Source organism: Sapajus apella, unplaced genomic scaffold (genome assembly GCF_009761245.1).
Source record: "Sapajus apella isolate SASKATOON/1434 unplaced genomic scaffold, GSC_monkey_1.0 scaffold13, whole genome shotgun sequence".
In the NCBI taxonomy this organism is placed as follows: Eukaryota; Metazoa; Chordata; class Mammalia; order Primates; family Cebidae; genus Sapajus; species Sapajus apella.
The window spans coordinates 5,630,910-5,772,102 of NW_022436953.1; the positions used below are offsets into that span (position 1 = coordinate 5,630,910).

The 141,193-nt window shown below is 47.2% G+C and overlaps 3 protein-coding genes and 3 long non-coding RNA genes across 20 annotated transcripts; 3 read left to right on the forward strand and 3 right to left on the reverse strand.

The window, feature by feature from the left end:
* Positions 1-10,242: 10,242 nt before the first annotated feature.
* Positions 10,243-24,095, reverse strand: LDB1 (LIM domain binding 1). Of its 6 annotated transcripts, none has more exons than XM_032281407.1 (11): positions 23,718-23,852; positions 15,181-15,283; positions 15,003-15,047; positions 14,817-14,892; positions 14,614-14,716; positions 14,274-14,446; positions 13,638-13,760; positions 13,320-13,403; positions 13,106-13,229; positions 12,751-12,899; positions 10,243-12,043 (listed from the first exon to the last, which is right to left on the reverse strand). In XM_032281407.1, exons 1-11 carry the CDS (start codon positions 23,740-23,742, stop codon positions 11,813-11,815), a joined length of 1,236 nt encoding a protein of 411 aa, XP_032137298.1. In that variant the 5' UTR covers positions 23,743-23,852; the 3' UTR covers positions 10,243-11,812. The 6 variants fall into 6 exon arrangements, with proteins under 6 accessions (XP_032137298.1, XP_032137299.1, XP_032137301.1 ...); XM_032281408.1 differs by lacking the exon at positions 23,718-23,852 and adding an exon at positions 18,107-18,728 and having other exon boundaries at positions 11,285-12,043; XM_032281410.1 differs by lacking the exon at positions 23,718-23,852 and adding an exon at positions 18,107-18,728 and having other exon boundaries at positions 11,740-12,043; positions 15,003-15,064.
* A 293-nt stretch (positions 24,096-24,388) lies between these two features.
* On the forward strand, positions 24,389-26,172 carry LOC116553841. Its single transcript, XR_004269938.1, has 2 exons — positions 24,389-24,620; positions 25,582-26,172. It is a non-coding gene; the product is annotated as an uncharacterized LOC116553841 (long non-coding RNA).
* A 14,447-nt stretch (positions 26,173-40,619) lies between these two features.
* On the forward strand, positions 40,620-57,153 carry PPRC1 (PPARG related coactivator 1). 5 transcript variants are annotated; one of them, XM_032281414.1, is made up of 14 exons: positions 40,620-40,841; positions 46,190-46,378; positions 46,955-47,101; positions 47,215-47,316; positions 47,433-50,322; positions 50,770-50,823; positions 51,686-51,743; positions 52,457-52,524; positions 53,806-54,529; positions 55,512-55,661; positions 55,770-55,836; positions 55,958-56,079; positions 56,309-56,460; positions 56,738-57,153. In XM_032281414.1, the coding sequence occupies exons 1-14, from the start codon at positions 40,689-40,691 to the stop codon at positions 56,839-56,841; spliced, it is 4,980 nt and encodes a 1,659-aa protein (XP_032137305.1). In that variant the 5' UTR covers positions 40,620-40,688; the 3' UTR covers positions 56,842-57,153. The 5 variants fall into 5 exon arrangements, with proteins under 5 accessions (XP_032137305.1, XP_032137304.1, XP_032137306.1 ...); XM_032281413.1 differs by having other exon boundaries at positions 52,454-52,524; positions 56,738-57,146; XM_032281415.1 differs by lacking the exon at positions 47,215-47,316 and having other exon boundaries at positions 52,454-52,524.
* A 2,151-nt stretch (positions 57,154-59,304) lies between these two features.
* Positions 59,305-71,128, forward strand: NOLC1 (nucleolar and coiled-body phosphoprotein 1). 6 transcript variants are annotated; one of them, XM_032281420.1, is made up of 13 exons: positions 59,305-59,654; positions 63,890-63,945; positions 64,063-64,205; positions 64,308-64,432; positions 65,248-65,419; positions 66,494-66,624; positions 66,719-66,854; positions 67,179-67,307; positions 67,516-67,626; positions 67,735-68,382; positions 68,843-68,949; positions 69,120-69,212; positions 69,395-71,128. In XM_032281420.1, exons 1-13 carry the CDS (start codon positions 59,535-59,537, stop codon positions 69,551-69,553), a joined length of 2,130 nt encoding a protein of 709 aa, XP_032137311.1. In that variant the 5' UTR covers positions 59,305-59,534; the 3' UTR covers positions 69,554-71,128. The 6 variants fall into 6 exon arrangements, with proteins under 6 accessions (XP_032137311.1, XP_032137309.1, XP_032137312.1 ...); XM_032281418.1 differs by having other exon boundaries at positions 59,327-59,654; positions 64,060-64,205; XM_032281421.1 differs by having other exon boundaries at positions 59,327-59,654; positions 64,060-64,205; positions 66,494-66,594.
* Positions 71,129-86,847: 15,719 nt separating this feature from the next.
* On the reverse strand, positions 86,848-87,687 carry LOC116553845. The gene is made up of 2 exons (XR_004269940.1): positions 87,260-87,687; positions 86,848-86,946 (listed from the first exon to the last, which is right to left on the reverse strand). It is a non-coding gene; the product is annotated as an uncharacterized LOC116553845 (long non-coding RNA).
* Positions 87,688-95,100: 7,413 nt separating this feature from the next.
* LOC116553846 lies at positions 95,101-96,659 on the reverse strand. The gene is made up of 2 exons (XR_004269941.1): positions 96,402-96,659; positions 95,101-95,659 (listed from the first exon to the last, which is right to left on the reverse strand). It is a non-coding gene; the product is annotated as an uncharacterized LOC116553846 (long non-coding RNA).
* Positions 96,660-141,193: the final 44,534 nt, after the last annotated feature.

Genomic DNA, 141,193 nt, shown 5'->3' on the forward strand with positions numbered 1-141,193 from the left:
AGTTAGGATTATTTTTTGTATAGTTTGGTGTGGGTTTTCTACATTGCTAGCAGCATGGACCTCATAGCCTTCTTAATTGGTTTCCCTTCTCTAGTTTTATATACGACATCAAACTAATCTTATTGAAAAAAAAAAAACAGATCTGAGTAGGTTACTTCTGTGTTCAAAAACTAGTGGGTTGGGCCAGGCGCAGTGGCTCACACCTGTAATCCCAGCACATTGGGATACTGAGGCAGGCAGCTCACCTGAGGTCAGGAGTTTGTGCCCAACACGTTGAAACCCCGTCTCTACTAAAGATACAGAAATTAGCTGGTGTGGTGTCACGCACCTGTAGTCCCAGCTACTCAGGAGGCTGAGGCAGGAGAATCACTTGAACTCAGGAGGTAGAGGTTGCAGTGAGCAGAGATCACTCTACTGCACTCCAGCCTGGTGACAGAGTGAGACTCTGTCTCAAAAACAAACAAAAAAAAACAAAAACTGGTGATTTTCTACTCTCTATAAAATTAAGTCTAAACTTTGTTGGCCAGGCTGGTCTCGAGCTCCTGACCTCAGGTGACACACCTCATCCTCCCAAAGTGTTGGGAGTATATGCATGGGCCACTGCACCTGGACCTTACTCCCCTCCCCTCTCCTCCCTTCCCTTCCCCTCTCCTCTCTTTTTTTTTTTTTAAGACGGGGTTTCCCCATGTTGGTCAGATTGTTCTTGAACACCCGACCTCAGGTGATCCGCCCGCCTTGGCCTCCAAAGTGCTTGGATTACAGGCATGAGCCACCACACCTGGCCTCCTTTCTTTTTTTTTAATAGAGAAGGGGTCTTGCTATGTTGCCCAGGCTGGAGTACAGTGGCTATTCACAGGCCCAATCCCACTGCTGATCAGCACAGGAGTTTTACCCTGCTCTGTTTCCGACCTGGGCCGGTTCACCCCTCCTTAGGCAACCTAGTGGCCCCTCGCTCCAAGGAGGCCACCATATTGATGCCAAACTTAGTGTGGACACCCAATTGGCATAGCGCACTACAGCCCAGAACTCCTGGACTCAAAGCGATCCTCCAGCTTCAGCCTCCCGAATAGATGGGACTACAGGCATGCGCCACCTTGCCCGGCCCGGTCCTTTCTTTCTTTTCTGGAAGGCAGGGACCAGCTCTTAAACATGACCTGCATTAGATCCTTTGGTGACAACCCATTACATCTGGATGAAATTCAAAATCCTTGCTGGCGCTATGACCTTGGGCAAGCTGCTTGACCTCTCTGGTCCTTAGTTTCCCCCTATGTAAATAAAGTGGGAGATAGCTGGGCATAGTAGTGCATGCTTTAGTCCTAGTTATTTGAGAGGCTGAGGAACAAGAATCCTTTGACCCGAGGAGTTCATGGCTGAAGTGAGCTATGATACCATCATTGCACTCCAGCCCAGATGACAGCAAGACCCTGTCTCACAAAATAAATAAATAAAAATAGTGCTCGCTTCAGCAGCACATATACTAAAATTGGAACAATACAGAGAAGATTAACTTTTCAAATTATATTATTAAAAAAAGAAAAAATAAATAAATAAAAATAAAAAAGAAAGATAAAATGGGAGATAATCGGTCCTCCATATTTGCAGGTTCTGCCTTTGTGGATTCAACTGACCACGGATGGAAAATATTCCAAAAATATGATGTCAGCATCATTATAGAAAAACATAAGAAAAAAACTTCCCTCCCAAAAGGATGGTTGTATCTGTACTGAACATGCACAGAGATTTTCCCTTGTAACATTATTCTCTAAACAATACAATATAACAATTATTTATATAGCATTTACATTGTATTAAGTATTATAAGTAATCTTGAGATGAGTTAAAGTGTATGGGAGGATACACATAGGTTATATGCAAATACTACACCATTTTATATAAGAGACTTGACAATCTAAGGATTTTGATATCCACCCTGGAATTAATCCCCCCAGTACCTACATCATACAGTATGGTCAGATTTTTTTTTTTTTTTTTTTGGAGACAGACTCGCTGTGTCGCTTAGGCTGGAGTGCAGTGGCAAGATCACAGCTCAGTTTACTGTAACCCATGCCTCCTGAGTTCAAGCGATTCTCCTGCCTCAGCCTCCCAAGTAGCTGGTAGCTGGGACTACAGGCATGCACCACCACACCTGGCTAACTTTTTTTTTTTGTGTGTGTGTGTGTTTTAGTAGAGACAGGGTTTCACCATGTTGGTCAGGCAGGTCCTGAACTACTGACCACAAGTGATCTGCCCACCTCGGTCTCCCAAAGTGCTGAGATTACAGGCATGAGCCACCGCACCTGGCCTCCTTCTATCTAACCCAGCAAGCACTTGCCAGCATCAGGGTATTTCCAATATCTGAAATGCTATTCCCCATATTCTTTTTTTTTTTTTTTTTTGGAGACGGAGTTTCGCTCTTGTTACCCAGGCTGGAATGCAATGGCGCGATCTCGGCTCACCGCAACCTCCGCCTCCTGGGTTCAAGCAATTCTCCTGCCTCAGCCTCCTGAGTAGCTGGGACTACAGGCACGCGCCACCATGCCCAGCTAATTTTTTGTATTTTTAGTAGAGATGGGGTTTCACCGTGTTGACCAGGATGGTCTCGATCTCTTGACCTCGTGATCCACCCGCCTCGGCCTCCCAAAGTGCTGGGATTACAGGCTTGAGCCACCGCGCCCGGCCTTCCCCATATTCTTTACTTGACTGTCTTTCTCATCCTTCAAGTCTCTGCTGAAATATCATTCCCTCAGAGAGGCCGTCCTTAACACACCAGTTTAAATAAGATTTCCCTCTTATATGTTTATCCCACACTATTTGGTTATGTCATAAATTGTTGGCTGGGGGCAGTTGCTCTACCCTGTAATCCCAGCACTTTGGGAAGCCGAGGTGGGAGGATGGTTTGAGCCCAGGAGTTTGAGACCAACCTGGGCAACATGGCAAAACCCCATCTCTAGAAAAAAATACAAAAATTAGCCAGGCATGGTGGTACATGCCTGTGGTCCCAGCTACTCAGGAGGCTGAGATAGGAGAATTGATTGAGCCTGGGAGGTTAAGGCTGCAGTGAGCCATGATAGCACTACTGCACTCCAGCCTGGGTGACAGTGAGAACCTATCTCAAAAAAAAAAAAAATTGTTTCATTGCATATGCGTATATGTACGTATGTGACCATTTGTTTATTTTATTTTATTTTTTAATTTTTGAGATGGAGTCTTGCTCTGTTGCCCAGGCTGGAGTACAGTGGTGTGATCTCTGCTCACTGCAAACTCTGCCTCCCAGGTTCAAGTGATTCTCATACCTAAGCCTTCAGAGTGGTTGGGATTACAGTCGCGTGCCACTACACCTGGCTAATTTTTGTATTTTTCACAGATACGGGGTTTCACCATATTAGCCAGGCTGGTCTCGAACTCGTGACCTCAAGTGATCCACCCACCCTGACATCCCAAAGTACTGGGATTACAGATGTGAGCCACTGCACCTGGCCTCATTTTTTTTTTTAACTGCAACTGTCTTTTTGTATAACTCGATATTTGTTTTAATATCTATTTCTCCACCCAACTGTATAACATGCCATATTGTTTTATTCACTGTTCTGTATCCAGCTCCAGGCATTTTGGAGATACTCACTAAATTAGGCTTGGTTGGCTCAATGGATGAATGAGCTGAGTGGAGTTTATATATCAGAGACTCAATAAATATTAAAATTTTAATTTGAGTTAGCTCTAGACCTCCCAGAGTAAAAGCACTCAAGGCTTGGGCTTCAGAGGTGAAAACATGAGTTTGCAGATACCATTCCTAAACATATAACCAAGAAAAACTGCACATTTACAGTAGGAGACAGGAGTAAAATTGTTTATGGAAGTACTCTTCACAATCGCCAAAACCTAGAAACAACCCAAAGTCCAGTGACAGGAGAATGAGTAACTGGATAGAGTCACAAAATGGAATATCATAGAGTTCCCAAAATGAGTAAACTGTAAGCAATATGTAACAATATGAATCTTGTTAATACAATATAAATAAAAATAATAAACCACCAAAAATTACATACAGCAATACTCCAGTACAATAAGGTTAAAAATAACTAAACTTTATTCTTTTTTTTTGAGATACAGAAATCCCAAGTAGCTGGGATTATAGGCATGTGCCACCACGCCCGGCTAATTTTTGTATTTTTAGTAGAGACAGGGTTTCACCATGTTGGCTAGGATGGTTTCAGACTCCTGACCTCAGGTGATTTGCCCGCCTCAGCCTCCCAAAGTGCTGGGATTATAGGTGTGAGCCACTACTCCCAGCTAAAAATTCTTATAAATTTTTAAGAATATATACCGCTGATAAATATGTAAAAGGAACCAGGTGTAGTGGTGCCACTCTAGTCGCAGCTACTCAGGAGGCTGAAGCAGGAGGATTGCTTGAGTCTAGGAGTTTGAGGTTGCAGTGTACTATGATCGGGTCTGTGAATAGCTACTGCACTACCTTCTGGCCAACACAGTGAAACTCTGTCTTATAAAATATATGTATGTGTGTGTATAAGGAAAACAAGAGAATGATGGATATCTTGGGAGATGGAACACACAACTAGATTTAAGTCACTGCCAAGGTCCTAGCTTTCATGTTGATTAGTTCTTATCACAGTCTTTTTTTTTTTGAGACGGAGTCTCACTCTGTCACCCAGGCTGGAGTGCAATGGTGTGATCTCTGCTCACTGTAACCTCCACCTCCCAGGCTCAAGAGATTCTCCTGCTTCAGCCTCCCAAGTATCTGGGATTGCAGGCATGTGCCACCATGCCCAGCTAATTTTTTCATATTTTTAATACAGATGGGGTTTCACCATTTTGGCCAGGCTGGTCTCGAACTCCTGTCCTCAGGTGATCCACTGGCCTCGGCCTCCAAAGTGCTAGGATTACAGGTGTGAGACACTGTGCCCAGCCCCTTATCATAGTCTTTTAAGTAAATAAATGTGCACTGTGCATGGAGCACATGAAAGTGTGTCATGAACCAAGGTTATGATTAATCTAGTTCTGTGCATCTGAAGTCCATTAAAGGAAAGGGGGATAAATTAACCTACCTCCTCCTCTAGGCAGCCTCACTTGTTGGGGGTGATGGGGAGAAGATTCTTCTACCCCAAGCTCCTCTGGAACTTTTCTCCAGGGACTGGTCCTAGGTCCTCCTCTTGTAGAGGTGAGCTGGCGGCATAGAGGAGGGGCAGCAAGGAAGGAAGTAATCCAGGGTTTAGCTTCCTCTGGAAATTGGTCCTGGAATCAGTGGGAAAATGAGCCTATCCTGAAGCTAAAGAAGGAATCTGGAAGTGTAAGTCAGCTTCCATTCCCATTCAGCTCCCTGGACTCCACAGCTTAGAACTGTGGGGTATGTAGTCTCCCACCCATTTCATCTATGACCTTAGGGTGGGGGTTAGGAGGAGCCCCAGAGCTGGGTCCTGAGTGAATGGGGTTGTGGCCACATGAATAACAGTCATAGTCGTTATAAACATTCTGGGAACTAGGGAGCTGGGACTAAGGTCTTCTTATGTTGCCCAGGCTGAAGTGCACTGGCTACTCCTTGGTGATATCATAGCACACTGTGGCCTCAAGCTCCTGGCCTCAAATAATCCTCTTGCTTCAGCCTGCCACCTGCCAAGTATCTGGGACTACAGGCATACACTATTATGCACAGCTTAAACTAGTGCCCTTAAAGTCCATCCTGAAACTAGGGAGCTGCTGACTCAATATATATATATATTTTGAGACAAAGTGTCATTTTGTCACCCAGGCTGCAATGCAGTGTTGCAGTCTCTGCTCACTGCAACCTCTGCCTCCAGGGTTCAAGCGATTCTCCTGCCTTAGCCTCCCAAGTAGCTGGGACTACAGGTGCACACCATCATGCCCAGCTAATTTTTGTATTTTTGGTAGAGATGGGGTTTTACCACATTGGCCAGACTGGTCTTGAACTCCTGACCTCAGGTGATCAACCTGCCTCAGCCTCCCAAAGTGCTGGGATCACAGGCGTGAACTGCGCCCAGTCTTTTTTTCTTTTTTTGAGACAGAAGGTCTTGCTCTGTTAGCTGGGCTGGAGTGCAGTGGTGCAGTCACAGCTCACTGTAGTCTCAACTTCCCAGGCCTGAGTGATTCTCCCACCTCAGCCTTCCAAGTAGCTGCGACTATAAATGCACCACCACATCCAGCTTATTTATTTACTTATTTATTTTAGAGATGAGGTCTTGGGTGGGTGCAGTGACTCACGCCTGTAATCTCAGCACTTTGGGAGGCCAAGGCAGGCAGATTACTTGAAGTCAGGAGTTCAAGACCAGCCTGGCTAACATAGTGAAAACCCATCTCTACTAAAATTACAAAAATTAGCTGGGTTTGGTGGTGCGCACCTGTAGTACCAGCTGCTAGGGAGACTGAGGCAGAAGAACTGCTTGAACCCAAAAGGTAGAGGCTGCAGTGAGCCAAGATTGTGCCACTGCACTCTAGCCTGGGCGAAAGAACAAGACTCTGTCTCAGAAAAAAAAAAAAAAAAAAAAAAAGTAGACATGAGATCTCACTATATTGCCCAGGCTAGTGTTGAATTCCTGACATGGTGAAACCACATCTCTGCTAAAAAAAAAAAAAAAAAAAATGTTGGGCATGGTGTCATGCACCTGCAGTCCCAGCTATTCAGGAGGCGGAAGCATGAGAATCATTTGAACCGAGGAGGCAGAGGTTGCAATGAGATGACAGCGTGCCCCTGCACTCCAGCCTGGGCAACACAGTGAGAATCCACCTTTTTTTTTTTTTTTGAGATGAAGTCTCACTCTGTCACCCAGGCTGGAGTACAATGGCACAATCTCAGCTCACTGCAACCTCCGCCTTCTGGGTTCAAGTGATTCTCCCATCTCAGCCTCCAGAGTAGCTGGGACTACATGCCTGCGGCACCATGCCTGGCTAATTTTTTTGTAGAGATGGGGTTTCAACATGTTGGCCAGGCTGGTCTCGAACTCCTGACCTCAAGTGATCCACCTGCCTCAGCCTCCCAAACTGCTGGGATTACAGGCATGAGCCACTGTGCCTGGCCTGAGATGCCATCTTAAAAAAAAAGAAGAAAAGAAAAAGGCCGAGCCTGGTGGCTCATGTCTGCAATTCCAGCACTTTGGGAGGCCGAGGAGGGCGGATTACCTGAGGTCGGGAGTTGGAGACCAGCCTGACCAACATGGAGAAACCCCGTCTCTACTAAAAATACAAAATTAGCAGGGCGTGGTGGTGCACACCTGTAATCCCAGATAGTCAGGAGGCTGAGGCAGGAGAATCACTTGAACCTGGGAGGCAGAGGTTACAGTGAGTCGAGATTGTGTCATTGCACTCCAGCCTGGGCAACAATAGCAAAACTCCGCCTCAAAAAAAAAAGGAAGTCAGGCTGGACTGGGCTAAGGGTATAAAAGAGGGGTTGGAGGTTGCACTAGACTATGGTAGGGTCCTAGGAAAGGGGATGGAGCTCTCTGGCTGAATCAGATCACACTGGGTCAGGAAAAATGGGGAAGGAGCTGGAAGCCCAGGAGGGACAGAGGTTTAGGGTTGGGTTCAGACCTCTGTGGATTCACAGGCCCTGGTTGGGATTCATGGTCAGACTATTTGAATGAATTAATTCACCAACAGACATATATATATGCATATATATGCCCACATACAAACACAGGTATATACTCCCTTACCTACACATATAAATAGATCCAGGCCCTGCCCAGCTCAACAGCACAAAGCTCTTCAGCAATTTGCTAAGGCCTGGGACTGGGCCCACACTTGTATCTGAAAACAAAGGGCATAAGGGCTTTGGAGGGTCTCTCTCTTCCCCTACCCCAGCAGTTCCTCTTCATCAGGGGCTGCTGAGGGCAAATGGGAAGGAGCCAGATATGGGACTCCAGAGGAAGTCGTTGGCCACTGTGTTTCCTGAGTTCAAGAGTGTGTTCTCCTGCTTCTCTGACTCCACCTCCTGCCCTCAAGCAGGGCGGGGTCCAGGCCTGGCAATTTGCCTTTTCCCTTGGCCGCCTTTCCTCTATACACAAACACATACATACAAGACATGAACGTACAAATGCCCAACTGAGTCACACAGCCACTGTCCCAGCAACCCCATAACTCAACACTGTTGCACTGCTAAGCCACACATTCAACAACATATCCTCATTTATGGATTTACAGCCTCCACTCACACTCAGCAGTCACATCTCTGCTTTGTTCAACATCATATTTTCAGCACCTAGAATGGGCCTGGTACCTAAAGAGGGCTCAATGAATACTATTTGAATTAATTAATTTACCAACAGACACATACGTAAACATGCATACCATGCCCACATAAAAACCCACGTATACACTCCCTTACATGCACATATAAACAGATCCAGGCCCTCCCAGCTCAGCAGCACATACATACACACAGATACACACTTAGGCTAGATGTACACCCAGTGCCAGACAGAGACCCACTGTAGGTGTTACCTGGCACTCTCAGGGTGAGTTGGTGGTGGCAGCTGGCTGGTAAATGTCCTTCAGGTTGGCCAGATCTATAAAGGAAGAGTTGGGAGTGGGGTGCAATAGCATTCCTTGAGGTCCTGAGGCACTGGGGCTGAGGAGAAGCTGGGCTGGCAGCAGGGCAGGGCAGGGTAACTGTAGATTGGAGACGGATAGGGTGGGTCATGCAATCCCTTCCTTTGGTGTCTTCCTACCAGCTAGGGAGGTGAGGGTAGAGGTACAGGTCTATAGGGCTTTATTTCAGATCCAGGGAGACCTTAGCAGGTGAATAGTTTGAGGCCTCAGCTTCCCCTGCCTGGGATGACAAGGAGGGACACTGGATAGGGAGATTTATGGGCACTAAAACCCCATCTCCAATCCACAGCGGGGTCTCCATACCTTCCCTGTCTTTCACAGTGAGGAGGAGGGAACTTGGAGGGTTAACTACCTGGAAAGGAGTCTGAAAAGTGCCCTATTTCTTCTCCCAGCCTCCCATAGAGCTTCAGGCTACCCACTAGCAACAGAGCTATGTCTTCCTCCCTCAGCATCCCCACCTAAAGTCAGCAAGGAAACAAACAATCCTGCCACTCTGTTAATCCCCCACCCAGGGACCTTAGCACCAGGGGAGACTAGTTAAGACCTCAGCTGGTGACCGGGCAAGGTGGCTCATGCCTGTAATCCCAGCACTTTGGGAGGTCGAGGTGGGTGGATCACCTGAGGTCAGAAGTTTGAGACCAGCCCAGCCAACATAGTGAAACCCCATCTCTACAAAAAAAAAATTTAAAAAAGTAGCCAGGCACAGTGGTGGGTGCCTGTAATCATAGCTACTTGGGAGGCTGGGTCAGAAGAATCACTAGTACCTGGGAAGTGGTGGTTACAGTGAGTGGAGATAATAAAACTGCACTCCAGCCTAGGCAAAAGAGCAAGACTCCATCTCAAAAAATAAAAAAGGCTGGGCACGGTGGCTTACACACGTAATCCCAATACTTTGGGAGGCCAAGGTGGGCGGATCACAAGGTCAGGGGCTCGAGACCGTCCTGGCCAACATGGTGAAACCCCATCTCTATAAAAATAAAAAAAAAAATAGCTGGGCATGGTGGCACACATCTGTAGCCCCAGTTACTTGGGAGGCTAAAACAGGGGAATTGCTTGAACCCAGGAGGCGGAGACTGCAGCAAGCTGAGATCACGCCACTGCACTACATACAGCCTTGGGTGACAGTGCGAGACTGTCTCAAAAAAATAAATAAATAAAAATAAAATTAAATTAAATTAAATTAAAAAGCCTCACCTGGGCTAGTATGCTGGGGGCTGGGTAGGGATAAGAATCTCCCAGGCACTCTAAGTAGACCAAGATCCTCTAAATAAAGTCCCCTCCCAGGCCAAGTCCCCTCTCCCACCCCTCCCTCAACAGCATACTTCAGGGCTGTCTAGCCCAGGAACCTGACCAAAGAGGGCCACCTGTCTGGCCGCCCCATGACAGCTAGGGGAGAGAAGCAACAGTCTTGGGGTGAGGTGGGGAGCAGACTGGAAAAGCCAGCTTTCCCCCAACTTTTCAGGGAGATGGGGCCAGGTTGGGACACTTGGGAACAAACTTTAGGGTCTTGGGTGAAGGAGAGGTGTAATTCAGGGGAACTTCAGAAGAGGGGAAATGTGAGGTCAGAGTAAAGGGGTCCAATTCAGTCTTAGGAAATGCAAGTATGGGGAAAAGATTGCCCTGGACTGAGTCATTATTAGGCATCAATGACCAACCAGGACACTCTCAAACCGAAAAGTCTCTTTATTGATCGGTACCATACATGACTCAAATGGCCCAAAAAAAAAAAAAAAAAGACATTACAGTTGGGGTGGGTCGTCCACCTTCCTCACCCCTTCCCTCAGCTCCTGACTCAATACCCTTGCAAAAGTGGCAGCTGGAGTGGAGGAAATAGGGTGTGGGGGACCCCCAGAATCCAAAGGGAAGAGAGGTGGTGCTAGCACTTCCTGGGACTGGCCACAGGAAAAGGCAGCAAAGCCACAGAGCTGGCCCAGCCACGTGGAACCCTGCTCCTGGCTGTACCCTGGCCAACCTGAGGATCCCAGCTGCCTCCTGTTCCTCCCTTCTATGAGGAAGGAGAGGCAGGGGATACTGACAGAAGAAGACCCTCTACCTCAAATGGGGGTACAGAGGCCTGTTTTTCTCTGGTGGGCTTAGAGCCGGGACGTTCTTAGTTCAGTGGCTCCTCCCCCTCTGTGAAGGGCAGAGTAGGATTATATATGCAGTTGGAGGGGCTGAAGGAGGGTTCCGGAGAAAAGTGGCTAAGCACCTCTCCCATCCCATGCCTGCCCAACTGAGACAAAACCAAAAATACAGCAACAAACAAGGCTGTTCCCTTCCCTCCACACTCCCCAAGGGAGGAAGCCTCTCCCCCCTGCATCCTAGACAACTGCTCTCATGGAGGACTCATAAGGAATATACACACCATGGGGGTGGGGCTGGCTGGAACAGAGGGAGTCACGAGCACTAGGAGGACAGGCCAGAGTCCAGAGGATGGAAAGACAGAAACATCAGGGGTTTGTCACCAAGATGTGGCCACTGATGTCCCCCAACCCCATGGCATGCCTTCCCCAACTGCAGTCACCCCAGAGGAAAGGGGTAGAGAGATGGCAGAGTGTCTCCTTGGTCTGAAGCTCTCACACTGTATAAAATGGTATGCATAACCCCTCCCCCACTCTCACCCCCACCTGGGCCCTAGCCCCCCAATCTGCCAAGAGTAGGGAGGTAGCTGGACTTTTAATAGGGGGAAGAGGGGGGACATGAATGATTTTTTTAACTTACATTTTTAATAATATTATTTTTTAAAAAACTTGGAGCTGGGATACGTGGCAACAGGGAAGAGGGGCCCAGAGCTTTACCCCTCTATCACCAGCTGCCTAGGGGAAGGGGCATTCAACCAAGCCCCATAACTTTAAGTCCCTAAGGGCTGTGGGTATAGACAACCCCCAGGCTTGAAAGGAGTAAAGTCAGGGGGATGGGAAACCCAGAATCTGGGGTGAGGATGGAGGCAAATGCCCTGGGGGGTGGTCAGGACATTTCTCAGAGACCCAGGTTCCATGTAGGCATCCACGAGTACCCCCTTCCCCCAAAAGGCTCTGCAGAGGCCAGGCCCAGCCCAGGGCCACTGGGGGACAAATCTTGGCACCTGCCCCCAGCGAGTCCAGTTCCTCCCTGAAGCGGGTGGATGGAGGCTGCCCATTTTAGATGCTCAGCCTTTTCAATCTGTCTTCTGCTTCCTGGGGCTTCGAGGGGTGGGGCAGGCCGGCAGAGCGCTGGGTGGCCACGGCAGGGCCTTTTACTGGGAGGCCTGTGACGTAGGGTTCTCCGATTTGCTTTCTTGGCTGGACGGAGGCTTGCTGTTCCAGGGACTGTTGGCGCCCAGTGCAGGGGAGTTGTTAAAGCTGTCCTCGTCGTCAATGCCGTTGGCTGCGTCAAACTGGGTGTTCTCCAGCCGGGTGATGAGCCTCTCGTCCTCGTCCCCGAACTCCCCGCCCATCAGGGTGGGCTCCCCCACCACCATCACATCCTGAGAGTGGCGGAGGTCCCCAAACATAATCGGGGCAAGGGCTCGCCCGGCCCAGGGCGGCAGATACCCCCAGAGCCCCAATACCCACCCTGGAAGCTCAAGCGCCCCCACCCCCTCCTCACACCCAAATTTAAAACCCCAACTCCTGACACCCTCAGCTCCTGGAATCCTTCCCACTGAAGGACACCAGAGCATCACAGCCTTTAGCCCATATCCATTAAGTTCTAGAAGTCACTCTATTCCCCTAGCTCCCTAGTCCATCTCCCCAGAATTTTAGGGAACTCCTCAACTTCTGTCCACATGTAAGAGAAAGGGAGCAGATCAAAAACATGAGATAGGGCAATGTGTGCATGTGCATGGGCGTGTATTCTAGATCTGCAAACACTCCAGTCTTCATATCTCTCTCAGTGTGAGTGTGAGTTGGATGGTACGTGAGCCCCAAGCTGTCTGTCCTGAACGTCCGTTATGTCCTCATGGCTGTCTCTGTCCCTTTATGCCCTAGCTTCCTACGGCTGAGTCTGTGTGATCACAACCATGCAAGTCCCTGACAAGGACTCTCTCACCAGTAAAAGCAGTCAGCCCAGGCTGGCAGAGTACATGAGAAAACCTGTCTTTGCTTTTATGCCTGCTGTGAGCTCAGGCTTGGACAGGGGTCAAGGGTGAGTGGTGGGGCAGCCCAGAAGAGAGAAGAAAGCCGAGATGCTTACAGGTACCTGGCTGGAGAGGGCGAAGGTGCTAGCTGGGCTCTTCTTCTTGCTGTTGCTGTTGTTGGTATTGCCACCCCCCGAGCTCATGGTGCTGCCCCCTGACATCTTCCGTTTCCGCCGTTTGCTGGGCTGCTGACGTGTGGGCTCCGCTGTGCCGGGGAAAGGAGACTCAGATGGGAGAATGCCCTGGGTCCCCTATTTTCCACTGTGGCTCCCAAGGAGCATGAGCCTGCCCTGATCCCAATTTTGTAGACCCAGGAGCAAGGAAGGGGCAGGGAAAAGTTCAAAAGAAAATAAAGATACAGCTTTGGGGAGCAGTGTGAGATCTTGGTAAGAACAAGTGCAAGGCACTCACCGGGGGGTGCTACCATGCGCTGCCACTTCTGGAAAAGGCAGGTCTTGAGGCAGTCACGGGGGCTGAGGCTGTAGGTCTTGTGGCGGGACATGAGCTCCTGCATGGGCTCCAGTATCACACAGAGCTAGGGGTACACCAGGAGGTGGCTTGTCAGGGGATAGACATGGAGCTGAGACTAAATGGACTGGGGCAGAAACTGGGTGCTTGGACTCACTCGGAGGTAGTTGAGAGTAGAATTGGACAGCCCACACCGGGTGATGTTTTTGGAGAGCTGATCCAACATTTGGGGGTCTTGGGCCTAGAGTGGGAGAAAAGACAAGCAAGAACACTGACACCTGGGTTGCCTCTGCTCATCTGCCTTATCATGAGAGCATTGTGACCCTCCTGAGAGAGGACAGCCTCTTATTCAACCTGCTGTTCAGATGAAGAAACCCTAACCCTGTCTAAGGTCAGTCAGAAAATGGCAGACCTTGTTCCACCCTTCCTCCCGTCTGCTTTCACTCTTTCGTCCTGGGTCCTGCTCACAACTCACATGCATGGCAAGGATGCTGCGGGGGATGAGCTCTCGATGCTGCCGGATGCTGAAGTGCCACGTCTTTATCCGCATCATGTCGTCAAACATGAACTCCAGGTACAACCGGCCCTCCACACACACCTGAAGACAGGCTTGTCACAACCCTGCCCCCTCCCAACATACCGTACCTGAAATATGTCTATTACAACCTCCCATTTGCTTATAACTCTCCCTCTGCATATTTTGTCACCCGCACATTAAATCTGGGTGCAGCAACCCCCACCCATATACCTGGCCCGTACACACACACAGAAACATGCGCAGACACACCCACATACACACACACACACACACACACACACACACAGTAGAAAAGCTTAACAGATCCTTGTCCTCTCCCCATGTAGCTAGTGATATACCCATCTGTTCTAAGCTATGTGAGGGCAGACTCTTGTTCACTCCTGTAGCCCTGGGGCCCAGAAAACTATCCCATATAAATGCAACACATGTTTGCTTGACGGTTGCAACCCTCCCTTTTTATTTTGCCACTTCACATTATGGCTCCCCGGGGAATAGCTGTGAGTATACACTAGGAGAGAGACGGGGAATCAAACCCAGGTGCCATGGTGTTCCATATCCAGCAGGGTTGCTGACCTGGGTGAACATGGGCTTGCCATGCTGGGTCACCATGCTGCCCTGGTCACAGTCGAGGGACACAAAGTTGCTGTGGAATGCCTCCTTGGGGTGCTTAAGCACATAGTACAGCTCTGTAGCACCCCCCTCAAAGATGCTGCGGAAGTAGCGTGGGATCAGGGTCCGGCCAATGGCTGTAGAGATGGGACAAACTCTTCAGGACAAAGGGACTTCAAAAGGGGCCAGGCAGATGCCTCCCCTACCAAACTAGACATCCCCTGGCACTCCCAGACCCACTTCCAGACCTTAGAACTACACAGGAGGTATACACCCTGACAGAAAGACCCCAGAGGCTGCTTACTATATCTCTTTGGTCCATCCTCCAGGCAGAAAGTGATGGTCAACATGGCATCATCCTCAAAGAACTCAGTCGTGAAAGCATCCCACCAGAGATTGTCACACTCCTAGGAGCATGGTGAGGCGTATGTGTTCATGTGTCATAAACTATCCCACGGGGTGCCCAGATGGCCCTCCTGCTCCCAGCCCCTTTTCCCTCGGCCATACCTCTGTCCAGTTCTGAAGGCGTTTGTTAAGCTCAAATATTCTGTAGTCAGTTTGGTTGCCATATGGTGTGTGTCTCCTGGAAGAAGTGAAGGAGGGAGGTTAGTAGGAGCAGAGCCTCCCCACCCCACCCCCACCTCAGCCTTCTCCCAGTGGAAAGCACCTTCCTCTCCACTAGACTGCACTTACCCAATCCCTGGCTCCAGGTATGTAGGCGGGTACATGGGAGTTGGGCTGTGTAAAGGAAGAGGCTATGAGAATGAGGGTGGAAGATAGGAATTATTGGGGGTGGGGGGCTACTCCCTACCCTTTCCAAGCAGGATCCCACCTGGAGAAGGGTTAGGAAGTGGCCAACAGACTCACTCACCCCACATCCCGATCCAGCATGGTGCCGGGATGGAAGGGGGGGAAGGCGTTGCCGTTCGGGGGCTCCTTCGGCGAGTACAGCTTGAATGACTTTGAGGAACAACCTAGAAGACAAAGAAAGGAGTCACAGCTGGGCGTGGTGGCTCACGTCTGTAATCCTAGCACTTTGGGAGGCCAAGGTAAGACTGCTTGAGCACAGGAGGTCAAGGCTGCAATGACGAGTGTCATAGCGAGACCTCGCAACCAGCCTCATAGCAAGACCTTGTCACTAAAAATAATTTTAAAAGTTAGCTGGGTATGGTGGCGCACGCCTATGGTTCCAGCTACTTGGGAGGCTGAGGTGGGAGGATCGCTTGAGCCCAGGAGTTTGAGGCTGCAGTGAGCAGAGGTCATACCACTGAACTTCAGCCTGGGCAACAGAGTGAGACCCTGTCTCTCTAAAAGAAACAGGAGTCCCCTCATCCCCTTTTGGGAGCTCTTCGATAAGCCTGCTAGACTGTGTGGATAGGGACTGGTCTTACGGCACTCCCCGGCCTGGTTACAAGAAAGTGACGGACTAGAGGGTAGCTACCCTAGGGATCACCGGTCTCTCTTTCTGAACCTGGCTATACCCAAGATCCTATTTCTTCATTTGGCTGAGTCCTAGATGACAGAAGAGGAATTGAAGCTGGGAAGAATTATCACAGAATAAATAAATATCCAAACACTAGAATATAATTTTGATAAACCCCCTTTTAATCTAAGTAGTTTCATAAAATCATCATAATAACCTTATGAAGTAGCAGGGCTGACCATAATATTCCCATTTTACAGGTGAGGCAACTGAGGGCTCAAAGGAACTTGCCATGATCATAAAGCTAGTAACTGTCAAAACTAGGACTTGAGCTCCGATCTTCTGATTCCCATATCCTACACCATTTCTACCAGCTGATCCCTCTATCGCCCTCTAGAGACCAAAGTGAGGGAGGAACGGGGGAATTTTCTAACTCTGCCCCTCCTCCAGCCTCAGGGTTTCAGGAGGGCAAGTGATAGAAAGATAAATGGGGGTGGGTGCCTGTTGGGTGCCACCTACCAGATAACCAGTTGGGCCTTCTGCAGCCCCACTAACGGCCACTCCCTTATCAGCCCAGCCCCCACCCCCACCCCTACCAAGGGTAGAGTATTGTCTGTAAACCAGAAACCCAAAAGCCTCAACCCCTTTTCTCTTCTGAGACTTGGAGTAGGGGAGGCAGGAATCTCCTTTGGATCCCACTCTACCTATAATCGAAAAGTAGGTGGTTCGGGAACTATGTCCCTCAGTCTAGGGGCAGGTGGTCACTAGACAGGGGTCTCGCTAGTGTGTATCTGTGCATGTGCACATGTCCTCTCTCTCACCTCACCTAACAGCAAACAGTTCTTGGAATACTATTTTCTGACAGGGAGAAGTGTTAAATTCATACTTGGGTATGCCCCAGGTACCTCTGCAGCTGTTCCCCCTTCTCTAAGAAGAAATTGAGGCACAGTCCCAAAAGTTCATCTGACTCCAATCGCATTTGCTTCCTTGGGTCCCTAAAACTGGACGGTATTTGGGAGGGTAGCTGGATTGACTGTATCTATGTCCCCTCCCCAACTTAGATGCAAAATCTACTTTGTTCCTTGGGGGGGGTGGAAGAGACAAAAGAAGACCCTGTGCCAACATGTGTCATTTAATTCTCTCCCCAGGGCCCTGTCCTCACGATGCAGGCAAAAGGTCGGTCCCAGACTGCACAGTCCCTGAAGGTGCCAAGAGTCAGAGCCTGTGTGTGCCTGCACACACGTGTGCTCCATCCTGCCTAGCAGGCTTCCACCCTCAGCTCGCCCCAACATGCCTATCAAGGGCTGGAACCCAGCAGCCCCAGGCAGAATCAGAGTGCCCCCAATAGGCCCTCACCCCATGCACAAGCTCTCACGGGCCACGTCCACATGCTCCAAGAACAGCACACACAGCCTTCACATGCCAGTCTGGACTGTGCCTGTGTCTCCAGAAAGAGACAGTCCCCACCAAGCCACCAAGTATCCCCACTCCAAAGACAGGTAGACTAGGGCCACACAGGAAACTCAAGCTCACATAGCCCCCTGGGCAATGAACCCAAGAGCAGATTCTCAGACCTGGCCCTCATCCTCCAATTAGGCCATCCTTTCTCCCACAGCCTAACCACCTCTGCCTCCTCCGTTTCGAGGCCACTTGAAGAAATGTGTTAGCTCAAGAACCTAAAGAGAAGGGAAGCAGGACGCCTGGGTTTCTCGACAGTTTTGGAAAAAAAAAAAAAAAAAAAAAAATTCTCAGAGCCTCCCTTTCTCTCTCTAGAGAATGAAGAGGCATTGTCTGAAACTGGGTAAATAGCTCTAAGGAGTTAAAGCCCAACGCTCTGGGCCTCTATTTGCTCCTCCAGTGAATGGACACAAACTCAGCATCTCTCCAGAGCCACAACTCCCAGTAGCCCCAGCACAAGAGCTTGGGAGTAGAGAAGGGGAGGGACATCACCCAGACCATCTGTCCCTGTTGCTGCCTGTCCCCAGCAGCAGGGGTAGAGGGAACAAGGTGGGGGGCGGGGGGGGAGGGGGGGTGTGTCATCCAGCCCTAGAGACAGCCATAGCCCCCCTCCCACCTCTAGCAATCTGGGAGCCCTCACGAAGGGGGGGAGAAGAGCCCAGAACTAGTAAAGTTTTCTCAGGGAGGAAGCTCCATCTGCGGCTGAGGGGGGGCGCCTCCAGCTGGGCATTGCCATGGTAACCAGGCTGACCTGAGGGCAGGCCCCCTCCTTTAGGGGCTGGCCACAGGTCAGCAGGCCTGAGCACCCCGGCTGCTCTGAGCTGGGGCACCTCTCCCCCAGCCAGCAGACCAGGCCCGGGCCGGGCTGAGGGCCTTCCGCCCACCCCCAGCAGGCTTGCAGGGTGCCCAGACTTACCTGGGAGAACTGAGGGGGCCAGGAGAGGTGCGGGGAGCGACTGCAAGCCCAGAGGGGTCCTGGCAAGGGTGAGGGCTGAGAGGGGACAACTTCAGCCGCTCATGTCCCGAGTGGGACGGGCAGGCCCGGTTGGGAGCTCCACTCCGCCGGCCGCACAAAGACTCGCAAGCACAGCCTCGGCCAGCCCCGCGGCGGCCGCAGCCCCGGGGGAAAGTTACAATGGCCACTGGGCCAGGGGCCGGGGACCAGGGGGCCGGCCTGGGGGGCGGGGGGCCGCGGGGAGTCCGGAGCCTTCTTTGTTTGCAAGGTTTCCCTCAACAATGGCTGCTCCGCTCTTTCCTCTCTCCTTCTCCTCCTCCTCTGCTTTCCCCGCCGCCGCCTCTCGCTGCCTCTGCCTCCGAGCAGCCCGCCCGCCCTCCCCAGGCCACCGGGCCCCTCTACTGGGGGCACCAGGAGAGGTAGGGCCCAGCACTCACACTCACTCACACTCGCACACTCAGACACACACACAGCGCCAGCCGGCTGCCTGCCTTTCTCCCTTTCTCTCCCTGCCTCCCTCCCTCCCCGCTCGCTCTCTCTCCGAGCCTCTCTCAGAATGAGGCCCCAGGGCGGGCGGAGGGTGGAGCTGCCCCCACCGGCCCCGCCCCCTCCCTGCGAGGAAAGAGGAAGAGCGAAGGAGGGAGGGAGGCTGGGACGGAGGGACTGCTGAGAAAAACAAAAGAGAGATAGAGACTGGGAGAGACAGGGGACGGATCAGACTGGGCTGGGAGAGACCTGGATGGAGGAGAGGCCTGTAGGGGCCAGGAATGAAATGCAGCCCGCCTCCCCCCAGCCCCAGGCCCGGTGCTCAGGAGTGAGCACGGGGGCCAAAGCCACTCGCAGAGATGGAGTGTGGGCTCCTCTCCGCAGACTCCAAGATCTTCAAAGCACCTCACAAACCTCTCTTCCTCACCCCTGTGATGGCTCAGGTTGAAGGCTGACCCGGGCTGCCACCCTGGGCTCCCCTGGTGAAATCCCAGAGCAGCTGGGGGAGGCTCCAGGGGGTTATTTTTGACAGAGACACATTCTGACATCAGCCAGTAAACACTGATTGAAGAGGGGGACACTGCAGTCTTCCCTGCCCCCAACCCAGCTAAGTTCCAAGCCTTGACTTAGATCCCTCTTAAAAGGAAGCCCCCTTCCCCACCACCACCACTTGAAGACAAGTGGGTGCCAGGGAAAGACACATTGTCAGAGCTAGGGAAAGCCAACTTGGCCATCGAAGAGTCCCCAGGAGGAGCCTACTTTGCTGCTGAATCCTCCCCACCACCCCAGAAAAAAAAGGTATATGGTTAGTGGGTAGGGTCTGTACTCCCATCCAGCAGGGGCATCCCAAGGGAGCAGGTATTGCTATTTTTTTCCTAAGGTAATTTTGTTGTAGCAGGAGTAGGTATTTCTAAAAGTTGCGTAGGGCTCCAGGCCCTACTCTTGGACAGATAGGAAAAGGAAAACAGTACACACACACACACACACACACACACACACACACACACGGGGCGGGGCACAAACCTTCTATTTCCTTCTTTGCAATTTGAGTGTCTGCTCCTCTACTCCCTGTCCCTGCCCCCAACTATATTCACACATAACTCCAAGGACAGGATTTCTCATGACATACTCACTAGTTAACTGTGCAATAATATTGCACCTGGCTCTGTGAACATCTTCCACATAAATAACACATCTCACTTTCACATAAATCAATACCTGATACACATTTCATACTGTGATATCTCTTTTTTTTTTTTTTTTTTTGCCTGAGAGTCTTGCTCTGTTGCTTAGCCTGGAGTTTAGTGGTGTGATCTCGGCTCAGTGAAGCCTCCACCTCCCAGGTCCAAGTGATTCTCCTGCCTCAGCCTCCCAAGTAGCTGGGATTACAAGTGTGTGACACCATACCCAGCTAATTTTTGTATTTTTAGTAGAGACAGGGTTTTGCTATGTTGTCCAGGCTGGTCTCGAACTCCTGACCTCAGGTAATTCACCAGCTTTGGTCTCCCAAAGTGCTAGAATTATAGGCATGAGCCACCGCGTCTGGCCATCAGCCTGTGATATATCTCAAATCCTAAATATACCCAAATCCTGGACGTACACATACACACACACACACACACACACACACACAGTCTAAGTCATACACACTGGGACCTATGACACTTATGCATCCTGACCTCAATACACACACGAAAACTGTGTTATAACCCCTAAACCTGTGACAGCCTATCACATATACACCCCGATCATTTATTATACAAGGACTTAACCTAGAAATCACCCTCTCTGAAACCCGCGTACCATTCTTCATCAAAGCCTGGCCATATGATAAACCCCAGCTTTCACAAACATACTGAAATGTATGACATTCAGCCAGACTGCAACATACAGCCTATGACCAGGACTTACGACATTCCCACTGACTCTCAAATTTATAGCTTGGGTAGCCCCACTTCTCCCCCACTGCCTTTAAACTTTCCAAAGTGCATTCACAGGCAGTACCTCAAGAGATCCTCATAGCACATAGGGCCAAATACCCTAACAGTGAGATCCTAACAGATCTCACTGAGACAAGATGACAGGGGAGGGTTGGGGGCGGGGGTTGAACCCTGCACTTCTAAACCCACTGGATATAAGCCAAGCCCTGCAGCCATTCCTATTCCCTTCCCCCTCCAGGCTTCAAATCACTGTCCACATGGGAAGGAGGTAAGGGTATGTGCTCTGGCTTCTGCCTCCAGCCCAGAGCTCAGAACCCCCACCCAGCCTGTCTCCTCAGACAGGAGGAACTACAAGGGCCCTCCAGTCTCACTGTGGAGTGGAGGAGCCCCTAAATGCCAAGGAGCAAGTCTGCTCCTTTCTCTGCTCTGACCCGATTCACCCAGTTGCACAGGGGCAGAACAGGTCCAGCTAAAAAGAGCAAATCTGAGTTACAAGGCCTTAGAATTAGTGGTGAGGTGGAGGGAGCAGCAAAGAATGACAAAGATGATGAGGGAACGTACTCCTCCTGGAGGTGGGGACTCAAAGGACAGCCGCCAGCCCCAGCCCACAGGATGAGGTACCAGCACTGCCCCCTGCCTGGGCCCCTGGGGCTCCCTGACCCAGGCCTCCAGTGTGCCTGCCCCCCTTCCTTTGTCTGTGCCCGGCCTCCCGTTGGCCTGGCGCTCTGCCATCCTCCTCTCCTGGCTCCCAGCCGCCACCACTGCTGCCTCCTCCCCTCCCCCTACTCCTCCCTGCCTTAACCCTTCTGAGCCACATGCTGCCCCAGACAGGCCCTAGCCCCCTCAGCATCTTGCTCAGGGTGATGCCCTTAGCAGTAGCTCTCCCTGTTCTCAGCCATTCCAGCCCCAAAAGCTGGTCCTCACCCCAGGAGCACTATGGGAGCTGGGCGTGTGTATGTGTGTATCTTGTGGTGTTTCTGTGTGTGCATGTGTGTGGGTCTGTGTGCGCTCTGGTTTCCCTCAGTCACATGTGTGGGGCATGTGCTGTCTCTGCCGGGCTGGGGGAGGAGGAGGAGCCCGGAGACAGCAGAGCACAAAGGAGAGACTCAGGCAGGCAGGCAGGCAGGCAGGCAGGCGGCAGGCGGCCTGCCAGGGCACCTCAACCCTCACCCCAGGGCTGCTCAAGGTGGGGGAAGTCTTCGGGCCTGGACTGCTACATGCTGCCACGCTGCCCTCGTGTTCAAGCATGTGCTTCCCCCATCCAAGCAAGCTGCAAGTCGGGTCCCCTCTCTAACCCCAACTGCTACTATTCCCCACCTCCACTCTACTCTCAAGCCCCTCCTCGAGTGGTTCTCCTTGAAGTCTAACCTCCATCCAACCTCTGTGGCATCAATCTATAAGACTTCATGATCTGGAAAAAGACTCCCTACTCTTCCCTATCTTTTGCCCCCTTTCCCTCCGTCAGACCACTAGACACAAAAGGAACATGTCTTCTGGGGCACTGACTGAAGTTGTCTCCTCACCCACCCACATACCCCTGGGCTTGGGCCCTCTTCCTGTTCCCATGCTGCTCCAGGAGACTAGGAAGGAGAGACTTTCTCTCTCCTCCCACTAGACCCAGGCACCCTGCCCCAACTTCAGGGCCAACCTTCCATGCACCTCCAGCCTGACAACCCCTCCATACATACATATCCCCTTACCCTATATTTGTAGGAACTAAGAATCAAAATTTAAGACTCATCCCTCTAGCTTGTTCAGATCCTTAATTTCTGCTCTGCCCTGGGGTGGGCTAAGAACATGATGGATCTGAACCGGGTACCCAGCATGGGGCAATCATAGGAGAGAAAATACACACATATAAACATGTACACCAAGCTGGTAGGAGGAGGGATGATGGGGCCAGGCAGGATTCCAGCTTGGCAAGCTCTTGCCTCTCCTTTCCTCAACTCTCTGCAGCACCAGCTAGTGGTTCCCAAACCCGGATATTCTAGGATTCTTAGGTTCTCTTAGCCCTCCTTCTGGGTCCCATGCCCCTTAAACATCACCCTCAGCAGGCTCCTGAAGTGTGTGCCCAGCCCAGCTTAGCCTGGGTCACATGATTTTCAAGGAAGCTTCCTCACTGGTAGCTTCCCCTTGGGGATTTGTGGGGGAGTGGGGGGTGTCCAGTTGTGAAGTATGTAGCCAAACCGGGCTACATTCAGGGACACTGACTTCCAGGAGAAAGCTGACTCCAGTCTGGGGCAGAAAGGCTAATCCCAGGACCCAGAGTCTTGGGGCTGGAGACAGACACTGTGCTGTGAGGCCCTCTGTAGACTACCTCTCCAGGCGCATGGCTGCTCACTTTCCTCCTGGCAGTGAGGTAGACCCACCCAGCCCCACTAGAAAAAATCTCAGACCTAGGCTATTCCTGGCAAAAGTTGATACGTGTTTTGAGGAGGCAGGGATCTGAGCCTGGGTCCTCTCTCAAGTTCTCAGTTTGGGGCCAAGAATTGCTCCCCCAGCTCACCTATCCACAAATCACTCTATTTCCTAGCCTACCCTCCCACTAGGGCAGAGATGCCAGACCCAAGGGGCTAATTATCTAGCATCTCTTAGGAGTACCTCCAGTGCCTCAGGAGGGCCAACCTTCCCTGGCAACAGGCAGGAAAAGTTGAAGGGGGGCAAGATGGGTCCTAATCAACTACCTCCCTGCAAACAGGGTCCTCAGAAACAGCACGGGGGGAATGTCACAGGATAGGTAAGAGGCAATGGGCAGCAGAGAAGCGGGGGCAGCCCAAACCAGCCAATCACAACTCTATGGTGACCTGAGGGGGGGGGTCAAAAGTCCAGAGTCACTTCTGATTGGCTTACAACCTGGAATTCTGAGAATTTCAGCCCCCCCAAACCTCTCACCAATTAGCCTCCCCCCAAAAAAACATACACATAAGCCACCCCCGGCGTCTCCTTCCCGTGCTTCTGAGCTGCTACGCATTTATACAGTTGGGGAAAACCCTACCCGCCGGCCTGAGGCCCCGCGTAGCCCTTCCAGCCCCCGGCCTCCCCCATGCCATCGACGACCCCCACACAAGTTCTCGCCAAACATGGGGTGAGGGGTCCGCGGGGAGAGTTGGGCAGGGAGGGGCCGGGTGGCCGCACGCCCCACTCACCAGGACAGGCACAGCCCACTGACATCTTCACATCGCCCGCCGCTGGGGACCCAGCCGAGTCACGGTGCCCGCCCCTCGCGGGGACAGGCCGGGCATGAGCTGCCGCCGCCGCCCGCGGCCCCCGCTGCCGGCCCGGCCCGGCTTCGGCCCGGTGCGGGCGGCCCCTGGCTGCAGCGAGGGGCCTGTCAGGCGCGGAGCAGACAGGAAGGAAGCCAGGCAGGAAGGCGAGCGGCCTCTGCGTGTGTGCGCGCGGGTGTGCGTCCGCGGAGTGTGTGTCCGTGTGTGCGCGTGTGCGTGTGCGTGTCTGTGCGCTCCCGCCGCCGTCGTCGCCGCCGCCGCCGAGCGCCCCCCTCTCCGCCCTCGCGTTCGCGCTCCCTCGCGCCGGCGCCGGCTCCCCAGACCGAGCCGGGCAGGGCCGGGCTTTATTAATATGCTAATTGTCCTGCTAGTGGGAGGGGAGAGCCGTGTCAAAGTGACCCGGGAGAGCGCGCAGCAAGCGACGACGTGCGTGCGCCGCGCGACGGGCGGGCGGCGAGGGGCCGCGAGCGCTCAGGGAACAGCATGCATGTGACGCAGCTTTTAAAAAAGGAGACGGAGGCAGAGACCCCAGAGAGGGAGGGCGAGGGGGAGGGCGAGGGGGAGGGCGACGGGGAGGGCTTGGAGGCGCAGCCGCGCGCTCGGTGTCGGTCCTCTGGGTGCCGCCGGGTGGGGAGCCTGGCTGAGCCGGAGCGGGAGCCGCGGCTAGGGGAGGCGGAGCCGGGGTGGGCAGTGAGGTGTAGCTCTCTCCACCATGGGCAGCGCTCCGGGAGGGGAAAGGGACTGCGGACCCCCTGCTCGTGCTCCCTGCTGAGATGCCAACCTTCTTCTAGAGGCCCCTTGTTTCGCGTCCCTATCCTAAACTGGGTGGGTAAAGAAGCATTCTCTTAATTCTTGTAGCAACCCCCAACTCACCCCCTCCCTAAATTAACCACTCCTCCTTTGCCTGCGAAACCAGTTGGGACTAGAACTAAAAGGGTTAATTAAGTGGGGTCCCCGCCCTCCTCCGCCTAAGGGCTTGGGATCTGCGTTTTGCTGGGGGAAGGAGGCTGAGGAATGACCACCAGATTGGTTTACGGAGGGGCAATACGAGGCTATCCTTCCTCTTTGCAGACTGACGCAGCAGTCAAGACACTCTTCTCCCTTCCCCCCTTTCTCCAGCCTTGGCGCCTTCACCTCCGTACCAACCCCCCCCCACCACTGCCTCCGACCCCCCTGCCTGGAAGCTGCTCTCCTTTGAGGGCTTCGGAGATGAGAACAGGAAACAGGCCCTTCCAGTGCCCCCTAACCCAGAGAGGCAGAGGCTGTGGGCCGTGTGGGGTTGGCGGGGAGATGATATGGATGGCCAATATAAGGAACACTCCTTCCCCAAGGAGGAGCCTCCCAACCTTCAGTCACAATTCAAGGACTCTCCAACCCAGCTCTAGGAGGGGAGGGGCTCCATCACCATTTCTTCCCAAAAGCTCAGCTTTAGCTGCCTCATAAACAGGAAATACCTATTAGCCTGGAGGAGGGAAGGGAGGGAGCCGCCTGGAGTAGAGAGTTGACCCCCTCCCTCCTGGGGTCCCCAGCTGCTAGTTTTTCTTTAAGCTTCATGATGGGCTCCAGGGATAAAGGTTGGGGACTTGGACTAGTGTCTCCTCCCTAGGGCATCTGGCCTAGACCGGTTAGGGGGTTCTCCTCTTTGTTACTTAGAGGGGTGTTGGTTGAGAAGGCTGTTTGGTTCCCTCACTCTGGCTCAGAGTCTGCACGGCTGGCTTGACTGGCTGGGGGAGGGTTACAGATGTGGAGGCTTAAGTGTTTATGAGACCTCTTCTCTCCACCTTAGGTTTTTGCTGAGGGAGCATGAAATGATGGAAGGGTGCAGAGTTGGAGGATTGAAAAGAAGGCCTGCCTAGGAATGGAGACCCTCCCCACCATGTGTTTAGGATGGGGGAGGAGGAGCTCTACCTTGTGGATTCTCCCACCCCCGTTTCCCCATCCCCACCCCCACCAGGAGCAGAGAGGACCTGACTGAAGCCATCCGCACTCAACACAAGTGTTTCCTTGGCAGCATCCCCTGACTGAGTGCACCCCCTCCCGCATTCTCCCAGACAAAGGTCAGCACTAGAGGGAGTAGAGAGAACCTAAGGCAACAGAACACTGGCCTGGAATTGTGGATACCTGGGTTTGAATTGAATGCAAGCTTCGCTCCACAATAGCTGAGTGGTTTCAGACAACTGACCACACCACTCGGTGCGCTAGCTTTATCGTCTGTAATTGGTATCTATGGCTTGGTGAGAATCAAACTAGACAATGTACACCCAGTCACCTAGTCCAGCATCAGTCAGGTAGTCCTGTAGATATGTGTTCCTTTCTCTTCTGTACCAAAATCTAAAAATGAAAAAAAAGAAAAAAGATAAAGATATGTGTTCCTTTCTGCTTTTTTTTTTTTTTTTTTTAGATAGATATGTGTAATTCCAAGAGAGTCAGGAAGGGACTGGATTGGCAGGACAATTTGAGATGGTGTGGAGGAGGGGGAATACCTGCCTTGACCTCCTGCTCTCTTCTGTTCATGAATTATTTGCCTTCCCCCAATCCTGTGTCCACTTACCCCTAAGGCCACTTATTCCAAACAACTAGCTTGGTCAGATTCCATGGTGATCAACACAATGGTGATCACCTGGGTGGATAAGGGGGCTTACAACCCACCCTTTAAAAGGTCTTTGCCTCCTGTGAATCTGAGATTTCCTTCTAGATTACACGTGTGGAAGGTAGGTTAGGAAGGAAGAAAAAACTGCCTTAGTTGAGCATGCAGTAGTGCCAGGCACTGCACTAGGCCTTTTACACCTGTTGACTCATTTACCTTGCGTGAAGACCTTTGGAAGAAGGTGCTATTACATACTCCATGAAGAAGTAGAAAAATTGAAGTTCAGAGATGATAATAAATTTAAACTTGCTTGCAAAACACTGTTCTCCCTCTTCTTCACCTACTAGTTAATGGTTCCTTAACACCTTAGTTCTAGCTTCACCTTCTCTGGGAAGATTGCCTCTCTCACTCCCACTGACACTATAGCCTATTTAGTGGCCCAGTCATCGGTAAGAAAATAGCATCTAAATACTGTTGAAAGGGTGGTTAAAATAAGTGATTGGGCTGAGCTCGGTGGCTCACACCTGAAATCCCAGTACTTCGGCAGGCCGAGGTGGGTGGATCACCTGAGGTCACCAGCCTGGCAAACATGGCAAAACTCTGTCTCTATTAATAACACAAAAATTAGCTGGGCGCAGTGGCCCATGCGTGTAATCCCAGCTACTCGGGAGACTAAGGCAGGAAAATCGCTTGAACACCAGAAGGCAGAGTTTGCAGTGAGCCAAGACCCTGCCATTGCACTCCAGCCTGGGCGACAAGAGCGAAACTCCATCTCAAAAAAAAAAAAAAAAAAAAAAAAAAGTGGCGATTGAGGCTTCTACAGGAATTCCACTTACGGAAGTTAGGTAACTTTGCCAAGATGACAGAGCTAACAAGCACTTGAACTAGTGCTTCACTCCTTGCATTACTTCTAGTGTGAATCAGACCTGGGGAGGGAGAGGAGAACATCTTTGGAGCATCTCTGGGAATTGTGGTATAGGCAAGAATAGGGCTGGGCACGGTGGCTCACGCCCCTAATCCCAGCACTTTGGGAGGCTCAGGTGGGCAGGTTACCTGAGGTCAGAAGTTCGAGACCAGCCTAACCAACATGGAGAAACTCCATCTCTACTTAAAAAAATACAAAAAATTGGCCAGGCGTGGTGGCTCATGCCTGTAATCCCAGCACTTTGGGAGGCCAAGGCAGGTGAATCATGAGGTCGGGAGTTTGAGACCAGCCTGACCAACAGGAAGAAACCCCATCTCTACTAAAAATACAAAGTTAGCTGAGCGCGGTGGTTCATGCCTGTAATTCCAGCTACTTGGGGGGCTGAGGCAGGATAATCACTTGAATCCAGAAGATGGACGTTGCAGTGAGCCGAGATCACCCCATTGCACTCCAGCCTGGGCAACAAGAGCAAAACTCCGTCTCAAAAAAACTAATAATTAGCCAAGCGTAGTGGTGCATGTGTGCAATAGCTATTCAGGATGCTGAAGTAGGAGGATCACTTGAACCCGGGAGGTGGAGGATTTGGTGAGCTGAGATCTTGCCATTGCACTCCAGCCTGGGCAACAAGAGGAAAACTCCATCTCAAAAATAAAAGAGAAGTCACAGAAATCTGGCAGACAGACGGTATGTGGTAGAAAGGAGGTGGAGCCTATGTGGAGGGAGGGTCTTCAACTTAATGACAACATCCTGGAAGGACTGGAGGCTTAGCTGATTTGTGTAGATGGGTATAAGTGCCCAGTATTCTCTCTGTGGGTGTAGTAAAACTCACATAACATAAAATTAACCTTTTTTTTTTTTTTTTGAGACGGAGTCTTGCTCTGTTGCCAGGCTGGAGTGCAGTGGTGTGATCTCAGCTCTCTGTAACCTCCGTCTCCCGAGTTCAAGAGATTCTCCTTCCTCAGACTCCCAAATACCTGGGACTATAGGCATGCCGCACCATGCCCAGCTTTTTTTTTTTTTTTTGGTGAGGCAGGGTTTCACCATGTTGGCCCGGATAGTCCCGATCTCTTGACCTCATGATTTGCCCGCCTCAGCCTCCGTAAGTGTTGGGATTACAGGCACGAGCCACAGCATCTGGCCAAAATTAACCATTTTTAAATAATCAATTCAGAGCCATTCTAGCTTTCTGTTTATTTCTTTTCTTATCTCTTTTCTTTTTCAAGATGGTGTTGCTTTGTTTCCCAGGCCGGAGTGCAGTGGTACAATCTCGACTTACTGCAACCTCCATCTCCCGGGTTCAAGTGATTCTCCTGCTGCTGCCTCCTAAGTAGCTGGGATTACAGGTGCGCACCACCACACCTGGCTAATTTTGTATTTTTAGTAGAGACGGGGTTTAACCATGTTGGCCTTGAAGTGATCCACCCACTTTGGCCTCCCATAGTGCTGGAATTGCCAGGCTGGAGTGCAATGGCTCAATCTCCACTCACCGCAACCTCTGCCTCTCAGGTTCAAGCAATTCTGCCTGGGCCTCCTGAGTAGCTGGGATTACAGGTATGTGCCACCACACCCAGCTAATTTTGTATTTTTAATAGAGACAGGGTTTCTCTGTGTTGGTTAGGCTGGTCTCGAACTCCTGACCTCAGGTGACCCACCTGCCTCAGCCTCCCAAAGTGCTGGGATTATAGGCGTGAGCCACTGCACCTGGCCCTTTTTTTTTTTTGTTTTGTTTTGTTTTGTTTTGTTTTTGTTTTTTTTTGAGACGGAGTTTCGCTCTTGTTACCCAGGCTGGAGTGCAATGGCACGATCTCGGCTCACCGCAACCTCCGCCTCCTGGGTTCAGGCAATTCTCCTGCCTCAGCCTCCTGAGTAGCTGGGATTACAGGCATGCACCACCATGCCCAGCTAATTTTTTGTAGTTTTAGTAGAGGCGGGGTTTCACCATGTTGACCAGGATGGTCTCGATCTCTTGACCTCATGATCCACCCGCCTCGGCCTCCCAAAGTGCTGGGATTACAGGCTTGAGCCACCGTGCCCGGCCCTTTTTTTTTTTTTTAATTGAGACAGGATCTTGCTCTGTTGCCCAGGCTGGAGTGCAGTGGAACGATCATAGGTAACTACAGCCTCGAACTTCTGGGCTCGAACAGTTCTTCTGCCTCAGCCTCCCAAGTAGCTAGGACTGTAGGCACACATCACTGTGCCCCCCTAACTTTTTTATTTTTTGTAGAGACAGGTTTCTTGCTGTTAGCCAGGCTGGTCTTGAATTCCTGGCCTCAAGTGATCCTCCCGCCTTGACCTCCCAAAGAGCTATGATATAGATATGACCCACTGCCTGACCCTGGCCCTTGTTTTTTGTTTTTTGTTTTTATTATTATTATTTTTTTATGATGGAGTCTCACTCTGTTGCCCATGCTGGAGTACAGTGGCTCAATTGCAGCTCACTGCAACCTCTGCCTCCTGGGCTCCAGCGATTCTCCTGCCTCAGCCTCCCTAGTAGCTGGGACGACAGGCTCGCGCCAGCACACCTGGCTAATTTTTGTATTTTTTTGGTAGAGACAGGGTTTCAGCATATTGGTTAGGCTGGTCTTGAACTCCTGACCTCATGATCTGCCTGCCTTGGCCTCCCAAAGTGTTGGGATTATAGGCGTGAGCCACACACCTGGCTGTTTTTTTGTTTTTTTATTTTTTTATTTTGTTTTTTTGAGACAGAGTCTTACTCTGTCACCAGGCTGGAATGTAGTGGCGCAATCTCGGCTCACTGCAACCTCCACCTCCCGGGTTCAAGCAATTCTCCTGCCTCAGCCTCCTGAGTAGCTGGGACTACCGGTGCCTGCCACCACACCCGGCTGTTTTTTTTGTTTTGTTTTGTTTTGCCTACCCAAATCAAAATGACTGGCTAATTTTTGTATTTTTAGTAGAGACGTGGTTTTGCTGTGTTGGCCAGGATAGTCTCATTCTCCTGACCTAGTGATCTGCCCATCTACGCCTGCCTGTCTAGGATTACAGGCATGAGCCACCGCACCTAGCCAGTCTGTTTCTTATTTTACATCTTGCTGTGTTGCCCAGGCTGGACTCCAACTCCTGGGTTCAAGCAATCCTCCTGCCTCAGCCTTTTGAGTATCTGGGACTGCAGGCCTGCAGTTTTTTTTTTTTTTTTTGAGACAGAGTCTCACTCTGTGGTCCAGGAGTGCAGTGGCACAATCTCGGCTCACTACAACCTCCACCTCCTGGGTTCAGGCGATTCTTCTGCCTTAGCCTCCTGAGTAGCTGGGACTACAGGCACGTGCCACCACACCCTGCTAATTTTTTTTTTTTTTTTTTTTTAGTAGAGATGGGGTTTCACCATGTTGGCCAGGCTGGTCTTGAACTCCTGACTTCGTGATCTGCCCTCCTCGGCCTCCCAAAGTGCTGGGATTACAGGCATGAGCCACTGTGCAGAGTGCTTCTAGTATTTTTTATACTAGTCATTAGTGCAAGATGGACTCTGGACACATACAGGAGGTACTGAGAAGAGGTTAAGATTAGGAAAGGGGAAGGAAGAGGAGCTTTGCAAAAAGGCAGACAGCAGAAGCAAGTGGCTTGACTTATTCCAAGAGAGGTAAGTCCCTGTTTGTCCTAACTCCTAGAACAGCTCCCATCCAACTCCCTCTCCTGACCTTGGCCTTCTATATTTTCTCTCACACTTCTCTCACCCTTGAAATTCCTTTAACTACTTATTGGCACTGCTCTGTCTTTCAAGGAATAATCTTGACCTGAATGCTATGGCTTACACATGTAATCCCAGCAATTTAGGAGGCTGAGGAGGGAGGATCACTTGAGCCCAACAGTCTGAGACAGCAGTGAGCTGAGATTGCACTATTGTACTTTAACCTGGGTGACAGAGTGAGACTCTGACTCAAAAACCAAAAAAAAAAAAAAAGGATGAATCTTTTTCCAAATAGACAGCAGATGATATATGTCTTATTGGGGGCCAAGCCTCTAGCATCTAACAGAATGCCAGGAACCTAGAATGTGAACTGTAACTTTTCTTTTTTTTTTTTTGAGACAGAGTTTCACTCTTGTTACCCAGGCTGGAGTGCAATGGTGTGATCTCAGCTCACCGCAACCTCCACCTCCTGAGTTCAAGCAATTCCCCTGTCTCAGCCTCCCGAGTAGCTGTGACTACAGGCGTGCGCCACCATGCCCAGCTAATTTCTTTTTTGTATTTTTAGTAGAGACAGGGTTTCACCATGTTGACCAGAATGGTCTCCATCTCTTGACCTCGTGATCCACCCGCCTCGGCCTCCCAAAGTGCTGGGATTACAGGCTTGAGCCACTGCGCCCGGCCAACTTTTTTTTTTTTTTTGAGACAGAGTCTGACTCTGTCACCCAAGCTGGAGTGCAGTGGCAAGATCTCAGCTCACTGCAACCTCCGCCTCCCAGGTTCATGCGATTCTCCTGTCAGCCTCCTGAGTAGCTGGGATTAGAGACATGCGCCACCACACCTGGCTAATTTTTTTTTTTTTTTGTATTTTTAGTAGAGATGGGATTTCACCATGTTGTCTAGGCTGGTCTCAAACCCATGACCTCAGGTGGTCCGTCTGCCTTGGCATCCCAAAGTGCTAGGAGTACAGGCATGAGCCACCATGCCCAGCCGGGAACTATAACTTTTGTTGAATGATTGCAACAATTTTTATAGATTATCCCTTACCCTGACACGTGACTCCTCCCCTCTTGTCCATTTGCTATTATCACCACCATCATTATTTACAACCATCATTCATTTTTCTGCCAAAGCAGTCTCTTAAAGTATGTACAAAATTCCCAGGAAACTTGTTAAACAAGGAGAAGACACCATGCTTGGATAAACTAAATCATATTCCTGGAGAAGAATCGAGGAATATGGTTTTTAATTTATTTGCACACACACACACACACACACACACACACACACACACACACACATATATATATATATATATAACTTTTTAAAAAATTGAGACAGAGGCCAGGGGTGGTGGCTCAAGCCTGTAATCCCAGCACATTGGGAGGCTGAGGTGGGCGTCTCACCTGAGGTCAGGAGTTCGAAACCAGCCTGGCCAACATGGTGAAACCCCATCTCTACTAAAAATACAAAAATTAGCCAGGCATGGGGGCACAAGTCTGTAATCTCAGCTACTCAGAAGGCTGAGGCAGGAGGATTGCATGATCCTGTGAGGTGGACATTCAGTGAGCTGAGACCACGCCACTGCACTGCAGCCTGGGCAGCAGAGTGAGACTCCGTCTCAAAAAAATAAATAAGTAAAATAAAATAAATTGAGAAAGAGTCTTGCTCTGTCTCAAGGTTAGAGTGCAGTGGCCTGGTCACAGCTCAAGTACAGTTGCACGATCTCAGCTCACTACAACCTCTGCCTTCTGGGTTCAAGCGATCCTCTCATTTTAGCCTCCTGAGTAGCTGGGATTACAGGCGTGTGTTACCACGCCTGGCTAATTTTTGTATTTTTAGCAGAGACGGGATTTCACCATATTTGTCAGGATGGTCTCGAACTTCTGACCTTAAGTGATCCACCCGCCTTGGCCTCCAAAAGTGCTGAGATTATAGGTGTGAGCCACCACACTCAGCCTATTTTATATATGTTTAGAGACAGGGTCTTGCTCTGTCACTGAGGTTAGAGTGCAATCATAGCTCATTGCAGCCTCAAACTCCTGAACACAAGCAATAGTCCTACCTCAGCCTCCCAAGTAGCTAGGACTACAAGCACACACCACCATGCCCAGCTATTTTTTAAATTTCTTTTTTCTTTTTTTTTTTTTTTTTTTGAGACGGAGTTTCACTCATGTTACCCAGGCTGGAGTGCAATGGCGCGATCTCGGCTCACCGCAACGTACGCCTCCTGGGTTCAGGCAATTCTCCTGTCTCAGCCTCCTGAGTAGCTGGGATTACAGGCACGCACCACCATGCCCAGCTAATTTTTTGTATTTTCAGTAGAGACGGGGTTTCACCGTGTTGACCAGGATGGTCTCGATCTTTTGACCTCGTGATCCACCCGCCTCGGCCTCCCAAAGTGCTGGGATTACAGGCTTGAGCCACTGCGCCCGGCCTAAATTTCTTTTTTCTTTTTTTTTTTTTTGAGACAGAGTTTCACTCTGTTGCCCAGGCTGGAATGCAGTGGCACCATCTCGGCTCACTACAACCTTTGCCTCCCAGGTTCAAACAATTCTTGTGTCTCGACCTCCTGCATACCTGGGATTACAGGGCCCGCCACCACACCCAGCTGATTTTTTTTATATTTTAGTAGAGATGGGGTTTCACCATGTTGCCCAAGCTGGTCATGAACTCCTGAGCTCAGGCAGTCTGCCCATCTTGGCCTCTGAAAGTGCTAGGATTACAGGTGTGAGCCACCATACCCAGCCTATTTAAACATTTTTTTTAGAGACAGGGGTTTCACTATATGTCCCAGGCTGCTCTTGAACTCCTGGGCTCAAGCAATCCTCTCATCTTGGTCTCCTAAAGTATTGGGATTACAGGTGTGAGCTGCTGCACCTAGCTGGTTTAAGGTTTCTCACAAGGTTGTGGTCAAATGGCCAGTCAGGATGCAGTCATCTCAAGGCTTGACTGGTGTTGGAAAATCTGCTTCCAATCTCACTGTCATGGTTGTTGGTCAGCCTCAGTACTTCACTGGTTGTTGGTCAGAGCTTCAATTTTTTTGCCATGTGGGCCTCTCCATAGATTGCTTATAACAGGGCACTTTGATTTCCCCAGAACAAGAGATCCAAGAGAGAGGAAGAGAGAGAGAGAAAGAGAAAGAGAGAGAGAGAGAGAGAGAGAGAGAGAGAGAGAGACAGAAAATAGGAGCTTCTAATCCCACAGCTGCAGTCTTTTTATTTTTTATTTTTTTAATTTTTATTTTTATTTATTTATTTATTTTTTTTTGAGACGGAGTTTCACTCATGTTACCCAGGCTGGAGTGCAATGGCATGGTCTCAGCTCACCGCAACCTCCGCCTCCTGGGTTCAGGCAATTCTCCTGCCTCAGCCTCCTGAGTAGCTGGGATTACAGGCACGCACCACCATGCCGAGCTAATTTTTTTTTTTGTATTTTTAGTAGAGACGGGGTTTCACCATGTTGACCAGGATGGTCTCAATCTCTTGACCTCGTGATCCACCCGCCTCGGCCTCCCGAAGTGCTGGGATTACAGGCTTGAGCCACCGTGCCTGGCCAATGCAGTCTTTTTATAACCTAATCTTAGAGGTGACATATCATCACTTCTGCCTTATGCTATTGGTCACAATCCTGGTACAGTATGGGAGGAAACCTACAGATGAGTGTGAATAACAGGAGGCTGCTTATTGGTAGCCATCTTGAGAGTTTCTTTCTCTCTCTCTCTCTCTTTTTTTTTTCTGACACCATCCACCTAGAAATTGAGGGTTTCTGAACATACCAGGTCTTTGCAGGTCTGGAAATGCAATTTAGGCAGCATATCAGAGTATCAGAGTTCATCAGATTAAGGACGCTGATTCGCACAAATCAAGTTCACATGAAACCTCATCTTGGTATGACTTCCCCTCTTTTCCGGAACTCTTTAGCTAAACAAGTCTTCCTTTTAAACACAATAAATTTGTTCCCATTTCAGAGCCAATTCCCTGGCTGATTCTCTCTCTCTCTCTCACTCTTTTTTTTTTTTTTTGAGACAGACTCTGGCTCAGTCACCCAGGCTGGAGTGCAGTGGCACAATCTGGGCTCACTGCAGTCTCTGCCTCCCAAGTTCAAGCAATTTTTGTGCCTCAGCCTCCCAAGTAGCTGGGACTACAGGTATGTGCCACCATACCTCAGGAATCTTTGTATTTTTAGTAGAGATAGAGTTTCACCATATTGTAGTGACTGATTCTCTTACCACAGAATATTCTTTGAATGGCTAGATAGGTCTTCCTTGTGATTCAAGTCTTCCTTCAAATGTTCCCTCCTCAGAGGCTACACAATATAAAATTATTTCCTCTTATCTTTTACACTTTTCATCCCGTTATTTTCTTTTTTTTTGAGACGGAGTCTCACTCTGTCACCAGGCTGGTCTCGAACTCCTGACCTGGTGATCTGTCCGCCTGGGCCTCCCAAACTGCTGGGATTACAGGTGTGAGCCACTGTACCTGGCCTCTATCTCATTATTTTCTGATAGCACATATGGCTCTCCGAAATTGTTTTAACTCTTTGTTTACTTGAAGATTGTTTCCCAAAGAGAATGTAAGCTCCATTAATGTAAGCTCCATTCTGTTAAGAAGCGTTTTTTGTTTGTTTGTTTTTGGTCCGTTTTGTCATACTATAGTGCCTGGCATATGGAAGGTACTCAACAGATAAGCCATTATGCTGGTTTAATCCACATAGAAATATATGTCACATGAACTGGGCATTGTCTCACTTGATCAATACACTTTCTTCCCATAGAAAATTATTATTCTCAGTGGCTAATGCCTGTAATCCCAGCACTTTGGGAGGCCAAGGCAGGCAGATTACCTGAGGTCAGGACTTCGAGACCAGCCTTACCAACATAGAGAAACCCTGTCTCTACTAAAAATACAAAATTAGCTGGGTGTGGTGGCACATGCCTCTAATCCCAGCTAGTTGAGAGGCTGACTCAGGAAAATCACTTGAACTTGGGAGGTAGAGGTTGCAGTGAGATGAGATTGTGCCGTTGCACTCCAGCCTGGGCAATAAGAGTGAAACTCCATCTCAAAAAAAAAAAAAAAAATTATACAAAGTGGCTTCAATTCTGTTAAAACTTGCGTGATAGGAAAAAGTAGATGGATGCTAATAAGAAGATTGGGCTCTAGGCTGGGCATGGTGGCTCATGCCTGTAATCCCAGCACTTTGAGAGACTGAGGTGGGCGGATCACAGGGGTTAGGTGATCAAGACCATCCTGCAACATGGTGAAACCCCGTCCTACTAAAAATACAAAAATTAGCTGGGCATGGTGGCTCGTGCCTGAAACTCAGAAGTTTTGCTCTTGTTGCCCAGGCTGGACTGCAATGGTGAAATCTCAGCTCATGGCAACCTCCACCTCCTGGGTTCAAGCAATTCTCCTACCTCAGCCTCCCGAGTAGCTGGAATTACAGGCATGAGCCACCACGCCCAGCTAATTTTGTATTTTTAGCACAGACGGGGTTTCTCCATGTTGGTCAGGCTGGTCTGGAACTCCTGACCTCGTGATCCACCCACCTCAGCCTCCCAAAGTGCTGGGATTACAGGCATGAGCCACTGCGCCTGACCTGTATTTTTAATAAAGAGGAGGTTTTGTCATGTTGGTCAGGCTGGTCTTGAACTCCTGACCTCAAGCGATCCACATGCCTTGGCTTCCCAAAGTGCTGGGATTACAGGCGTGCACCATCATGCGTGTTCTCCATAGACAATTGTAAGTCAGTTATTATAATCAGATGAGGCTTTGGCAAGCATGGAGTCAGAAAAGGACAAACAGTTGGAGATTCCAAATTTTTGGTGACCTATGGCTCTAAGGTTTTCCTTCATGGTACTTAGCAATGTACTTAAGGACTAGTAGTCCCAACACTCCTGTTCAGGTGGCACTGAAGACCCAGAGATATATTATTACCTTTACTGAGTAGATTCTATAGAGATACCAGACTTAGATGAATAGATTGTTTCTTCAGAGGCTGAATAAAGGAAAAAAGTGGCAAAATGTTCTGTTTTCTTTTATATTAGTCTTCTTCTCAAAGCCTTATTACAATAAACCAGTAGCATTTTAATTACTTTTTATTTTATTTTATTTTATTTATTTATTTATTTATTTTGATTTGGAGTCTTACTCTGTCACCCAGGCTGGAGTGTAGTGGCACAATCTCGGCTCACGACAACCTCTGCCTCCCTGTTTCAAGCGATTCTCCTGCCTCAGCCTCCTGAGTAGCTGGGATTACAGGCACACACCACCACGCCAAGCTACTTTTGTATTTTTAGTAGAGACAATGGTTCACCATGTCGGCCAGAATGGTCTCCATCTCTTGACCTCATGATCCGCCCACCTTGGCCTCCCAAAGTGCTGAGATTACAGGTGTGAGCCACTGCACCCTGCCTATTTACTTTTAAAGTATTTATTTAGCTGGGCGCGGTGGCTCACACCTGTAATCCCAATACATTGGGAGGCTGAAGGAGGAGGATCTTCTGAGGCTAAGAATTGGAGAACAGCCTGAGCAATATGTGAGACCCTCCAGCCCTCCAAAAAATTAACTGGGCATGGTGGTGTGTACTGGTAGTACCATCTACTCTGGAGGCTGAGGTGGGAGGATCCTTTGAGCTTGGAAGATCACAGTGAGCTATACTATGGTCCGCCACTGTTACTCTGACTCACTGCACTGGATCCACACTCCAGCCCTGGATGACAGAGCAAAACCCTGTTATCTCTCTAACAACAACAACAAAAGAAACAACATCTAAGAAATGGTCCAGAAAAGGTCCTCTCTTCTCATGAACTTTTTGTGGGAATGTATAGTGATGCAATATTTCCAAAGGCCAATTTTCTACTGTATTTCAAATATATGCATTATTTAACCCAGCAATTGAATTTCATAGAAACTATTCCTTAGAAAGATTGCACAAAAGTGCAAAGATGCATGTACATGACATCATAACAATATGTAACAGTGAGAAACTGTAAACAACTTAAATATTTATTTATTTATATTTCTTTAGTGTGTTCTGATTATTTATTTATTTTTGAGACAGAGTTTTGCTCTTGTTGCCCAGACTGGAGTGCAATGGTATGATGTTGGCTCACTGCAACCTCTGTCTCCCAGGTTCAAGCGATTGTCCTGCCTCAGCCTTCCAAGTAGCTGAGATTACAGGCATGTACCACCATGCCTGGCTAATTTTCTATTTTTAGTAGAGATGGGGTTACTCCATGTTGGTCAGGCTTGTCTCGAACTCCCAACCTCAGGTGATCTGCCACCTCAGCCTCCCAAACTGCTGGGAATACAGGCTGAGCCACTATGCCTGGCCAATATTATTTATTTACTTATTTGTTTTTAAAAGACGGGGTTTCACCATGTTGGTCAGGCTGGTCTTGAACTCCTGACCTCAGGTGATCCACCTGCCTTGGCCTCCAAAGTGCTTGGATTACAGGCATGAGCCACTGCGCCTGGCTATTTATTTATTTAATAGTGAAAAGGTATGCATATATTTAGAATTAGCTGGACTCAGTTTCGATGATCCCAATTTTGTTGGCAACATCCAAAGCATTGTAATCAGGAGCCAGTGGAACATATGCCTTCTTCTCTCCATCAGGCCAAATCACTGTGTTGACCTTGGCCACATCAATGTAATAGAGCTTCTTCACAGCCTGTTTGATACGGTGTTGGTTGCTTTACTATCCACAATGAACACAAGTGTGTTGTCTTCTATCTTCTTCGTGGCCAACTCAGTGGAAACTTGATGATGGCATAGTGGTCAAGCTTGTTGTCCTGGGGGCGGTCTTCCGAGGATACCTGGGCTGCCTCCTGAGTCGCAGTGTCTTGGGCCGCCAAGGTGGGTGATGTGCAGATCTTCTTTTTTTGGTGGCTGTGGCTACCTTTCAACACTGCCTTCTTGGCCTTTAAATCCTTCACTTTGGCTTTAGGAGAGGCAGGAGCTTCCTTCTTTGCTTTCAGAGCCGTCTTGTGAAAAGGTCATTTATTTCTTTTTGAGATGGAGTCTCATTCTGTCACCCAGGTTGGAGCGCTGTGGTGTGATCTTGGCTCACTGCAAACTCCATCTTCCGGGTTCACGCGATCCTGGGACCACAGATGTGAGCCACCACATCTGGCTAATTTTTGTATTTTTGATAGAGACAGGGTTTCACCACGTTGTCCAGACTGGTCTCAAACTCCTCAGTTCAAGTGCACCCACCTCGGCATCCCAAAGTGCTGGGACTACATGGGTGAGCCACTGAACCTGGGCCAGAAACAACTTAAGTATAAATAATGATACATTCATACTGTAGAACTGGTGCTAAAAGCTCAGTAAATATTTAGCTAGTGAAGGGATTAATATATTGTTACATTAAAAAAAGCCAGTCATAAAACCATATATACAGATTGATCACATATTGAACAAAAGACCCATTTGTGCCCCTATATATTTTTCCATTCATAGAAAAAAACATCAATGAATACATACTAAAAGTAACAAGGGGTTAAATCTGGGCAGTAGAACTGTAATTTGCAGGCCCAGTACATTTTTTACTCTATACAGTTTTGTATTTTTTAAAATAATTTTTATGCTTTTGTAATAAAGTTATTTAAAAATAGAAAACTGGCTGGGTGTGGGGGCTCAGGCCTGTAATCCCAGCACTTTGGGAGGCCGAGGTGAGCAGATCACAAGGTCAAGAGATCAAGACCATCCTGGCCAAGATGGTGAAACCTGGTCTCTACTAAAATACAAAAATTAGCTGGGTGTGGTGGTGAGGGCCTGTAGTCCCAGCTACTTGGGAGGCTGAGGCAGGAGAATTGCTTGAACCCGGGAGGCGGAGGTTGCAGTGAGCCGAGATCACACGACTGCACCCTAGCCTAGTGACTAGAGTGAGACTCCGTAAAAAAAAAAAAAAAAAGAAAAAAAAAAAGAAAACCAATATTAAGTAGCTTTTAAGTGGCAAATAAATGAAGAGTAGAGACAGTGATGGACTGTAGAGATACAGAGCAGGGTCCCTCTTGGCTAGGATAACCAAAGTCTTTCCTAGATTAAATAGGGCATGAAATATTTTGAGGTGCCAGGTATTCCAGGCCGATACAAAGGCAGAAGAACACCTGTTGTCTTTGGGGAACAGCAAGGAGACCTGGAGCAGCAAGGAACAAATTTGATCAAGAGAAGGCAACGTAAGTTTCTGAGTAGCAGCAGAGAGAGCGGAGAATGCGGTATTTTTCCGACTAAATTTGCAGTACTGCCGCAGTATGGGATTAGGTGAGGGTTAGCGCTTGGAGCGCAAATGCCCACTAGGGGGTGGTGTTTCAAAACGTAGGCCCACTTGGACCCACTCGGACTAGGGTGAAAGTAACGTACAGCAGGTAGAACGTCAGACAAAGAGGACGTTCCAACAGTTGGACAAGTTAACGAAAATAAAATACGCAAATGTTAACTTTCCCCCTTACCGCTAATTGCTCCCTAAATCGGTCTCCCAGTGTAACACGAAACTAAACCCTACAGGATGCCTGGAGCTATTGCCAGACGGTCCTCGATTAAAGCGACTACTACTCCCAGGAACCTTCGCGTGAGGCCAGGGCCCTCTTTCAGGGTGCAAGGGGGTCTCGCCGCACTACTCTCTGGGATTCGTAGTCTTGCAGTGTCATTTGGGAGTTGTAGTTCCCTTCCCACAATCGGCAGGGCGAGGCGGCGCCGGCGATCAGAGCAGCGCTGGGTGTTCAGGGGCCAAGATGGCGGCGCGCCGGGGACGGAGAGACGGAGTCGCGCCGCCCCCGACTGGGGGCCCCGGCCCGGACCCCGGCGGGGGAGCCCGCGGCAGCGGTTGGGGGAGTCGGAGCCAAGCACCGTACGGAACTTTGGGCGCTGTGAGCGGCGGGGAGCAGGTGAGAGGCTGGCTGGCGGCCCGCGGCTGGCAGCAAAGCGGTGTGTGCCGGGCGGTGACACGTGGACGCCACAGGAAAGGGAGGAAGCGCCTGGGGGTCAATGCCGGGTGGCCGTGGGAGCCAAGTCCGACCAAGTGGACCTAGGCCGTTTGCTGGGGTTAGGTGGGCAAAGGCAGCGTCTCTGCAGCCATTCCTGGGGGACGCCGTAGGTGCAGAGCCGGGTGTCGGAAACATGACCCGCGGTTGGGGGTAAAGGGTTCGGACTTGGGGTCGAAGGGTGAGACCTCCCTGTAAGGATGCCACGTGGGGTTCTCCGAGCTTGGCGCCACAGTTCCCTTTTCGGAGCCAAGCGGGGTGGGGGGAGCAATTTTCCCGGGAGAACTTGTCTGCCTCCCCTCCCCCTCTAGGCGGCCCCGGCATCCACGTGGGTCCGGCTCCTGGTGGAGGGGGGCGCGGGCCGCGGGTCCACGTGGGGGCGGGGAGGGAACGTCCACGTGGCTCGCGTCCCAGGCTGTCGGGCATCTACTATCGGCCTTGGAGCCTCCCTGACGCGAACTGGGTGTGTCTCCGCCGGTCCCGCCATCTCCTGCTGGGGCTGGAGGCCCGGGCTAGGAAGGAAGGTAAGGGCTGCTAGAGTCAACTTTGTTCAGAGCCTTGGAGTTTTTTTTTTCCTACTGTTTAGGTCCGCAGCGTCTCTCCACTGCGGATGGTGAAGGACTCTCCAGATGTTCCGGGAGTTTGTTCCCTGCGGGAGGAGGAGTGTGATGGGGAGGGTTAGAAGGCTGAGGCTGAAGGGATGTGGAGGAGTGAATTTGTGGCGCTTCTGTCTGACCGGCTTGGGGTGGGTTGTGAGTCATGGGCATTGGCGTTTTGGTTGCCTTGCAATCCTGCCTTATTAGTGATTCAAGGGACATGGGGAGTGTCAACATATACCTGGGACAAGCTTAAGAAAGGGAAAGGGAATCTTCTCCTCTCGCTTTTTTTCTGCAGCATCTCTTTTGGGAAGGCATGCTCCTGTAAACTGAGGCACAGAAACTGGTGTGATCCGTATTTAAAGCTCTCTGGATTTTTTGCTGGGGATTTCTTGGCCTTCTAAAAGTGTTGTACTGCTCTACAGTGGAGAGCTTCTTAAAAGTTTCCACCCAGGCTGGAAGGGGGCAGGAATTAGTTTGCACTGTTATCTCTCAAACAATTAAGCTGAGTACTTGACAGCATTTTTTTGTGTTACTTGTTGGGAGTTGGACTGCAGGCTACCTGGTAATGTCAGGTCCTGCAGACCAATCCAGGCCCTTGCCCAGGGGAGAATGGTTTCTGGGGCAAGAATTTGGGAGCGTTGATCCCTTCTCCCATACTTTCTCAGAGGTCACATCTTTTAGTGCTGGTGCTACCTACCTACCAGAGCCCCAGCGACTAGGCTGGAATCCCAAGACAATGCCCACCTCTCTACGAACCGTTTATCTCCGCCTCCATCAGGTGTCCAGTCAGAGACACACCCTCACATCTGACCTCAGCCATCACTCAATTCCCAAATAGCACGCGGAAGGCAGGAAGGATCCAAGATCCAGCTATAAGAAGAGTTAAGTGGTAATTTGGGATTGGAGAGGATCTCATGGAGAGATTGTCACTCCCTTCACCCCAAAACCAAAGATGGGTATATGTGAGCTGGTCAGTCAACCAGTTATTTATTGAAATACCATTATGTTTAGGCACAGGGAATACACTGGTAAACCACACAAACACGGTCTTTACCGCTCAGGATCTATGTTTTAATCAGGATAGGCCGATAATAATGATGAATGAGACAAAAGTGCAGGATATTTGGGATCATGTAATTGGCAGTAGTGATCTACTTTGCAGAGTCTGGAAAGGGACATTTAAAGCTGAGATGTTAAGACTGTGGAAAACCTTTAATCAGGGAATAGTGAAGATCTCAAGGAGGAAGAGAATATGGCTTATTGGAGAAATTGAGACCTGTACTATGGAGTAGTGGGAGAGATCATGCTGGAGCAGAAATCTGGTGGGGAAGACTAGAACCTTTGTAAGCTTTATTAAAGAGTTTAAACCTAATGCTAGGAGCAGTACAGTGCTGTTGAAGGGATTTAGGGAGGGTCTCAGGAAGTTGTCAGATAGGCATTTAAAAAGTTTCTGGCTGTTTTTGAATCCTGGAGGGCGAAGGTTTGCTGGGGGAAAGCCAGTTGGGAGGTTGTTGAAGTTAGAGGTGCTGGTGGCTGGCTCACTTTCAGCCTGTGCCTAGCACTGGGATGATATTGGTACTCCTGGAGTTGTGCTATTTGGGAATTGAGTGATGGGTGAAGTCAGGTGTGGAGGTGTGTCTCTGACTGGACACCTGATGAAAGCTGGAGATAAATGGTTCATAGATTGTCTTGAGGTTCCAGCCTAGTCGCTGGGGCTCTGGTAGGTAGGTGGCAGGGCAAGTAGAGTTGCAGCCTCTTTGCTCACCCTGGAGTGTTTGCTGAGCCAGGTGCTATTCAGCTGCTGGTTTGTAATTATAGGATTGTGAAGTCCTGGGAGGAGTTAATGCCTAAAACCTACCACCTTGCGCTTATTCTCTGGGCCTGGCCTCCTAACCCGTCCTTAACCAACCTTTCCTTTCCTTGGGCGTTGGTACTCAGCCCTGTTAGAAGCGTATATGTTGGCGGGGTTGTGGTCGGGGTAGGGGAAACACTTGTTGCTTTTTTCTTTTGGAAGCGGTGCAGAACTTCCCATTGTTGCAGAAGGGGAAAGGGAAGTTCTGGCTTGTCTGTATGTGATCCTGTTCTCAGGCCTTTTTACTTCATGTTTCCTATGCGATAGTTTCCCCTTATCCACAGTTTCTGTTACTTGCCATCAACAGGGGTCTAAAAATACATGAGTACAGTACAGTGAGATATTTTGAGAGCCAGAGAGAGATCACATTCGTATAGCTTTTATTACAGTATATTAATTGGTCTATTATTGTTAACTTCTTAATTGTGCCTAAGTTATAAGTTAAACTTCATTGTTGGTATGTATTGTATATGGCAATACGTACCAATGTATTGGTAGTATTAGTGGTTTCAGGCATCTACTGGGGGTCTTGGAACATATCCCTTGAGGATAAGGGGGTACTGCTGTATCAGAGATCCCCGTGGCTCTGGCCTTACCAGTACCATTTTAGTCCCTTCTGGCCCTGCCCACACCTGCATTCTTGACTGGTCTGGGTGGGCTGCTTGATGCCTGACAGAAGAGGCCATAAATGCCGATAGCTCTTAGAGGAGTGTGGGGCGGGACCCTTCCATCTATGGAGTCAAGCTTTCTCTTCATTTCCTCTCACCTGGTAGGAGTGGAGAAGAGGCCCTTCCCTTGGAATTACCATTGAGAGGTTGAATGTCTCACGTCGGGCCTTCAAATAAAATCTCGGCCGGGTGTGGTGGCTCATGCCTGTAACCCCAGCACTTTGGGAGGCCGAGACAGGTGGATCACTTGAGGTTAGGAGTTTGAGACCAGCCTGGCAAATATGGTAAAACTCTGTCTTTACTAAAAATACAAAAATTAGCCAGGCGTGGTGGTGGGTGCCTATAATCCCAGCTACTCTGAGGCTGAGGCAGGAGAATCTCTGGAACCCAGGAGACAGAGACTGCAATGAGCCAAGATAGGGCCACCGCAATCCAGCCTGGGTGACAGAGGGAGACTCAATCTCAGGAGGAAAAAAAAAAGCCAGGTGGGGTGGCTCACGCCTGTAATCCTAGCACTTTGGGAGGCTGAGGCAGGTGGATCCTGTGAGGTCAGGAGTTCAAGACCAGACTGGCCAACATGGCAAAAACCCGTCTCTACTAAAAATACAAAAATTAGCCCAGTGTGGTGGTGGAGGCCTGTAATCCCAGCTACTCGGGAGGCTGAGGCATGAGAATTGCTTGAACCTGGGAGGTAGAGCTTGTAGTGAGCCAAGATTGCGCCACTGCATTCCAGTCTGGGGGATAGAGCAAGAATCTGTCTCAAAAAAAAAAAGTTTGAAGTAAGCATGAATATCACCTGTGTATAAGACAATGTGCTGGGTATCACTGGTAACTGAGAAGTATAAACATGTTTAAACCCTCATAAGGGCCAAGAAGAATATAAGCTAATAGAATACAAAGGGTTATTTGCCCCATGTAAACTTGGACTATAGTATTATAAGAGATGCAAAGAGGCCGGGTGCAGTGGCTCACACCTGTAGTTCCAGCACTTTGGGAGGCCGAGGCAGGTGGATAACCTGAGGTCAGGAGTTTGAGACAAATTTAGCCAACATAGTGAACCCCTGTCTCTAATAAAAATAAAAAACATTAGCTGGGTATGGGTGGCGGGCACCTGTAATCCAGTTACTTGGGAGGCTGAGGCAGGAGAATTGCTTGAACCTGGGAGGCAGAGGCTGCAGTGAGTCAAGATCACGCCTCTGCACTCCAGCCTCCATCTCAAAAAATAATAAATAAGCAAGGTGCAAGGAGCATCAGGGGGCTGGGGGTAGCAGGGTGGGATGTGATTGCCAGAAAAATTAATGCTGTAGAAAAATCTATGATTTTAGAGCTGTGAGGAGAGATCATCATGGGCTGGGGAAGCCTGGGGTGTCTTCCTGAAGAAGTTAGGATTTGCACTAAGCAGAGAGCAGAGACCTAAATAGGATCTGAGGTAGGTGAGGTTGTTGCAGCTGAACTGTCTCCTTGCTGACCTCTTTTCCTTTGGTGTGCCCCTCAGACTGTCACCTTGACTGCTGCCAGAAGATGATTCTGGACAATCTTGTTTTTATTGTTTTTATTTTTTTTTTTTTTTTTTTTTTTTTTTTAAGAGAGCCTTGCTCTGTTGCCCAGGCTGGAGTGCAATGGTGTGATCTAGGCTCACTGCAGGCTCCACCTCCTGGGCTCAAATGATTCTCCTGCCTCAGCCTCCTGAGTAGCTGGGATTACAGATATGTGCTATCACACCTGGCTAATTTTTGTATTTTTAGTAGAGACGGGGTTTCATCATGTTGGCCAGGCTGGTCTTGAACTCCTGACTTCAGGTAATCCGCCAGCTTCAGCCTCCCAGAGTGCTGGGATTACAGGTGTGAGCCACTGCGCCCGGCCTACTCCTGGGTTTTAATCTCCTGTGACTCTAGCTGTTTCTGGTTGGAGCCCAAATGTTTTTCTTCCCAGAAGGTCCTTGAAAACTGCCATCCTGGTGGGGGCTTTTGCTCATAGGTTGTGCTCCTCTCTGCCTTGCTAGTCCAGAAGTTTGGCGATGGTGGGGCTGCTGCTGAGTTTGGGCCCAGCAGTGGAGGGTACCTGGTTTACAGAGCAAATCAGTCAATTGCTGCCAGAGGGCTCATACCCTTCTCACCTTCTCTTCTGTTCCAGGTGCTGCTGCATGAGGAGGGGGGTGATTCTGGCTTTGTAAGTCTCTCTCGGCTGGGCCCATCGCTGAGGGACAAGGATCTAGAAATGGAGGAGCTAATGCTGCAGGATGAGACACTGTTGGGGACCATGCAGAGCTATATGGATGCCTCCCTCATCTCCCTCATCGAGGATTTTGGGAGCCTTGGAGAGGTGAGCTGGGGCTGCGCTTGGAAGTCTTCAAGTAGGAGCTTTATGTGGGAGGTTCTAGCTCAGATCCTTGGCATGGCTCTCTTCTCCCAGGACCTTAGCTGTTTCCTGGGTGCCCAACCTGAACCTTAGAGTGTATTTTTTGTCTGTAAGTGGGAATGAGGCTGCAGGCTGCCAGATTATGTCCCATGTAAGAATTCCTTGCCTAACTTGGACTATAGTTCAAGGCCTTTCCCACTGTCTGGGCCCCTGATCTACATGCCCAGAAGGTTCTGATCTCTGGTTTTGAGCCCATTTCTAGCCTAGCCAATCTGCTAAGGATCCCACATCTTACTTGAGGGTAGGGGAGTGTGAAACCCAAGCTTGAGTCAAGTCTGACAGGTCTCTGTTAATACCAGAGAGGTGGGTGGATGGTAAATGAGATTGGAATCCATGTCTTCAGGTATTCAGATCCCTCTCACTCCCCTGTTAGCTGAGTTGAACCTGGGAGACTGACTCTCTTGATATCCAGTCCTTTTTAGTGGCGTAGTAGGTCATTAGGGATGTTGGTAGGACCTTCTGGTTGTTTTTCTGGAGCAGAGCAGGTTATCTCTGGAGGACCAGAATGAAGTGTCGCTGCTCACAGCTCTGACGGAGATTTTGGACAATGCAGATTCTGAGAACCTTTCTCCATTTGACAGCATTCCTGACTCGGAGCTGCTTGTGTCACCTCGGGAGGGCTCCTCTGTGAGTCTGGGACCAGGGGAAGGGGATTGGTACAAAGCTTAGACCCATGCCTGTGGACCTACTCATATAGCTCTGAAGCATAGGCTTACATCAGGTTTTTCTCTCCCTTTTAGCTGCACAAGCTGCTTACTCTCTCTCGGACACCCCCAGAACGCGACCTCCTCACTCCAGTTGACCCATTGGGGCCCAGCACAGGCAGCAATAGAGGGAATGGGGTAAGCCTGACCTAGGGGGCCTCAGAAACTCCCACGTGGGAGGATCATATGGGGACAGGTCTGGAAAATACTTTCCCAGATGAAACTCCTCCTGAGACTTCTCTTCTCTCCTGCAGGTTGAAATGTCTCTTCCAGATCCTCCTTGGGACTTCTCCCCACCCTCTTTCTTGGAGACCTCTTCTCCTAAGCTACCTAGCTGGAGACCCCCAAGATCAAGACTACGCTGGGGTCAATCTCCACCTCCCCAGCAGCGCAGTGATGGAGAAGAAGAGGAAGAGGTGGCCAGTTTCAGTGGCCAGATTCTTGCTGGGGAGCTTGACAACTGCGTGAGCAGTATCCCAGACTTCCCCATGCATTTGGCCTGCCCTGAGGAGGAAGATAAAGCAACAGTAGCAGAGATGGCAGTGCCAGCAGCTGGTGATGAGAGCATCTCCTCCCTGAGTGAGCTGGTGCGGGCCATGCACCCATACTGCCTGCCCAACCTCACCCACCTGGCATCACTTGAGGATGAGCTTCAGGAGCAACCAGATGATTTGACACTGCCTGAGGGCTGTGTGGTGCTGGAGATTGTGGGGCAGGCAGCCACAGCTGGCGATGATCTGGAGATCCCAGTTGTGGTGCGACAGGTGCCCGCTGGACCCCAGCCTGTGCTCCTGGATGACTCGCTAGAGACTAGTTCTGCCTTGCAGCTGCTCATGCCTACACTGGAGTCAGAGACGGATGCTGCTGTGCCCAGTGTAGCCCTCTGCTCTGAGAAAGAGGGGTTGTCTTTGAACTCAGAGAAGAAACTGGACTCAGCCTGCTTATTGAAGCCCAGGGAGGTCGTGGAACCAGTGGTGCCCAAGAAGCCTCAGAACCCACCTGCCAATGCAGCACCAGGTTCCCAGAGAGCTCGAAAGGGCAGGAAGAAGAAGAGCAAGGAGCAGCCAGCAGCCTGTGTGGAAGGCTATGCCAGGAGGCTGAGGTCATCTTCTCGAGGGCAGTCTACTGTAGGTACAGAAGTGACCTCTCAGGCAGACAACTTGCAGAAACAGCCTCAGGAGGAACTTCAAAGAAAGTCTGGGCCTCTCCAGGGTAAGGGGAAGCCCTGGGCTTGGGCTCGGGCCTGGGCAGCTGCCTTGGAGAATCCTAGCCCTGAGAACTTGGAGAGAAGTGCTGGACAATGTAGCCCTGCTAAAGAAGGTCCTCTAGATCTCTATCCCAAGCTGGCCGATACTATCCAAGCCAACCTTGTACCAACCCATCTCTCATTGGTCGACTCTGCCCAAGCCAGCCCTATGCCAGTTGACTCTGTTGAAGCTGGTCCCACTGCAGTTGGCCCTGTTCTGTCTGGCCCTGTGCCTGTTGACCCTGGGTTGGGTGACCTTGCTTCAGCCAGCTCAGAACTGGTTGAGCCTCTCCCAGCTGAGCCAGTGCTGATCAACCCAGGTGTGGCCGACTCAGCAGCAGTTGACCCTGAAGTGGTTCCCATCTCAGATAACTTGTCACCAGTTGATGCTGTCCCATCTGACCCAGCACCAGTTGACCCTGTTCCTAATGACCTGACTCCAGTTGACCCAGTGCTAGTTAGGTCCAGACCAACTGATCCCAGACGTGGTGCAGTGTCATCAGCCCTGGGGGCTTCAGCCCCCCAGCCCCTCCTGGAGTCGGAGTCCTTGGATGCACCAAAGACCATCATCCCTGAAGTCAAAGAGGTTGGGGATTCTCTGAAAATTGAAAGTGGTACCAGTGCTACAACCCATGAAGCCAGACCAAGGCCTCTTAGCTTATCTGAATACCGGCGACGAAGGCAGCAACGCCAAGCAGAAACAGAAGAGAAAAGTCCCCAGCCCCCAACCGGGAAGTGGCCTAGTCTTCCAGAGACTCCCACAGGGCTGGCAGACATCCCTTGTCTTGTCATCCCGCCAGCCCCAGCCAAGAAGACAGCTCTGCAGAGAAGCCCTGAAGTGCCCCCTGAGGCTTGCCTTGTACCTGTAGGTCCCAGCCCTGCTTCTCCTAGTCCTGAGCCACCTGTAAGCAAACCTGTGGCCTCAGCTCCCACTGAGCAGGTGCCATCCCAGGAGATGCCACTGTTGGCGAGACCTTCACCTCCTGTGCAATCTGTGTCCCCTGTTGTGCCCGTGCCTCCTGCACTGCCTACTGCTCTGCCTTTCCCTGCAGGTGGGCTAGGCATGCCCCCCAGTCTGCCCCCGCCTCCCTTGCAGACTCCTAGTCTTCCAGTGTCTATGGGGCCAGTGCTACCTGATCCATTTACTCACTATGCCCCTGTCCCACCCTGGCCTTGTTATCCTCCTGTGTCCCCTTCTGGCTATCCTTGCCTGCCCCCCCCACCAACAGTGCCCCTAGTGTCTGGTACTCCTGGCGCCTATGCTGTACCTCCCACTTGCAATGTGCCTTGGGCACCCCCTCCTGCCCCAGTCTCACCTTATAGTTCCACCTGTACCTATGGGCCTTTGGGATGGGGCCCAGGACCTCAACATGCTCCATTCTGGTCTGCTGTTCCCCCACCTCCTTTGCCCCCAGCCTCTGTTGGGAGAGATGTTCCCCAACCTAAGATGACATCCAGGGGCACTCCCCCTGGCCCTTCTGAAAATGTACTTCCCGTGTCGATGGCTCCTTCCCTCAGTCTTGGGCCACCTGGCCGTGGAGCTCCACAGATAGAGCCTACCAAGGTGGAGGTCAAGCCAGTGCCTGCATCTCCCAATCCGAAACACAAGGCATCTGCCCTGGTGCAAAGCCCCCAGATGAAGGCTCCACTGTGTGTGTCTGCTGAAGGTGTGACTGTTGAGGAGCCTGCATCAGAGAGGCTAAAGCCTGAGACCCAGGAGACCAGGCCCAGAGAGAAGCTCCCCTTGCCTGCTACCAAGGGTATTCCCACACAAAGGCAAAGCACTGTCCCAAAGTTGCCTGCTGTCCACCCAGCCCGTCTAAGGAAGCTGTCCTTCCTGCCTACCCCACGTAGTCAGGGTTCTGAAGATGTGGTACAGGCTTTCATCAGTGAGATTGGTGAGTGCCCCACAGTTCCCCCACATAATTCCCCAGTTGGCTGGGGAGTCTTCTCTGTGGAATAGGGTAAGCCACCCTGATGAGGCTGGCCTTTGTTGGAGTTCTTTGGAGGAGTTTGTTTTTGTTTTTAAGAGATGAGGTCTCACTGTGTTACCCAGGCTGGAATTGAACTCCTGGGCTCAAGTGGTCCTCCCACCTCGGCCTTCTAAGTAGCTGGGATTTATAGGCACAGCTGTGTGCCCCTGTGCCTGGTTGTGGAGGGTTCTTCAGAGGTGGAGTTCTGGGTTGGTTTGCATCCTTGATGCTTTGTGCTGCTACCCTGGTTCACTTAGTACAGAGGGCAGGGGGAGTGGAAAGGGAGAAGTGAGGTGATTTGGGGGTTTCCTGGGACCTGTGTACTTAGTTGATAGGAGTTCGCTTTCAATCCTGTATTGTGTGCCTCCACAGGAATTGAGGCATCGGACCTATCCAGTCTGCTGGAGCAGTTTGAGAAATCAGAAGGTGAGGGAACATGGGTAGTTTTGCTCCAACTTTTTTTTTTGTTGATACTTCTTTTGGGCCTAGCCCTGTAGTTGCTTCAGCTAGGGTGAAGGGGGATAGGCTTAGCCACTAGAACAGCCCCCTAATTGGAAGAGGGAGACAAGATTGACCTGTGATGGCAATCCAAGCCAGGGACAGCAGTGATAAGGAAGGTATTACAAAAGAGTAGACTGGGAATCCAAGCGGGGTGGGGTTGTTTAGGGACATTTTTCTAGAGGGAAGTAGCTTTCAGGCTGTGCGTTGAAAGACAGGTAGGAATTCATAGAATATGTGTGGCAACAAAAGGCAGAGGGCAGATAGAGGAAGAATGGCATATGGTACATTTGGAAGGCAATGAAGAGAGATCCAGTCTTTTGCTTTCTCAGTATAAGGCATGGATGTAGGTGCTATGGAGGACGCTGTATCCTGTTCTCAAGGAGCTTATGGTCTAAATGGGGAGAATAATCTACAGAAATGACTCCTGAGTTGGTAACAGGTATCTATAGTACAAGGCAAAACAGAAAATGTGATTTGTAGAATGAGTAGGCTGTGAGGCCAGGAAGCTAGTTAGGCAGATCATAGATCACCTTGAACACTAGGCTTATACATTTGGACTTTATCTCAGATTCAGTGGAGGAATGTGGGTGTTTCTGAGCAGAAAAGAGACATGATTAAAAATAGTACTTGGGCACCCACTGGAGGAGACTGGATCTCTCTGGGGAGATCCCAACAGAATATGCAGGCAAAGTGGATTTTCCTCCTTTGGGTCTCAAAGCAAGCCCTTCTGTGCCGCTTCAGTGTAGAACATCTGTTTGGGCTTTTAACTGGTATGGTTTCTTTGCAGCCAAAAAGGAGTGTCCTCCCCCGGCTCCTGCTGACAGCTTGGCTGTAGGAAACTCAGGGTAAGTATGGAGACGTGAGCGAGTTACCCTACAGCTGTTGGTCAGCAGCCGGCTGACACTCCAGGACCATCAACTGGATGCCTCTTGCAGGGGTGCTGTAGTCAGCTCTAGAGTCTTTCCCTGTTTCTTCACCCCTACTCTGCCCATCGCTGCTGGGCAGTGTCTTGGGTGGTAAGGTGAGGAGGGGGTATGTACACTGCCCTCCAGCTGATTCTAGTCAGGGGTTCCAAATGTCCTGGAGGTGCCTTTTATCTCCTGGCAAGTCATGCCTTTGCGGGGATCTCTTTCCTTCATTTAATACACTTTAAGTTTGCTTAGTGCTGGTAATTGTGTAACTTAAAGTGGAGGAAGATGTTAAAGGCTAGGACTCATTTTTCATATTCATGGTTCTCCATCCTGTTCTGCCAAGCATGTTCCCCTCCACATTGATTTCAGGTTGGTTTGAGCTGGGCAGGTGAGGCTCCTGATTTGAAGAAGGTGGGGGGTATTCAAGGTCATGGCCGGCCTGCCTCTTGGAATTGGGCAGGGCTGAGTTGAGACCCACTCTGTAGTTAGTCAGTAAGCCCCTTTTGTGCAGGAGGAAGTTGATGGGGGCAGTTTGTGCATCCCATTCTTCTCTGCACCCACCCCTCCCATTGCTTTTTGAGAAAGGCAAATGTACGAGATATTGAGGAGGCAATGAATCAGGCTTTCCCTTTTCCCCCCGCCAGCAGCGTTGACATTCCCCAGGAGAAGAGGTCCCTAGACCGGTTACAAGCCCCAGAACTGGCCAACGTGGCAGGTGGGTTCAGGGTGGGGAATTCTGCCTGTGGTTAGTTTATGCAGCAACATTTGCTGAGCCTACTCCAAATCAATTGTGTGTAGGCATTGAGGATATAGAGATCTGATCTCCAGCCTTGAGGTACTCACAGTCTAGGGGGCAGATGTGTAAAGAAATGAGCATGTTGAGTATCAGGTGCTATGTTATAGCCTATGAGCTGGGCGTGGTGGCTCACGCCTGTAATCCAAGCACTTTGGGAGGCCGAGACAGGCAGATCACTTGAGGTCAGGAGTTCGAGACCAGCCTGGCCAACATAGTGAAACCCTTTCTGTACTAAAAAATAACAAAAATTAGCTGGGCATGGTGGTACCCGCCTGTAGTCTCAGCTACTCGGGAAGCTGAGGCAGGAGAATTGCTTATATCCGGGATGTGTAGGTTGCAGTGTGCCGAGATTGTGCCACTGCACTCCAGCCTGTGTGAAAAAAAAAAAAAAAAAAAAAAAAAAAAAAAAAAAAATCCTATGGATAACAGTGATATGTGAAGACGGACAGTCAGGGAAGGGCTATATGGAAGCTAATCCCCTAAGCTGAGGCTTAGGAAAATCTATCAATCAGGTGGTAGATTTAGGGGACAGGGCATATTCTAGGAAGATGGAGCAGCTTGAATCGAAGAAACAAAATCAGCCGGGATTGTTTTGGGGAATTGTGAGTGGCTTGGTTTGGCTGGAGTGTAGTGGCTGAGCAGGGCAGTGGGCAGAGGTAAAGCAAGAGATAAAATTTGAGTGGTAAATAGGTCAGATTATTGAAACCTCGAATGCCGTATTAAGCTCTTTGGACTTTATCCTGTAAATTGAAGAAACTTTAACAGATTGGTTTTTGGGTGCTCCATCTAGCAGGAATGTAGAAGACGGGTGGAAGACTATGATGCTGGAAGTGGGGAGACCATCAGAAGATGATTGCATGAGTCCAAGCAAGATGTAGCCTAGAAGTTAGGCAGTGCTTGGTGGAGGGGGCGGATCTGAGAAAAGAGAGCTAGACTCTAGGACCTGGTCACCAGCTAGGTTTGGGTAGTGATAGGATGAGGGGTTCAGGAGTATCGTAGCTGGCTGAATTTCTCTTCCTGGTCCCCAAGTTGGGGAACATGGGGAAGGAGCAGTTGAAGCAGTGGGAGAAGTTGGGCGGCCTACCTTGCTTGGTATACTTTGTGAGATGAGGTGGGGATCTCTGGAGGCTATATACACAGTATTTGGAAGAGTAGAATCGGATCTCATCCTGCTATCTCCATCCTCCCTCCTCACCACAGGGCTCACCCCTCCAGCTACCCCTCCCCACCAGTTATGGAAGCCCCTGGCTGCTGTCTCACTGCTGGCCAAAGCCAAATCTCCTAAGTCCACCGCCCAGGAGGGAACCCTGAAGCCTGAAGGAGTTACGGAGGCCAAACATCCAGCTGCAGTTCGCCTCCAAGAAGGGGTCCATGGCCCTAGTCGAGTCCATGTGGGCTCTGGGGACCATGACTATTGTGTCCGGAGCAGGACTCCCCCCAAAAAGATGCCTGCCCTAGTCATTCCAGAGGTGGGCTCCCGATGGAATGTCAAGCGCCATCAGGACATCACCATCAAACCTGTCTTGTCCTTGGGCCCAGCTGCCCTTCCGCCCCCATGCATAGCTGCCTCCCGGGAGCCACTTGATCACAGGACTAGCAATGAGCAGGCAGATCCCTCAGCGCCCTGCCTTGCCCCATCCAGCTTGCTGTCCCCTGAGGCCTCACCCTGCCGGAATGACATGAACACTAGGACTCCCCTTGAGCCCTCAGCCAAGCAGCGGTCACTGCGCTGTTACCGAAAAGCCTGCAGGTCAGTCAGCCCCTCAAGCCGGGGCTGGCAGGGCCGCCGAGGCCGCAACAGCCGTTCTGTCAGCTCTGGGTCCAACCGGACCAGCGAAGCATCTTCCTCTTCATCCTCATCGTCGTCTTCCTCATCCCGATCTCGGTCCAGGTCCCTCTCCCCCCCACACAAGAGGTGGCGAAGGTGAGCTTTGATGGCCCTGTAGGTCCTCTCCACTTAGGAAGCTCATGTACTTTCTTCTGTGGTTTACTTTGAAAGCGTTTACACATTGACTTTGGTACTTTCAGGCACCAAGTCTTCTATTTCTGTCTTTGGCTTTTGTGTTTTCCCTTTTCCTGAATTGTTGAAGGAGACAAGCTGTGAGACGACTGCTTTTGTCCCCCGTTGTAGTTTGGGGTATCAGTGAGATCTGCTTCCTAAACCTGCCTTGGGGGGACTTTTAGGGTTTGATTTTGACCATGCTGATTTTTTTCACAACTGTATCAGCCCTCATTTTTGGTATTCTGGGTGCTATGTGAGATAGTGGGTTACTTAGTAAGAGAAAACAGTTTTTCTCTTAATGATCTGCTGAGGAAGGTGTCTGGGGCAATTCCTTTGGGTGTCACCATAGCTTCATGTATTTCCTGGCAGTATCTTTTTTTCTCAGTAACAGTCCCAAGTTTCCCCACTTAATGAAGAATTCTTGGGTTTTGGAGATGATATGTATCTTCAGAAATGGCCCGTACTGCAAGTCTAGCAGTTAGCACTCCCTCTTTGCCATGGTCACGGTATTCCTGTGAGACGTGGTAGGGTAGCAGTAGTAACCCAAAGACCCAGACGTGGCCCCAGCACCCCAGATAGCTGGGTGTGAGACCTAGAGCCCAGCCCTTTATCTCCCTGAGTCTCCATTCTTCCTCTTTCTGATTTGTTAAGTATTTCTCAGCTTTTAATTGCACAATTAAAAATGAATACATCTTCCAAAACACAACATTCCAGGTACATCTAAAGTTCCATGAAGGGCCTCAGTTTGTTCATCTGTGAAGGAAAACTGTTCTAGACCTCTTCTATTCTGCTCTGTCTTTGGTCCTGAATTTCCTAACAGAAAGGCAGGACTGAGGCCTGGGCGAGATAAGCAGAGAATACCTGAACCACTCCCAGCATTCCTGCATGCCCTCTCATCCTTCAGGTCCAGCTGTAGTTCCTCTGGACGTTCTCGAAGATGCTCTTCCTCTTCTTCGTCATCATCTTCCTCTTCGTCTTCCTCATCCTCATCATCCAGTTCCCGAAGCCGCTCACGCTCTCCATCCCCCCGCCGAAGAAGTGACAGGAGGCGGCGGTGAGCATGTGTTCAGGGAGCGCTGTGCACCTGGGATGCAGGTGCCTTAGAGTTCTGAGTCTTGAATTGTCTTGTGTTTAGGGGGCTGATGACACCTTCTCTTGTCAGGTACAGCTCTTATCGTTCACATGACCATTACCAAAGGCAAAGAGTGCTGCAAAAGGAGCGTGCAATAGTGAGTAGAGGAACAGGTCATGGGAGGAGGGGGCTTACCCCCTGAACCTTGAGCTCAGAGAGCTGCTGGCAGCTGTAGCCCTGGTTCGTGGTGTGTTGATTTTTTTCATTTCCAAACTTAGGAAGAAAGAAGGGTGGTCTTCATTGGAAAGATACCTGGTCGCATGACTCGATCAGAGCTAAAACAGAGGTTCTCCGTTTTTGGAGAGATTGAGGAGTGCACCATCCACTTCCGTGTCCAAGGGTAAGCTTGGGCCCCAAGGTCAGGATATTCTATCCCATTCATCTACCTTGATGTTTCTTTGTCTTGCCTCCTTGTTCTGTGCTGAGCAATATGGGGCACCTTCATTTCTTCAGAGGGTTGGCCACTGAGAATGAGAGGAACCACCCCTGGACCCCTGGGGTGCTGTGTCTCCTCCATGCTATGGATCCATATAGCCACTCCAGCCCCTGCCTCACCCTCCTCCTACCAGGGACAACTATGGCTTCGTCACTTACCGCTATGCTGAGGAGGCATTTGCAGCCATCGAGAGTGGCCACAAGCTGCGGCAGGCAGACGAGCAGCCCTTTGATCTCTGCTTTGGGGGCCGAAGGCAGTTCTGCAAGAGGAGCTATTCTGATCTTGGTGAGTGGAGGGAGGGCCTAAGCTTTGGAATGCTTCATCCCCTCCCCAGTAGGGTTCCTAACCCTTTGTGAGTGGGGCTAGGCAGACTTACTTAGTTTGACATACGAAGAAGCCAAGGGGTAGGACGAGAGGAGAAATGGGGACTCTCCTATCTCTTTGACTTAAAATCAGAGCAGTTTTTCACTCCATCCATTATTGGGATGGGAGATAGCCATTTGCGTACCCTGTGGTTGGGAAACGTGGTCAGAGACCTTGAAGTTTGTCTTTACCTTTATAGACTCCAACCGGGAAGACTTTGACCCTGCACCTGTAAAGAGCAAATTTGATTCTCTTGACTTTGACACATTGTTGAAACAGGCCCAGAAGAACCTCCGGAGGTAACCTTGGGCCCTCCCCCACTACCCTTACCCTTTTTTTTTTTCCTCTGGAGGTGCCCAACCTCTACTACCCCCTTCCCCTGCTCTAGGGGAGAGAGCTGCTAGTGAGATGACTGTTTTATAAAGAAATGGAAAAAAGTGAAATAAAAAATGTGTTGAATCAGATTTTTTAAAAGGGGTATTTGTTTTTTATAAACAGGTATTGAAACAAGTTAACTTGGATTCCTATGTAAGATAGGTGGGGCTGAGGGGTTCCCAAGTGTTTGGAACTTGTCACTATGCAGACTAATAAACATCAACTAGAGAGAACTCCCAACTGCTGTTGTGCTTCTTTATGTGGTGCTAATGCGAAATGTATTCACTTTTCCTATCTGAACATGGTCCAGGGAAATGACTCTCTCTGGTTAGGTGCAAAAATCCCACTAGGTTTGAAACTTGGTTCTTCTGATGTATTGTCTAAAATGAGTCATTTAGGACAGTGCTTCTCAAACTTTAAAGGGAATTTGAATCATCTAGAGATCTTTCTAGAATGTAGATTCTGACAATGGGATGATGATACTGGTCCAGGAAGGGATTTTCATAACAAGGACCTAGAGAAACTCACACTTGTTCCAAAGAGAGGTTTTCTAAATTGGGACTGGTGTATACATTAATCATGTCAGTTACGTTCATCATTTTCTTTTTTTTTTCTTTTTTTTTTTTTTTGGAGATGGAGTTTCGCTCTTGTTACCCAGGCTGGAGTGCAATGGCGCCATCTCAGCTCACCGCAACCTCCGCCTCCTGGGTTCAGGCAATTCTCCTGCCTCAGCCTCCCGAGTAGCTGGGATTACAGGCATGTGCCACCATGCCCAGCTAATTTTTTGTATTTTTAGTAGAGACGGGGTTTCACCATGTTAACCAGGATGGTCTCGATCTCTTGACCTCGTGATCCACCCACCTCGGCCTCCCAAAGTGCTGGGATTACAGGCTTGAGCCACCGCGCCCGGCCTTACGTTCATCATTTTCTAATAGCTTGAGCACACTGCATGGCACAGTAGGTGCTCAAATGTTTTAAATAATGCATGCATATGGGTAGAACTGGAAGCGTGAAATAGAGGGAACTGTGGAGTTTGCTTTTTTGATTTTTGTTGTTGTTGAGATGGAGTCTTGTTCTGTCTCCCAGGCTGGAGTGCAGTGGTGTGATATTGGCTCACTGCAGTCTCTGCCTCCTGGGTTCAAGCAATTCTCCTGCCTCAGCTTCCCAAGTAGCTGGGATTACAGGCACCTGCCACCATGCTTGGCTAATTTTTTTGGTATTTTTAGTAGACACAAGGTTTCACCATGTTGGCCAGGACTGTACTCAAACTCATGACCTCAGTTGATCCACCCACCTTGGCCTCCCAAAGTGCTGAGATTACAGGTGTGAACCACTGTGCCCAGTGTTTTGATTTTTCAGAGGATCTCACTCTGTGGCCCAGGCTGGATTGCAGTGGCAGGATCATAGCTCATTGCAGCTTCCATCTCCCTGGTTCAGTAGATGCTCCTGCCCCAGCCTTCCAACTTGCCGAGACCACAGGTGCATGCCGCTACACCTGGCTAATTTAAAATTTTTTGTAGAGATGCAGGGTGGGGTGTGTGTGTGTCTCACTACGTTGTCCAGGCTGGCCTCTAACTCCTAGGCTTAAGGGATCCTCCCACCTCGGCCTTCCAAAGTGTTGGGATAACGTGTGAGCCACTGTGCCTGGCCAGTTTTATATAGGAGAGGGGAGTGTTCCATGAGGAAGTGGATCCTTATCCTTCCTGAACGGCATTAGTGGGAGGTAGCCAAGGGGTAATGGGTAGGATTGAAGGTATTGCTAACTGCTAATGTGATCTGAAGCACTGCAGAACTTGGAATTAACTTGGTAGGTCTGAGCACTGATACTGGAGTTACTCATGACAAAGGGAGAGTTTGAACTCTGACACCGGAGGAAGAAGGGTTATTTTCAACAGTCTCTTCAGCTCGAAGAGGTGTGTGATTCAGGTTTGGTGTATGACACCTTTGCCCTTCGTAGAGCTGACAGGCGGAATTTAAAGGAAGTGGGAAGGGCGGCTTGGGAAATCAACACCTTCCACCCCCACGACGGATAACTTGAAGGATGCTCTGCGTAGTGACAAGAGTCTGGAGGCTGGGATGGTGTCAGAGAGGAAAGGGCCTCCCTGAGTGTTGGAGGCAGTGAAGATGAAGGGCGAGAATCCATCGGCAGTGCCAATGCGCCAGTGGGGGCCGTTGGAAGATCTTGTGACCAAGTCTGGAGAGGGTAAGGACTGTTAGAGTCCGCTTGTCCACTCATTACTCTGGAATCCGAATCCCGGCAGGGGCGCGGGAAACCGCTGCTCTGAGAAAAGGTACCTCCCCCAGAAAGACAGCGCGGGAAGTCCCAAGTTTTCCCGCCACGCCGAGGGCGTGACCCCTGACGTCATAGCTCCGCCTCAACAAACTGGCGGCCGGTGGGCTCCGCCCTTAACCAAGATGGCGATACGTGTGGGACCGGAAAGAGTTTTTAGATTTCCCGTCTACTCTACCTCTGACGCGGAGGTGGGACTGCCCTGTGGAGCACCACCCTTTCCGCTATGCGCCCGCGCGGCGCAGTGACGTAAACAGGCCCGCCCACTGCCCCTGTTGGGTTCCTGAGTCGTGCTGCGTCGACAACGGTAGTGACGCGTATTGCCCGGAGGATGGCGGACACCGGCTTGCGCCGCGTGGTTCCCAGCGACCTGTATCCGCTCGTCCTCGGCTTCCTGCGCGATAACCAACTCTCGGAGGTGGCCAATAAGTTCGCCAAAGCGACAGGAGCTGTAAGTCCCGGGCTTGGGGTGGGGAGCGGGCTGGGTCATGACCACAAGTCTTTAGGCCCTGAAGTGCTTGGGTTTCCAGGTGGGGAAGACTGTGGGGTCCGCCAGTCTAGTGTCTGCAAGGCCTTTGCGCCGACCCCTCGGCAGTGACCAGAGAAAGCCTGGGACCTCGGTCGCTCCTCTTCCACCAGGTCTTACTACATAGCGCAGAGTCTTCTTGTTGCTTGTTTCTGGTGAGCCATACAGCGGCGGCAGCGTGGGAGCCTCGTGGCCCGAAGTCACATGGCTAGCATAGTGCAGCTGGGAGCTAGCGCCTTGTCCCACCGAGGACGTTGGTTCTTAGGCGTCTGGTTCTTCTGGGGGGCTTTTCGTTGGCTGAGGTAAAGCGCGATTTGACCTTACCCTCAGTCGCATTTACTGGGATTCAAAAGCAAGTGAAATTGCTTTAGGATAAAGACTGGGATTTTCGTTAGTAAAGAAGAAAATGAATGAAAGTAGAAGCAGAGTTTTGTTTTGAGTTACACTGATAAGAATTGAGCGTAATATACAGCAGGCATAGTAGTGGGCTTGGAGCTTTGGCTAATGGAGTCAAACAAACCTAGGTTTGAGACCAGGCTCTGCTGCCTCTTTTTAGATATGTGACCCGAGCAGCTTACTTAACTTCTCTGAGTCTTTCTGCAGGGGTGTCATCATCCACTTTATAGGATTTTGGTGAATTTCAGTAAGATTATGTGTAAGAGTAGCAATCTCAGTGCTTGTGCCGAGGAATCTTCTTTTTTTTTTTTGAGACGGAGTTTCGCTCTTGTTACCCAGGCTGGAGTGCAATGGCACGATCTCGGCTCACCGCAACCTCCGCCTCCTGGGTTCAGGCAATTCTCTTGCCACAGCCTCCTGAGTAGCTGGGATTACAGGCACGCACCACCATGCCCAGCTGATTTTTTGTATTTTTAGTAGAGACGGGGTTTCACCATGTTGACCAGGATGGTCTTGATCTCTTGACCTCGTGATCCACCCGCCTCGGCCTCCCAAAGTGCTGAGATTACAGGCGTGAGCCACCGCGCCCTGCTGTGCCGAGGAATCTTCTAAAAGTGAAAGTTGTACCATAGTTATGGCAATTTAGGATGTGCCAACCTGGAATGTGAAAGATTTTTAATCTCCATCAATGGACATCTCTGCATGGGAAGATGCCTTGAGAGAGAAGAGAGGGGGTCCTTTGCAAGGATGATAGCAGGGCTAAGAAGGATGGCTTGCACCAGAATCAGGCTGCAAAAGCAAAGAATCAGATCAGCCTCAGAAAGAACTTTCTTAAGCTGGGACAGGCTGTCATGTGATCCAGCTGCTTTCTTATTGGAACTGTTTAGAGTTGACTGTTAAGTGACTGCAAAGAGTGCTTTCACAGTGGACTGGATGGAATTGGACATTTAAGAATTAGGATTCTGAATGGTTTTATGTGAGAAAAGCTAATCTTTTGTGAAGAGTTTACAAAGGTTCAGATGCTAAGCCCTTTACATGTATTTTTTTTTTTTTTTTGAGACGGAGTCTGGCTCTGTCACCCAGGTTGCTCACTGCAGCCTCTGCCTCCTGGGTTCAAGACATTCTCCTGCCTCAGCTTCCTAAGTAGCTGGAACTACAGGTGCGTGCCACCATGTGTGGCCAATCTTTTTTGTATTTTCAATAGAGATGGGGTTTCACCATGTTGGCCAGGCTGGTCTCAAACTCCTGACCTCAAGAAATCCTCCTGCCTCAGCCTCCCAGCTGCTGGGATTACAGGCGTGAGCCACCGCGCCAGGCAATAGAGAAGAAAATAATCTCAGGGAGATTAGGTAATTTGTCCTAAGATAAGTTCACATGTATACTGAGTCTGATCGTGTGCTCTTTTTCGTACCACAGAGTCTCACTCTGTTGCCCAAATGGGAGCGCAGTGGCACAGTATTGGCTCACTGCGATCTTCGTCTCCCTGGTTCAAGCGATTCTGTGCCTCAGCCTCTTGAGTAGCTGGAATGTCTTGGAGTTTTTTGCATCAGTTAATGTTCTGTATCAGTGTAATTAATAACTGAATGCAATTCTTTTTTTTTTTTTTTTGCTGTTGTTCTTGAGACAGGATCTCTTTCTGTTGCCCAGGCAGGAGTGCAGTGATGTGATCACAGCTCAGCGAAGCCTCAAACTCCTGGGCTCAAGCAGTCCTCCCATCTAAGCCTCCCAAGTAGCTGGGACTACAGGTGTGTGCTTCCACACCCAACTAATTAAAAATTTTTTTTAAATATATTTTTTAAGAGATGGGCGTGGTAACTCATGCCTGTAATCCCAGCACTGTGGGAGGCTGAGGCGGGTGGATCACCTGAGGTCAGGAGTTTGAGACCAGCCTGGCCAACATGGTGAAACCCCATCTCTATTGAAAATACAAAAAATTAACCAGGCATAGTGGCAGGCGCCTGTCATCCCAGCTACTCAGGAGGCTTCGGGAGGAGAATCGCTTGAACCCAGGAGGTGGAGGTTGCAGTGAGCCTCATTGCACTCCATCCTGGGTGACAAGAATGAAACTCCATCTGGGAAAAAAAAAAGAGAGAGAGAGATGGGGGTCTTACTATCTCGCCTAGGCTTGTCTTGAACTCCTGTCCTTAAGTGATCCGTCTGCCTTGGCCTGCCAAAGTGTTAGGATTACAGGTGTGAACTACTGTGCCTGGCCTGGATGCAGATTTTTTTTTTTTTTGAGACGGAATCTTGCTCTGTTGCCCAGGCTGGAGTGCAGTGGTGCGATCTCCACCCACTGCAACCTCCGCCTCCTGGGTTCAGCAATTATCCTGCCTTAGCCTCCCTAGTAGCTGGGATGACAGGCGCATGCCACCACGCCCAGCTAATTTTTTGTATTTTTAGTAGAGACGGGGTTTCACCATGCTGGCCAGGCTGGTCTTAAACCCCTGACCTCATGATCTGCTGGGATTACAGGCATTAGCCACTGTGCCAAGACCGCGAATGCAGTTTTTTACATTCAGTACAGTACTTACCAGTCTTCTCTTGGAGGCTTCTTTCTTCCTTTTTTTCTTTTTCTTTTTCTTTTTTTTTTTTTTTTGAGATGCTGTCTTGCTCTGTTGCCCAGGCTGGAGTGCAGTGGCACAATTTGGGCTCACTACAACCTCCGCTTCCCAGGTTCAGGTGATTCTCCTGCATCAGCCTCCCAAGTAGCTGGGATTACAGGCTCTTGCTACCACACCCAGCCAATTTTTGTGTTTTTAGTAGAGATGGGGTTTCACCATATTGGCCAGGCTGGTTTTGAACTCCTGACCTTAGGTGATCCACCTGCCTTGGCTTCCCACAGTGTTGGGATTACAGGTGTGAGCCACTGCACCCAGCCTGGAGGCTTGTTTCTAATGATTTGGTATTATAATCCACATTGCAGCAAACACATTTTTGTATTAGTGTTTGTATTCTCATGTAATGGGTAAGATTACGTTCTTAGATAGTACATTGATAAAGTGAAACTTTTATTTTGGCAGGGGGCTAGAGATGGAGGTCTTGCTATGTTGCTCAGGCTGGTCTTGAACTCCTAGCGTCAAGTGATCCTCCTGTCTCAGCTTCCCAAAAGTGCTGGGATAACAGGCATGAGCCAGTGTGCCCAGTCAAAAGTGATTTTTTTTTTTTAAGACAGAGTTGCTTTGTATTGATAATTAAGAGGAAAAAAAAAAAAAAGGCATTATCGCTGTTGTTCCCCAGGCGGGAGTGCAATCTTGGCTCACTGCAGCCTCTGTCTCTTGGGTTCAAGCAATTTTCCTGCCTCAGCCTCCTGAGTAGCTGGGATTATAGGTGCGTGCCGCCATGCCAGGCTAATTTTTAAATTTTTAGTAGAGATGAGGTTTCGCCATGCTGTTTCAGGCTGGTCTCGAACTCCTGACCTCATGATCCACCCACCTTTGCCTTCCAAAGTGCTGGGATTCCAGGCTTGAGCCACTGTATCTGACCGATTTTTTTTTTTTTTTTTTTTGGACTTTGATAAATATAGATTGGCAGGCAGGGGATTAGATGGTGCCATAAACATAGGAATAGCCGAAGTTTTTTATGTCAGAAATTGGGAAATGCACAAATAGAGTATTTTTCTCTTAGTTTATGCAAGTAGCAAAAGTCTTATCAGGATGTAACATTTATACCAAATTTAGTAGGTATGTATATAACAGGCCACATTTAATGAAAGTATAACTGGGATAAAATAATTTCCTTACCCAGTTCTTTTTGTTCTCCTACAGACACAGCAGGATGCCAATGCCTCTTCCCTCTTAGACATCTATAGCTTCTGGCTCAAGTAAGCCTTTCCTGTTCCACTTTGGCTGTTTTCTCCCCCGAGGTGGGTTGGGCTGTGTTTCTTGGTTTGGGAAGAAGATTCCAATCCCCTAGAAAATGGTCTAATCTACCTCAGCAGGTCTGCCAAGACCCCAGAGCGAAAGTTACAGGCAAATGGATCAGTGACTAAGAAAGCTAAAAAGAAGGCCTCATCCAGCGACAGTAGTGAGGACAGCAGTGAGGAGGAGGAGGAAGTTCAAGGGCCTCCAGCAAAGAAGGCTGGTAAGGCAGAGTAGCCAGTGGGCTTGATGGTGCCAGGAAAAGAATATACAGCCTGCTTGTCCCATATGGCTGATTCTTACTGGGACCTATGCTTTTGTTCAGCTGTATCTGCCAAGCGAGTTGGTCTGCCTCCTGGGAAGGCTGCAGCCAAAGCATCAGAGAGCAGCAGCAGTGAAGAATCCAGTGATGATGAGGAGGAGGAGGACCAAAAGAAACAGCCTATCCAGGTTTGCAGGTTTGGGAAGAAAAAGGGATTTAAGGATTGGAAAGGAAGAAACCTAAAATTGCGGCCTCTAGCTTATAACCAAAGGTTGATGGCGGCAGTACAATAGGTGATTATGAGGAAGAAAATCTGTGGATTTTCAGGAAACTGATAAAAGTATGAGATCTGGAATGGATGTGTGAGGTTGAAGTCGGGCTCAGACTCCAGAGGAAAAATTAAACCCATTTTGCTTGAGGAGTTTGGGTTTCTCTGGGACACTATTCAGGGATCCAAGAATAAGAGAGTGTGTTTTCTTGGAAGCTTTGGCAGGAACAGGGCCAACATATCAATGACTTTTTCTTTTCTTTTTCTTTTTTTTTTTTTGAGACACAGTTTTACTCTGTTGCCCAGGCTGGAGTGCAATAGCGTGATCTCAGCTAACTGCAACCTCTGCCTCCCAAGTTCAAGTTATTCTCATGTCTCAGCCTTTCAAGTAGCTGGGATGACAGGTGCCCACCACCATACCCAGCTCATTTTTGTATTTTTAGTAGAGATGGGGTTTCCCCACTTTGGTCAGGTTGGCCTTGAACTCCTGACCTTGGCCTACCAAGGTGCTGGAATTACAGGCGAGCCATAGCACCCAGCCAACTTTTTGTTGTTTCTTTTTGTTGTTGTTGTTGTTTAAGAGTTTTTGCCCTTTCCATATCCTGTCGTTAGCTTTCTCTTGCTCTTACTGCTCCATTAGGCCCCTAAAAATATAAGGAACCTAGGAGGAACCTAGGATGCCCTTTGGGTGCCAGAAGCTTTTGCGGATTCCCCTCCTTGTGTTTTTTCTAACAGAAGGGAGTTAAGCCCCAAGCGAAGGCAGCCAAAGCTCCTCCTAAGAAGGCCAAGAGCTCTGATTCTGATTCTGATTCTGACTCAAGTTCCGAGGATGAGCCACCAAAGAACCAGAAGCTAAAGATAACACCTGTGGCAGCTAAACCTCAGGCTAAAGCCCCACCTAAACCAGGTACTGTTTCCATTCCCAAGAGGCTGGGCTGGGGACCAGATTTCTCTGGGGACTAGTGTTAAAATTGCTGGTACTGTTTGTTGAACTAGAGGTATTGATTAATAATCTTTTTATTTTAAAGCTTTTTCACTAATAAATAATAAGATTTCATAGTTAGGAGCTAGTAAATAGAGAAACAGTTACTGCAACAAGGAAAATGTATTTTTTTTTTTTAAATGGTATCCATTTGGCATTTTGTGACATTTCATAAACATTTTATGTACTCACACATCCCATTCCACTGTGACCACTTATGTATCTATTTGTTGTGCTTTTCACTGCCATTTTTGCTCTTCTACATTCATTCTGTAAGACAAATGAGTATTTTTGTTTTTTTCTTTAACTTGTGATGAGGGTTAGGTTATGATTTCTCCGAATGGAGGTTGAAGTGAAAGATTTTAGAGGGCATACTTAGATTATTTATGTGCTCTTTTTTATTTTTTTTTAAAAAGCCAGTCAAATTTAGCAGTGGGGGGTTGTATACCAACTTTAGTGACACAAATGTTATTAAGCTCTGATAACCCACTACCATTGGACCTGCCTGTGCTCTTTTTTTTTTTTTTAAGACAGTTTTATTCCTGACTTGGGATAGGAAAGGAATCCTTTGATGTGGTAAACCATGGCATTCTCCCTGATGGCTGCTCTAAAGTTAAAAGAATTGGTGAACTCCTAGCCAGGCGCAGTGGCTCACCCATGTTATCCCAGCATTCTGGGAGGCTGAGGTGTGTAGATCGCTTGAAGTCAGGAGTTCAAGACCAGCCTGGCCAACCAGCCTGACCAACATGGTGAAACCCCGTCTCTACTAAAAATACAAAAATTAGGCAGGCGTAATGGTGGGCGCCTGTAATCCCAGCTACTTGGGAGGCTGAGGCAGGGGAATCACTTGAACCATTGCACACCAGCTGTGGGACAGAGCTAGCCTCTTTAAAAAAAAAATTGGTGGACTTCTAAGTTCTGTGCTCATAGGAAGGAGGTTTTTCATGATCCTGACTTGTCCTAAACCTCCTTACTCTTTCTTTTTCTTGGGTATTCCAGCTCGAGCAGCATCTAAAGTAGTCAATGGTAAAGCAGCCAGTAGTAGCAGCAGCAGCAGTGATGACTCAGAGGAGGAGAAGGCAGCAGCCACCCCCAAGAAGGTCTGGGCCATAACTTCTGTCAGGGAAGAGGTGACCAGGGTGGGATGTGTGTGTGTCTCCATTCCCTGGCAGGATTGGTTGGGTCAGCATTTTCCTGTGGTAATCAATTTTCTTTCTAATGCAGACTGTACCTAAAAAGCAAGTTGTGTCCAAGGCCCCAGTGAAAGCAGCTGCCACTCCTACCCAGAAGAGTTCTAGCAGTGAGGATTCTTCCAGTGAGGAGGAAGAACAGCAGAAAAAACCCATGAAAAATAAACCAGGTGACCTGACATGGGGAGTGAAGCTGTGTGACTGTGGACAGGGCCCAGTTGCAGTAACCACATGGACCTCACCATAGAGCTACTTGAGCATCCTCATGAGATGACAGCTAGCTTCTCCTAGAGCTAGTGATCCGGAAGCGAGGAGGAATCTGCAGTGCCTTGTATAACCTAGACTCAGAAGCAACACCATGTTCTGTTAGAACTGAGTCACTAATTCTGGCCCATACTCAAGTGAAGGCAAATTAAGCTTCATTTCTAGAAGGAAGTAGTATCAAAAAATTTGTATACATATCTTAAAACCATCACATCGTCCTTTTTACACAGGTCCATACAGTTCAGTACCCCCACCTTCTGCTCCCCCACCAAAAAAGACCCTGGGGACCCAGCCTCCCAAGAAGGCTGTGGAGAAGCAGCAGCCTGTGGAAAGCAGTGAAGACAGCAGTGATGAGTCTGGTGAGTCAGAGGGATGCAGCCTCCCCTCAGCGTGGATCTGGAGGAGGCGATGGGGAATAAGGGAGAGAGAAAGCCTTCTATCCCTTCATTGCTTTTTGCTTAAAGCAAGATAGAGTTAAGGCTCTGTGTGTGTCTTCGCATTCTTTTTATTGCTATCCTGGTTGGGTTGGGACCCTGGACCCAGCATAATGCTACAGGTTCTTCTCAGATTCAAGTTCTGAAGAAGAGAAGAAACCCCCAGCTAAGGCAGTCATCTCTAAAGCAACCACTAAACCACCTCCAGCAAAGAAAGCAGCACAGAGCTCTTCAGACAGCTCAGGTAAGGCATATGGAAGCCCTCAGTTCAGTGAGATGCTCTTAGGCAGCTGCTAAGGGCTTCCCTGAATCTGATTTGAGGAGCTGTTGATTCCATCCCTTCTGTGTCTAGACTCTGACAGCTCTGAGGATGAAGATCCTTCCAAGCCAGCTGGTACCACCAAGAATTCCTCAAATAAGCCAGCTGGCACCACCAAGTCACCTGCAGCGAAGCCAGCTGCAGCCCCTAAGCAATCTTTGGGTGGTGGCCTGAAGCCTGTCATGCGAAAGGCTGACAGCAGCTCCAGTGAGGAAGAGAGCAGCTCCAGTGAGGAGGAGAAGACAAAGAAGACAGTGGCCACCACTAAGCCCAAGGCTCCTGCCAAAGCAGCTCCATCTCTGCCTGCCTCTGGAGCCAAGCAGGCTCCTCAGGGTGGTCGGGACAGCAGCTCTGATTCAGACAGCTCCAGCAGTGAGGAGGAAGAGAAGACGTCCAAGACCGCAGTTAAGAAGAAGCCACAGGAGGTAGCAGGAGGTGCAGTGCCTTCCAAGCCAGCCTCTGCAAAGAAAGGAAAGGCTGAGAGCAGCAGCAGTTCTTCCTCTGATGACTCCAGTGAGGAGGAAGAAGAGAAGCCCAAGAGCAAGGGTAAGGGCATTCCAAGACCACAAGCCCTCAAGGCCAACGGCACCTCTGCACTGACTGCCCAGAATGGAAAAGCAGCTAAGAACAGTGAGGAGGAGGAAGAAAAGAAAAAGGCAGCAGTGGCAGTTTCCAAACCAGGTTTGTACCCAATGAACATGCCCTCTGGGTTTTGTCCCGTCAAATCAGGATGGGATATACTCTTTGAGGGTAGGGTAGTGAGAGGAGGCCCACCACTGGGCTTCCAGTTGGGGAAACCTGGGAGGAAGAACAGGAAACTGATCTCTCCCTCTTTTTTTGATGGAGTCTCACTCTGTCACCCAGGCTGGGGTACAATGGCATGATCACAGTTTGTGCAGCCCCAACCTCCTGGGCTCATGTAATCTTTCCACCTCAGTCTCCTCAGTAGCTGGGACTACAAGCATGCACCGCCATGCCTGGCTAATTCTTTTACATTTTGTAGAGACAGAGTCTCACTCTATTGCCTGGGTTGATCTCGGTTTCCTGGGGTCAAGCAATCCTCCAACCTTGGTGTCACAAAATGCTGGAGTTCCAGTTGTGAGCCACTGCCCCCCGGCCTGAGTTTGGCTTTTGTTTTTAGGTTCATTAAAGAAGCGGAAGCAGAATGAGGCTGCCAAGGAGGCAGAGACTCCTCAGGCTAAGAAGATAAAGCTTCAGACACCTAACACATTTCCAAAAAGGAAGAAAGTAAGCTGTCTCACTTTCCTCTTAGGAGCCAGCCCTTTAAAAGTAGAATAATCTAGGATCATCTTGACAGCTCTGCCTGGCATGACCTGGCACATGTACACATGTATATCACTCAGGAGAGTTGATACATGATCACTCTGTCTTTAATTTCCTACTTCATTCTTCCGTAGGGAGAAAAAAGGGCATCATCCCCATTCCGAAGGGTCAGGGAAGAGGAAATTGAGGTGGATTCACGAGTGGCAGACAACTCCTTTGATGCCAAGGTGAGAGAGAGATCTGTACCATTCTTGGGAGGGAGGGTGGTAGTGCAGAGAAGACAGCTCTTGGTTCAGGTTGGTGGGAATCCTTTCTGGGTTCAGGTTGCCTTGAGTAGGGAGTAGAAAGAAAAAAGTGACAGGGCCCTGGCATGGTCCTTCTGTGTTAGCCTTGTCTCTCTACTTACCAGCGAGGTGCAGCCGGAGACTGGGGAGAGCGAGCCAATCAGGTTTTGAAGTTCACCAAAGGCAAGTCCTTCCGGCATGAGAAAACCAAGAAGAAGCGGGGCAGCTACCGGGGAGGCTCCATCTCTGTTCAGGTCAATTCCGTGAAGTTTGACAGTGAGTGACCGGGCCATCTTTGGCGAAGCAGAGGTGATGGTCAGAGATCACTCACTTTCTCCAGTGGACCTGGGAACCCTCAGGTCTCTAGGTGTGGGTCTTGATGAGGACAGAGGTTTAGGGTAGGTCCTAAGACTTTACAGTGTAACATCCTTTCTGGTCCTTATCTGTGTTACCTAGTTTGTACAGACTTGGTTTTGAGTGTTGAGTAGCAGGGACAAAATAAGGGAATGTTATTTTTTAAGAAAATTCATTTTCATTGCTGTCTCCTTCCTTTTCTGTGAAAGTCCTCCTTCTAGAAATTTGTGTATTTTATATTAAATCATTTCCTATTGATTTTTGTTGTGATTTTCAAAGGTGGATTCCCACAGACAAAAACTTAGCTATTGCTCAAGACATAGTAAAGGGTCACATGTATGACTTTTTATAACCGGAAGAAAATTCTGCCTTTGTGAGTGCACATGTTCACATTTCATCCATCTTTCCCTCAAAACCCTAGCAAGGGGCATTAAAGAATGGCTGATGTATATGCAATGTCATATTAAGCATGCACTGTGTATTTCATCCTCATTTATTGGGTCTGGGACTGAGGTTTTTAGCCAGCATGGACCTAACCTACTTTTTGGAATAAAATTTACTGTTTTGTTACAGGCAAAATTCTGGTGTGGTATGAATGCCGTGGGTCATTCTGAATATATTTTTTTCTGTAATTTTATCATTACATGATGTTTGCAATACATGCTTTGTTTTTTAATTTGAAAGCAAACTTTTCTACTGTTGATAGACATTTTTTGACAACTTGACCCTTCCTAGTATTGAGTACTAAGTTGAGGACTGCATCGTATTTCACAGTACAGAGAACAAAATGACGTTAATTTGAAAAATACATATCACTTGGTATTGCTGTCTTGGTTGCAGTGGTGACATAGAATTGGTTTCATTAATTCCTACATGGTTGAGAATCAGGAAAGTGGGGAAAAGAAAAACTCAATCCTCAGTGGGAAGGTAGGCTATATTAGATGAATTTATTGGTAATCTCTATATGTGCTAATGGGGTTGAAAGAACCTTACAGAGCATATTACCTGATAAACTTGAGTGGGTTTGGGAGAACAAACTAACAGGATTATTGTATCTCATAGTTGGTACATGGGAGCAATTGACATGCCCCCCTTCAGAACCTTAACTGTTAGTAACAGTGGCTATAACAACACAAACCAGTGACCAGAGATACAGCTCTTAGGCCAAGTTGGCCTGTGGATATGGCTGCAGGAAGTGACTGATCAGTGGTGGTACTCAGCCAGAACAAGACGGAGAGGGAAGAGTCCACAGCTTTCTGGAGGCTAAGGTGTTTGGGTGGTAGGAAAGTGTGCCCCAAGCCTTCATGGATGATTTGTAGGTCTTAAGATTAGTCTCCTCTTGTTTGGATTCCACACTCGCTAAATAACCTGATAATAACCTGGTTTTTCATGTAACTGACTCTAGGAAGAAAATGTACTGTTCATGCTGACACCGATATTTCAGTCTGCATGGTAAAAGTTCTACATCTTACTATAAAATAATAAACTGGCTGGTTTATAATGTGTCTTGGGAGTTTATTATTGTGAGTCTGAAACCCTTCTTCTTCCTACTCAAAACAGAACAACTTGGGTGCCAGTTAGAGGACTGGGGTCTGGACCTGTGACTTCACTGCAGAGGCTTTTTGGCAGCAGCTTGCAGGGTTTTCTTGGCCACAGCTTGTCTCATGGTGCCTTTTCCAGGCTATATTGCAGCCTGTGCATAGTCCAAATTGGGGGTTGGCAAAATGGCCTATGGGTCAAATCCAGCCCATGGCTTGTTTTTATATTACCTAAGAGCTAAGGATGGTTTTTATATTTGTAAAGGATTTTTAAAAAGATAATAGCTGGTGTGGTGACTCATACCTGTAATCCCAGCACTTTGGGAGGCTTAGGTGGGTGGATCACCTGAGGTCTGGAGTTCCAGACCAGCCTGACCAACATGGAGAAACCCCATCTCTACTAAAAATACTAAATTAGCCGGGCATGGTGGTGCATGCCTGTAATCCCAGCTACTTGGGAGGCTGAAGCAGAAGAATCGCTTCAACCCAGGAGGTGGAGGTTGTGGTGAGCCGAGATCGTGCCACTGCACTCCAGCCTGGGCAAAAAAAAAAAGAGATATGACAGAGACCTTGTTGATTGCCCACAAAGCCTAAGACATTTAGGATGTGGCCCTTCACAGAAAAGGTTTGTGCCAATCCCTGGTCTAAATCAGTGATTCCTAAGACAACTGAAAATTAGAGTCATCTGGGGAACTAAAAACATGGATATGCAGGGGCCTATCCTGAGACCTGTTGAGTCAGACCCTGGTGCTCTGTGGTGAGGCCTGAGCGTTAGGATATTTTAAAGCTCCCAGGTGATTATAATGAGCAGCCAGAGCTGAAAAGCACTAAGAGTATTTGGAAAGAAGTGAATTGGTATTTCCCACCTTCATGCTTCCATTTTCAAACATACTTGTTAAAAATAATAGTATACAATGAAAAATTTAAGGCTGGGTGCAGTGGCTCACACCTGTAATCCCAGCTTGAACCCTGGAACCCGGGATGTGGAGGTTGCAGTGAGCCAAGATCGTGTCATTGCATTCCAGCCTGGGCTGGGATGGGTGAGAAGAGCGAAACTCTGTCTCCAAAAATAAGGCTGGGCACAGTGGGTCATGCCTGTAATCCCAACACTTTGGGAAGCCAGGGCGGGTGGATCACGAGGTCAGGAGTTCAAGACCAGCCTGGCCCAGATGGTGAAACTCCATCTCTACTAAAATACAAAAAAATTAGCCGGGTGAGGTGACAGGCACGTGTAATCCCAGCTACTTAGGAGGCTTAGGCAGAGAATTACTTGAACCTGAGAGACGGAGGTTGCAGTGAGCTGAGATCTCGCCACTGCATTCCAGTCTGGGCCAAGAAGTGAGACTGTCTTAAACAATTTCATCTCAGCCCTATTTCCTGGAACCTGCTTCTTGTCTCCTTCCAGACAATTTCTAGGTATGTGCTACTATAGGTGTCCTCCTCTCCTTTTTTTCCTGGCACAAATGGGGCAGTTTATCATGTGCAATGTTTTACAACTTTTAGAGCTCATTTCATAGCAGAACACAGTAGCCCATTTTTAATGGCTGCATGGTACTCCGTTTAAATTATTTAAATTAGTATTTTACGGGGAGAAGTTTAGGTTGAGTATTTTGCTATTATAAATAGTGTTAACACTAGATATACATGAGACTGAGTATCTGTGTAGATTTATGTAGGAAATATTCCTAAAAGTGATTGCTGGTTCAAAGGATATTTGCATTTATTAATAACATTTTGGTCATTATTGCCCTCCAAAATCCTACTAATTGTATAGTTCCAGCAACATTTTATCAACATGCCTCTTTGCCCTCTTGCCAACACTATTTACCAGGTTGATCTTTTCTACTTGGATAAATGATAATGTTCTCTCATTTTTGTTTGATAGTAGTAAAGCACAACATGAAATTTACCACCAACCATTTTTAATTGTATAATTGAGTAGTGTTAAGTATATTCACATTGTGTAACAGTTCTCTAGGATAGGACGTTTTCCTCTTGTAAAATTGTAACTATATTCATTAAACACTAATAGCCCCTTCTCCCCAGCTCTTAGCAACCATCTTTCTACTTTGCTTTTATGATTTGACTACTTTAGCTATAACCTCATGAGTGGAATAGTAATAAAACTATCTTTTTGTGGCTGGCTTATTTTACTTAGCCAAATGTCCTCAAGGGTCATTCATGTTGTAGCAGGTGACAGGATTCCCTTCCTTTTTAAGACTTCATGATATTCCATTGTATGTCTGTACCACTTTTTTTTTTTTTTTTTTTTTTGAGACAGGGTCTTGCTCTGTCAACCAGGCTGGAGTGCAGTGGTGCCATCATAGTTCACTGCAGCATTGTTCTTCTGGGGTCAAGGGATCCTCTCACTTCAGCCTCCCAAAGTGCTGGGATTACAGATGTGATCCATGGCACCCAGCACCATACATTTTCTTTATCAATTTCTTTTTTTTTTTCCAAGATGTAGTCTCACTCTGTCATCCAGGGTGGAGTGCAGTGGCATGATCTCAGCTCACTGCATTCTCTCCCTCCCGGATTAAAGCGATTCTCCTGCCTTAGCTTCCCAAGTGGCTAATTTTTGTATTTTTAGTACAGATGGGGTTTCACCGTGTTGGTCAGGCTGGTCTTGAACTCCTGACTTCAGGTGATCCACCTACCTCGGCCTCCCAAAGTGCAGGGATTACAGGCTTGAGCCACTGCGCCGGCCTTTCCATTTCTCTTAGACATTAGTCATTTGTATTTCTTTTCTATGACAAGTGACCAACTCTGTCCCTTATTTCAAATGGATTATTTATCTTTTTCTAAATGCTTTTTAAGTGCTCTTGATATCTTAAGCAGATTAGCCCTTAATCATGAGTTGTAAATCTTTCTGTCATTTTAATTTTATTTATTTTGAGACAGGGTCTTGCTCTGTCACCCAGGGTGGATTGCAGTGGTGCAGTCTTGGCCCATTGCAACCTCTATCTCCCATGCTCAAGCAATCCTCCCACCTTAGCCTCCCAAGTATCTGGGACCACAGGTATGTTCCACCACGCTTGGCTACTTTTTTTTTTTTTTTTTTTTTTTTTGAGACAGAGTCTTGCTCTGTGGCCCAGGCTGGAGTGTGTGATCTCAGCTCACTGCAACCTCCACTTCCCCAGGTTCAAGTAATTCTGTCTCAGCTTCCTGAGTAGCTGGGACTATGGGCACACACCTGGCTAATTTTGTATTTTTAGTAGAGGTAGGGTTTCACCATATTGGTCAGGCTGCTCTCAAACTCCTGACCTCAGTTGATCCACCCTCCTCAGCCTCCCAAAGTACTGGGATTACAGGCCTGAGCCACTGCACCCGGCCAATTTTTGTATTTTTTGTAGAGACAGGTTTTTGTCATGTTGTCCAGGCTGGTCTCAAACGGAGCTCAAGCTATCTGCCTGCCTCTGCCTCCCAAAGGGTTGGGATTACAGACCGAGTCATTGCACCCAGCCCATTTTGATTTTAAAGTTGAATATGACATACATCCATTAATTTATTCTCCTTAAAATTTGTGAGCTTGCTGTTTATTGTTTAAAGCTATAGCTTGTTTTTCTTTTGCATTTTATAACCCTTCCCAGTCTTGTGTGCTTTTTTTCGACAGACCTCATTTCCTCGTAGGCCTTGCAAAGCTGAGCCTGCCACATTTTGCAGACAGTGGGTTACACAAATGAGGTGGTTTAGCAAATTACCAAACAGCATTCATTAGAAAGGCTAATCTGAGTCTACCTTTTTTTTTTTTTTTTTTTTTTTTGAGACAGGGTCTTGCTCCGTCACCCAGACTTGAGTGCAGGGGTGCCATCACGATCACAGCTCACCGCAGCCTCAGCCTCTGGGGCTCAAGCGGATACTCCCACCTCAGCCTCCCGAGTAGTTGGGCTACAGTAGTCACTACGCTTGACTAGTTTGTTGTTTGTTTTTTAATTTTTTGTAGAGACAGGGTCTCCTTGTGTTGCCCAGGCTGGTCTCAAACAATCCTCCCATGTTGGTCTCCCAGAGTGCTGGGATTACAGGTGTGAGCCACTATGCCCAGCCCAGAGTCTACCTTCTCATGTAAAATGAAAATACTGTCTTATGTCGTTTGTGGATTCTTGACTACCTCGGAGACTTGTTGTAAGGACTAAGAATTTAAAGCACTTAGCACAGTCCCTGGCATATTATAAGCACGCTGTAACTGCCTCTTGCTCAGTAAAAAAGCATTTTGGAAATGATGTTCCTTAGTTTCCTTGTGATGTGCAACATGCCATTTCGGCAAAGGCATCAAGCATAAATTAATCATTATTTCCCTGCAATGGTTTTTTGTTGTTTCACGTTTATCATCTTCATTCCTGATACAAAAATGGATATGTGGAATTGGTCCTCTTAGAAACTTTTTAGCTTTGTGAAGGATCTGAAATTCCTACCACTTGCTGATAGGTTTTGGCACTGAAATCCACAAATCCAGTCAATCAGACACGTGGCTCATGGCCCTCTGCATCATGCTTCATGGACACAGGCAGGAGACTTACTAATGCCCCGTTGGAGGCTTGCCCTTTGCACGGTGCAGCCTCACTGCAACCCTGTTAGGCGGATATTGAATAGATCATTCCATTTGGGGCCAGGTAAGTCTTTGCTTTTGAAGACTACGTTGTTGTTGCAGGATGTGTGGCAGCATCCCTGGCCTCTAACACTGAATGCCAATAGTTTCCCCTAGTTGTGCAACCAGAAACAGCTCCAAGCATTGCCAAATATTTCCTGAGAAGGAAAATTGCCCCTAGTTGAAAACCACTGTGGAAACAGCCCCAAGAATCAAATGATTTACCTAGGGTTGATGAAACTGCAATTTAGGGCCAGGCGCGGTGGCGCACGCCTGTAATCCCAGCACTGTGGAAGGCTGAGGTGGGCTGATCACAAGCTCAGGAGTTCGAGACCAGCCTGAACAACATGGTGAAACCCCATCTCTACTAAAAAAAAAATACAAAAAAATTAGTCGGGCATGGTGGCATATGCCTGTAATCCCAGCTACTTGGGAGGCTGAGGCAGGAGAATTGCTTGAACTCGGGTTGGAGGCTGCAGTGAGCCAAGATTGCGCCACTGCACTCCAGCCTGAGTGAGGTCTAAAAAAAAAAAAAAAAACAGAAAAAAAAAAAGAAAAGAAACTGCAACTTAGTCGCATATCGAGACAAGAACCCAGTTCTCTGTATGTGGAAACATGGAGCTACCTGTATTCAATAGTCTTTGTGAAGCTGCTCTGTACTTGTAGAGCTCCTAAAAAGCTCAATGTCTAGGTGGGTTGTCAGGCATCAGGCATGGGAATGGTCTGTGTACACCGAGCTGAGTTGTGTCCCAAACTGAGGATCAGAGTAGCACCCCTAAGGGTACAAGCAAGAAAAGACTTGGCTGATGTTGGCCTAGGATTCTGAAAAGAGCAGCAGTTTGCCAGGTGTGAGAAAAGTGCATACCGTGTAAGGAAGAGTGCCTTTTCTGGTGGGAGAAGAGGGCTGTTAGAATGGGTCAAGCACGGGTGTGGGGCAGGTGGGGGCAAGATACTGCAAAATTTCACTGAGGGTTCAATGTCAATGGCCTTTTGTATCAAAGTTAGGAGTTAGTACTTTATTTTGTCCACCCGAGTATGTTAGATTTGACAGTCTAATACAATACCCCTGGCACTACTCTGGCTACGGTGAAAGCAGTATTTCTTCTGCCTGCCCACCAAGTAAGTTCTCAGATCCCTCCTTCAGAGCCTGTCTGCAGTTACTGATGGGGCCAGTAGGTGGAGCTCTTGCCCCCTGTTTAGAGAGCCTGACCAGACTTAAAGCTTAACTCCTTACTCTCGTTCTGTTCAACAAACTTGGAGATCCGAACTGTGAGCCTCTAGATACACAGATGAATAAGACACAGGCCCTCAGTTGAGGCTCTTTAGCTTTGGAAATTAGAGAAGGGAGGCTTTTCTGGTCTCTGGTCTGTCCTGGTTATCTATGAGAGGCTACCTGGTACCTGAAAGCCAGTGGCAGGCAGCATAGCTTGCAGAAGAATCATATTCCCCGTGGAATCCCAGCCCTACCCCCAGGTCCTGGCAGGGCCTTGGGGCTCCTGCAAGGGTGACTGGCTACAGTTCCCACTACTGATGGAAACTGCGGGTCTGTGTTCTTCCTAGGCCTGGGAACTCAGAAGCTCTGGTGTGTTCCTCTCTCTCCTCTGTCTTCCCTTCTCTCCCAGCATAATCTCAAGGAGCTCAGGATTGAGAAGAACAAATGCCAGGCTTCTGCCTTGGAAGTTGATACTTCTAAATGGCAGAGGGAGTACAGGATATTTCAAGAAATTAGCCTACCAAACAGAAATATCCATTCAGCAAAAATTCATCTTTTCAGAAAACAGGAGTGGCTGCCATGTGCCAGGTACATGACATGTGATCCTATGTGGTAGCTGTTAAGGATACAATCCTGAATGAACAAAAAACACAGTCCCAGCAATCAAAGTTTACTCAGACTAGTGAGGGACAAAAATATTAACCCTCGAATGAATGTGTAAATACAAACTTCCATGTGTGAAGGCGGGTTGTACAGAGCTATGAGAGCATGTAACAGGGGCAGCTGACCCAGGTGGTGGTGGGACTTCCTCATGGATAGCATGACCGTGTAACTTATTGCCTGAACTGGGACGCTTTGCTTTTGAGAGGGAGGGAGAGGGAAATTAGGCTGTGATGAATAGGTGTAAAGTGAGACTATGCTAGTCATGCCAGGACATATGGGCACTCTAGTAATAGAAATCTAAGAATAGGAAGTGATGTTTCAGTCGAGAACTGAAGGTAAGAGTTAATTAGGTGAAGGTGATAGGGGTGCATGATGTGTGAGTTTTCCAGTTAGAAGGAATAACACGTGCAAAGGCGTTTTGGTGAGAAGGGACCCCGCACTGAAAGAAGGTCTACGCAGCTGGAATGTAGAGTGAAGAGAGAGAGCAGTGTGACATGAGACTAGAGAGGTAGGCAGGGGCGGAGCAGGAAGAGGTTTTGTAAGTGATGTTTAAAATGTTGATCCTTAGGCTGGGTGTGGTGGCTGAGGTGGGTGGATCACCTGTGGTCAGGAGTTCGAAACAAGCCTGGCCAACATGGTGAAACCCCGTCTCTACTAAAAATACAAAAAATTAGCCAGGCGTCGTGGCACTTGCCTGTAATCCCAGCTACTTGGGAGGCTGAGGCAGGAGAATTGCTTGAATCTGGAAGGCGGCGGTTGCAGTGAGCTGAGATTGCGCCATTGCACTCCAGCCTGGGCAATAAGAGTGAAACTCCATCTCAAAAAAAAAAAAAAGTTGGTTGTTAATAACGCAATAAGGGCTAGGCTTGGTGGTTCACACCTGTAATCCCAGCACTTTGGAAAGCCGAGGTGGGCGGATCACCTGAGGCCAGGAGTTTCAGACCAGCCTGGCCAACATGGCGAAACCCTGTCTCTACTAAAACACAAAAAATTAGCCAGTGGTGGTGGTGGGCGCCTGTAATCCCAGCTACTCGGAAAGCTTAGGCAGGAGAATTGCTTGAACCGCGGAGGCAGAGGCTGCAGTGAGCCAAGATTGTGCCATTGCACTACAGCCTGGTGTGTCACAAGAGTGAAACTCCGTCTCAAAAAGAAAAAAAAAAAAGGCAATAGGAAGCCATTAGAGAGTGTGAGTGTCTTAGCTAGGGCTGTGATAACAAAATACCAAACTGAGTGCCTTAAACAAGAGAAATTGATTTTTTACGTTCTAGAGGCTGGGAAATCCAGCCTCAAGGGGCCGACCAGTTCACTTCCTGGTGAGGGATGTCTTCCTGGCTTGCAGATGGCCATCTTGCTGTGGCCTCACATGGTGGGGGCAGAATGGGGTGAGCAAATTCTTTGGTGTCTTTTTTTTTTTTGTTTTAGAGACAGGGTCTTGCTGTGTTGTCCAGGCCATAGTACAGTGGCTATTGACAGGTGCATCAAACTCCTGGGCTCAAGTGATCCTCCCACTTCAGCCTCTTGAGTAGCTGGGACTACAGACATGTACCATTGCACCTGGCTCGACCCTCTCTCTCTCTCTTTTTTTTTTTGAGATGGAGACTTGCTCTGTTGCCCCAGCTGGAGTGTGGTGGCATGATCTCGGCTCACTGCAACCTCTACCTCCTGGGTTCCAGTGATTCTCCTGCCTTAGCCTCCCAAGTAGGTGGGATTACGGGCACCTGCCATCATGCCCAGCTAATTTTTTTTTTTTTTTTTTTTTGAGACGGAGTCTCGCTCTGTCGCCGGGGCTGGAGTGCAGTGGTGTGATCTCAGCTCACTATAATCTCTGCCTCTGGGGTTTAAGCAATTCTCCTGCCTCAGTCTCCTGACTAGCTGGGACCACAGGCGCACACCAACATGCCCAGCTAATTTTTTTTTTTTTGCATTTTATGTTGGCCAGGATGGTCTCTGATCTCTTGACCTCGTGATCTGCCCACCTTGGCCTCCCAAAGTGCTGGGATTATGGGCGTGAGCCGCGGCACCCAGTCTAAGTTTTGTACTTTTAGTTGAGACAGGGTTTCATCGACATGTTGGCCAGGCTGGTTTTGAATTCCTGACCTCTGGTGATCCCCCTGCCTTGGCCTCCCAAAGTGCTGTGATTAGAGGCATGAGCCACTGCGCCCAGCCTACTTATGAAGGCACTAATCTCATCCTGGTCTGCACCATCAGGACTTCATCTAAAACTAATTAGGTGGTGATTAAAGGCCCCATCTTCCATCATATCACACTGGGGATTAGGTCGTCAATATATGAAGAGTTCACAAACATTCAGTCGGTAACAGTGAATATGTATGTATGTGGGTGTATTTATTTATTTATTTACTTAGGTAGAAACAAGTTCTTGTGGCTGGGCACAGTGGCTCATGCCTGTAATCCCAGCACTTTGGCAGGCTGAAGTGGGTGGATCACCTGAGGTCAGGAGTTCGAGACCAGCCTTACCAACAAGGTGAAACCCCGTCTCTCCTAAAAATACAAAAATTAGCCAGCTGTGGTGGCACCTGCCTGACGTCCCAGCTACTTGGGAGGCTGAGGCTGGAGAATTGCCTGAACCCAGGAGGCAAAGGTTGCTTGTAGTGAGCCAAGATTGCACCACTGTACTCCAGCCTGGGCAACAAGAGTAAAACTCCGTTTCAAAAAACAAAAAAAACCCTGGGGTCTCACTATGTTGCCCAGGCTGGTCTGAAACTCCTGACCTGAAGTGATTCTCCTGTCTTGGTGTCCCAAAGTGCCAGGGTTACAGGCATGAGCTACTGTGTCCAGCTGTGTTATGTGTGTTTTTAAAAAAGATTTTATTAGGGAAATTTTCCAATACATACCAAAGTAAGAAGAACAGTATAATAAAGCCCCATCTTCCCATCCAGCTCTTAACAATACACAGCCCATCTTATTTTATGTCTATTAGCCCAACCCATACCTTCCCCTTCCCACTTCCCATTGGATAATTTTAATTTTGTTTTTTCTTTTCTTTTTTTTTTTCATGATTCTTGAGAAGGAGTGCTTTAAGACCCATCAGATAATTTTGAAGCAAAAACAAGACTTTTTTTTTTTTTTTTTTAATGATGGGGTTTCAACATGTTGGTCAGGCTGGTCTTGAACTCCCAACCTCAGGTGATCCGCCCGCCTTGGCCTCCAAAGTGCTTGGATTACAGGTGTGAACCACCATGCCCGGCCAAAAACGACTTTTTTTACTTTGGTTTTTTTGAGAGTCTTGCTCTATTGCCCAGGTTGGAGTGAAGTGGTGCAATCTCAGGTCACTTCAACCCTGTAACCTCCAGCCGAACTCAATTGATACTCCCATCTCATAGCTGGGACTACAGGAGCACACCACCATGCCCCGCTAATTTTTAAATTTTTTTGTAGAGACAAGGTTTCGCCATGTTTGCCCAAGTCTTGAACTCCTGGCCTCAAGGGATCTGCCTGCCTTGGCTTCTCAAAATAAGACTTTAATGATATCACAAATACTTTACAGTTGTATCTGTAAAAGTTAAAGCCATTAAGGAAAAAGGCTTTTCACACCTAAAAGAATTATCAGTACATGGCAGGGCACCGGTGGCTCACACCTGTAATCCCAGCACTTTAGGAGACCAAGGTAGGCAGATTGCCTGAGGTCAGGAGTTCAAGACCAGCCTGGCCAACCTAGTGAAACCCCATCTCTACTAAAAATGCAAAAATTACCTGGGGGTGGTAGGGGGCACCTGTAATCCCAGTTACTCATAGGAGAATTGCTTGAACCTGGGAGGCGGAGGTTGCAATGAGCCGAGATCGTACCACGTGCCACTGCACTCCAGCCTGGGTGACAGAGTGACTCCATCTCAAAAAAAAAAAAAATTATCAATACAGTAATTAGCTGATATCATTAAACATCCAGTCAGTACCATGGATGGCTTTTTTTTTTTTTTTTTTTGAGACAGAGTTTCACTCTTGTCACCCAGGCTGGAGTGCAATGGTGTGACCTTGGCTCACTGCAACCTTCACCTCCTGGGTTCAAGCAGTTCTCCTGCCTCGGCCTCCCCAATAGCTGGGATTACAGGCGCCCACCACCATGCCCAGCTAATTTTTGTATTTTTAGTAGAGATGGGGTTTCACCATGTTGGTCAGGCTGGTCTTGAACTCCCGACCTCAGGTGATACACCCACCTTGGCCTCCCAAAGTGCTGGGATTACAGGTGTGAGCCACCACTTCTGGCCCTTATGGAATGGTTTTAAAAGGAGATGACATGATATATTTATATGTCAAAAAGCCTAAACTGGGCCAGGCATGATGGTTCACACCTGTAATCCCAGCACTTTAGGAGGCTGAGGCAGGCAGATCACCTGAGGTCAGCAGTTCAAGACCAGCCTGGCCAACAAGGTGAAACCCTGACTCTACTAAAAATACAAAAAATTAGCTGGGTGTGGTGGCCAGCGCCTGTAATCCCAGCTACTCGGGAGGCTGAGGCAGGAGAATCACTTGAACCTGGGAAGCAGAGGTTGCAGTGAGCCGAGATTGCACCATTGCACCCCAGCCTGGGCAACAAGAGCAAAACTCCATTTCAAAAAAGAAAAAACAACAACCAAAAAAACCCCATTAAATTTAGTTCAGAACAGTTTGGCAGCCAAAGCAAAGAAGAAGCTATAATGGGTTTGATAATTACTTTCAAAAGATAAGGAAGTGTACAGAGATATAACTTTTCCTGGTTGTACTAAATTCTAAAATAAATTACCATGTAGGTTCTTATAGGAGATTCAAATAACATTATGGACAATGTATTCAGTAACAATTTTATAGAAGTAGCAGAAACATTCTTTACATTTATAATATTTTCTTTTTCTTTTTTTTTTTTTTTTTGAGGTGAAGCCTCCCTCTGTCACCCAGGCTGGAGTGCAATGGCACAATCTGAGCTCTCTGCAACTTCACCTCCTGGGTTCAAGTGATTCTCCTGGCTCAGCCTCTTAAGTAGCTGGGACTACACGCACCTGCCACCACGCCTGGCTCATTTTTGTATTTTTAAGAGAGACAGCGTTTCCCACAGGGTTTCACCGTGTTGACCAGGCTGATCCCGAACTCTTGACCTCACGTGGTCCACCCTCCTCGGCCTCCCAAAGTGCTGGGGTTACAGGCGTGAGTCACTACTCCTGGCAGCATTTACCTTTTTTTTTTTTTTTTTTTTTAAGACAGAGTTTTGCTCTTGTAGCCCAGGCTGGAGTGTAGTGGCACAATCTCGGCTCACTGAAACCTCCTCCTCCTGGGATCAAGCAATTCTGCCTCAGCATCCTGAGTAGCTGGGATTACAAGCGCCCACCACTACACCCGGCTAAATTTTTGTATTTTTAGTAGAGACGGGGTTTCACCATGTTGGCCAGGCTGCTCTCCAACTCTGCACCTCAGGTGACCCACCCTCCTCAGCCTCCCAAAGCGCTGGGATTATAGGTGTAAACCACCGCTCCTGGCCTGCATTTACATTTTTTATATCACCAATTATCTGTTAGTGAAAACTGAGGCACTAATGCTGCAATGCTCATAAGTAAAAATTTTCTTGTGGGAGTCTAAGGGAAGGCAAACAACTTTTGTTGTCTTTAAAGACCTCAACGTGGCAATGAAGCTGATCTAGAAGTAGAGGCCCTTTAACTGGCAGGAGGCCTGAGGATTTGTGTAATGTAGAGTTGGAGCTAGGGCTAAACCTGAAGACTTAAGAACATCTCAACCAGATGTGTTCGGTTCTGGGAAGCTGGCAGAATAGGAAGTACCAGAAATCTGTAAATTGCAGTTAATTCCCGTCAACTGCAGCTCATAGCACAGTAGCAGCTGCCCATCCCTTACCTTTTAGCCACTTGGTAGGTGGCTGTGCAGGTGTTCCTGGAGCACCTTTTTTTGTTGTTGTTATTGTTGTTTTGAAATGGAATCTCCCCATGTTTCCAGGCTAGAGTCTAGTGGCAGGACCTTGGCTCGCTGCAACTTCCACCTCCCAGATTCAAGCAATTCTCCTACCTCTGCCTCTTGAGTGGTTGGGACTACAGGTGCGTGCCACCATGCCAGACTAATTTTTTTTGTATTTTTAGTAGAGATGGGGTTTCACTGTGTTAGCCAGGATGTTCTTTATCTCCTGAACTTATGATCCACCCACCTTGGTCTCCCAAAGTGCTGGGATTACAGGAGTGAGCCACTGCACCCGGCTGGAGCAGCTTTGAGGAGATAAGGTGGATAAAAAAGGATGCTTGTCCACTGATCACTGCCCTGTGCTCTGATAGCTGACAGTTTTTTTTTTTCCGGGGGGGCGGGGACGGAGTCTTGCTCTGTTGCTAGGCTGGAGTGCAGTGGCACGATCTCGGCTCACTGCAACCTCCAACTCCCTGGTTCAAGCAATTCTCTTGCCTCAGCCTCCCAAGTAGCTGGGCTCACAGGTACGTGTCACCATGCCCAGCTAGTTTTTGTATTTTTAGTAGAAACAGGGATTCACCATGTTGGCCAGGACGGTCTTGAACTCCTGACCTTGTGATCTGCCTGCCTTGGTTTCCCAAAGTGCTGGGATTACAGGCATGAGCCACCGAGTCTGGCCTTTTTTTTTTTTTTTTTTTTTAATTTGAAATGGAGTCTCACTGAGGCTAGAGTGAGGTGGAATGATCTTGGCCCACAGCAACCTCTGCCTCAGCTGGGTGCTCTGATTGGGTCCAGGGAGCAGGATTGAGACGGGGTGGGCCACTATTGGTTGGCGGGTTGTTGGGCGGGTTTTCCAGTGCCAGAGCTGGCCAGGGTTGCATTAGCCGGAGCCTTCCAGGGGAGCCATGTGGCAGAGCTAGGTGCCGAGTGCAGAGCCTAGTGCCGGGTGCAGAGGTGGGTGTGTCCGGCCTCCCGGCGAGGCAACTGGCCTTACATTCCGACCCTTTTGATGATATAGGACACTGCTTCTTTCTGGCTACTTCCTGCTGAATAAGGGGCGGAGTGTGGGAGAAGGGTCAGTTGGCTGGTGTCTCGGTTGGGAGTCAGACATAGGGGTGAAGTAGCATCTGGTTTACGGCCACCCTGGAAATTTCCTTCATGAGGGCCTGTAAAAACTTGAGGAAAAAGGGGGCTAGCATTAACAGAAGACAAACTGCGATAATGGGAGTGATAATAGGGGTTAGCCAGGTAAGCATGGGGGATTGCCACCAGTTAAGAGACGAGACTGATGCATTCTGCTTCTTGCAGAGGTCTTCTTGGAGGCGATAGAGAGTGTTGACATTTTCTTCTACAAGGCCTGTTTCATTAATATAATAGCAGCACTGCTCCTGAAGAAACAGGTACCTCCCTTTTCTGCTGTCAGCAGGTCAAGGGCCCGTCGGTTCTGGAGAGTCATCTGGGCCAGTGACGTGATTTGTTGCTGGAGGGAGGCCAGGGAGGCGGCCAATGCTTCGATAGCCACATGAAGCTTGTCCTCTAGTTGAGTGGCTGAAGTTACACTGTAGCCTAGGGTGCTGCTACCCAGCCCGGCCGCCACCAGAGAGGATGCTAGAGAGAGACCAACAACCATTGGGAGAAAGACTGCTCATCAGTCTCGGTGATTAGGGGAAGGTGGAAGGAGGGATAGAAGTTCGGCCTGTCCGTATACTTCTAACTGCGGGACTAACGTGACAGGCACACAAGGGAAAGGGAAGGAAGGAGGCTCTGAAGGGTTAGGGGGTGATGGGTCGGGGCCATGGGTGAGGCAGAGGTGAGTGGGGCCTAGGGGTTCAGATTTCCACTGATCATTTTGGGGGGCCAGTTTGAGGCGGGACACATGGTACCACGGAGTGTGACCCAGGAGTTTGGCTGCTGTGGGGGTGGTTAGGATAACAATGTGGAGTCCCGACCACCTGGGTTGCAAGGATCCTGGTTTGAGTTCTTGGAGGAGAACGCTGTCGCTCAGTTGGAGAGGCGCTGCTGGGTGGGAGTCCTCTGGTCCTGGAACAACAGGGAGGGAGCGGTCTGCTTGCTCCCTTAACAGGTGGTGGAGGAGGGAGAAGAAGGGAAGGTAGGAAGCCAGTGGAGGGGGGTTTACAGGGAGGTTGTGAGAAACCAGGAAAAGCCGGCTGTACAGCAATTCGAAGGGGCTAAGGCCCGTTGGCCCCCGTGGGGTGGCCCGGACCCGGGCCAGGGCAAGAGGTAGGAGTGTGGGCCAAGAGAGTTTTATCTCAATAGCAGGTTTAGCCAAATTGTCTTTGAGGATGCCGTGGGCCCGTTCAACTTTACCCGACAACTGAGGATGGTAAGGGATGTGCAGTTTCCAGGAGATGTTGAGGGACTTGGCGACTAGCTGGACTACTTGGGCCGTAAATGCTGGACCGTTGTCCAACTGGATGGTGGCAGGTAGGCCGAAGCAAGGGATGATTTCTTGAGTAAGAAGGGAGGCCACCGTTTCTGCCGTCTCCCGGGAGGTGGGGAAGGCTTCAATCCAACCTAAAAAGGTATCTACAAAAGTTAGGAGGTAGCGGAGCTTTTTGTGAGTGGGCATATGAGTGAAGTCAATTTGCCAGTCTTGGGCCGGTAGGTTGCCATGCATTTGGTGGGTAGGAAACTGTGGCCTCAAGCCTCCCTGAGGCGAGACCTTAGAGCAAGTAACGCATGCCTTGTGTACCTGCTCAATTGTTTGTTGCAGACCTGGTGAGAAAACGAGGGGCTGTACAAAGAATGTCTTGTCCTAAAAGGGGGACTGGGCATGAGGGTATGATTAATAAGGAGTGGGAAAAGGGGTGTCCCTCGAGGACACAGGCTAAAGGGTGGGCTTGATTAGGACAGGAAGGCTTGCCATCAATTCTCTGTGACTGAAACCTGGGAAGGTATGCTAGGTCCTGAGTAGGAAGGCAATACAGAATAGGTAGCCCCCATGTCCACTAAGAAGGAAATGGACTTACCCACTACCTGCAGCTTTACCCTGGGCTCGGCAAGGGTGATGGGGGTCTTCAAGTTCGGGCTGCATCAGTCATCCAGAAGGCCGAGAAGTTCAAGCGATGGGATTGCTTCCTGCGGACCGGCCTGCCCTCCACATAAAGGTGCCAGGGGTGGGCCTGTAGTCCAGGTCAGGCAATCATTGTGCCAATGTCCAAGCTGCTTGCAGTCTGGGCAGGGCTTGGTAGGTGGTCGGTGCTTAGTGTCCTTCCTGACCGCACTTGAAACAGGGCCCAGGCGGAATGCCTCCGGAGTTCTTGGCGGGTTTTGATGGACCGCCTCCACCAGGCACCTGGTGGGCTGCCCGCCTTAGGGCTGCTACAAGAGCTTGGGTTTGGAGGCTTACCTCTTGCTGTAGATGGGCCTGGCGGGTGGCCTCAGCCTTTTCCTCTTGGCCATTAAAAACTTTAAATGGCCGGGCACGGTGGCTCACACCTGTAATCCCAGCACTTTGGGAGGCCGAGGCGGGTGGATCACGAGGTCAAGAGATCGAGACCATCCTGGTCAACATGGTGAAACCCCGTCTCTACTAAAAATACAAAAATTAGCTGGGCATGGTGGCGCGTGCCTGTAATCCCAGCTACTCAGGAGGCTGAGGCAGGAGAATTGCCTGAACCCAGGAGGCGGAGGCTGCGGTGAGCTGAGATCGCGCCATTGCACTCCAGCCTGGGTAACGAGAGCTAAACTCCGTCTCAAAAAAAAAAAAAAAAAAAAAAACCTTTAAATGCCATGTTTACCAGGTCTCGTATGGGAGTTTGGGGGCCCTCCTCAGCCTTTTTAAGTTTCTTTCTAATGTCAGCCGCTGACTGAGAGATGAAATGGATGGCTAGAACTGTAGCCCCCAGTAAAGAGGCTGGGTCCAGCCGGGTATGAAGGATCATAGCATTAGTTAATCGGTCAAGGAAGGCGGCTGGGTTTTCAGTAGGACCCTGAGTTATTTCCCTTAACTTATCATAATTAACTACCTTTTGGGCTGCGCTTTGCATGCCTGCTAGGAGGCACTGTAGCATTTGGTCTCTGTGGCAGCGGCCATCTTGACCAGTTTGATAATTCCAATTAGGGTCGGCCTCGGGGACCGCCGCTACACCTACTGGCATCTGATTGTCTGTGAGAGGTACCTGATCAGCGTGCGCCCAGGCTGCCATAAGGATGCGGTGAGGGCGGAGGACAGAATTACATAGGTATCATGCCAGGTGAGGTCGTAAGCCTGTGTGAGGTAGCAGAATTCTTTGGTGTAAGCAGTAGGATTGGTGGAAAATGATCCTAGGGGTTTCTCAATGGCTGATAGATCAGAGAGGGAGAAGGGAACATATACTCAGACAACGCCTTCTGCTCCAGTGACCTCATGCAGGGGGCAAAGAAGGGAGGTTTCATCGTTAGGATCACAGCGCGAGCAAGTGGGAGCACTAACAGGAGAGGCTAGATTGGGACTAGGAAGAGGAGGAGCTGGAGGGGGTTGAGGTTCTGCATAGGGTGGAGGTGCAAGAGGAAAAGAGGGTGGGGCGGGAGCGAAGATACCAGAAAGCCTGAATGTAGGGAACCTCCGACCATTTACCACTTCTTTGACAGAAATTGTCTAAATTGGTTAGAATGCCAAGATTGAAAGTTCCCTCCGGTGGCCACTTGGACTTGTTGTCCAGAGGATACTGGGGCCAGGCCACGGTATGGAGAGGAAAAGCAGCCTTTTCTTTTTTTTTTTTTTTTTTTTTTTTTTTTTTGAGACGGAGTCTCGCCCTTGTTACCCAGGCTGGAGTGCAATGGCGCGATCTCGGCTCACCGCAAGCTCTGCCCCCTGGGTTCAGGCAATTCTCCTGCCTCAGCCTCCTGAGTAGCTGGGATTACAGGCACGTGCCACCATGCCCAGCTAATTTTTTATATTTTTAGTAGAGACGGAGTTTCACCATGTTGACCAGGATGGTCTCGATCTCTTGACCTCGTAATCCACCCACCTCGGCCTCCCAAAGTGCTGGGATTACAGGCTTGAGCCACCGCGCCCGGCCAGCCTTTTCTTTTTTATGGAGAGGCCCAGCTTGGGTAAATTTTGGACTAGACATCCCAATGGCGACTTGGGGTCTAGGCGGGACTCCTAATTACCCATAGTTCCCTCTCTGTTGTGGGATAGTCAGGAGTGAGGAACACCATCCTGGACCTCGACGCCCGACTACCGGAGGTTACGGGGAAGGACAGGAGTATAGGGATGTCTCCACAATATTCCTGTCTTCCAGAACGGGCGAGCAGGGGCACCGGGACGTCTCCTCGAGGCCCACAGCTCCAGACGGGAAGGAGTCCCTGATGCGGCCGCGATTACAGACAGGGTCTCCTCGGATCGGAGCAAACAGAGGATGGGGTTATGGGCAATAGGAGTCTTACCAAGTGATGGTTGCAGATGATTGGAGAGGCCGCGGCTCCCTGGTTCAGCTTATGGTAGAGGAGTCAGTTTCCTCTGGGAGGGGTCTTGAACTCCTCCCGGGTTTTCAGCACCACTTGTAAGGGTTATTGCCGAGTTTAAAATGAGGAAACTGAGGCCAGTATAAGAAAATTAAATGCTAATTTATTCAGCTCTCGGGCGAGGTTCTCTGGTCCGGGGAAAGGGGGCCAGAGAAGTCGTGCTGACTTCCTGGGGTGGGGGGTTTTTATGGCTAGAAGGAACGAGCAACAGCTGGGTGCTCTGATTGGGTCCAGGGGAGCGGGATTGAGACGGGGTGGGCCGCTATTGGTTGGCAGGTTGTTGGGTGGGTTTTCCGGTGCGAGAGCCGGCCAGGGTTGCATTAGCTGGAGCCTTCCAGGGGAGCCATGTGGCAGAGCTAGGTGCCGAGTGCAGAGCCTGGTGCCGGGTGCAGAGGTGGGTGTGTCCGGTCTCCCGGCGAGGCAACTGGCCTTACAGCCACCATGCCTGCTAATTATTTTATTTTCTTTTTTTCTTCTTTTTTTTTTAAAGACGGGGTTTCACCATGTTGGTCAGGCTGGTCTTGAACTCCTGACCTCAGGTGATCCGCCTGCCTTGGCCTCCAAAGTTCTTGGATTACAGGCGTGAGCCACCACGCCCAGCCTATGCCTGGCTAATTGTTTTGTGTTTTAGTAGAGACAGGGTTTCACTGTGTTAGCCAGGATGGTCTCAGATCTTCTGACCTTGTGATCTGCTCGCCTTGGCTTCCCAAAGTGCTGGGATTACAGGCGTGAGGCACTGCACCTGGCCCAAAGATTTTCTGATTGGCAGTTGGTTGAGTTGTTATCTAAAGACCTGGGATCAATAGGAATTTTATCATGCAGATGAAGCCTCCAGGTAGCAGGCTTCAGAGAGACTAGATTGTAAATGTTTCTTATTGGATTTAACGAAGCTATTCTGTCAGTCTTAAGATCTGTTTCAATGTTAATGCTGGTCAGCAGTGTCTGAATTCCAAAGTCAAGGAGGGAATAATGAGGCATGTCTAACTCCTCCTTCTCATCATGGCCTAAACTAGTTTTTAAAGTTGCCTTTGGAATGCCCTTGGCTGACAGGAGGGGCCCATTCAGATGGTTGGGAGTACTTAGAATTTTATTTTTGGTTTACATTCTCCTCATTCTGGCCAAGATTTGTCAGAGGCAACATCAATGGTTACCAAACTTTTATCTCATTGTGTTGCTGGGGTGGCATGGGTGTCTTCCCTGGGTCCATCCTGTCCCTCAGTGGGACCCCTATGATCAAGGGACTTAGAGCCAAAAGATGTATAGCCAGTTTGAAGGTTCTAGGCCAGATGGGAATGGATGTGGACAGGCATTCATTAACCCTTAAAATTTCTTAATATAAAAGCCAACAAACAAAAAGGCAAAGGTGAGATTACAAAATCGACTTATCTTTAACTTCTGTGTGTAGAGCTACTGTAATTTTGGTTTTAGTTATAGACTTACAGCAATTAGCTATACAAAACATAAGCATTGTTAAAATCTTTTAAGCTAAGGAATTTGGAGATTTTTGTTGTGCTACAATGCTTTTTTTTTTTTTGAGACGAAGTTTCACTCATGTTACCCAGGCTAGAGTGCAATGGCGCGATCTCGGCTCACCGCAACCTCCGCCTCCTGGGTTCAGGCAATTCTCCTGCCTCAGCCTCCTGAGTAGCTGGGATTACAGGCACGCACCACCATGCCCAGGTAATTTTTTGTATTTTTAGTAGACACGGGGTTTCACCGTGTTGACCAGGATGGTCTCGATCTCTTGACCTCGTGATCCACCCGCCTCGGCCTCCCAAAGTGCTGGGATTACAGGCTTGAGCCACCGCGCCCAGCCTACAATGCTTTTTGTGGTCTTTCAGTAATTTGTTCAAAAATTTTAAATATATATATATATCTACCTGTATATATTTCATAACTAGGAGTATTATACCTAAGAGGCTTTGACATGAGGTAGGTATCTTTATATCCTCTCAGTAATAATTTTCTTTTAATTCGTTGGGAGGCAGGAGATTCTTTATGGTTGGGATAGAGGAAAAGGTGCCACACACGTAATAACCCAGGAGGCAGAGTCCTTTATTTTGCCAGCTGTTTAGGCATCTGTGTACCCACCCTTGATTTGAGGGTCTGAACTAATTCTCTCAAAACTGGTCCTTACAATCTCACATGCCCACCTGTTCTGCTATAGGTCCCTGGGCCCAGAGGAAAGGTGCTTATATTATTTTAGCAGCAGGGAATTTGCAGTGAAAAGTAGATAGGAACCAGTGGGATCCCAAATGAGGGAAATTCACACCTCTAGTCTTCAGAATACCATGATTCTGGTTTCCATGGAAATAAAACAAGGAGATATAAATAACACTAATAATATGACAGTCAAAAGACTTTTTGTATGTCAGAGCAGAAAAAGGAAGCTATTCTATAAGGCACAAACTAAAATCATGAGAAAAATTATAACCTGGTTTGTCTTTAGAGGATTATTATAGCCAAGAAATAATTCACTGGTTCAATATACACTCAAAAACAAAAGTCCAGGCTGGAATCTAGTAACAGGTGTTATAGTATTCCTTTGAAACCATTTCTCTCTTTCTAGCCCTCCTTTTTTCTTTTCTTTTCTTTCTTTCTTTTTCTTTCTTTTCTTTCTTTCTCTTTGAAACCATTTCTCTCTCTCTAGCCCTCATTTTCTCTTTTTCCTCCTTCCTTTCTTCCTTCCCTCCCTCTCTCCCTCCCTCCTCCCTTCTTTCCTTCCTTCCTTCCTTTCTTCTTCTTTGACAGAGTCTCACTCTGTTGTCCAGGCTATCTTGGCTCATTGCAGCTTCCACCTCCCTGGATTCAAGCAATCCTCCCATCTCAGCCTCTTGAGTAGCTGGGACTACAGGTGCATGCCACCATACCCAGCTAATTTTTTTTTTTTTTTTTGTATTTTTGGTAGGGACAGGGTTTTGCCATGTTGATCAGCCTGGTCTTAAGCTCCTGGGCTCAAGCAACCCACCTGTCTCAGCCTCCCAAAAGGCTGGGATTATAGGCGTGAACTGCACCTGGCCTCTCCTTTTCTTTTAAAGACAAATTAGGCTGGGCACGGTGGCTCACGCCTGTAATCCCAGCATTTTGGGAGGCTGAGGTGGCCAGATCACGAGGTCAAGAGATTGAGACCATCTCGGTCAACATGGTGAAACCCATCTCTACTAAAAATACAAAAATTAGCTGGGCATGGTGGCACACGCCTGTAGTCCCAGCTACTCGGGAGGCTGAGGCAGGAGAATCACTTGAACCTGGGAGGTGGACGTTGCGGTGAGCTGAGATCGTGCCATTGCACTCCAGCCTGGGCAACAAGAGCAAAACTCCCATCTCAAAAAAAAAAAAAAAAAGACCAATTGGGGTGCAAAATAAATTTTAGGCTTATTATACTTGGCCTGATCATTTGCATAAAGTCTAGCAAGAATTATTTGGCCATATAGGCTCTGTTGGAACTTTACTTAAAAATGTTTTTCCAGCGAAAGCCTTGGCTAAATAACCAGTGTCTCCAATTGTCCTGCTTTGAAAGGAAAGACTCTTACTAAACTTATGCAAATAACTATAGTATCACAAAATCAGAATACTCACAGTTTCTAAATTTTGAAGAACTTTTTTTTTTTTTTTTTTTTTTTTTTTTTGAGACGGAGTTTCACTCATGTTACCCAGGCTGGAGTGCAATGGCGCGATCTCAGCTCACCGCAACCTCCGCCTCCTGGGTTCAGGCAATTCCCCTGCCTCAGCCTCCTGCGTAGCTGGGATTACAGGCACGCACCACCATGCCCAGCTAATTTTTTGTATTTTTAGTAGAGACAGGGTTTCACCATGTTGACCAGGATGGTCTCGATCTCTTGACCTCGTGATCCACCCGCCTCGGCCTCCCAAAGTGCTGGGATTACAGGCTTGAGCCACGGCCGAAGAATTTGTTAAAGTAGGTATAATAGCTAGTCAGGCGTGAGCAGGGCAGGAGAGGGCTCCCCATGACCCCACCAGGAATGTCAGGCCACCATTAGATGATGATCAGGTGGTTGTTAACTGTCTCCCTAAAATCATAATTGTGGCTGGGTGCAGTAGCTCATGACTGTAATCCCAGCACTTTGGGAGGCCAAGGTGGGCAGATCACCTGAGGTCAGGAGTTCAAGACCAGCTTGGCCAACATGGTGAGACTCTGTGTTTACTAAAAGTACAAAAATTAGCCAGGTGTGGTGGCAGGCGCCTGTAATTCCAGCTACTCAGGAGGCTGAGGCAGGAGAATCACTTGAACCTGGAGGCGGAGCTTGCAGTGAGCTGATATTGTGCCATTGCACTCCCACCTGGGCAACAAGAGCAACACTCCATCTAGAAAAATAAAACAAAATAATAAAATTATAATTGATCACAGCCAGTGCCAGGGAAGGGCAGTCTCCCAATAAACAGAAACACCTGAAACTGGTGATCAGCAGCTTCCCGATAAGATCTCAGGAGTTGGGCAGGTGGGCTCAGGCATGCGCATGAAGAGGCAAAATGGTGGCGTTTAACTGGTATATAACCTTCTAGTGACATTCAACTGGTAAGAGTGCCTCAAGAGATCATGCATGCAACTCCAGTAAACATACTGCGCATAGTCCCCTCCCAAGTGCGAGCAGCCCATTGCACATGGGACAGCCCTCCACAGGGAAGAATCAGAGGAGAAGGAACACAAGACCCTGGAAACATGCCAACCTGTGAAACCCCAAGTCAAAGGTCAAGCAGCACACCAGATCTCTCAAGTCATCTGCTTGGCCCTCTTCCCAGTGTACTTTACTTCCTTTCATTTCTGCTCTAAAGCTTTTTAGTAAACCTTCACCCCTGTTGTAAAACTTGCCTCAGTCTCTCCTTCTGCCTTTTGCCCCTCAGTTGAATTCGAATTCTTTCTTCTGAGGAGTCAGGAATTGAGGTTGCTGCAGACCCATACAGATTTGCTGCTGGTAACAAACTCAGAGAGAAAGGTAAATTTGCTCACAAACACATACTTTACCTAATTACTCTAAACTATAAATGGCTCAAAAGAAAAAGATTTTCTTGACTCTTCGTTAGCCAGACCAGCAGCCTTCCAAACAAGATGTTTGTTCCCTTTGGAACTGCCACTCACAAGCCAAGCAGCTCCCGTCAGATGAGAGCCTGTTTATCAGGCGCTGTAGAATCCAGCAGCTCCTCACATTGAGTTAGTCCTAAGTGGAAAGGAGGCTTCTTGCTCATGAGTATTTCCTTGCATCCCCAGATAGCAAGATCCTATACAAACATTTTAATTTTATGATGGAACTCTTCTGAGCACCATTATTTCCATTACCATAGGGGTAAAGTCCCAAAAGTGCTCACAGGCTTTTGCCATAAGCCCCAGTAAACGCTCCACAAAGAACCATCAAGTGAACGATTTGGAAGTGCTCCAGCTTCTACCCTATAGTCTGTGTGTAAGGTTTATTCTCTGTAAGGTTTATTGCTGAGTTTAAAATGAGGAAACTGAGGCCTGCATGAGAACAATTAGACGCTAATTTATTTGGCTCCAGGGCGAGGTTTTATGGTTTAGGGTAAGGGGGCCAGAGAAGTAGCGCCTGATTCCTCTCAGGTGTGGGGTTATATAGGGAGGGAAGGCGCTCTGATTGGCTGTGGAGAAACGGGACGTGGACGTGGCAAGCTGCTATAGGTAGGTAGGCGGGATTTCTGGTGAGCGGGTTGGACGGGGCAATGTGCTATTGGGCAGGTTTTGGTAGGGCTTCTTTTAAATTTTGGCGGGGTTTTCCAACGGCTGGCTAGGTGCCGAGTGCCGAGTTTAGCGTGGAGTGCAGATCCTGGTGCTGAGTGCAGAGGGGATTTCCAATGCCGGGCTAGGTGCCAAGTGCAGAGTTTAGCGTTGGGTGCAGAGGTGGGCGTGGCAAAGCTAGATGCTGAGTGCAGATTCTGGTGACGTAATTTTCAAGCGTGGAGAGGGATGGGCGTGTTCAAGCTGCCGGCGAGGCAACTGGCCTTACACTGTGGGCTCAGGCAATCTTAATAGTTTTAATTTAGTGTGTCCAATTAACATTTCTCAAAAGGCAGATTTAGTTTTACAGTAGTAGATAGGGAAATACCTTCCAGTCTGTGAACCTAGAAAATCTGAGATAAATCTCAGTTAATTTAGAAAGTTTATTTTGCTAAGGTTGAGGACACACCCATGACACAGTCTCAGGAAGTCCCAATGACATGTGCCCAAGGTGACTGGGGCACAGCTTGGTTTTACACATTTTAGGGAGACATGAGACATCAATCAATATTGTAAGAACTACATTAGTTCCATCCAGAAAGGTGGGGACAACTCAAAGCAAGGCCCCCACCCAACCCCCAGAGGCTTCTAAGTCACAGGTGAGCGACAAATGGATGCTTCTTTTGAGTTTCTGATCAGTCTTTCCAAAGGAGGCCATCAGAATATGCATCTATCTCTGTGAGCAGAGGGATGACTTTGAATAGAATGGGAGGCAGATTTGTCCTGAGCAGTTCCCAACTTGAGGGGGCCTAAGATATTTTCCTTTCACATTTCCCCCCTTGTCTTTTTAAAAATCTTTTGGAGAAAGCGTTTCAGAAGAAAATGAGTCTCAGGTTTCATCTGATGTGTCATGGCTAGGACGCTTTATTCCTAAATGAGTAGGTCTTATAAACTCATTTTTAGCAGGTTGTGAAGTCTCCTGTCCTATGAAGAGAAAATGGGGGGAGGAAGAAAGAAAAACAACAACAAGGAAAAGAATAATCCTGAAGTCCATATGTTTAAAAACATACACCTGACTGCCTTGCCAATCATTAATTACTGGGCAGGCTAAGAGTTCTTCCTCTCTTGCTGTTTGCTTTTAAGACAAGCTCCTATAGCCGTAGCATCTCCTTTGACAGGGCTCAGGGAGAATTTCTATCTCCTCTATGACACTTTTACTTGCTAATGGTGGTGCTGAGAGAGAAAGACGCAGTAAGGTAGATGACTTTTCCTTCTCCTTCCCCTCTTTAGGCCCTTCTGTGTATACTGGGACTAGAGCTGCCCTCACTAAGGCCCATAACATTAGAAATGTTACTGGGGCCTGTTGCCTTTGTGCATGATTTTTCCCCACTTGTTCCCAGAACTTTATGTCTAGTGTGCTCTCTGCTGGGAACCACGGGCTTTGGGAAACAACGGTTTGCATTAACAGCTATTAATTGATACTGTTACTGTTGTGCTGATAACTGCTGTCCATGATGAATGCTGTCCTGTTGTGCTAATTGATAACTGATACTCTTCTGTTGTGCTGATAACTGCTGTCCATGATGAATGCTGTCCTGTTGTGCTAATTGATAATTGATAACTGATACTGTTCTGTTGTGCTGATAACTGCTGTCCATGATGAATCCTTAGCCTGAAACAATCCCTCCCTGAACCTGGCAATTCCCAGTGAGTACCAATGACTTACTGACTACTTAACCTGATCCTGGGGTCTCCTGCACCTTCTGTTTTCGGGGGATCCACCACTTCTTCGCAGCGATGATCACGTTGGTTTGCTACATACTGGGGAGCCTGCTGTGACGATGTCTTGGTCTCCTCACACGGTCTCTTCCCACATGGGGCACCAGCTGTGGCATTGGTCATGTCAGGGTCACTGCCTGAGACGTTGATTACCAGCTGTGGAGGTCTGTCCTGCAGACCTTGACTCAGCGATGGTTGAATAAATACACTCGCAGACACAGAATACAGTGTAAGAGTCAGGCTAGGGGGTCATCAGCTACTCTCAGAGGGCAATTGTAGCTAACTGTTGACCACTCCCTGTTCCTCCTTGCATCTATTCAGTATAGATTTAATAACAGAGGTTCTAAGTCAACATGCTTGTGGTTAATTAACATGGTTAAAAAAGTAGTTTTACAAATGATAAAAGCTTTTGATTCCAGGGCCCAGAGTAAACACCATTAACGGGTAATCCCCTTTTGACCTCCAAGAGGGCCATCCGGCACACAGCTTATGTGAGTAAACAGAGTATAGACAAAAGAATGTGGGGTAAACAGACTTAACTGGGGAAGCTTTTATTATCCCTGATCTTCACCCTATGACTTAATGCTCTAAGATAAGAACTGGCTGTCTTCCGGCCGTTTCATGAGTTAGTAAAAACCTTTCAGCCTTTGGAACCTAATGGACTTACAGTTTCACATGGCTGGGAGGCCTCACAATCATGGTGAAAGACAAGGAGGAGCAAGTTACGTCTTACATGGATGGCAGTAGACAAAAAAGAGAGCTTGTGCTGAGAAACTCCCATTTTTAAAACCATCAGATCTCGTGAGACCCATTCACTATCACAAGAACAGCACAGGAAAGACACATTCCCATGATTCAATCATCTTCCACTGGGTCCCTCCTACAACAAGTGGGATTATGGGAGCTACAAGATGAGATCTGGGTGGGGACACAGAGCCAAACCATATCACTGCATGTTCTCATTTATAACTGAGAGCTAAATGATGAGAACACATAGGCACAAAGAGGAGAATAACAGACACTGGAGCCTACTGGAAGGTGGAGGGTGGGAGGAGGGAGAGAATCAGAAAAAATAACTAATGAGTACTAGACTTTATACCTGGGTGAAGTTAAATCATCTGTACAATAACCCCTGTAACATGAATTTGCTGATACAACAAACTTGCACATGTAATTCTTAACAGGTAAAAAACAAACAAATGAAATCAACTCAATAGTTCCAGAGACAGTTGTTTCGGATAAACATAGAAATTGACCTTTCCCGGCCGGGCGCGGTGGCTCACGCCTGTAATCCCAGCACTTTGGGAGGCCGAGGCGGGTGGATCACGAGGTCAAGAGATCAAGACCATCCTGGTCAACATGGTGAAACCCCGTCTCTACTAAAAATACAAAAAAAAATTAGCTGGGCATGGTGGTGCGTGCCTGTAATCCCAGCTACTCAGGAGGCTGAGGCAGGAGAATTGCCTGAACCCAGGAGGCGGAGGTTGCGGTGAGCCGAGATCGCGCCATTGCACTCCAGTCTGGGTAACAGGAGCGAAACTCCGTCTCAAAAAAAAAAGAAAAAAAAAAAAAAGAAATTGACCTTTCTGGTCTTAAAGCTTGAAACTTTAAGCTTGAAACTTAAAGCTTGAAATTTGATTTATTTGAGTTCCTTCCTCAGGAAACGACCTTCAGGCCTCTCAAAAAAGAAAAAAGTGTCGATGAACTGAAACTCTTTTCCAGATCACTACATCCAGACAATGAGACTTTGGACCCCTCATTCATCATGATTACTTCCATGGCCCTCTCTCTCTCTCTCTCTCTTTTTTTCTTTGTCTTTTTCTCAGTTGTGGCATGTGCCTTTGCAAATACCATGGCCTGCTCTAGTTCCTATTTCCTAACATGTTACATTTCTTCCCTGCTCTGTAAAACCCATGTTTTAGTCAGTCAGGGAGATGAATTTGAGGTTGAGCTCCCATCTCCTCAGCTGTAGCACCCGATTAAAGCCTTTTTCCTTGGCAATACTTGTGAGTCACTGGTTTTCTGTGTGGCGAGCTGCAGGACCTAGACTGAACTCCTGATGTTTCAGTAACATATTTTGGTTCCTTGACTGGGAACATGTTGCTTGTGGCTTGGCTGCCATGGGTGAGAGCCTCAGAAGCCCTCCTAAGCAGCTGCCTGACAAATTTTATTTTATTTTATTTCTTTTGAGATGGGGTCTCAAACTGTCACCCAGGTTGTTGTGCAGTGGTACAATCTCAGCTCACTGCTACCTCTGCCTCCTGGTGATATAGGAGTTAGAAGAAATCTCTTAGGCAGATAGCAAGGGTGTGGGAGTCCTTGGTAAGGCTTTTCTTTTTTTTCTGAAAAGCAGCCCCAAATCATTTTCTAAGAAAAAGCAGCTTGAAAGCTGGGAGTTTGCACGGGTGAATGCCAGCAGGAACTAAAGAGTAGACATGTTCAAGGTGGCGACTCCATCTTCCCTTCTCTGCCAGTCAGTGTACTGTAAGGAGCAGACCAGATAGAATCTGTTGATCAACTAGAAAGCCCATTTGCGTAAGATTAGGGTGGGGCAACCAGCTTTTCCTGAGCACTATGTAAACATCATACCTGATCAAACCAATCTATGAGCTCCATGTAAATCAGACACACTCAAACACACTAAAGCAGTCCACACTAAATCAGACACTGCGTCCTCACACTGGACTATAAAATGTGGTACATTCACCACTAACCATTACTTTCCACTCAGAGACCCCTTCCTGTATAGAGGAAGCTGTTTCTCTATCTCGTCTCTTCTACCTTTTAAACCTCTGCCCCTAAACTCCTCGTGTGTGTCCATGTCCTAAATTTTCCTGGCATGCAACAGTGACGTAGATATACCTGGGGGCACATAACCCAGGCAATGTAGCCACTTCATCAGGTTCAAGTGATTCTCCTGCCTCAGCCTCCTGCGAGTAGCTGGGACTACAGGCATGTACTATGCCCAGCTACCAACCAATTTTAGCTGGAAGTGAGTTCAGTTTCTCTCTGGCCCACCATGGTCAGCCCCAACCATCTTCCTAATTGCCTTGGAAGAATAGCCTTTGAAATTGGACATCTGCATCCAGATAGGTGAGTGTCCTTTGTGGGCCCAGACAGTAGGATCTGCTTCTCCCAATTTGGGAAATTTTTTAAAGAATTTTCATTTGTATGTGAACAAGCCCAACTGACTGAGAGAGGGAAACACCCTGACTGTTTTAGTGTGGACACTCTTGAGAGCTTATTTATAATTGTGTGTTGTGTCTGGATAAGTGAGTGTCTTGTGTTGTACCAGACAGTGGGATCAGTTCTTCTCAATTTGGGAAATTCCTAAGGAATTTTTGTTTGCATTTGATCAAGCCCAACCAGCAGAGAAGGGAGGCACCCTGACTGTTTCAGTTTGGTCACTCTTGGGGCTTGTTTTTTGCTGCAGCAGTTGGATTGTGTTTTGGTGATTGTGTGTGTTTTATATAGTCAGGAGAAATTGGAATTTGATAAACTGATGTTCTGTTGAAACACTGTTTGGCCCTAGTGTTGTTTGGAATCTGGAGTTTGCTGTTTGGAATCTGGAGTTTGCTGCTGAATAGGAAAGTGGGATGGAGTTGTGTGTATCCAGGCTTTTGTGCTGCTGTTATAAAGAGGGTCAGGCCTGGCAGATAGGTGATGTTCCCCGTTATTGCTGTTTGGCCTCAATGTTCTTTGGAGGCTGAGGATGTTTGGCCTTTAAAAATCAAACTGCCAGCTGGGTGCGGTGGCTCAAGCCTGTAATCCCAGCACTTTGGGAGGCCAAGGCTGGCGGATCACAAGGTCAAGAGATCGAGACCATCCTGGCCAACATGGTGAAACCCTGTCTCTACTGAAAATACAAAAATTAGCTGGGTGTGGTGGCGTGCGCCTGCAGTCCCAGCTACTCGGGAGGCTGAGGCAGGAGAATTGCTTGAACCTGGGAGGCGGAGGTTGCAGTGAGCTGAGATTGTGCCACTGTACTCCAGCCTGGCGCCTGGCAACAGAGTAAGACTCTGTCTCAAAAAAAAAAAAAAAAAAAAAAAATCAAACTGCCATGGAAACTGCTGTACCCCAAATTTTGATTCACAGCCTTCACTGGATTACCTATTCGGGCAAACAAAGTGTAACGATGTAAAACCAGTTAGCTTGTATTGCCATCTCATGGCTGTAGTTTCAAGGTAACAGCTATTGGATCTTCATTTATGTGTGTGTGTATACATGTCTAGATGTGTTTATTTGTATGTATAATTATTGTCATATGTTGTATCTACCAAATTGGCTTATAAGTAAAAGAGCACTCATAAATTAAGTAAATAAGTCAAAGCAATTTTCAAGTTCATGTGACTTAAGTAAATCTGTACTAAACCAGCTGGCTTTAAAATTATTGATAAAATGAAAATAGAAATGTCTTCAAAATTGTGAGCATACATTTTTGTCTGTATTTTATATTTGTCTCTGGTAGATATTTTGAGTTTTTAGGGGTTTGGCATAGAAGGTTATAAAACTATAAATCCAGCCAAAACAAAGGATATTCATGCATTTTTTTTTTTTTTTTTTTTTTTGAGACGGAGTTTCCCTCTTGTTACCCAGGCTGGAGTGCAATGGCGTGATCTCGGCTCACTGCAACATCCGCCTCCCGGGTTCAGGCAATTCTCCTGCCCCAGCCTCCTGAGTCTCTGGGATTACAGGCACGCGCCACCATGCCCAGCTAATTTTTTGTATTTTTAGTAGAGACGGGGTTTCACCATGTTGACCAGGATGGTCTCGATCTCTTGACCTCGTGATCCACCCGCCTTGGCCTCCCACAGTGCTGGGATTACAGGCTTGAGCCACCGTGCCCAGCCTCATGCATTTTTTTTTTTAGACGGAGTCTTACTCTGTCACCAGGCTGGAGTGCAGTGGTGCGACCTCAGCTCACTGCAACCTCAACCGCCTGGGTTCAGGTGAGTCTCCTGCCTCAGCCTCCCTAGTAACTAGGACTACAGGTACATGCCACCATGCCCAGCTAATTTTTGTATTTTTAGTAGAGATGGGGTTTCACCATGATGGCCAGGATAGTTTTGGTCTCTTGACTTTGTGATCCACCTGCCTTGGCTTCCTACAGTGCTGGGATTACAGGCGTGAGCCACTGTGTCTGGCCTGCAAATTTTTTGATAAGTAATGTTACGGGATCACTGGGTGTCGATTTTTCTAGCCAGAAACCTCTGTGGCCAGTGGCATTTTTGCCTGGGTTCTTATCCTGCATTCAGGAAGAATGAGGTTCCCAGACAAGTGAATGGTGAACAAGACAAAGATGAGCTTCATTTAGTTTTAGAGCAGCTCAGAGGAGACCCGCAGCGGCTAGCTCCTCTCTGTTACTGGTTTTCCCAACGTCTGCTGCTCTCAGCAGAGAGGAGGCCCTGGAAAGGGTGGCTCCTCTCTGCAGCTGGTCAACCCAATGTCTCTTCTGGTCTCTGAAGGTCTTGTCAGAGAGGGTAGTTCCTCTCTGCGAGCTGGTCATCCCATTGTCTCCAGCTGTCAGCAGGGAGAATAGCTCCTCCCTGCAGCTGGTCCTCTTGTTGTCTCCCCATCCTCTGCCCTCCTGTGGCTGACCTTAGGGCTTTTATGGACCTCAGGGGGAAGGGAGTGTGTGCTGATTGGTCCACAGGAGAAAGCACCATGAGTTTCTCCTCTGATCAGCAGGAATGGCAGCCTGGCCCCCACACTTCAAGCCTGTCCTGGCATGAAGGTGGGGCTTCACTGGGGACTTGCCCCCTTCCGCCTAGGAGCCTGTCTACCTTCCACAGCCATCCACAGTGCTCAGGCTGTTGGCACCTGCAGGCCAGATCCCAGTCACCCTCAGACCCCCCTCAGCTTCCCCTCCTGCACTCCTCAGTGCCCAAAGTCTGGAGGGGGCCAAGGCAGCAGGAGACTGGCATGTCAGCATTGCCCTGAGCTTGCACACACCTGGCAGCACTGTGACAGCTCCCAGGCTTGGTCCCAAGCCTGCTCCAAGATCGGAGTGGGCACCGGGAGCAGGGAGAGGCCAAGCAGCAGGAGGAGGCACCTCCGAGCCTTCAAGGGCAAGGAGGGGGCCTTCTCAGGCCCCCAAGAGTGCAGGGATACCTGGGTCTGTATCCCCAGTTTGGGTGGCTGCAGCAGCACCCAACGAGGTGGGGTTCCTGCCTGCTCTGTGGAAATGAAAGCCTGTATCTGCAGCTGTGGACCAAGTTATTGCAGCTGCACCTGGAGGCCAGGGATCCTGCCTGCTTCCGACCCCCATAAGAGCATAGGGAGGCTCAGATCTGCAGCTCACACCTGTAGTCCCAGGTACTCAGAATGCTGAGGCAGGAGAATCACTTGAACCTAGGAGGCAGAGATTGGAGCGAGCCGAGGTCAAGCTACTGCACTCTACCCTGGACAACAGAGCAAGACTCTGTCTCAAAAAAAATAAATCTTTTGTCAACTACAATCAATGTTTTGCTTTGATTCTCCTCAAAAAGTGACTTACAGTCAGCTACAGTCCAGGGCTTGCTTCTTTGGAGGGGTTCATGCAAAGGACTCTTGATTTGCAGGTTTCTGATAACTTTGGAGTTTGTGCCACTGAATTAGGGAGAAAACTTTCAGGACTCTAATTAAAAAGCTGATGTGTTCATAAAGATTGCTAACTCAATATGAAGCAGAGCAAGAATTGATTGCATGAATTGAAACTGAAATAATTGTTATGGCTTTTTGTCTGAAATATTGCTGATTCTTTTTGTTTGTTTCTTCAGAGTCTGAAGAATTTTTTATTTTGAGCTATTTATAGTCTTTAAGTATACTTTAAGTATATTAAGTAGAGTATTTTTGTTTGTTTTTTTTTTGGAGATGGAGTTTTGCTCTGTCACCCAGCCTGGAGTTCAGTGGCGTGATCTTGGCTCACTCCAACCTCCACCGCCTGGGTTCAAGTGATTCTCCTGCCTCAGCCTCCCGAGTAGCTGAGATTACAGGCATGCACCACCACGCCTGGCTAATTTTTGTATTTTTAGTAGAGATGGAATTTTGCCATGTTGGCCAGGCTGGTCTTGAACTCCTGACCTCAGATGATCCATCTGCCTCAGCCTCCCAAAGTGCTAGAATTACAGGCGTGAGCCACCGCACCCAACCAAAGTGGAGTGTACTTTTTTTTCTTTTTTGAGATGACGTCTCACTCTCTTGCCCAGGCTGGAGTGCGGTGGCATGATCTTGGCTCACTGTAGCCTCTGCCTCCTGGGCCCAAGTGATTCTCCTGCCCCAGCCTCCTGAGTAGCTGGGATTACAGTCATGCACCACCATGCCTGGCTAGTTTTTGTATTTTCAGTGGAGACGGGATTTCACCATGTTGGCCAGGCTGGTCTCAAACTCCTGACCTCAAGTGATCCACCAGCCTCAGCCTCTCAAAGTGCTGGGATTACAGGCTTGAGCCGCTGTGCTCAGCTGATTATACTTTTGTAAACAGAATTTGAGTCATATCTCTCTCTGCCTGATTTTTCCAGAATTTGTAAACTCTTTGTGAATATTTTTAATTCATGGCAATGTGTATGTTTGCATATACTTTATAACAACATATTTTCTTTTGTAATGGGGCCCAATTGAAGGAACTGGTTATTGTCTTAGGGCTTTGACTGAAATGGCCTTGTGAGATTTTCCAGCAAAACTGATTCAGAACAGTCTATATGGACAACGATTCTTGCTGCACTTTGGGTGGGTAATCAGGCCGAGCATATGGGACTGCAGCTTATTTTGCAGGTAGGTTGGTCTGGCTGTGATTTGTCTTTTGTGGAAGTGGTGGAGTGGGGAGAGAAATGTTGTATCAGAAGAAACTCTGTATTAGATTGACCTTTGATTCCTGGATGGCTACATGGTCACCCACGGTATGGGGCTGCTTATGACATCCCTCCTCAGCATGAAGCAGCCAGAAAGATAGACAATCAGATTCGTCATGATTGAGGAATTGATCAATAGAAAGAGGGCACTGGAACCAACCTAATAGTCCCATAGACTGTTCTTTTGGATAAACATAGAAACTGACTCTCTGATCTTAAAGCTTCAAACTTATATTTGTTCTACTCAAGTTCCTTCCTCAGGAAAGGACCTTTATAGGCCTCTCAAAAAAAAAAAAAAGTATCAACAAACTGAAGCTCATCAGATCATTACATCTGGATATTGAGACTTTGGACTTCTCATTCATCACGATTGCTTTCTTGCCCCTCCCTAGTTCCTGTTTGCATACGCATTGTTACATATATTCCCTGCTATACAAACCCCTTGTTTTAGTCAGTCAGGGAGATGAATTTGAGGCTGAGCTCCCATCTCCTGGGCTGCAGTGCCCTATTAAAGACTTCTTCCTTGGCAATACTTGTCATCTCAGTCATTGGCCTTCTGTGAGGTGAGCAGTGGGACCTGGACAAAACCCCTGGTGTTTTGATTGGTAATACAAAAAGAAGATGGCTGACTAGAGGCATCTTGCACTGGCCTCCTCCACAAAGAAGAACCAAAATAGCAAGTGGATAATCATACTTTGAATCGAGCATCTAAGGGAGACCACTGGAACTCAACAGGGAAGTGACAGGAAACACCTGAGGCACAGGAGGAGAGAGAAATGAGACAGCCAGTTCTGCAGGTCAGGATTGGCTGGGAGGACAGAGAGTTTCCTCAGTGTGGGAAAGTGTAAATGAGACATCCCTAGTGATGAGCATTTCCACCATGGAGTCCTGAAACCTGAGACATGGGAGAACCTCATGACCCTTGCATGCCCTGAGAATAGCATAGGAGCTGCCTGGAGACTTCGTGACATCAGTGCCTGACATCAGTGCTGTAGAGAGGGAGTTCACATTGGGTTCCACACTGCTGCTTCCTGAGTCCTAAGGAGCTGTAGCATGGGGCCATTTTGAGAGCTAAGCACCTACCAGACTGCATTATGTCCTGGGGCCCAACAGCCCTTGCAGCTCTACATCCCTGGAGCCCCAGTGACATCCCCCCGTGTCCACCTGGAGGGCTAAAGCAGGAGACGCAGTTGGACCCAGTGGAGGGTCCCTCCAGTGTGACTGCTCTAGCACACAGTATCCTGCTATCTTGCACCCTAGGAAACAGGCAGTACAGCACACCAGGGAGGCTGCCCCTTAGGCAAACAGGGCCAAAGCACAAGCTCCCTAGAGCCTGAGGGAGATTGGTTAATGGGCACAAACGTATAGTTAAATAGAAGGAATAAGTTCCAGTATTCCATAGCAGAGTAGGGTGACTATAATTTGCAGCAATGTATTGTCTATTTCAAATCAGGTAGAAGAGAGGACTTTAAAGGTTCCCAACACATAGAAATAATAAATGCTTGAGGTGATTGTGAGAAACCCTCACCTGTCCAAAATCAAAGAAAGGACTCAGATACGTGAAGTGCAGCAGAAGCGAGACTTTTAATGGTGGTGGATCTGATGTCTGGTAGGCAGGCACACCCTGAGCAGTTGCTGGTAATTTATCTCCCAGGAAGCAAGGCCCTCCCTCAGTTCCTCATTGGTCGAGTACTATGGGGTTACAAACTTCTGGACGTTGCCTAAGTTTCATTAACCCCTTATAAGGTTATACGCTGGTCCCCTTCCTCGTTTGCGTTTAGATTTCCCAATAATGCAACTTTCTTCCCTTTTATGGGCTGACCCCTCCTCTCCATCCTGTTCTCTTATCATGACTTTCTAGGTGCATGAGCCGTGCAGTTTGTCACATCTACTGGCTAGCTGCTAGTACATAGATTTATCATGCTTTGAAAATGGACCATTTAAAATGTTTTCTCACAAATTCCCTCCTTTTTTCTATTTGCTTCCCTTTGTCTTATTTTAATATAAACCCTTTTGGTCCTTGAATCACTCTAGAAGTTGTCTCAGGCCGGGCGAGGTGCCTCATGCCTGTAATCCCAGCACTTTGGGAGGCAGAGGTGGGCAGATCGTTTGAGCTCAGGAGTAGCTAGTAGATAATCATACTTTGAATCGAGCATCTAATGGAGACCACTGGAACTCAACAGGGAAGTGACAGAAAACAATTGAGGCACAGGAGGAGAGAGAAGTGAGACAGCCAGCTCTGCAGGTCAGGATTTGCTGGGAGGCTGGAGACTTTCCCTGGTGTGGGAAAGTGTAAAGGAGAGATCTCTAGTGATCCACCTGGCCAAATGGCGGCACCCCATCTCTACTAAAAATACAAAAATTATCCAGGTGTGGTGGTGCCTGTAATTTTAGCTACTCTGGAGGCTGAGACAGGAGAATCGCTTGAACCCGGGAGGTGGAGATTGCAGTGAGCTGAGATCATGCTACTGCACTCCAGCCTGGGTGACAGAGTGAGGCTCCAAAAAAAAAAAAAGAAAAGAAAATACAGCTGTTTCAATTAATCTCTGTGTTAGTCCTCTCACACAAAGGACAATATAACATCCCACTGCTGTTAAGACTCCTGCTACAATTATGAGAGATGTAAGGATTGAAGCTACCATGTCCTTCCATTTTTTAAACCATCCTTCTAGCCGTAAATGGGTCATCAATCCTGGCGTTTTCTGCCAGTTCATTGGCTAGGGTTGTTAGCCCTTGTAATGTCTTTGTGATAGTTTCATCTGGGGCAGTATTATTGGGAATGAAAGTCAACATTTTTCACCCAGTATAACACATACACCTCTTTTTTTCTGTCAATATCATGTCTAATGCAAGTCTGTTTTATCAGGCCATTTGGCTGGTGGCATCTAACTGGCTAACCACCCTCTTGAGGGTGTCTTGAGTATAATTGATGAATGTCTGTTGATTATAACAGATGTAATTAATCCAGTCTTCATTTTTGTTCATAGTTGACCACGAGAAGAATTGTGACTCAAACCCCACAGCTATTTGGTTTCGGGCCTTGAATTCATTAGGCACCCCCTTGGAGACTCAGTTGAGTTGATGTATATATTGGGATTAAAAGAATTTGTTAAATTGCTCCAGTTTTGGTGGCCATGTGTATTTTCAGGTATCTTGTGGAATGCCAGGGTAAAGGGAATAGCCAATTGGACTAAAGCGCAAGTCCCTGTCCAAGTGGACTGTAGCAGGTTACAGAGGTTCCTCTTCCCACAGTAACACCAGACATCAGCCCAGGGTATATGGAGAACTGAGTAGTTGCCATTGCCTGACTCACCATTGATGTTTAGGATGTTGGTACAAGTTGAGAGTTCTTCCATGGACTTATTGAACTCAGCCCTCTGCCTAGATCACCAGCAACTACTTTAGTTTTCCTACTTCAGGCATTTCTGTGACATCTACTTGAATACTCCAGAATGGTCTCAGTCTGGGAGGTCTTCCTCCTGTGGCTCGTTTTCTAATTACCTTTTTGTTTGCCCTTTGACAAATTACACAACTTCCACATACTTGTTTAGCAAGGGTGTAGATCCCTATATACTCATAATTCCTAAGTAGTGCGTTACACAGAGCCTGTGGTTCCCAGTGACCCCCTTTGTGTAATATAGACATGAGTTCTCTCATCAGGGGTTTACTTATCATTTCTCTCCCATCAGGAAGTACCCATTTCTCATCTTCAGTTCAAGTGACCCCTATCCTGTCTAATTCTTCTTTCTCTTCTCTGATAAACTGGGGCCTTAATACTACCCTAGGGATGTCTGAGATCAGGCTAAATAGTCTAATTTCTTCCTCCAGGGAGGCTTGCTTAGCAGTTTCATCTGCAAGCCTGTTTTTTGCAGCTTCTGTAGTGTTTCCTTTCTGATGATCATTTATATGAATTATGGTTACCTCTGCTAGAAGCAGGAGGCTCTCTAAAACCTATTTGACCAGTTCCCCTTGTACCAGTTTCTTTCCCCTGCTATTTATTTATTATTATTTTTTGAAACAGAGTCTCCCTCTGTCGCCCAGGCTGGAGTGTAGTGGCACAATCTCAGGTCACTGCAAACTCCACCTTCCAGGTTCAAGCAATTCTCCTGCTTCAGCCTCCTGAGCAGCTGGGATTACAGGCACATGCCACCACACCCAGCTAATTTGTTTGTATTTTTTAGTAGAGATGGGGTTTCATCATGTTGGCCAGGCTGGTCTCAAACGCTTGACCTCGTGATCTGCCAGTCTTGGCCTCCCAAAGTGCTGGGATTATAGGTGTGAGCCACTGTGCCTGGCCTCCCCTGCTATTTATTAGGCCCTGCTCTGTCCAGATTTTTCCAAAAGTGTGTATCACGCCATCGACATATTTAGAATCAGTATATATAGTGCCTTCTTGGCCTTCAAGGAGATTTACAGCCTGGTTAAGAGCATATAATTCATAAGTTTGGGCTGACCAGCCATTAGGTCATCTACCTTCTTCACATAAGGAGTCTTTATTTTCATTAATGACAGCATAACCATTATATCTCTTACCATCAATCACTCAGGACAACCCATCCACAAACAGGTTTATCCCACAATGTAGTGGAGCTTCTCTAAAGTCTGGTCTAACTTTGATTTGGTATTCTGTGATATCTAAGCAGTTATGATCTGATACCTCTTTGTTCTCCTCTCCTTTTCATAGGAAACTGACTGGATTCAGGCAAGTATCTGTTGTTAGGACCAAATCATCTTTTTCTAGTAACACAGCTTCATATTTTAGAATCTGAGAATCTATGAACCATCTCTTGGCTTTTTAAATTTAATATATTCCTGACCTGATGTGGGGTACTCACTATTAGGGCCCCACCAAAGGTTAGCTTTTGACTCTCTTCTACCAGCAGTGCTGCGGCAGCTACGGGTTGCACACATTTGGGCCAGCCCCAAGAGACAGGATTGAGAAGCTTGGAGACAAAAGCAACAGATTGCCTCTTCCCTCCCCAGGTCTGTGTGAGCACCCCAAGGGCCACGCCCTGGTCTACTGTTACAAATAGATGGAATGGTTTCTCTAAAGATGGGAGGGCCAGGACGGGGGCTGTAATGAGGGTCTGCTTTAGCTCTTTCACTGCCAAAGTTTCCTCTGGGGACTCTTGCAAGGGAATCAGGTTCCTCTTCTAGTAACTTGAGATACAGAATCTTTGTCTTTTGAGCACATGAGTCAATCCATAATCTACAGTAGCCAGTTAAACCTAAAAATTTTCAGTGTTCTTTCTTTGCCTTAGGCAAAGGCAGACCCACTACTCCTGATATTCTTTCTGGGTTTATTTTCCACCTCCCTTCACCAATAAGGTGTCCTAAATATTTAACTTCCTTTTCTACAAACTGCAATTTGTTTTTAGAGACCTGGAACCCCCTTTCTCCCAGGAAGTTAAGCAAGCTTATGGTGCTTTCTGATACTTCGGTCCTCCTCTCCCCAGAAATTAAAAGGTCATCTACATATTATTATAACTGGGGCTGGTCGCACTGGCTCACATCTGTAATCCCAGCACTTTGGGAGGCCGAGGCGGGCAGATCATGAGGTCAAGAGATCGAGACCATCCTGGCCAACATGGTGAAACCCCGTCTCTATTAAAAATACAAAAAAATAGCCAGGCATGGTGGCACATGCCTGTGGTCCCAGCTACTTGAGAGGCTGAGGCGGAAGAATTGCTTGAACCCAGAAGGCGGAGGTTGCAGTGAGCTGAGATTGTGCCACTGCACTCCAGCCTGGCGACAGAGCAAGACTCTGTTTCAAAAAAAAAAAAAAAAAAAAAAAAAAAGACCAAAAACTGGGTTCCCCTGGAAGTTTGGAATTCCTTCAGGACTTATTTCTAAGACTTGACCAAATGAGTTTGAGGTTCTATGAAAATTCGTTGCAGCACAGTCCAGTAGTACTGCTGTTTTCTCCCAGTTATAGGATCTTCCCATTCAAAGGCAAAGAGATCCCTACTCCTAAAGTCTAGGAGATACCTTTTCTTTCCTCCTCCTTTGTTATGAGGCCCATCATTACTCTTATTTGTCCCTCCTCTATTCCTAATTCTAAACCCAATCTCACAATCAGGTCTTGACCCAGGAGGTTAGTGCCTGCTTCAGGAACATATAAGAGCGACCCCTCAATTTGTTCTGGTCCTAATCTATCATTTTCTTGATATTGGAACCTGAAATCCCTCCCCTTTGCCCCTGATACTGTCCATTTTCCCTTAGAGAGTTCTATACCACTTGGTTGATTACCAACCAAGCGAGACTCTGTCTCAAAAAAAAAAAAAAAAGAAAAAAAAAAAAAAGAAAAAAGAAAAAAAGAAAGAAAGAAAAAGAAAAAAGAAAAAAAATGAAAAGCTGGGTCCTAGGAATTGGTCTAGCTGGTCTGCTAAACCAAGAGGGTCCTCTAGGAGTGGTTTCATTACTTTCTTGAAATTCCTAACTTCAGTACTTGTAAGAGGAGCGTTTATTTTATTTATTTATTTTCTTTTATTAAATGTAAAAAAAATTTTGTTTTTCTTTCTAAAGACGGGGTTTCACCATGTTGGTCAGGCTGGTCTTGAACTCCTGACCTCAGGTGATCCGCCCGCCTTGGCCTCCAAAGTGCTTGGATTACAGGCATGAGCCACCACGCCCAGACAAGAGGAGCATTTATAACGTCAATCCCTTTTTGTCCTATGGGAACTTCCCTAAGACAGAGCATGCTAGATGTTTGCTCTTTGGAGGGGATAGGGAAGTTCTCAACATCTCTTTTACATTGTTCTAATTCTTAAATTTGGATAAGGATGTAAAGGAACAGTTGGTTCAGCTCCCCCATGGCCTCCAGGTCTTTCTTTCTCTAGCTCTCCTGCTGCCCCTTGATCTTTCTGTCCCCTATTTTGTGAGACATATGGAGGGGGCAAGCATGATAGGGGGTCCCAGGGCTTTTCACTGGGTGAGGGCTTTTTACTAGGCTCTTTTTCTTCTTCTTTGAGGGGGAATATGGGGGCTAATTCCTTGATCCAGCAGAGAGCATAACGTACCTCCTCTTGTGAGGATGGAGTTTTATCATTCACATAGGGAATTAAAGCTTGGCACACCCAATCCTCATTTGTGCCAAACTTTAGGCCAAAAGCCCGAAGGCTTAGGAATGGGGTCTTTGGGTCAGATAAAACAGCAATACTTTATTATTGTCCCTTGCTTTATCAATACATTTCCTTGTCCCTGGCTGGAGGGTTGTCCCTCCAAACCTGCATCTGGGTTGGGCGTAGTGTCTCAAACCTCTAATCCCAGCACTTTGGGAGGCCAAGGATCATGAGGTCAAGAGATCGAGACCATCCTGGCCATGGTGAAACTCCGTCTCTACTAAAAAATACAAAAATTAGCTGGGCGTGGGTGGTGGTGTGCGCCTGTAGTCCCAGCTACTCTGGAGACTGAGGCAGGAGAATTACTTGAACCTGGAAGGCGGAGGTTGCAGTGAGCCAAGATCGTGCCACTGCACTCCAGCCTGGTGCCTGGTGACAGAGCGAGACGCTGTCTCAAACAAAGCAAAAAACAAAACAAAACAAAACAAAATAAAACAACACCTGCATCTGGGGAAATGTCAGAGGGAGTCTCTTTGGCTCTCTCTTTCCTTTGTCCCTAGGCCAAGAATTTCTGTTTCCTATTTTTGGTCAGTCTCTGTGTCTGAGCCTTTCCCTATGTACTCAACCCCCCTACTGGAGGTTTCTTGTACACCCCGAGAATCGCTTCATCTGTCTCTAGGCGCTTCCCTCACAGGAGAACGGTACGGCGGATCGGGACTGCCCGCTTGCTTGGTATCTAGGATATGTCTTAGTCACACACACTCGACCTCTGAAAATGCGCAACAACCAAGGCAGTACTGATAGTCTGATTTCCTACCTTGGCTCATGTACAAGATTGCCTGGTTGCCGTGGTGCCTGCTTTTCTCCCTGGGCCGCCTCCACTGCCTCCTGAAAAACAGTCTCGAGTTTGTCTGTGGCCTCTATGGGGAGCTGGGACACGGGAACAGAGCAGGCCACCTAAAATTGGGTGGGATGCGTCTCCCCTCTTGGCTGGGGTCCTATTCCATGCAGGCACAGAGATCCCGGATGAGCTCCCAAGTTTGTGAGAAACCCTCACCTGTCCAAAATCAAAGAATGGACTCAGAGACAGGAAGTACAGCAGAAGTTCTCCTTTTTTAAAAAAAAAAATTTTTTTTTTCTTTCATGCTGCTAATAAATTTCTCCTTTTTCTTTTTTTTTGAAGTGAGACTTTTAATGGCAATCTTTCGAGATCAAGTGTCTGGTAGGCAGGCACAGCTGGGGTAGTTACAGCAGGTAATTTATCTCCTCGCATGCAAGCCTTTCCCCTGTTCCTCATTGGCTGAGTATAGGGTTACAATCTTCCCAGATGTCGCCTAAGTTTCATTAACCCCTTATAAAATTATACTCCAGTCCCTTCCCCACTTAAGTTTAGATTTCCCAATAACAAAACTTTCTTCCCTTTTATGGGCTGACCCCTCCTCTATGTCTTGTTCCCTTATCATGACTTTCTAGGTGCATGAGCTGTGCGGTTTGTCATATCTGCAGGCTGGCTGCCAGTACTTAGATTTATCATGCCCACACTTATGTATACACTAGATGCCTGACTTGATCATTACATATTCTTTGCATATAACAAAATACCACATGCACTACTAAATATATACAAATATTATATACTAATAAAAAATTTAAAAAAAGGAAAAACAAGAAAGATGTCAAATCAGCAACCACATTTTACAACCGAACGAAGTAGAAAAAGAAAAAAAAACAAAACACTAAACCCAAAGGCAGCAGAAAGAAGGAAATAAAGACTAGAGCAGAGAGAAATGAAATAAAGAATAGAGAAAACAGAATCAATATAACCAAAAGTTGTTTCTTTAAAAAGATAAACAAAATTAACAAATCTTAGGTCAGGTGCAGTAGCTCACACCTGTAATCCCAGCACTTTGGGAGGCTGAAGGAGGCATATCATCTAAGGTCAGGAGTTTGAGATCAGCCTGACCAACATGGAGAAACCCCATCTCTATTAAAAATAAAAACATTAGCTGGGTGTGGTGGCACATGCCTGTAATCCCAGCTACTTGGGAGGCTGAGGCAGGAGAATCACTTGAACCTGGGAGGTGGAGGTTGTGGTGAGCTAAGATCATGTCATTGCACTCCAGCTTGGGCAACAAGAGCAAAACTTTGTCCCCAAAAAAAAAAAAAAAAAAAAAATGGTGGTGCACACATGTAGTCCCAGATACTTGAGAGGTGGGAGGATTGCTTGAGCCTGGCTGATTGAGGCCGCAGTGAGCTGTGCTGCTGCACTCCAGCCTCGGTGACAGAGTGAGACTCTGTCTCAAAAAAAAAAAAAAAGAAAAGAGGCTAGGCAGGTGGCTCGCGCCTGTAATTTCAGCACTTTGGGAGGCTGAGGCGGGTGGATCACGAGGTCAAGAGATTGAGATCATCCTGGCCAACATGGTGAAACCCCGTTTCTACTAAAAATACAAAAAATTGGGTGTGGTGGCTCATGCGTGTAATCCCAGCACTTTGGGAGGCCGAGGCGGGTGGATCACGAGGTCAAGAGATAGAGACCATCCTGGCCAACATGGTGAAATCCCATCTCTACTAAAAATACAAAAATTAGCCGGGCATGGTGGTAGACACCTGTGGTCCCAGCTACTTGGGAGGCTGAGTCAGGAGAATCACTTGAACCTGGGAGGCAGAGGTTGCATTGAGCCGAAATTGCGCCACTGTGCTCCAGCCTAGTGACAGAGCAAGACTCCATCTCAAAAAAAAGAAAAAAAGAAAAAGTTCACAGTTTCCAAGTTTGCTGAAAGCTATAAACAGATCTGAGATGAGATGCTCTATACATCACAAGCAGATAAACCTAAAGAAAACACGTCACTTCATAATGAAATTGCTGAAATCAGCGATAAAGCATTAAAAGCAGCCAGAGAAAAGACATATTACTTACAGAAGAATACATATAAGAATGACAATAGACTTTTTAATAGAAACTATGCAAACCAGAAGACAGAGGAAAAATATCTCTTAGAGTACTTACAGACAAAAAACTGTCAACCTAATTTTTTTTTTTTTTTGAGACAGAGTCTCACTCTGTTGCTCTAGCTGATTGCTGTGGCATAATTATGGTTCACTGCAGCCTCGAATTCCTGGGCTTAAGCAATTCTCCTGCCTCAGCCTTCCAAGTAGCTAGGACTACTTGGAAGCCTTGAGGTTTTCATAGGTTGGATGGTTTGGCAGTCTCGGCCCCTGGCTCTTAGAAAAGTTCTCATATAGTGTCTAGTGTGGCACACACCACCATGACTGGCTAATTTTTGATTATTTGGAGAGACAGGATCTCACTGTGTTGTCCAGGTTGGTCTTGGACTCAAACAATCCTCCTGCCTTGGCCTCCCAAAGTGCTTGGATTATGGATGTGAGCCACTGCACCTGGCCATCCTAAAATTCTTTACCTGGCAAAATTATTATTTAAAAATGAAGGTGTCGTTTCTCAAAAAGCTAAAAGTAGAATTACCTTGTGACCTAACAATTCTTCTCCCTATTTACACACCTACCAGAATTGAAAATAAGGACTAAAGAACGTATACGCCAGTGTTCATAGCAGCATTATTCACAACAGCTAACAGGTGGGAACAAGCCGGCTCCATCAACAGAAGACTGAATAAACCAAATGTGATGTATGCTTACAATGGAGTACTAGGCAGCCATACAAAGGGATGGGGTTCTGATACAAGCTACAACATGGATGAACCTCGAACATTGTGCTAGGTGAAACGCCAGACACAAAAGGACAAATATTATATAAGTCCATTACATGAAATGCCTAGAATAGGCAAATACTTATAGATAGAAAGTAAGAAGATTTAAAAAATAAATAAAAAAAGAGAAAAAATATACAGACAGAAAGTGGAAGAGATGTTACCAGGAGCTGGAGGGAAGGTGCAGTGGTTAGCTGTTGCCTCACAAGTAACAGAGTTTCTGTTTGGGGTGATGAAAAAGTTTGGAACTAGTCAGTAGTGATGGTTGTACAACATTATGAATGTAATTAATGCCACTTAAGAATGGTTAAAATGCCAAATTTTATGTTATGTATATTTCATCACACAAAACAAAGACACTTTGGCAACTGTAAAGAAGCAAGACTGTAGGTTAAGGTTAATGAAGTAATTCAGGCTAAAGATGATCTTCTGTTTGTCCTTCCAGGTGCACACTGCCCTTTTCCCTGCTTTGTGCTCCAGGATGCTGACCTGTGTTGACTGATTAGCAGATCCTTAGACCCTCTGGCTTCTGGTTCAATTTGACCAATGTGGAACACTGGTAAGTAATCCAAGAGTGAGAGGAAAGTGACAGCAGGGTAGTCCCCTGGCTCCCAATCTTCAGGTGGCTGTGGGCTGCTGTCTCGCTTGACCAAAGGTCACAGCTCCTGTCAGGCAGCCTTCTCCACAAAGCTCTGTCTCTGTATTCTATTAATAGTAATGGATCCCTCCTCTTTTCCTCCTAGGGGGAAAGTGGCCCCCACTAGTCTGAGGCAGGAAATGGACAGCACAGTCCATTTGTGTGTTTTCCTACATGAGTTTATTTAAAAATTCCTTTATTGGCTGGGTGTGGTGGCTCATGCTTACAATCCCATCACTTTGGGAGGCTGAGGCGGGTGGATTACCTGAGGTCGGGAGTTCGAAACCAGCTTGGCCAACATAGTGAAACCTCGTCCCAACTAAAAATACAAAAATTGGCTGGGCGTCTTGGTGGGTGCCTGTAATCCCAGCTACTTGGGAGGCTGAGGCAGGAGAGTCGGTTGAAGCTGAGAGTCGGAGGTTGTAGTGAGCTAGGATCGCACCATTGCACTCCAGCCTGGGGAACAAGGGCGAAACTCTGTCTCAATAATAATAATTCCTTTATTAAGCTTTCATCAAATTGCCCAGTTTGAGTGTGCTGTCCATTTCCTGCCTTAGACTAGGATAGAGAGAGAGCGCTGAATCTATGTGGAGGTAAAGCCTTGAGGTTTTCATAGGTTGGATGGTTTGGCAGTTTCGGCACTGGCTCTTAGAAAAATTCTCATATAGTGTCTAGTGTCTACCAAAAGAAAAAAAAAAAGAAAAGTTCTCATAAATTTGGGGAGACAGGACACACAGCCTAGAAAAAATACAAGCTTAGAAAAAACACTCATAGCAAGTAATCATAGTGCAGTCCAGTATAGATTCAAGTTGCAAAGTGGTTGAGAGCAGGTACTTAATGCATTAATTCATCTATTTTCCTATGTTGGGGACAGAATTGACTCTTCTTCAGGTAGGGGAGAGGTTGGAAGGGTTTGGCTAGAATCAGAAAATGGAGGTGTGCCAAGAAACAATGGAAATAGAGGTTCTTGGAAATGATCCCAGAAAACAGATCTAATCAATTGTGTGAAGTGTCAGCATCTAGACAGTGACTTACAATGACTCAGCCTCCAAACTAGTGATCCTGAGATAAATGGGAACACCCAATTGTAGAAGTGCTCCGGCCTCAGGGTTTTTGAAGCAATACCCTGTTACATCCATCAGCTGTCCTCCTGTGCCTGTTCCCTCCCTGAAGCTATATATGGAGCAAATAGGGTATATTTCTCCGTTTCAGGGCCCTGCCTCACTTATCTCCAGGCTACTGCCTCCCCACTTTCCTTCTTTTCCCCAAAGGCCTCTCTCCCACTCTGGCTCTCCCAGCTGCACACATCAAACCTACATCTCTGCTGCAAGACAGGATGTCTGTGGTAGAGGAGTGATCCACACATTTGAGGTTTTCCTGGGTCACACTGAAAACCCTGGATTCCTGCCTGGTTTATTTCTCTTTAATTCAATCCAGAAAACCCTGATTGGTATGTAACTCCCATAACATGATCCTGAGCTCTTGGGCCCAGGACCCATCATCTGGGGCTGTTTCAGCCCAGGCTTTCATGCCAAGCTCTGGAATAGATGTGACCAATAGAATACAGACTTCCTTTTTTTTTTTTTTTTAAGGCAAAACTCAGTAAATGTTACCTATTATAATTACTAGATTTTAAAAATATCAATATGTTCATATAATAAATATGACCCACCTCATCAAATTTGAATCTAAAAGAATGATCACATTTCTCCTTTCTCTTTAAAAAAAAACTTTTTTTTTTCTCGCCGGGCGCAGTGGCTCACGCCTGTAATCCCAGCACTTGGGGTGACTGAGGCACACAGATCACGAGGTCCAGAGATCGAGATCAGCCTGGCCAATGTGGGTAAACCCCATCTCTATTTAAAAAATAAAAATAAAAATAAAAAAATTTTTTGTTGTTGTTTGTTTTTTGTACACAAAAAATAAAAAAAAACAAAAAAGAAAAAACAAAATAAAAAATTTGAAGTTGTTTATTTTTAAACCTGTTTTATTTTATTTTAGTTATTTATTCCTTAAATAAGTAATATGTGCACCCAGAACAGTTCTAAAAAAGTCAAAAGGCCTGCCACTTTTCCCAACCCCCAAGCTTCCCTCTCCACAGACACCCCTCCTACCAATTTCTTCCATGAACTTCAGGAGAGTCTATGCAATTACGGACACTGATATGTTTTTCCTTGTACAAATACAAGTTATATATTTTGGAGAGTATTCAAGTCAATTTTTATTGAGTTGCCTAATTCTTCCCTTAAATTACTCCCAAATCTATTGAGGTGTGTATTTTCCTTTCTCTCTTTCCGTCTTTCTTTCTTTCTTTCTTTCTTTCTTTCTTTCCTTCCTTCCTTCCTTCCTTCCTTCCTTCCTTCCTTCCTTCCTTCTTTCTTTCTTTCTTTCTTTCTCCCTTTTCTCTATCTCTCTCTCTCTTTCTTTTTTTTTGAGACAGGGTCTCACTGTGTTGCCCAGTCTGGAGTACAGTGGCATGATCTTGGCTCACTGCAGCCTCAACCTCCTGGGCTCAAGCAATCCACCTGTGTTGGCCTCCCAAAGTGCAGAGATTACAGGCATTAGCCACCACACCTGGTGAGGTATAGTTTTCATATAATAAAATTCATCATTTTAACGGTACAGTTTGATAGATTTTGGCAATTGTATACTGTCATGCAACCATCATCACAATTAAGATATAAAGTATTTCCATCACTCTAAAAAGTTCCCTCTTGCCCTATTACAATTCAATCCCCTCACCTAACAGCTCTAGGCAACCACTGACCTGCTTTCTGACACTGTGGTTTTGCTTTTCCTAGAATTTCTTATAAATGGAATCCTGCGATATATTATGTTTTATACTTGACTTCTTTCACTTAGCATAATATTTTTGAGATTCACCCACATTGTTGTACATATCAATGTCTCATTTCTTTTTAGTACAGAGTAGTAGTCCATAATAAAGAAATTGTTCATTCACTTACCAGTTGATGGATATTTGGTTTGTTTCCAGTTTGGCCCTATTATGAATAATGCTGCCATGATGATTTGCATACCAGTCTTTAAGTAAGCATGTGTTCTCTCTTGTTCTTGGATAAATACCTAAGAGTAAGATTGCTGGGTCATATTGTAAATAAAGTATGTTTACTTTTATAAGACACTGCCAAACTGTTTCCCAGTGTCCATACTATTTTGTCTCACATACATTGTATTGGAGCTCCAGTTTGCCTTATTCATTGTAACGGCTAGAGTGTAACTGCTGGTAAAGAGCTATAAAGCAAATGTGGCAAATGCTAACAATTGGTGAATATAGATAGCGTATATGGAGGTTCATTTTATTATTAATCGCATTTATTTATTTATTTATTAATCCCATTTATTTTTCAAGACAAATTCTTGTGCCGTTGCCCAGGCTGGAGATCAGTGGTGGGGTCATGGCTCTCTAAAGCCTCAAATTCACAGGCTCAGAGGATACTTCCACCTCATTCTCTGACGTAGCTGGGACTATAGATGCGCACCGCCATGCCTGGCTAAGTTTTTTGTATTTTTTGTAGAGATGGGGTTTTACCATGTCTCCCATGTCACTCTCAAACTCCTGGGCTCAGCAATCTGCTCACCTCAGCTTCCCAAAGTGCTGGGATTACAGGTGTGAGCCATTGCACCTGGCCCCATTTTTCTTTAAATTAAAACTTTTTGCTAGGCATTATGGTTCATACCCGTAATTCCAGCACTTTGGGACACTGAAACTGGAGGACTGCTTAAGCCCAGAGATGGAGGCTGCAGTGAACTGAGATTGTGCCACTGCACTCCAACCAGGGCAACAGAGGTGACACCCTGCCTCAAAAAAAATAAAAAAGAAAAGAAAAGAAAAGAAAATTACTGGACATATTTCACTACATAAGAGCTTTAAAGTTCTATAGGGTCAAAAAATAATGTCAACAATATATCTGTTTGTGTGCACATGCTCTAAGTCATTTGTCTTATAGAATTTCCTACAGTATAGATTTTGCTGGTTGCATTCCCATGGTGTCATTTAACATATTTCTCTTTCCCTTGTATTTGCTTCATTTATTATTTAAAAATTTTTTTTGATGTGGAGCCTCCCTCTGTCTCTCAGGCTGGAGTGCAGTGGCGCCATCTCAGCTCACTGCAACCTCCGCCTCCCAGGCTCAAGCAATTCTCCTGCTTCAGTCTCCCAAGTAGTTGGGATTACAGCTGCAGGCCACCATGCCTGGCTATTTTTGTATTTTTAGTAGAGATGGGGTTTCACTATGTTGGCCAGCCTTGTCTCAAACTCCTAACCTCAATTGATCCACCTGCCTCGGCCTTCCAAACTACTGGGATTACAGGCGTGAGGCACTGTGACAAACGCCTTGTAAATTTAAACTGGTAATTACATGTATTACCCTTTAAACTGGTAATTACCTGTAAAAGCTTGATCAGATTTGATCTTTATTAAAGTAATACTACTTGATAGATGATGTTGCATACTTCTATCAGAAGGAACGTAATTCCTTTTTCTTTCTTTTCTTTTCTTTTTTCTTTTTTGAGGTAAGGTTTCACTGTCACACAGGCTTGGGTGCAGTGGTGTGACCACGTCTTATTGTAGCCTCAACTTCCTGGGCTCAATCAATCCTCCCATCTCAGGTTCCCAAGCAGCTGGGACCACAGGCATGCACCATCACATCAAGCTAATTTTTAAAGTTTGTTTTGTGGAGATGGGGGTCTCCCTGTGTTTCCCAGGCTGGCCTCAAACTCTTAGGTTTAGGTGATCCTCCACCTGAGCCTCCCAAAGTGCTGGGATTACAGGAATGAGCCACAGCGCCCTGCCTTGTCTCTTTTAGTAATTTTATAGATTTATTGATATTTTCCTAGATCCATTAATTTATTAGGGATCATCAGCCAGTGATTGTTTATTTGTTTGTTTTTTTTAGAGACAGGCTCTCCCTCTGTTGCCCAGACTGGAATGCAATGGTGAAATCATAGCTGTGACCTTGAACACTTGGGCTGATGCAACCCTCCTGCCTCAGCCCACCCAAGTATGTGATTATAGGCACAAGCTGCTGTGTCCAGCAGAAATGATAGATTAAAACAATAATGTGGGTGTCAAAGGTGTTCATTGCTACTTGATTGGTTGTGGATTCCAGGTCTTTTCAGCTGACAGAGCTAGAAAAAATATATAAAATATATATTTTATATATTATATATAGTATGCATATATATAACATATTTTTATATATATTATATAGACTGGATAACAGAGCGAGAGTCTGTCTCTCTATGTATACATATTGTATATATATAAGTGAAATATATATGTGGGCGTGGTGGCTCACCCCTGTAATCTCAGCACTTTGGGAGGCCGAGGCAGGAGGATCATGAGGTCAAGAGATTGAGACTATCCTGGACAACATGGTGAAACCCTGTCTCCACTATGCGGGAGGCTGAGGCAGGAGAATTGCTTGAACCCAGGAGACGGAGGTTGCAGTGAGCCAAGATCGTGCTACTGTACTCCAGCCTGGCGACAGAGCGAGACTCCATCTCAAAAAAAATTATATATATATAAAATATATTTCTTATTTTTACTTTTTTTCTTTTTTTTTTTTTTAAAGACGGGGTTTCACCATGTTGGTCAGGCTGATCTTGAACTCCCAACCTCAGGTGATCCACCCGCCTTGGCCTCCAAAATGCTTGGATTACAGGAGTGAGCCACCACGCCCAGCCTATTTTTAATTTTTATTTGTTATTATTTTTTTAGAGATGGGGTCTCACTATGTTTCCCAGGCTGGTCTTAAATTCTTGGACTCAAGCAATTCTCCTACCTCAGCTTCCCAATGTGCTGGGATTGCAGACATGAGCCACTGCAGTGGGGTATAATTTTTTTTAAAGATGAAATATATAGTGAGTTCATAATGACATTTCCAACTCAAAATCAAGCTACAGGATTTGTACTTGATATCATCATTTTACACTGGTATCTCTTTTCAACCACATCAATGTTCTCAGTTCTCACTAACAGCAACATAATTATTACTTAATTTATTTTACAGTGCACAGTCTCAGAATAATAATGCCAGGCCGGGCGTGGTGGCTCACGCCTGTAATGCCAGCACTTTGGGAGGCTGAGGTGGGCAGATCATTTGAGATCAGTAGTTCGAGACCAGCCTGGCCAACATGGCGAAACCCTGTCTCTATTAAAAATACAAAAATTAGCTGGGCGTAGTGGTTTATGCCTGTAGTCCCAGCTACTCAGGAGGCTGAGGCAGGAGAATCACTTGAACCCAGGAGGAAGAGGTTGCAGTGAGCCGAGATGGTGCTACTGAACTCCAGCCTGGGCAATAGAGCGAGACTCTGTCTCAAAAGCAAAAACAAAACCAAAATCAAAACCCCAATAATTACCACCAACAATATGATGACTAAAAACAATTTACAGTAGTTTTGCAGTTTCTTTTTGTCCTTAGGGTATATTCAACTATGGATGTACAGTCAAATTAATGTATTTAAAAGGCATCAGAGATCATTCTTTGTGTAGTTATACCACCAATTCTATTCATAGTTATACTTGTTTGATTCAATTTTACTTTCTGTTTCGGAAGACTGCTTTTATATTTTCATGTTTTGTCAGACTTGCTGAGATAGTCACATATAATAGAATCCACCGGTTTTAAGCATAATATGCAATGAGTTTGGGCAGACATATGCAGATGCATAACCATCACCACGATCATAATTTAGTACATTTCTTCACCCCAAAATTTCCCTCGTGCCTCTTTGTGGTCAATCACCTCACCAAATCCTTGATCTCTATGTATAATTCAATAGGTTTTGGTATATTAGACTATTAATTCTTTTTTTTGAGACAGGGTCTTACTCTGTCACCCAAGCTGGAGTCCAGTGGTGTGATCACGGCTCAGTGCAGCTTCGACCTCCCTGGGCTCTGGTAATCCTCCCACCTCAGCCTCCCAAGTAGCCGGGACCACAGGCATTCACCACCAAGCCCAGCTAATTTTTGTATTTTTTGTAGAGACCGGGGTTTCTACATGCTGCCAGGGCTAATCTCTAACTCCTGGGCTCAAGAGAACCACTGGCCTTGGCCTCCCAAACTGCTGGGATTACAGATGTGAGCCACCGAATGTAGCTTACTTATTAATTTTAAAAATTGTGGCAAAATATATAGAAAACATAAAATTTATTGGGCTGGGTGCCGTGGCTCATGCCTGTAATCCCAGCACTTTGGAAGGCTGAGGCGGGTGGATCACGAGGTCAGGAGTTCGAGACAAACTTGGCCAATATGGTGAAACCCCATCTCTACTAAAGATACAAAATACAAAAAATTAGCCAGGCATGGTGATGTGTGCCTATAGTCTCAGTTACTCAGGAGGCTGAGGCAGGAGAATTGCTTGAACCTGGGAGGCAGAGGTTAGGTTGCAGTGAGCTGAGATTGCGCCACTGCCCTCCAGCCTAGGCTATAGAGTGAGACTCTGCCTCAAAAAAAAAAAAAAAAAAAAAAAAGAAAACATAAAATTTATCATTTTAAGTGTACAATTCAGTGCATCAATTACATTCACAATGTTGTACAATCACCACTATCTAGTTTCTTTTTTTTTTTTTGAGAGAGCCTTGCTGTGTTGCTAGGCACCAGGTTGGAGTGTAGTGGTGCGATCTCAGCTCACTGCAAACTTCGCCCCCTGGGGTTCAAGCAATTCTCCTGCCTCAGCCTCCCGAGTAGTTGGGACTACAGGCGTGCACCACCACGCCCAGCTAATTTTTGTATTTTCAGTAGAGACGGGGTTTCATCATGTTGGCCAGGATGGTCTCGAGCTCTTGACCTCGTGATCCACCCGCCTGCCTCCCAAAGTGCTGGGATTACAGGTGTGAGCCACCATGCCCATCCTCTAGTTTCTTTTTCTTTCTTTCTTTTTTTTTTTTTTTTTGAGATGAAGTCTGGCGCTGTTGCCCAGGCTGGAGTGCAATGGTGCAGTCTGGGCTCACTACAACCTCTGCCTCCCAGGTTCAAGTGATTCTCTTGCTTCAGCCTCCCAAGTAGCTGGAATTACAGGCACCCACCACTACACCAGCTAATTTTTGTATTTTTAGTAGAGATGGGGTTTTACCCTGTTGGCAAGGCTGGTCTTGAACTCCTGACCTCATGATCTACCTGCTTCAGCCTACCAAAGTGCTGGGATTACAGGCATGACCCACCATGCCCAGCCTACCACTATCTAGTTTCAAAACTTTTAATTACCCCAAACAGAAACTCCACACTCATTAGGCAATAATTCTCCATTCACCCCTCACACTAACCACTTGTAAGCTGTAGTCTACTTTCAGTATCTGTGAATTTGCCTATTCTAAATAATTCATGTAACTGGAATCACATAATATTTGCCCTTTTGTGTTTGACTTCTTTCACTTGGCATAATGTTTTCAAGGTTTATCCATGCTGTAACATATATCAGAAATTTATTCATCCCTTTGTATGGCTGAGTAATTGTGAATATAAACCACATTTGGTTTATCCAGTCATCTGGTGATGGAAACTTGTGTTGTTTACACTTTTTGGCTATTGTGAGCAAAGATGCTATGAATATTCACACACAAATATCTGATTGAATCTTTTTTTATTTTATTTATTTATTTATTTATTTTTTTTGAGACGGAGTTTCGCTCTTGTTACCCAGGCCGGAGTGCAATGGCACGATCTCGGCTCACCGCAACCTCCGCCTCCTGGGTTCAGGCAATTCTCCTGCCTCAGCCTGCTGAGTAGCTGGGATTACAGGCACACGCCACCATGCCCAGCTAATTTTTTGTAGTTTTAGTAGAGACGGGGGTCTCACCGTGTTGACCAGGATGGTCTCGATCTCTTGACCTCGTGATCCACCCGCCTTGGCCTCCCAAAGTGCTGGGATTACAGGCTTGAGCCACCGCGCCCGGCCTTTGAATCTTTTTTTAAAATTCTTTTGGGTATGTACATAGGAGTGGAATTGCCAAATCATAAGATAATTCTATATTGAGCTCTTTGGGGAACCATCAGACTGTTTTCGATAGCAGTTGCACTGCTTACATTTCCACCAACAACACACAAGGTCTCCAGTTTCTCCACATCCTTGCTAACATTTGTCGTTTTCCTTTAAGAAAAAAAAAATAGCAGAGACAGATCCAAGATGGCCGATTAGGAGCAGCTCAGGATTGCAGCTCCCAGCGAAAGCACGGAGGGTGAGTGGACGCCACATTTCCAGACAGATATTTATTGCCCACAGAGAAGGAGATTCCCAGGCGGAGGAGCCCCACGGGTCGCCAGCACCGGTTGCCAGCCAGCACAATGGGTTTCTGCACAAAATACACAGGTCCGGGTGCCATTTTAGCTGGCGATTGGAGCTCCTGGGAGACAGAGTCACCCATTCAACTGATAAAAAAGGGGACTGAAACAAGGAGCCAGGCCAGGAGATTCCTGGGCAAAAAAGTGCCGCGAATCTCAGTGCGGCTGTTTCAGCCAGTGCAGTGGGTCCCCGCAGGAGAAATCACACAGATCCCAGCGCCTTTTCAACAGGCGACTGAAACACCTGGGACACAGAGTCACCTGTTCAACTGAAAAAAAAAAAAAGGGGGGGGGTTCTGAGGCAGGCAGCCAGGTGATCAGGCTCGGCTGGTCCAACCCCTACAAAAGAACAGCAATCTGAAAATGCTCTGGATTGAGAGTTTCACAGCAAGCACAGCTGAACCTGCGGCAGTCCAGCTCTGTGGGGGAGGGGCATCTGCTGTTACCAAGGCAGTCCACCACTACAAGGTAGTCCCCCATTGCTGAGGCAGCCCACCATTGCCAAGGCAGCCTGCCATTACAGAGAGAGTCCACCATTACAGAGGTGGGCCGCCATTGCCGAGGCAGTTCTAACTATACCCGTATAAACAGGACTGCAGGGAAGTTCACATGGCAGTTGGTTGGAGCCCACAGTAGCTCAGCTAAGCCTCTGCAGGCAGACTGTGACTAGGCTGCCTCCTTGCTGGGCAGGGCAGCCCTGAAAAAAGGCAGCAGCATGACAAAAACTTATAAATAAAGCCCTAACTCCCCGGGACAGACCACCTGTGGAAAAAAAAAAGGCATTTTTGAATTCTGCTGCAGCAGCCTTAAACGTACCTGCCCAGCAGCTCTGAATGAACAACGGAGGTCACAGCTCAGCACTTGAGCTCCTATAAAGGACAGACTGTCTCCTCAAGCAGCTCCCTGACCCCTGTATATCCAAAGAGTCTCCTCATAAAGGAGAGCTCAGACTGACATCTGGCAGGTATCCTTCTGGGACAAAGATAGCAGAAGAAGAAACTGGCAGCAACCCTTACTGTTCTGCAGCTGCTGCAGGTGATCCCCAAGCAAGCAAGGCCTGGAGTGGACCTCAGCAGTCCTACAGCAGAGGGGCCTGACTGTTAGAAGGAAAACTAAGAAACAGAAAGAAATAACTTCATCATCAACAAACTGGACGTCCACTCAGAGACCTAATCTGAAAGTCAACAACTACAAAGATGACAGGTGGATAAATCCACAAAGATGGGAAGAAACCAGCACAAAAAGGATGAAAACACTCGAAACCAGAACGCCCCTCCTCCTATAAGGGATCACAACTCCTCAACAGCAAGGGAACAAGGCTGGATGGAGAATGAGCGTGATGAATTGACAGGAACAGGCTTCAGAAGGTAGGTAATAAGAAACTTCTCGGAGCTAAAAGAATATGTTCTAACCTAATGCAAAGAAACTAAGAACCTTGAAAAAAGATTTGACTAAATGCTAACAAGAATAAAGAGCTTAGAGAGGAATATAAGTGAATTAATGGAGCTGAAAAATATAACATGAGAACTTCACAAAGCATACACAAGTTTCAACAGCCAAATTGACCAAACAGAAGAAAGGATATCAGAGGTTGAAGATCAACTCAATGAAATAAAGCGAGAAGGCAAGATTAGAGAAAAAAGGGTTGAAAAGGAATGAACAAAGTGTCCAAGAAATATGGGACTATGTGAAAAGACCTAATCTACGTTTGATAGGTGTACCTGAATGTGACGGAGAGAATGAATCCAAGCTGGAAGATACTCTTCAGGATATTATCCAGGAAAACTTCCTCAACCTAGCAAGGCAGGACAATATTCAAGTCCAGGAAATACAGAGAACACCACAAAGATATTCCTCAAGTAGAGCAACCCCAAGGCACATAATCGTCAGATTCTCCAGGGTTGAAATGAAGGAGAAAATGCTAAGGGCAGCCAGAGAGAAAGGTCAGGTTACCCACAAAGGGAAGCCCCTCAGACTCACAGTGGGTCTCTCAGCGGAAACCCTACAAGCCAGAAGAGAGTGGGGGCCAATATTCAACATCCTTAAAGAAAAGAACTTTCAACCCAGAATTTCATATCCAGCCAAACTAAGCTTCATAAGCGAAAGAGAAATAAAATCCTTTGTGAACAAGCAAGTACTCAGAGATTTCATCACCACCAGGCCTGCTTTACAAGAGCTCCTGAAAGAAGTATTAAACATAGAAAGGAACAACCAGGCCGGGCGCGGTGGCTCAAGCCTGTAATCCCAGCACTTTGGGAGGCTGAGACGGGTGGATCACAAGGTCAAGAGATCGAGACCATCCTGTTCAACATGGTGAAACCCCGTCTCTACTAAAAAAAGAAGAAAAAAAAATTAGCTGGGCATGGTGGTGCATGCCTGTAATCCCAGCTACTCAGGAGGTTGAGGCAGGAGAATTGCCTGAACCCAGGAGGCGGAGGTTGCGGTGAGCCAAGATTGCACCATTGCACTCCAGCCTGAGTAATAAGAGCAAAACTCCGTCTCAAAAAAAAAAAAAAAAAGAGAGAAAGGAACAACCAATACCAGCCACTCCAAAAACATACCAAATAGTAAAGAGCATCAACACAATGAAGAAACTACATCAACTAACGGGCAAAACATCCAGCTAGCATCAAAATGGCAGGATCAGATTCACACATAACAATATTAACCCTAAATATAAATGGGCTAAATGCACCAATCAAAAGACACAGAATGGCAAATTGGATAAAAAGCCAAAACCCATCGGTGTGCTGTATCCAGGAAACCCATCTCATATGCAAGGATACACGAAGGCTCAAAATAAAGGGATGGAGGAAGATTTACCAAGCAAATCGAGAGCAGAAAAAAGCAGGAGTTGCAATTCTCATCTCTGATAAAATAGACTTTAAACCAACAAAGATAAAAAGAGACAAAGAAGGACATTCATTACATAATGGTAAAAGGATCAATGCAACAAGAAGAGCTAACAATCCTAAATATATACGCACCCAATACAGGAGCATCCAGATACATAATGCAAGTTCTTAATGACTTACAAAGAGACTTAGACTCCCATACAATAATAGTGGGAGAGTTTAACATCCCATTGTCAATATTAGATCAATGAGACAGAAAATTAACAAGGATATCCAGGACTTGAATTCAGACCTGGATCAAGCAAACCTAATAGACATTTAAAGAACTCTCCACCCCAAATCCACAGAATATACATTCTTCTCAGCACCACATCACACCTACTCTAAAGTTGACAACATAATTGGAAGTAAATCACTCCTCAGCAAATGCAAAAGAACGGAAATCAAAACAGTCTCTCAGACCACAGTGCAATCAATTTAGAACTCAGAATTCAGAAACTAACTCAGAACTGCACAACTTCATGGAAACTGAACAACTAACTCTTGAATGTTGACTGGATAAACAATGAAATGAAGGCAGAAATAAAGATGTTCTTTGAAACCAATGAGAACAAAGACGCAACATACCAGAATCTCTGGGACACATTTAAAGCAGTGTCTAGAGGAAAATATATAGCAATAAAGGCCCACATGAGAAGCAAGGAAAGATCTAAAATTGACACCCTATCGTCAAAATGGAAAGAGCTAGAGGAGCAAGATCAAAAACACTCAAAACCTAGCAGAAGACAAGAAATAACTAAGATCAGAGCAGAACTGAAGGATACAGAGACACAAAAAACCCTTCAAAAAAATCAATAAATCCAGGAGCTGATTTTTCAAAAAGATCAACAAAATAGACAGACCACTAGCCAGATTATTAAAAAAGAAAAGGGAGAATAATCAAATAGATGCAATAAAAAATGGTAAAGGGGATATCATCACAGATTCCACAAAAATACAAAACATCATCAGAGATTATTACAAACAACTCTGTGCACATAAACTAGTAAACCTGGAAGAAATGGATAAATTCCTGGACACTTGCATACTCCCAAGCCTAAACCAGGAAGAAGTTGAAACCCCGAATAGACCAATAACAAGGGTGGAAGTTGAGGCAGCAATTAAGAGTGTACCACCCAAAAAAAGCCCAGATCCAGAATGGTTTACAGCCAAATTCTACCAGACATACAAAGAGGAGCTGGTACCATTCCTTCTGAAACTATTCCAAGCAATCTAAAAAGAAGGAATCCTTCCCAAACCATTTTATGAGACCAACATCATCCTGATACGAAAACCCAGCAGAGACTTAGCAAGAAAAGAAAACTTCAGGCCAATATTCTTGACGAACATAGATGCAAAAATCTTCAATAAAATACTGGCAAACCAATTGCAACTGTACATCAAAAAGCTTATCCACCATGATCAAGTAGGCTTCATCCTGGGGATGCAAGGCTGGTTCAACATATGCAAATCTATAAACATAATTCACCACATAAACAGAACCAAAGACAAAAACCACATGATTACCTCAATTGATGCAGAGAAGGCCCTTGACAAAATTCAACAACCCTTTATGCTAAAAACCCTCAATAAACTAGGTATTGATGGAACGTATCTCAAAATAATAAAAGCTATTTATGACAGACCAACAGCCAATATCATACTGAATGGGCAAAAACTGGAAGCATTCCCTTTGATATCTGGCACTAGACAAGCATGCCCTCTCTCACCATTCCTATTCAATATAGTATTGGAAGTTCTAGCCAGAGCAATCAGGCAAGAAAAAGAAATAAAGCGTATTCAAATAGGAAAGGAGGAAGTCAAATTGTCTCTATTTGCAGACGACATGATTGTATATTTAGAAGACCCCATCGTCTCAGCCCAAAATCTCCTGAAAATGATAAGCAACTTCAGCAAAGTCTCAGGATACAAGATCAATGTGCAAAAATCACAAGCATTCCTATACACCAATAACAGACTTAAAGAGAGCCAAATCAAGAGCGAACTGCCATTCACAATTGCTACAAAGAGAATAAAATACCTAGGAATACAACTAACAGGGAGCGTAAAGGACCTCTTCAAGGAGAACTACAAACCACTGCTCAACGAAATAAGAGGACTCAAACAGCTGGAGAAACATTCCATGCTCATGGTTAGGAAGAATCAATATCGTGAAAATGGCCATACTGTCCAAAGTAATTTACAGATTCAATGCTATCCCCATCAAAGAACCAATGACCTACTTCACAGAACTGGAAAAAAACACCTTAAACTTCATATGGAACCAAAAGAGAGCCCGCATAGCCAAGTCAATTATAAGCAAAAAGAACAAAGCAGGAGGCATCACACTACTGGACTTCAAACTATACTACAAGGCTACAGTAATCAAAACAGCATGGTACTGGTACCAAAACAGAGATATAGACCAATGGAACAGAACAGAGGCCTTGGAGGCAACACCACACATCTATAACCATCTGATCTTTGACACACCTGAGGGAAAGGATTCCCTGTTTAATAAATGGTGTTGGGAAAACTGGCTAGCCATGTGCAGAAAGCAGAAACTGGACCCCTTCCTGACACCTTACACTAAAATTAACTTCAGATGGATTAAAGACTTAAACATAAGACCTAACACCATAAAAACCCTATAAGAAAATCTAGGCAAAACCATTTAGGACATAGGCATAGGCAAGGACTTCATGACCAAAACACCAAATCATTGGCAACAAAAGCCAAAATAGACAAATGGTACCTAATCAAACTCCAGAGCTTCTGCACAGCAAAAGAAACAGTCATTAGAGTGAATCAGCAACCAACAGAATGGGAAAAAAATTTTTGTAATCTACCCATCTGACAAAGGGCTGATATCCAGAATTTACAAAGAACTAAAACAGATTTACAAGAAAAAAACAAGCCCATTCAAAAGTGGGCGAAGGATATGAACAGACACTTTACAAAAGAAGACACACATGAGGCCAACAAACATATGAAAAAATGCTCATCATCACTGGTCATTAGAGAAATGCAAATCAAAACTACATTGAGATACCATCTCACACCAGTTAGAATGGCGATCATTAAAAAATCTGGAGACAACAGATGCTGGAGAGGATGTGGAGAAATAGGAACACTTTTACACTGTTGGTGGGAGTGTAAATTAGTCAACCATTGTGGAAGACAGTGTGGTGATTCCTCAAGGACCTAGAAATAGAAATTCCATTTGACCCAGCAATCCCATTACTGGGTATATATCCAAAGGATTATAAATCGTTCTACTATAAGGACACATGCACACGAATGTTCATTGCAGCACTGTTTACAATAGTAAAGACTTGGAACTAACCCAAATGCCCATCGATGATAGACTGGACAGGGAAAATGTGGCACATATACACCATGGAATATTATGCAGCCATAAAAAACGATGAGTTTGTGTCCTTTGTAGGGACGTGGATGAACCTGGAAACCATCATTCTCAGCAAACTGACACAAGAACAGAAAATCAAACACCACATGTTCTCACTCATAGGTGGGTGTTGAACAATGAGAACACATGGACACAGGGAGGGGAGCACTACACACTGGGGTCTGTCAGGGGGGAAATAGGGGAGGGACAGCAGGGGGTGGGGAGTTGGGGAGAGATAGCATGGGGAGACATGCCAGATACAGGTGATGGGGAGGAAGGCAGCAAATCACACTGCCATATGTGTGCCTGTGCAAGAATCTGGCATGTTCTTCACATGTACCCCAAAACCTAAAATGCAATTTAAAAAAATAGTTATCCTAGTAGGTATAAAATGACCTCTCAACGTGGTTTTGATTTGCACTTCCCTAGACTAGGATATTAAGCACATTGTGCTTATTGGCTGGTTGTACATTTTCTTTGAAAAAATGTTTATTCAAGTCATTTGCCCATTTTAAAATTGGGTTGTTTGACCGTCCCTTTAATCTATCTGGTTTTTTGTTTGATTGTTTTTGTTTTTCTGAGACAGAGTCTCACTCTGTCAACCAGGCTGGAGTGCAGTGGTGTGGTCTCGGCTCACTGCAACCTCTGCCTCCTGGGTTCAAGTGATTCTCATGTCTCAGCCTCCTGAGTAGCCGGGATTACAGGCGTGTGTTACCACACCTGGCTAATTTTTTGTATTTTTAGTAGAGACAGGTTTCACCATGTTGTCCAGGCTGGTCTCAAACTCCTGAGCTCAGGCAATCCTCCCATCTCAGCCTCCCAAAGTGCTAGGATTACAGGTTTGGGCAATTGCGCTTGGTCAAAGTCCATAGTTTGCATTAAAGTTCATTCTTTTTTTTTTTTTTAGCAATGAGTTCTCACTGTGTTGCCCAGGATGGAGTGTAATGGCTATTCAGTGATCATAGCACACTGCAATCTCGAACTCCTGAGCTCCAGCGATCTTTCTGCCTGGGTCTCTTCAGTGACTGGGACTAAAGGTATGCACCACCACCCTTGGCTTTTGGGTTCACTCTTGGTGTACATGTTATGGGTTTGGACAAGTGTATAATGACATGTATCTACCATTATAGTATTATACAGAATATTTTCACCGCCCTAAAAGTGCTCTGGGTTCACTTATTTATCTCTTCCTTTCCCCAAACCCCTGACAACCACTGATCTTTTTACTTTTTCCATAGTTTTGCCCTTCCAGAATGTCATATAGTTGGAATCACAGAACTATTTTCAGATTGGCTTTTTTTTACTTAATAATATGCATTTAAGATTTCTTCATATTTCTTCATTGTTTAAAAGCTCATATCTTTTTATTGTTGATCAATATTGCATTGTATGGATGTACTAGAGTTTATTCATCTATTGAAGGACATCTTTGTGCAGGTTTTTGTGTGGACACAGTTTTTAGCTCATTGGGTAAATACCAAGGAGTGTGATTGCTGGATCTTATGGTAAGACTATGTTGCCCACTGGGCGCAGTGGCTAACCCCTGTAATCCCAGCACTTTGGGAGGCTGAGGCGGTGGATCATGAGGTCAAGAGATCAAGACCATTCTGGCCAACATAATGAAACCCTGTCTCTACTAAAAATACAAAAATTAGCTGGGTGTGTTGGCACGCACCTGTAGTCCCAGCTACTTGGGAAGCTGAGGCAGGAGAATCGCTTGAACCCGGGAGGCAGAGGTTGCAGTGAGCCAAGATCATGGCACTGCAATCCAGCCTGGTGACAGAGTGAAACTCCGTCTGAAAAAAAGGACTATGTCTAGCTTTGTAAGAAACTGCCAAAGTGTCTTCCAAAGTAGCTGTGCCATTTTGTATTCCCACCAGCAATGAATCTTAGTTTCTATGGCTCCAATCCTCACCAGCATCTTGTGTTGTTGGTGTTTCAGATTTAACCATTCTAATAGGTGTGTAGTGGTATCCTATTGTTTTAATTTGCATTTCCCTGATGACATATGATGGGGTGTATCTTTTCAAATGCTTCTTTGCTATCTGTCTTCTTTGTTGAGGGTGTCTGTTAAGGTCTCTGATCTCTTTTTATTTTTTGAGACAGGGTTTTACTCTGTCGCCCAGGCTGGAGTGCAATGGCACGACACACTGTGATACAGGAGGGGAAAAGGGTAGTGCTGGGAAGGGAAGGGCATGGTCCCTTTAAGTGATATGAAAGTTGGGAAGGGAAGGGTGTGGTCCCTGGCTAGAGCTCCACAATTGGGTCCTGTGCCCAGGGATCTAAGTGAGGACAGGCATTTTTGTTTTCCTGTCCAAATCTTGCATTTCCCAAGACCTCCCCTGGCCTGCCATGCCCCAACCTGTGCCTTTAAAACCCCTCGAAACTCTAGCAGGCAGACACACAGCTGCTGGACATTGAGAGGAGCAGATTGGTGGTAGAAGACACAGGTGGAATGAGGTAGACTTTGACCGGGGCAGTCGGAGGGTCCAGGACGCTCAGCAGCCGGCCCCAGGAGACAACCTTCCCACTCCATTCCCCTTCTGGTTCCCCCATTTGCTGAGAACTGCCTCCGCTCAGTAAAACCTTGCACTTATTCTCTGAGCCCACGTATGATCTGATTCTTCTGGTACACCAGGGCAAGAACCCGGGATATGGAAAGCCCTCTGTCCTTGTGACAAGGTAGAGGGTCTAACTGAGCTGGTTAACACAAACCTCCTATAGATGCAAAACAGAAAGAGCACACAGTAGCACATGCCCACTGGGGCTTCAGGAGCTGTCAAAATTCACTCTAGACACTGCCATGGCCTCGAGCCCCACAGCCTGCCTGTCTGTTTCCCCCAGAGGTTTGAGCAGCAGGGCACTGAAGAAGCAAGCTACAACCCCATCACACACCCTGCGAGGGAGACAAGGGAACCTTTCCTGTTTCAACTACAGCCTCAACCTTCTGGGCTCAAGTGATCCTCCCTACTCAGCCTCCAGAGTAGCTGGGACTACAGGCCCACACCACCATGTCCAGCTGATTTTGTGTAGAGTTGAGGTCTTTTTATTTCCCCCAAGATGGAGCCTCGCTCTGTCGCCCAGGCTGGAGTGCAATGGCATGATCTTGGCTCACTGCAACCTCCAACTCCCTGGCTCAAGCAATTCTCCTGCCTCAGCCTCCCGAGTAGCTGGGGTTACAGGTGTGTGCCACCACGTATGGCTATTATTTTTTTTTTGAGACATAGTTTCATTCTTGTTCCCCAAGATTAAGTGCAATGGCACAGTCGTGGCTCACCGCAACCTCTGCCTCCCAGTTGATTCTCCTGCCACAGCCTTCCGAGTAGCTGGAATTACAGGCATGCACCACCACGCCTGGCTAATTTTGTATTTTTAGTAGAGATGGGGTTTCTTCATGTTGGTCAGGCTGGTCTCGAACACCCGACCTCAGGTGATCCACCTGCCTCAGCTTCCCAAAGTGCTGGGATTACAGGTGTGAGCCACCACATCCAGCCCAAGAGACGAGGTCTTATTTCATTCCTCAGGCTGGTCTCGAACTCCAGGGTTCAAGTGATCCTCTCACCTCAGCCTCCCAAAGTGCTGGGATTACAGGCATGAGCCACTATGCCTGGACCCTCTTTTTGTTGAAAGAAAAACTATTTAATGATTGATGAATACAACACTATGAAAGAATTTGAATAAGTCTTTCCCATTTCATGACGTGTCAGTTTCCTAGGGTTGTTGTAACAAGGAACCACAAACCGGTGGCATAAGACAATGGCAATTTGCTCTCTCTCTGTTCTGGAGGCTGGTAGTCTGAACTCAAAGTGTCAACTGGGCCATGCTCTTCTTGAAGCCTCTAGGAGAAGACCTTTCCTTGACTCTCTCCAGCGTCTGGTTCCAGGCATTCCTGGGTTTGTGGCAGCATAAATCCAATCTCTGTCTCCATATTCATATTGAATTCTGGTGTCTCAATGACTTGACATATCTGACCCATTTTCTAATTGAGTTGTTTTGTTTGTGTTCTTATTGTTGAGTTTAAGAGTTTTTTGTTTTGTTTTGTTTTGTTTTGAGATGGAGTCTCATTCTGTCACCCAGGCTGGAGTGCAGTGGCGTGGTCTCTGCTCACTGCAACCTCCAACTCCCAGGTTCAAGCAATTCTCCTGTCTCAGCCTCCCAAGTAGCTGGGGTCACAGGCATGCACCACCACACCTGGCCAATTTTTTTGGTATTTTTAGTAGAGATGGGGTTTCACCATGTTGGCCAGCCTGGTCTTGAACTCCTGACCTCAGGGGATCCACCAGCCTCAGCCCCGCAAAGTGCTGGGATTACAGGCTTGAGCCACTGCGCCCAGCTTGCTTTGTTTTTTGAGATGGAGTTTCGTTCTTGTTGCCCAGGCTGGAGTGCAATGGCGCAATCTCTCCTCACTGCAGTCTCTACCTCCTGGGTTCAAGCTAGTCTCCTGCCTCAGCCTCCTGAGTAGCTGGGATTACAGCCATGCACCATCATGCCCAGCTAATTTTGTATTTTTAGTAGAGACAGGGTTTTGCCATGTTGGTCAGGCTGGTCTTGAACTCCTGATCTCAGGTGATCCACCCACCTCAGCCTCCCAAGTGCTGGGATTATAAGCGTGAGCCACTATGCTTGGCCAAGAGTTCTTTGTAGGCCATGCTCACACCTGTAATCACATCGTGCTCACAGTACTGTGGGAAGCCGAGGTAGGTGGATTGCTTGAGCTCAGGAGAGGGAGACCAGTCCCCGTCTCTACTAAAAATACAAGAAATTACTGGTTGTGGTGAGGTGTGCCTGTGGTCCCAGCTACCAAGAGGCTGAGGTGGGTGGATCACTTGAGCCCGGGAGGTCGAGGCTGCAGTGAGCCAAGATTGTGCCACTGCACTCTAGCCTGGGTGACAGAGTGAGACCCTGTCTCAAAAAATAAATAAATAAATAAAATAAAAAATAAAAAAGAGTTACTTAAATAACAAACCTTTGTCACATATATGTCTTTTGCAAATATTTTTCCTGATCTGTGTGGCTTGTCTTTTCATTCTTTTTGAGGAGTGGGGTGCAGGGAAGGGGACGGTGGTGAGCAGAGGGGAGGGGAAGCACCTTTACATTCTCTTGACAGTATCTTTTGCAGAGCAGAACCAACCCTCCCTCCCTCCCTCTTTTCCTTCCCTCCTTCCCTCCTTCCCTCCTTCCCTCCTCCCTTCTTCCCTTCCTCCCTTCCTCCCTTCCTCCCTTCCTCCCTTTTTTCCTTCCTCAGCAACATTAATTTTTTATTTTAATTAAGTCCAGCTTATAAATTCTTTCATGGATTGTTGCCTTTGGTGTCATATTTAAAAGTCATCACCAGGCTGGGCATGGTGGCTCATGCTTATAGTCCCAGCACTTTGGGAGGCCAAGGCGGGTAGATCACTTGAGGTCAGGAGTTCGAGACCAACCTGGCCAACATGATGAAACCCCGTCTCTTCTAAAAGTACAAAAATTAGCTGATGTGGTAGTGGGTATCAGTAATCCCAGCTACTTAGGAGGCTGAGGCAGAATTGCTTGAACCCAGGAAGCAGAGGTTGCAGTGATCTCAGATCACGCCCTGCACTCCAACCTGGGTGACAAGAGCGAGTCTCCATCTCAAAAAAATAAATAAAAATAAAATGGAAAGTCATCACCAAACCCAAGGTCATCTAGATTTTCTCTGGCTATCTTCTAGTTTTATAGCTTTGTATTTTACATTTGTGTCTGTGATCCATTTTCATTTTGAGTTAACATTTGTGAAGGTATAAGATATTTATCTACTTTTTTTTTTAAGCAAGCAGAAAGCATCTTTATTCTTTTCTATTGCTATCTCTTTGAACCCCTTCTGCTAAATTGTTCTTCCTTTTCCTTGGAAGAAATTGCAGGCAGACTCCTTCCATAGCTTTTCATGTCATGTCATATTCAGTCTTATTTCTAGGTAATAAAACAGTTTAACTCAGTTCAATATACAAGCTTTAATCTCTCAGTCTATTCATCCCATCTCAGTTCTGGCTAAAACTCTGCAGTGGGAAGGTGTGTGGTGGTTTCCTTGACTCTTTTACCCTCCTTCCTCATTGCTTTTGGATTCTTTGGATTCTCTGAGACTGGGGATAAGCAGGATGAATTGGAAAAATACAGACACGGAGGAGGTTTTTCCCAGCTCTCGGCTCCCCACGCTGCCAAGGCAGACATTCCATACTGGTTCATGCTGAGTCCTTATGAGTGATTAGAAAAGCCCCACAGATATGGCTTTTCCAACCTGCAGGTCCCGGACACAGGTGACACCTCCTGCAGTTGGTCATTTACAGTTTCCTTCGTGACCTCTGACTTCTAGTGGCTCATGTTTCTCAGATTCTGTGGGTGTTGCTTCCTCCCTCCAGGTAGGCTTCTTATTCACATCCTCGAATCCTGAGGCTCCCACAGAGAGAGAGCCTTAGGACTGTGGATGGTGTAGAATTCTTGTTGTTGTGGAACGAGAGGAGCGGGTTATCTTCTCTTCCACCATTGTGGTCCTATTTTCTACATTCATTATTTTGCATGTATATGTCCAGTTGTTCATCATTTGTTGAAAAGACCATCTTTTCTCCATTTTGTTGACTTTGCTCTTTTGCTAAAGATCAGTTGACCACATTATGTGGGTCTATTTCTGGGCTCTCTTTTCTGTTCTACCGATGTATTTGTCTATTCTTTCACCAATACCACACTGTCTTGATTACCATAGCTTTATAGCAAGTCTTGAAGTCAGGTAGTATCAGTCCTACAGCTTTGTTCTTTTCCTTCAATATTGTGTCAACTACTCTGAGTCTTTTGCCTCTCTACATAAACTTTAGATCTCTTTGTTGAAGTTCACAAAACAGCTTGCTAGAATTTTGATTGGGGTTTCATTGAATCACTAGATCAAGCTGTGAAGAATTAACAGCTTTACAATATTGTGTCTTCTTATCCATGATCATGGAATATCTTTCAACTTACTCAGTTCTTTGATTTTTTTCAACAGTTTTATATGTTTCCTTGTGTATATTTTGTACACAGTTTGTTAGATTTATACCAAGTCTTTCATTTTTGGGATGTTAATATAAATGGTATTATGTTTTTAATTTCAAATTCCACTGGTTCATTACTGGTATATAGAAATACAATGTACTTTATTATTATTATTTTGCATCACCCCTAACCATTTTGAATTTTTTAAAAAGCCTACAGTACCTCGTATTCCCAGGCAACCTCCCATCTAACTATTAACCAGGCCAGACCCTTTTTAGCTTCCAAGATCAGACAGCACTGAGCATGTTCAGGGTAGAATGGTTGTAAACGCAATTGACTTTTGTATATTAGCCATGTATCCTGAAGCCTTGTTATAACTGCTTCCAGGAGGTTTTTAAATTTTGTTTTTGTTTTGCCAGTGCTTTCAAATTTTCTACATAGAAAAGCATGTCATGGCCAGGTGCGGTGGCTCAAGCCTGTAATCCCAGCACTTTGGGAGGCCGAGGCGGGTGGATCACAAGGTCAAGAGATCGAGACCATCCTGGTCAACATGGTGAAACCCCATCTCTACTAAAAATACAAAGCATTAGCTAGGCATGGTGGTGCGTGCCTGTAATCCCAGCTACTCAGGAGGCTGAGGCAGGAGAATTGCCTGAACCCGGGAGGCGGAGGTTGCGGTGAGCCGAGATCGCGCCATTGCACTCCAGCCTGGGTAACAAGAGCGAAACTCCATCTCAAAAAAAAAAAAAGAAAAGAAAAGCATGTCATTTGCTAACAAAGACAGTTTTATTTCTTCCTTCTCAATCAGTATATTTTTTATTTTATTGTCTTGTCTTACTGTATTAGCTAGGCCTTTCGGGTATGATGTTAAAGAAGGAGTGGTGAAGGTTGGGCTTGGTGGCTCACACCTGTAATCATAGCACTTTGTGAGACTGATGCAGGAGAATTGCTTGAGCCCAGGAGTTCATGACCAGCCTGGGCAACATAGTGAGATCCCATCTCTACAAAAATACAAATAGAAAGTAAAAGAAACTCGGTGCAGTGGCTTACGCCTGTAATCCCAGCACGATGGGAGGCTGAGACAGGTGGATCACCTGAGATTCAAGACCAGCCTGGTCAACATGGTGAAACTCCATCTCTACTAAAAATATAAAAATTACGCAGGTGTGGTGGCAGACGCCTGTAATCCCAACTACTCAGAAGGTATGAGGATCAGTTGAACCTGGGAGGTAGATTTTGCAGTGAGCCAAGATCACGCCACTGCACTCCAGCCTGGGAGACAGAGCTAGACTCTGTCTCAATCAATCAATCAATCAATCAGTCAAAGGACTGGTGAGAGTGGACATTCTTGTTTTGTTCCCAATCTTAGTGAGAAATCTTCTAGATGTGGTCTATCTTGGTGAACAGACTGTATGGGCTTGAAGAGAATATATATACTGCTGTTGTCGGATGAAGTAGTCTATAGATGTCAGTTGTAAACAGTTGACTAACGGTGTTGCTGAGTTCAACTATATCACCAGTGATTTTTCTGCCTGCTAAATCTGTCCATTTCTGATAGAAGGATGTTGAACTCTCCAACTGTAGTAGTGAGTTTTATCTATTTCTCCTTACAGTTATATCAGTTTTTGCCTCATAGAGTTTGATGCTGTTTTTAGGCACATATACATTAAGGATTGTTATGTCTTCTTAGAGAATTCACCCTCAACCTTGATGAGCCAGTAGTGAGAAAAATAAAAAAAGAGAGACAGAATTGACCCTTTTTCCTTTATATAATACCCCCCACTTTTTTTTTTTTTTTTTTTTTTTTTTTTTGAGATGGAGTCTTGCTCTGTTTCCTAGGCCAGAGTGCAGTGGTGTGGTCTCGGCTCACTGCAATCTCACTTCCCAGGTTCAAGCAATTCTCCTGTCTCAGCCTCCTGAGTAGCTGGGATTACAGGTGTGCACCACCATGCCTGGCTAATTTTTGTATTTTTAGTAGAGATGGGGTTTCACCATGTTGGCCAGGCTGGTCTCAAACTCCTGACCTCAAGGGATCCACCTGCCTTTACCTTCCAAAGTGCTGGGATTACAGGCATGAGCCACTGAGCCCAGGTGAGATGCTCCTCTTTATCCCTGTTAACTTTGCTTGCTTCAAAATATGCTCTGTCTGAAAATTAATGTAGCTACTCCTGCTTTCTTTTGATAAGTGTTAATATAGTATATCTTTTTTATTCATTGACTTTTAATCTCTCTATATATATCTTTATATTTAACATGGGCTTCCAGCCTGGGCAATATAGTAAGACCTCATCTTTATAAAAAAATTAAAAATTAGATGAGCATGGCGGTACACACCTTTAATCCCAGCTACTTGGGAGGATGAGGTGGGAGCATGATTTGAGCCTGGGAGGCAGACGCTACGGTGAGCTGAGATCATGCCACTGTACTCCAGCCTGGGCAGCAGGACAAGACTCTGATTCAAAAAAAAATTTTAAGTGGGTTTCTTATAAATAGCATATAGTTGTGTCTTGTTTTCAAATTCACTCTGAGAATCTCTGTCTTTTAATTGATACATTTAGAACACTGATGTTCAATGTCATTATTGATATAGTTAGATTAACAGCTGCCTTTTTTATTTTTACTGTTTGTGTTGTCCTTGTTCTTTCTTCCTATTTTTTTCTTCCACTTTTTTTTTTTGCCTTTTGTGGTTTTAAGTGAGCATTTTCTATTATTCCATTTTCTCTCCTTTCTTAGCATATCAGTTATATTTTCTTCTCTTCTCTTCCTCTTCTTCTTCTTCCTCCTCTTCCTCCTCTTCTTCTTCTCCTTCTCCTTCTTCCTCTTCTTCTTCTGCTTCTTCTTCTTCCACTATTTTTAGTGGTTGTCCTAGAGTTTGCAATATGCATTTACGATGAATCCAAACTTA

Bases quoted from the DNA above. Each gene is read 5' to 3' on its own strand.
- LDB1 (XM_032281407.1), bottom strand. From the start codon at position 23,742: ATGTCAGTGGGCTGTGCCTGTCCTG. The intron at 12,900-13,105 runs GTGAGTGCCTTG...TCCCCGGCACAG, and splicing joins GCGCATGGTAGCACCCCCCG to CGGAGCCCACACGTCAGCAG. The intron at 12,044-12,750 runs GTAAGCATCTCG...CGCCACTCTCAG, and splicing joins CCCTCTCCAGCCAGGTACCT to GATGTGATGGTGGTGGGGGA.
- PPRC1 (XM_032281413.1), top strand. From the start codon at position 40,689: ATGGCGGCGCGCCGGGGACGGAGAGACGGAGTCGCGCCGCCCCCGACT. The intron at 56,080-56,308 runs GTAAGCTTGGGC...TCCTCCTACCAG, and splicing joins ATCCACTTCCGTGTCCAAGG to GGACAACTATGGCTTCGTCA. The intron at 56,461-56,737 runs GTGAGTGGAGGG...TTACCTTTATAG, and splicing joins GAGGAGCTATTCTGATCTTG to ACTCCAACCGGGAAGACTTT.
- NOLC1 (XM_032281418.1), top strand. From the start codon at position 59,535: ATGGCGGACACCGGCTTGCGCCGCGTGGTTCCCAGCGACCTGTATCCG. The intron at 64,433-65,247 runs GTTTGCAGGTTT...TTTTTCTAACAG, and splicing joins AAAAGAAACAGCCTATCCAG to AAGGGAGTTAAGCCCCAAGC. The intron at 68,383-68,842 runs GTTTGTACCCAA...TTTTGTTTTTAG, and splicing joins AGTGGCAGTTTCCAAACCAG to GTTCATTAAAGAAGCGGAAG.